The sequence below is a fragment of the Bombyx mori genome, chromosome 11 (assembly GCF_030269925.1).
Source record: "Bombyx mori chromosome 11, ASM3026992v2".
NCBI classification, from domain to species: domain Eukaryota; kingdom Metazoa; phylum Arthropoda; class Insecta; order Lepidoptera; family Bombycidae; genus Bombyx; species Bombyx mori.
Genome location: NC_085117.1, coordinates 9,053,557 through 9,159,567, shown reverse-complemented (window position 1 = coordinate 9,159,567; position 106,011 = coordinate 9,053,557). Strand labels below are relative to the sequence as shown.

General features: G+C 34.7%; 6 protein-coding genes and 4 long non-coding RNA genes across 22 annotated transcripts; 5 read left to right on the top strand and 5 right to left on the bottom strand.

Annotated features, from left to right (window-relative positions):
* Positions 1–22,989: 22,989 nt before the first annotated feature.
* On the bottom strand, positions 22,990–43,437 carry LOC101742313 (armadillo repeat-containing protein 8). Of its 2 annotated transcripts, none has more exons than XM_012695003.4 (14): positions 43,300–43,437; positions 43,003–43,216; positions 39,779–39,985; positions 39,362–39,605; positions 37,894–38,028; positions 37,388–37,490; positions 35,775–35,990; positions 33,536–33,607; positions 32,976–33,111; positions 32,796–32,887; positions 32,123–32,302; positions 31,478–31,636; positions 30,287–30,456; positions 22,990–29,681 (listed from the first exon to the last, which is right to left on the bottom strand). In XM_012695003.4, exons 1-14 carry the CDS (start codon positions 43,321–43,323, stop codon positions 29,642–29,644), a joined length of 1,992 nt encoding a protein of 663 aa, XP_012550457.1. In that variant the 5' UTR covers positions 43,324–43,437; the 3' UTR covers positions 22,990–29,641. The 2 variants fall into 2 exon arrangements, with proteins under 2 accessions (XP_012550457.1, XP_004931674.1); XM_004931617.5 differs by having other exon boundaries at positions 31,478–31,624.
* Positions 43,438–44,106: 669 nt separating this feature from the next.
* Positions 44,107–45,513, top strand: LOC101741646 (ankyrin repeat domain-containing protein 54). Its single transcript, XM_004931535.4, has one exon. The coding sequence runs from the start codon at positions 44,347–44,349 to the stop codon at positions 45,145–45,147; it is 801 nt and encodes a 266-aa protein (XP_004931592.1). The 5' UTR covers positions 44,107–44,346; the 3' UTR covers positions 45,148–45,513.
* Positions 45,514–45,541: 28 nt separating this feature from the next.
* On the bottom strand, positions 45,542–59,014 carry LOC101742466 (sphingosine kinase 1). Its single transcript, XM_004931618.5, has 3 exons — positions 58,111–59,014; positions 50,239–50,338; positions 45,542–48,878 (listed from the first exon to the last, which is right to left on the bottom strand). The coding sequence occupies exons 1-3, from the start codon at positions 59,004–59,006 to the stop codon at positions 48,027–48,029; spliced, it is 1,848 nt and encodes a 615-aa protein (XP_004931675.3). The 5' UTR covers positions 59,007–59,014; the 3' UTR covers positions 45,542–48,026.
* Positions 59,015–60,454: 1,440 nt separating this feature from the next.
* Positions 60,455–62,682, top strand: LOC134199676 (uncharacterized). Its single transcript, XR_009974270.1, has 4 exons — positions 60,455–60,593; positions 60,770–60,841; positions 61,298–61,418; positions 61,510–62,682. It is a non-coding gene; the product is annotated as an uncharacterized LOC134199676 (long non-coding RNA).
* Positions 62,394–64,945, bottom strand: LOC134199675 (uncharacterized). The gene is made up of 4 exons (XR_009974269.1): positions 64,817–64,945; positions 64,569–64,640; positions 63,992–64,112; positions 62,394–63,900 (listed from the first exon to the last, which is right to left on the bottom strand). It is a non-coding gene; the product is annotated as an uncharacterized LOC134199675 (long non-coding RNA).
* Positions 64,946–64,994: 49 nt separating this feature from the next.
* LOC134199674 (uncharacterized) lies at positions 64,995–67,507 on the top strand. Of its 7 annotated transcripts, none has more exons than XR_009974267.1 (3): positions 65,426–66,087; positions 66,414–66,660; positions 67,150–67,507. It is a non-coding gene; the product is annotated as an uncharacterized LOC134199674 (long non-coding RNA). The 7 variants fall into 7 exon arrangements; XR_009974263.1 differs by having other exon boundaries at positions 65,426–66,232; XR_009974265.1 differs by having other exon boundaries at positions 66,073–66,087; positions 66,373–66,660.
* Positions 67,508–68,606: 1,099 nt separating this feature from the next.
* On the bottom strand, positions 68,607–70,719 carry LOC134199673 (uncharacterized). Of its 5 annotated transcripts, none has more exons than XR_009974257.1 (3): positions 70,475–70,719; positions 70,036–70,282; positions 68,607–69,553 (listed from the first exon to the last, which is right to left on the bottom strand). It is a non-coding gene; the product is annotated as an uncharacterized LOC134199673 (long non-coding RNA). The 5 variants fall into 5 exon arrangements; XR_009974258.1 differs by having other exon boundaries at positions 70,036–70,323; positions 70,411–70,675; XR_009974261.1 differs by having other exon boundaries at positions 70,620–70,637.
* An 8,093-nt stretch (positions 70,720–78,812) lies between these two features.
* Positions 78,813–81,708, top strand: Dnmt2 (DNA cytosine-5 methyltransferase). Its single transcript, NM_001043469.1, is given in 3 exon segments — positions 78,813–79,006; positions 79,099–79,574; positions 80,240–81,708. Coding segments are annotated over 3 exon segments (1,011 nt in total). The 5' UTR covers positions 78,813–78,933; the 3' UTR covers positions 80,702–81,708.
* LOC101741783 (protein JTB) lies at positions 81,627–83,775 on the bottom strand. The gene is made up of 4 exons (XM_004931536.5): positions 83,123–83,775; positions 82,759–82,913; positions 82,294–82,387; positions 81,627–81,898 (listed from the first exon to the last, which is right to left on the bottom strand). Exons 1-4 carry the CDS (start codon positions 83,176–83,178, stop codon positions 81,733–81,735), a joined length of 471 nt encoding a protein of 156 aa, XP_004931593.1. The 5' UTR covers positions 83,179–83,775; the 3' UTR covers positions 81,627–81,732.
* Positions 83,776–84,991: 1,216 nt separating this feature from the next.
* On the top strand, positions 84,992–104,709 carry LOC101742607 (maternal protein tudor). 2 transcript variants are annotated; one of them, XM_038013697.2, is made up of 12 exons: positions 84,992–87,080; positions 87,853–88,053; positions 89,898–90,079; positions 91,769–91,849; positions 95,189–95,302; positions 95,886–96,026; positions 97,779–98,689; positions 98,794–98,942; positions 99,630–99,791; positions 100,138–100,304; positions 100,687–100,922; positions 101,255–104,709. In XM_038013697.2, the coding sequence occupies exons 1-12, from the start codon at positions 85,200–85,202 to the stop codon at positions 104,140–104,142; spliced, it is 7,113 nt and encodes a 2,370-aa protein (XP_037869625.1). In that variant the 5' UTR covers positions 84,992–85,199; the 3' UTR covers positions 104,143–104,709. The 2 variants fall into 2 exon arrangements, with proteins under 2 accessions (XP_037869625.1, XP_037869626.1); XM_038013698.2 differs by lacking the exon at positions 95,886–96,026.
* Positions 104,710–106,011: the final 1,302 nt, after the last annotated feature.

Here is a 106,011-nt window from a genome sequence, read left to right as displayed (position 1 = left end):
CCTGAAGATTGACATTATGAACGGAAACAGCTACTTATAGTTGACAAGTCAAACTTGTAATAGCGCCTGTATTAAACGTATAGATTCACGATGATGTTTTCGGAATACATATATAATTTCATTCAAGAAAACAGCATGCAGCAAATCTATACTAATATACCTAGTCAGGTCATAAGTATTGTCACACAGTAAAAACTTTTCTTTTAGAATGCTGGCCACAAAAAAGTTTATTGAATTCGAATTTCGAATTGTTCATGAAAATAAAAATGTATACTTTTAGAATTTTACCCATTTTTAAATATGGAGTGGACGCTTAAAGAAGACCGTGTTGCAGTTATTGCGTTGCATCGTTGCGGTTACGCGCCAATTCAAATTTTTTACATACTGAAAATTTTGAATATAACCAAAAGATTCGTTTATCGTACCATCAAACGATACAATGAAGACTCTAGTGTAGATGACAGGTCAAGAAGTGGTCGCCCTCGGTCTGTTAGGACTTCAGCAGTGATAAAAGCTGTGAAGGCGCGAATTCAAAGAAATCCCAAACGTAAGCAGAAACTGTTGGCCCTTCAGATGGGGCTAAGCAGAACCACGGTGAAAAGGGTGTTAAATGAAGACTTAGGGCTTCGGGCATATCGAAGAAAAACAGGACATCGTTTGAATGCTCGTCTAATGGACCTGAGACTGAAGAGATGCCGCGCTTTGTTGAAGCGGTACGCGGGAAAAAAAAATCGGGAAATTCTTTTTTCGGATGAAAAAATTTTTACCGTAGAAGAGAGCTACAACAAACAAAATGATAAGGTGTACGCACACAGTAGTGAAGAAGCCAGCAACCGTATTCCGCGTGTCCAACGAGGTCATTTTCCATCCTCGCTCATGGTATGGTTGGGAGTTTCTTATTGGCGCTTAACAGAGGTACATTTTTGTGAGAAAGGTGTAAAAACGAATGCAGTTGTGTATCAAAATACAGTCCTGACGAACCTTGTGGAACCTGTTTCTCATACCATGTTCAATAACAGGCACTGGGTATTCCAACAAGATTCGGCGCCAGCTCATAGAGCGAAGAGCACACAAGACTGGCTGGCGGCGCGTGAAATCGACTTCACCCGGCACGAAGACTGGCCCTCCTCCAGTCCAGATTTGAATCCGTTAGATTACAAGATATGGCCACACTTGGAGGAAAAGGCGTGCTCAAAGCCTCATCCCAATTTGGAGTCACTCAAGAGATCCTTGATTAAGGCAGCCGCCGATATTGACATGGACCTCGTTCGTGCTGCGATAGACGACTGGCCGCGCAGATTGAAGGCCTGTATTCAAAATCACGGAGGTCATTTTGAATAAACTTTAGTGTCATAAGAATCTATGTTTTGTTAAGTTCATTTTGGTATATGAATGGTTACATAATGAATAAACTTGTTTCAATTATTTTACATTAAACATGTGACAGAATTTATGACCTGACTAGGTATAAATCTACAATGGTTTTTACGGATGTTCCGTTATAACTACCGAACCATGCATCCGATTGACTTGAAACTTGGTATCCATCTAGAAAATACATGTACTTAATGGATAGGCTAATATTTATATGAGTTTTGGACTCCATACATCAGTTGCGGGGGCGTTAGTGATGAGAATCTTTGTGGGGGTGAGAAGTAATAATGTTAATTTTAAATGCCCAGCGAAGTGGACGGGTACAGCTAATATATCCTATTATTAATAATACATGCAGCTTAAAACACACAAAAAAAAACTTAACTATTAAACTGAACTAACAATTAATCTCTTTTTTTTTCTATTCTGTTGATACTGGTCAGGAGCAAAGTTACAAAATTATTGTATTGGCATCGGTCCTTGATGCGTATGAAATCTTCAAAGTTAATCAGACGTCTTGAAATCGGATTAGATGACGTTCAAAGATTTCTTTACGTACAAACATACGCGCATACACGCCAAGAGTGTATCAAAAATATCCTGCTACTACAGACAAACCAAAACACATTATTATATTTGTTACCTCTCATTTAAATTCCTCAACTCTTTCACTAAACTAGAGTAACTAAAGTTTAATTTAACGCGTTTTAAATATAGCGCAAAGTCTACACACAAAATTAAAATGACATGTAAAATAATTGCTATAGGAGTACAAGGGTCAGAGGGAAAGTACTTTCGGACTTCTAAAAGAGCCAAAGGGGAGGACTTGAAGAGTTCCATCCTGTCAGAGACTTAAACAAAACAACGCGATGTTGAACTTTAAGGAGAAATTAATTACTTCCTAAAATTGTATTTCGCACTTGCCCTCACGAATGAATTCACTGTTGTTTTGTTTCAGTTTTATAATTAATTGTATTGGATTCGATCGACATTTTTTTTTTTGTAACCAAATTACAAAGGGTATTCATAAAAATCTGATAACCTTGTTATCGTTTAAAAAAAGTCTGAAAATTTAATACGTTTGACAAAACTATAAAATTTATAAAAAGGTGAATGAATAAGAAGTACGATATTAAATAACATTGAAAAATAAAATGAGGATTTTCTTTCCATCTTAATTGGAAGAAAATAAGTTCGGATTCATCATTCGGATTTTAACCGCTAGTTTTGATACCATACCGATTCCAAAGAGAAAATAAACTATACCGAAATAAGTATGTATGTTAAAAAGGTACTAAAAAACGAGTTTTTATTTTAGTACATTTCACAATTTAAGAAGCTAGATCTTTTTTTGTTTTTTTTAATATGCGTTCTATAACTATAATATATACTCCAAAATCCTATGTAAGTGCACGGCTATTGAAAGGGCAGTCCGTTTTATGTATGCCTCGGTCATCGATTATCGAACTTAGCACCCGACAGAAAGCTTATGTATTACTTAAAGTTTTCGTGCACGATCGCACGAACGAAACTTTCTACTTATCCCGATAGCAACGGACACCTTCTTATCGATCGGACAAAACCGACCAACTGGCGCCAGTGCTCCCACGCCATCGAGAGACCCGAATGTTTTGTTTCGTGCCAGAACCAATAAAACTATAAGTAGGAATTCGATTTGGCGATTTTTCCAAATTAGTTTAACTTGTTGGTGTAGCGTTTCAGCGGAATGGAAGTGAGCAACCAGCGCGCATAAAACATGAGCTATCAACCTCGTGAATAGTTCCCCAGTTGGCCTCATTACGAAATGATTCAGGTAGTGCTTTTAGTTTTCAGATTACATAGTTTAGTAAATAGTTTGTTTATTTAGAACCTTGTACTTCGAAGCTGTCGATTTTCTGATAAACCAGCCAGATTACAGAAACAGATTACCAGCAGTTTCGATTTTAAATACTTAAGATGGACCGGCGGTTTACGGTCCGTATGATTGTCTACTTTGACTCTTCAGTTACTGGTATATTTAAAAAAAAACCAATTGATTTTTAAATTATCAGTTCGAGGGTAAATTGTGAAAATAGCTTAGTTTACCATCATTACGATTTTGTTCCAGACTCAAGACACTTCATGTTTTAAACCATTTTTTTCATAGATTGGACGAGCGTTTTAGAACAATTTCGAATTTAAGGTTTCCACGCTTCTGACGCCGCCTCTATACCAAGCGCAGACATTATGCAACTATTTACTATACGCCGCACCATTGATTTTAATATAAAAAAACATTAAATTCATAACTGTCAAACGACATTATTTTTAAAATACATGTTTGTACTAACAAAAACAAAAAGCCCATTAATCAAAATAGCATATGATGGCTTTTTAATTGAACGTAATTAAAATTACACTAGATTGACATCATTACTTACTTTCCCATAATATAACATACTTGTGGTAGGACCACTTGTGAGTCCGCACGGGTAGGTACCACCACCCCGCCTATATCTGCCGTGAAGCAATAATGCGTTTCGGTTTGAAGGGTGAAGCAGCGTTTGTAACTATACTAAGATCTTACAACTTATATCTCAGGATGGGTGACGCATTAACGTTGTAGATGTCTATGGGCTTCAGTAACCACTTAACACCAGGTGGGCTGTGAGCTCGTCAACCCGTCTAAGCAATAAAAAAAATAAAAAAATACTTATGTTTATAGAATGTAAATTTTAAGCTACGTTTTTAATCCAATGAATAATGTAGGACGACAGCGTCAACGATGTCGAAGCACGTGATTCTTTGCATTGGAAATGTTTTTATCGCACTTTGTTTCCAGAAAAAAAAAACCGCAGTGCCCGCGAGAGATCTCTTTCATTGTTGTTTTACGCCGACGACTTTCCCGTGCGACGGAGCTGTGTTCGAAACACAATACAACACAAGTCAAAAGTAAATTATTTTAATGCAGCCTTCCGCTTTGAAGAGTTGAGAGCTGTAATGGGAAATGTTATTCATTGCCGTGATATTATGCGCTCTTTTATTCGAAACGTGGCTTCGGTCGGTGCTTCAGCGAGTGAACATGTTTCAGTCGCTTAGCAAAGATAGAAAAATATGTAATTATTTTCAACGTTTCACAATTAAATTTAGTATTTATTTTAAACTTGTTAATACTTGTGGTAGGCGTCTCATGAGTCCGCACGTGTAGGTACCACCACCCTGCCTATTTCTGCCGTGAAGCTGTAATGCGTTTCAGTTTGAAGAGTGGGGCAGCCAGTATGGTGTAGGGTATAGTGATGGTGAATTTAACAATAATAAGTTTAATAAACAACTGGTTTAATAGAGCGCTTTTTTGTTATTAAATGTCATTCCGATGTTTCGAATACTTTACTGTTTTCACGGTGACGGGTGACGGACGACTAAATTGTCGTTCGTCAGCATTTGAATATTTTGCTAACTCAATATTTAGGAACATTCAAGTTTACTCGTAGTTAAAACGTAGCCAAAGCGAATACAGGTATTAATTACTAACTTTCAAAATCTTCATTACCTATAATATAAGACGCTCATATGAAACGAAACGATAAGATTGTCTGAATACTTGTATATAAATATGAGTAAGTTTCTTAAAACCATATGCAGCACAACGCGTATCCTGTCGCCGCCGCGACGGTGTTAAGGCTCAATTAGAAGCTGGGATTTCTAAGTTCGGCAGGACAATGTTTCTAATCTATTCGATCGCACAACACTCCCTGTCACTTACAAACATACACTCATACGATTATTTAGATGTACAAACACATAGCAGGCCGGCTCTTCGCATCAAACAGCTTCGCGTCAAGCGTGAAATCCGGGACAAAGTTTCGTCTAATTACGTCCCTTTTGTCGGAACGATGTCGACTACAATCCTCAGTTTCTATGTATTTCACAGTCATAAAGCTATAACATAGTTAAAGCTATAATATTATCTATACTAATATATAAATCTACAGTGGTTTTTACGGATGTTCCGTTATAACTACTGAACTATTCATCCGATTGATTTGAAACTTGGTATCCATGTAGAAAATACATATGCTTAATGGATAGGCTAATATTTGTATGAATGTATGACTCTCTATACCAGTTCGGGGGCGTTAATGATCAGTATCGTTGTGAGGGAGCGCCAATATTCAAAAACGATACATTGAAAATTTCAGTTTTTATCAACTTATTATTGATTATTATTATCATGCACATTAATTACTATTGTTATTAATTTTAATAAATTAAACTATTCCATTAATATTTTTCTGTACCATTAAAACTTTGTTTGTTTAAAAGTAAAAACAATTATTGATTTATTAATTAAAGAAAAGATTGTTTTAAGACGGTAAGGGAAAGTTAGAATTTTTTTATAAAGAAACTGTAATAATGACAATAAATAATAATGTTCATTAATGTTCATTTTAAATGTCCAGCGAAGCAGGCGGATACAGCTAGTTTTATATAAAGCTATACTAATAATTATTGTGCTGTTAGCCTCAATTAACGTTACATTGTTAAGTATATCGAAACTGTATAAACAATATAAATGTATCGAAGCGTTTAATTGTCGAACAGAGAATGTGTCACGCAAATATGGAAACAAAAAGCTCTTAATTTTCAAAACTATCGCGCAAATCTTTGCAATACACGGATTTCTGCAATTTCATTACATATGACGTCATTCGGGGATAAGCAATGAGCTTGTCCGATTGTCGATATTAGCAACGACGATCTGATGCTGATGGATGGTAACTGATGCGTCTATTTAATTGTACTACAAAATAAACACTAAAATACGATTGGCCACATGTGACATCATCTTATGAGGTTGGTGTTAAATAAGACCTCTTGTGAGTCCGCGCGGGTGGGTACCCTCCTATTCACTCTGCCTATTTCTTCCGTGAAGCAGTAATGCGTTTCGGTTTAAAGGGTGGGGCAGCCGTTGTAATTATACTTGAGACCTTAGAACTTATATCTCAAGGTGGGTGGCGTGGATGTCTATGGACTCCAGTAACCTCTTAAAACCAGGTGGGCTGTGAGCATATCCACCCATCTTAGCAATAAAATAAAAAGTCACATAACTATTAGGTTTTATTTAGTGATTTAAAATAAATATATAAAAATATCATCGACATGTCACAGTAACGGAATGATGTTTTTGATTATTTTTGATTGGAAAAATAACAAAGCATGCGTTACGAGTCAAGCACGTCTGTTTTGAAATCTTTGATAAGAAATCTCTTTAAATGTACCACATTCATTAGAGCTCATCTGCACAGCTACTCAAATGATTATATGTACAGTAATACCGGATCACGGACTTGTCACTTAATTAAGTGTCGTTTGTGACGGTTCACAAGAGGCATGGTGGTGACGTGTTGTTATTAAAACCTGCTTTGTACTTACATATAAAATACATATTTTGATAGCGGTGTATTTATCATTAGACTACCTCGTTTTTGCCAATATTAGCGCCAATTTTGTTGTTGTTGTGACAACGTCTTATAATTCGATGGAGCCGGCTGCACGCACGAAAAAACATGACTCATGCGGCGTTACCTCGCTCTGAGGCGTTCCATTTAAGGCTTGAAGTGCAAGCGAGAGCGCGCAATGAGCGACAAAGAGGCACAATCGGCCTCCGCGTTCGGCAGCGTTCGACATCTGTCTCTCTCCTACTTGAGTGAGCGATGCCTCCGCGTGGACAGCTGCTATACAATAATACATTTACATGTTTTCGTCAAGTATGAAGTTCAGTGAAAAGTGAATGTGGTGTGAATTATTTATAGCAACGATAATTGCGATAGTTGAAAAATGAAACCATTCCATCAGTATTTTCTTATGACGTTGTCACGTTCAACTATCGTCAGTAAACCGTCTTTACAGACAACCGTTTTTTTTGTTAGATCTAGCAGTCTTTGGAGTTTATAAATATTTCAACGCTTATTGGACACTTGAGACATGAGGTTAAAGTCTCAATTGAATTGTATAACGGCTATCAAACTGAAGCGCATAAGTGCTTTGCCGCAGAAATGATCAGTGTCCGGTGTTTTTGTTGATAAGCCTAGACTAACTGATAGATGATATTATGATATAAATGACCGTAGGCGAGTATGCGACGCGTTGCTAATACCGGTACACGAACAAACTCGAAATTTATTTATTTATTTATTCCATTCAATACAAAGTCAAGCTCACAGTTTGCACCAAAACGCCTAACTCGTTAACCCAAAAAACATTATTAAAATTATTAACTACTATTATTATGTTCAAAATAACATTATTTTAGACAAAAGTATTCCCCAACTATCGGCAATAGATGACCCCAATCCAAAATGCATTCGTATGTAACTAACTAACTAACTGCGCGCTTGTATGTGCAGGCAGAACGGCGGTACTTATCTATGCGCTGAAAAACCTTCTATCTTCAGCGACAAGTTTGGGTTATAGAGGTAGTGGTCAAAAATGTATCCAAACATCGTTCACCAAATATCATTTGCAAAGTTATTGGTTGCGACTCAGACCAGTCGTTTTAAATTATTTTTATTGCTACAGCTTTTATATTATTCGTTCCTCGAAGTTACAAGAGGGTACAAACAGAGCGCGAAGCTTTTTCTCGATTGATAGTTTGTGTATTAGTATCGAGTGGATTGTAAGGTACTTGTTTCTAAGTAATTTCAAAAATGTGTTCACGAGCGACGTACACGATGAAGGAAGGAATAGTGCAATAACACTAGTGTAACTATACTGAGATCTTACAACTTATATCTCAAGGTGGGTGGCGCATTTACGTCGTAAATGTCTATGGGCTCCAGTAGCCACTTAACACCAGGTGAGCTGTGAGCTCGTCCACCCACCTAAGCAAGAAAAAATAGCACACCGGATAGATCGTGACTTTCGGTCACCCATGATAACAACACATAAAAGTGAAGAAAAATCACGAAAGAACCTAATTCCCATTTATATACAAAAAAAACAAAAGGGTTCTCTTTTTTAAAATAGTTGAATCGATTTATAAAAACATTAATGTTAATACTAATTCGCAAGTTCGCAGGACAAACGGATTATTTATTCAAACAAGCAAAATGTTAACTCGAATAAAGCAATCGGAAATAGGCAATGATCAATCTGGATTCAATCCGACAAACTGTTACCGTCGCCGAAATACACGCAGAGCATAGTACGAATCATATTTTTGATCCTTTAAAATTCTATAGTGAAATAAACTTAACCTCAGTCATTTCTGTTTTTTTAAATAACCATAGAGCAATTGGAAGTGTCATTTATGCTAGTAAAAGTCGTGGTTTGTGAAAAAAAATCGTTTTTTTTTTCCTTCCTATGCTGATGAGAGCCTTGAGAGGCTGTGTCAGCGTAACCTAGCCAGTCGGTGAGCTCCTCAAACCTGATGCCGTTGCTAACACTAACCATACCAAGAGCAGTGCTTCGCAGAATCTACCACCGGATCGGAAACGCGACCCACTGAGAAGATCCGGCGAGAAACTCAGTGGGTTGTGACTGCGATTTAATTTACTCGCCGAGTCCTTCGTCGCAAGGTTTCGACTAGAACGATGACTGGTGCTTGAGGTACCTAACAGCACCCTAAAACTTGTAGTCACACTTGTAACTACCAACTTCCTGCCTATTTTCGTACTACGAATATATTGGTTACATAAACAGACGTGTGTTCAGAAGATCGTTTAATACAGATAGCAGCAGCATAAAAGGTAGCTGTTGAAAGAAAAAAATATGGTTTTTTAGGATTAAAGTTCATCGAAAGAAGAAAGAATACGGCCGATTTAATTTTAACCAAACTTTAGCATTCACTACAAAATTGATACAATTTATATGAAAGTATGCATTAGCAAGGTAAGCAAGTGGATTTTTTAAACAACAATTTAACATCAATTCAAAGTGTCATCGGTCATTCGATCAGGAATGCATCATTCAATAAATGGACCACAATTACTGCTGGACACTCATATATTGAGTTTAATTGCATACAATATGCTGTGCTACGCTACACAGCCTATGCTACGAATAAATAACTCTCGTTTGTGAATATTCGTAACTCTTGTGATTTATATTCATAATATTTAGAAATTCTTTAAATAAAACATCACTATGCATACTACTCAACAAAAAAACCTATTAAATTTTATAATGCTATTATACTGAAGCCGTATGATAGTCAAATATCCAAACAAAGTTCTATAACGATTAAGTGATATCCGGTGAAGTAGAAGCTTTATGGGGAAGCTTTAAAGGGGAGCGGTCGAGGGGTATAGGCACATGAACGTCCAGGCAGATCATCGAATCAATATCTCGCACACATCACGATCCAGTGCAAACATGCCTACAAAAATATTTGAAGCAAATTATACCATCAAGAAAATTCTTTTAATTCAACGCAATCTTTCGACCTTCGTGATTTTAATTTAAGCTATAATAATTATATAAAAATTACGGTTTATCGTTCGTTACGAATCTAATAAATTGTCTTCTCGCATTAAAACTGTATAATCTCAAAACTTACATGAAACATGTGATATTTTTAATAATAATCATTTTTGCAACATTTATTTATTTACCAGTTACATTATCTGTCTTTTAAAGTAAGATAAAATTATGTATTAATTTTGTCAAAACATAGGTAAACTAAAAAAAAAACTAAAACTAAACTACGCTCTTTTGACAATATTTATGAGGAAAATCCTGGTGATACCAAATGATTCCGCATATTAACTCAATTTCAAATATATTTGGCAATTGGACACTTTTAATGCGCAATATTTTCAGTCTCGTGCGAACAACTTGACGGTATTATTTTCGACTTCTATCGTCTTTCTTGAATTCCACACATGTCATCGGTTAATAAGAGAAGTTGAAATTTGGTACTACTTAAACTAACTTCCAAATTCTACCGTATAATAATTTTCTTGCTTGACAAACAGCAAAGTTATCAATGTGTAATGACAGTTAAAGTTAGTCACACATACGCCCGTTTATCCCATACATGCGAAGGAGGATCATTTTCAAAGTTCGACCTAATTTATTATTCAGTAAGTAAGCACATAATGAGGTTAATGATCCGATTGTCCGACATTCGGTGTCCGAAGCGATCCTTAATTGACGGTTTTAGAACACAGATAAAATTATCTGCAAATTTATAATTAATGTTAGTACTGCAGGAAACTAGTATTCAATGGTAGGCAGCGACTTGGTTGTGGCTCTGGCATTGCTGACGTCCATGAGCAACGGCAACCGCTTAACATCAGGTGGGCCGTATGCTCGTCTGCCTACAAAGTTTATAAAAATAGAATGAAAATAAAATAAAAACGTTCAATAAAATAAATAAAAACGTCTTCAATAATAATGAAATTAAGTAAGATATCGCATACGAGTTTGTTTGCTCTTTGTCTGGGTGGTGAATATCTATATTATATTATGTATTTATTTAAATGTATATTAGACTCTGGTTTTTTTTTTATTGCTTAGATGGGTGGACGATCTCACAGCCCACCTGGTGTTAAGTGGTTACTGGAGCCCATGACATCCACAACGTAAATGCCCCACCCACCTTGAGATATAAGTTCTAAGGTCTCAAGTAAGTTACAACGGCTGCCCCACCCTTCAAACCGAAATGCATTACTGCTTTACGGCAGAAATAGGCAGGGTGGTGGTACCCACCCGCGCGGACTCACAAAAGGTCCTACCACCAGTAATTCCAAAATACAGGAGGTCCTATTTAGATGATTTTGAGATGATCGTATGTTATTTGTCCCGAATTATTATTAAGATATTAATATTTTAAATATTTCAAAAAGAAAAGAAATAAACAAAATTGATACTTTACTAACTCTTGTGTGCCTGATACTTTTCATTGAAATTCTGTATTCTCTTGCCAAATTAAAACTAATTTTTAATAAATTACAATTTATAAATTTGGAATTTGTATAATTTATAAATGGCTTTCAAATTATATAGTTACATAAGAGAAAAACTTGTGCTCCAAATTAAATTTCAGAAAGTTTAATAATTTTAGTTTAGTTGAAGTGCTTCTTCCTTCAACTAAACTAAAAGTATTACAAAATCTATCATAAAGTATTTACTTCTTATCACTTAATGTTACTATAAAGTCGTTTCCCATTTCCTACTCATTTCACGGTTTCCAATTTTTCGTTATTCCGGAAACTTAGCAACCGCCCACAAGAGAAAGCAATCAGTTTGAAAAGCTACTAATCCGGGGTACGTGAGTTACTGAAGCAAAGCACTGAAATACTTTCAAGAAACTTCATATTAGACCAAAACGATTTTTGTAAGAATGAAAGAGCTGGTAATTAATGTTTCTGCAATGATTTTTCTTTTTATTTCAATTATTATTTACTTACAATAAAACCGTTAATTAGTTGCTGTCAAAATGGCCTCAATTTGTATTCTAAGCTTTACGTACTAATAAAAGTTTTCAATTTTCATGAAATTTTCAATAAAGTCGTCCAGCACTTATGAAAATCTTCGTGTAATTTGTATAGTACTGCAGTACACTTAAAATTTTATAATGTGATAATTGCATGCGTTTATGTAATACAAAGATTTAATTTGTAAAGTTTAACTTATTTGCTTTTTTTACTACTTGCTGTTGATTTTCATTTGATCACACAGCCTACCTAGTAGTATTACAACGCTTGGACCGCTCAATAGCTTGAAACGAAATCAAAATGTCAGTTGTATTATACAACCATCTCATTAAAAATGGTACGCCTCACATACAACTCTACCACCAATCATATAATTCTCCTGCCCTTCTCACACTCACCTGGGGTCGGCGCAACATGTTTTCTCCTTCCATATTCCTCTATCATATACCATTTCTTCGCTCACTCCCCTCTTACACATATCGTCTTTAACGCAATCCATCCATTTTCTCTTAGGTCTGTCTACCTCTTCCTCTAAAGCTTTCCACATTCATAGTTAAAACTCTCTTAACAACCTCATTGTCGTTTCGACTTCACATGTCCATACCATTCCAAAAGAATGGTTCCTCATATTCATGAAAATTATATTAGTAACTAGCGACCCGCCCTCGCTTCGCTTCGGAAACTGTAATTTATTATTGATTTCTCCACTATTTAATGGATGTTAATATACATATAAACCTTCCTCTTCAATCACTCTATCTATTAAAAAAAACCGCATCAAAATCCGTTGCGTAGTTTTGAAAGCGACTTTGTTTTTTAGTACGTAGTGATTATCAAATTTCTATTGTTCAAAATTTATACTGATTTCACGAAAACCTGGCCTATACCTGTACATATTGAATCAAGATATACATTACGTGTCACATAACATTTCCCGCCGCGCTGCACAACAAGATTAGCAAGTGAGCGGCCTCCGCTGTCGAGTCGATAATGCGACCTCATCAATGCCCCGAGTGCACCCGGCTCTTCCCCCTCACGGTATATACGGAGATATACGTACGAAGTATTACGAACACACAATGGCCAAGCTAAAAGCTGTTTAACTAACTCGTATTTTGTAGTTTCTTAACGAAACATAACAATATTAGAATTCTTTAAAACAATTATTGATCAATTTTAAACTTCTATAATTGGGATCTAAGCGCAAACACTAAAAGATTTCAACATCTAATTAATTAATTTTGTATTATAACAAAATTGCACTTACGTATTTTTTATTCCACTTCACGACAACGTCAGTGGTTAAAAATTGGCCCTACGTTCACAAAGGTACCCGCATTATTAAAATCATGATCCTCAAAACGCGGAAATAAGCGAGAGTGTAACCAAGATTCAAATATTACGACTGACGTTAAGATATGGTAATCCAGCGATGTGTGACCTACTTTCATGGGACACGGCGGAAAGTGCAGAGGTCGACCGCTTAAAACATATCGAAACGAGTTTGCAGTGAGACTATAATCTTCTTTAAGAAGAATATTATTAGCTTACAAAGCCAAATGATTACACATATTTGTCATCAGATCGCCAGTACCTAGATTCAACTAAGAATTTATGGATACTAGTTGTCCCGCGGTAGTCGAAATTCGACTATAATTAATTGGAATTGTAAGTTTGTACACTATTATGATTGTATTTTATACTTCTAGAATCACAAATTTCGCCAAGACTACACTATAAAAAATGTTAATAAAGGCAAACAATATTTAATCTACATATTCTCAATTTGACAACAGACGCCAAGAACAAAAGTTTGACAATAAATATAGTATGTAGTGTGTGTAATGTTTTCTTTATTGATTTAATGTATCTTCTATGCATTATTTTAAAAAAAAATTCATACTCCTCCGTCCGCGCAATTTTCGTAAAAAGGGATACAAAGTTTTTGCTTCACGTATTAATATATAGATAAGAAGCTAGAAGCTCTCGTTGAATTAAAAAATCGCACGGTAACTTTAACTTCTCACGTGACATTAACAAACGGTTCATTGCTGCAAAATTATTGCACTGACTAAATGTGACCTCGTTTTTAGAGAGTTCAGTTTGCCGTGAAAGTGCAAGGGTCACCACACCACACTCGATATCGACTCATTTTACGGAAGCCATTCTAGACTTTGCACGACTGAGTTTGCATTTCTGTAGGATATTGTAAAAGTTCTTCTATTTTCTCGGTCTCGGTGTGAAGTGGAACATGTCGTTCGTTGGTGCAACGTTTCGATATGAGTTTTATTTTTAAATAATTTCATTGAATTTGTCTTTAAGCATAGCGGTTCGTATTTTATTGTTTGGAACTCGTTGTTATTTAAATAATAAAATACGGTAATCATTAAATGACCATGACGGTCGTCTGGTGTAGTGGTAAGTGACATGGTCACTACACAAGGGGGTCGCGGGTTCGAATCCCGCCAAGGGAAGATATTTGTATGATAAATATAAATGTCTTTTCCAGGGTTATGGATGTATATTAAATATATGTACGTGTATAATAAAAAACTTACATTTATTTCCGTTATCTGGTACCTGTAACACAAGTTCTTTACGAACTTAGCACGGGACCAGTTAACGTGGCGTGATTGTTATTATATATTTATTTATTATTTATTTATTTATTTATAATTAACAAACGCGTATCTTCAAAACGATGTTCCCTGAATGTGAATTAATTATCTACAGTATCAATCAAATGCCAATAATTACGTGTCAACATACAAAGGTCCTTTTTTAATTAAAATTCAGTGTTTCTAATTTAAATATAGCACCGATAGCACATTCCAATATCGTTGTAGGATAAGCCCTTATTGAATGATAGGATGAGGATTACAGGATTTACTGATGGGTCCAACGGGCATTGACCCCTTCGGATGACACGTGGACACCTAGCGGTAATCCCTTTATTTCCTGTCAGAGACCCTTAACGCCGCTTATGTAAATATGTCCGGTTTTACGTTTTTTTTTCGATGAACGATATTCGTGAAATGCTAAAACTAAGGGCGGTAAGTATCTCCAACAAAATTGTACCTAAGGACACTTAGAACAATTGTAACGTACCTAATTTTTCAACTTGTTTTACGATACAATCTTCGCAAAAAAAAACAGAATCACCGTAGCAGATTTAATTCTTTTCTCATAAAATAGACGTCAGTGCGGCACGCATATTTCGTTAAAACTTTTATCCTTTCTTTGCCAAATAATCTCTCGAAATCTTGACGAGTGAATCTCGGAGGTTGAGGGTGATCACAACAATTTTCCGGCAAGATCAGGCTTTGTCTCCGGCAATTTATCCCGAGGCGACGCGAGCCGTTACCGAAATTTAGTAGATAAGATTGCCAACCTTTTTGTAAAAGAATTCCGGAAAAATATTTACATCTACAGCTTAATAAAAATCTACGCTAGAATTGTAGTGTATGTCATTATCGTTATTAATTCAAGACAGAATAAATCGCATTTCACTTGAAAACGAGTTTTACGTATTAGTCTTAGATTATATATAACTAATATAATTTTAGTCTTCCGCCACCACGAAATCTGTAAATTATTCTAAGGTCGTATTAATAAATGAACGCAAAACGAACAGGATCCAACTGTGCTCCTAGGACCACGTTCTCTGAAAACAGAAAAGAAGAACGAATGTAGGATACATTTTACTTGGGAATGATAGCGTTAAAAATATACAAAGATTACTAAATAATAAAGATAAACCGGGGCACAACTCGTAATAAAAAAAATATTTTTTTATTGATTACATTTGTAGTCAGACAGGCATACGGCCCACCTGATGGTAAGTCACTCATGGACGTCAGCAATGCCAGGGTCGGAGCCAAGCCGCTGCCTACCATAAATACATCTGAGATTGAGACAACCAAGACACAAGCAATATATCGTTGTTTATATACAAATTTGCATTAAGAAGTTTAATCTGACTTAGGACGGACAACAATATCGTCACTTTATTTGCAAAAACAAACCTTACGATGGACTTAATTGTAACAGCGAAATATTTTTTTTTTCTTATATACACTCAGAGCGCCGTTCACGAATTCTAACAAAACAGAAATTATCTCTGAATAAAACAAAAATGATAAATTTTTCATCATATTTCAATCCCTGAAAACGCGGGGCAACCTCTCCGCGATGTCCTTTATCTTTCAGATAGTCCATTACAGCCAGTCTCCATGGTAACGTTGTTTTTGTTCTCGCTGACTTATTGCACTAGGAAAAGCGGAACTCTACAGAGAAAATCCGCTTTTATTTCGTGATTGAGCATACAAAGCCATCCGAAGGTTCTCAAAAAGGCGTGTTCCAGTATTTATTAAATAATTTGAATTGAGTGAATGAAATTTCCCGGACAATGAATTATTATTACTCTTTTAAAAAATACTCTTGTCCACATTTCAATGGAATTTTAAGTAATTATTATGTTTATATAACAATAGGCTGAACAAATAACGGCTTACTAACTCTTTGTTTAATAGAATGCTTAGACACTTTTTTTAATCTGAATTAAACACCAAAATTCTATATACATATATAAAATATATTTGTATGCAACAATATTTTACACGTTTTACTGAACATTGCACATTAAGGCTTTAAAATGCACAGTCAGCCACGACAGGACGGTATGCGCAGTCACGCACTGACAGCGAAGGTAGGTAGCAAGCACTTCTAGTAACGTAACATTTGCATAATTATTTATTTCGATATGAATATCCGTGAATATTCAGCAAGTTACGGTACGGTGCACCGTAAGATTTCATCTTGATGATGTTGAAATTGTGAATCAAAAATAAAATCTGGATCGAGTTCACAAGTCACCTGGAGCTTAATGGTTACCCGAGCCCCACACGAGAGATGAGGGCGAAATCTCAATCGTATTATATTACTGTTGTTCTCACCTTCAAATCTAGATGATGTCTGCTTCGCGCCAAATAAAGGTTGTTCACCCGTTTAGACTCACAACACACCTTAGTAATTAATATTATATTTAAACAACAGAAATTTAATATTCAAAATATTTCTGAAAACTGAAAACATTACTCTGTGCGTTGTCTAAAGCGCGCTTTAGCAGATAGTTAAATCTCCAACATTTAAAAAAAAAATACCAAGGCAATTTAGAATAACAACTGATCTGAATTTTACTTCCCTTTTCTTGTTACATGAAATTAATATTGGTCAATTACCTACATTTAAAACAAATAGAAAAAAATATCATATGTATTACATTTCTTAAACTGCATTGCGGACAAATAAGGTTTTTAAAATAACTATTTTAATTTTAAAATAACACTTTAGTCATCAGATTTCGTAAAAATGTCCAAACGGTTGTGCATAACTGATGTTGTCGCCATTAAAGAAATTTTATTCAAAAAGTCATCCTATACTTTTGAAATAAAACCCAGAACGAAGGTTATTCTTTGTAGTTTCATAACTTTGTATCCCTTAAGCAGTTATTATCGTCCCATATAGCTTGGTTTTATGACAATATAGGCTATAATGATTTTATGAAGTGTTAATATTTCGCAGTACATTAACTCGAACTTTTATGATTTTTTTTCAGTTTGGAAATCGTTTTCTTCCATTGTCGTTGATGCCAGTGTTGAATTTACAAACATCATCAATTACTATTTTATAAATTAAAATGGATACAACATATGAGTCGACTAGTATCAAAGCCGGCAATGTGACTTTTGGACAATTACCGGTAAATCAGAAAAACGAATTATTGACTTTGTATTCTATTGGCAGTCACAAAACTCTTCTGAACGACATCTTAGATAAATAACAGGTTAAGTATTAACCTTTATTTAATGCAGGTTTTGAACCGTATTCTTTGAAGGAGACAATTATATTCAAATCAATCTGTATTGACATATCAATAACATTTTTTTGTCCAAATGCACAGATTGCCACCTTTGATAATAGACGACTCATATATGTATTAATATTTAAGGTTTTAAGTATTTACATACATATGTACGTACATATATCAATCCCAATTCAGAGAATACCATTTTTGGGGCTCGATGAGCGTGTGTAAATTCTCTCTCTGATATATAATTTATTTATTCGTTTTAAAAATGAAATAATGAATGTTAAAAAACGGAAATGGAATGAATGTTAGTACGTGAAGTTGTAATCGACTGGAATAAAATTGAATAGAATGCTAAAGCATTTAATGGCGTGTGCAGCAACTTTATTCCATTTTCCGACATTTTGTAGAAAATTTGGAGAAAAACCTGTAAAATTGTGGCTTTAGGCTTTAGCATATGCTAACCTATGTTGAACCTATTACAGGTGAAACCTGTAAAATTCAAATTCAAATTTCAAAACTCGTTTAGGAAAACATATCATTATTGCTTGTTGAAAAATGTTCCATTTTTAATTGTAAATCAATTTACATAATCTTAGCACACAAACAAAACTTCACATACGCATATCCCTATACCACACTTGCAAATTAAAGTATAATTAAAAAATACACACACGAGTACATAGATCAGACAGGTTTCAACATCAAAGAGTACAAAGTTAAACACATTCAAAATGTTGCCTTTCACAGTGCTTTTAGCACTTACCGCAATGGAGTATCGGTACTATACGGTACGGTACGATCTACGTATCTACTTTTTGACTGAGTGCTGTCACAGAACAGTTCCGCACACCTTTATACAGGTTAAAGCGGATTTATGATTTTAGCAACGTATACATGCGTATCTGATGCTTTAAGGCTCTATAAAAATCACAGGTACTGTCTAATAGTATGTATGTTCTATTTTAAGCACCAATTTAAAAATTCAATATTTTTAATTAGGGTGACAACTCTAATCAACAAAATTTACACTACATATTTTTTTTTATTGCTTACATTGGTGGACGAGCTCACAGCCACCCTGGTGTTAAGTGGTTACCGGAGTCCATAGACATGTACAGTGTAAATGCCGCCACCCACCTTCAGATATGGGTTCTAAGGTCTCAGTATAGTTACTACGGCTGCCCCACCCTTCAAACCGAAACGCATTACTACTTCACGGCAGAAATAAGCAGGGTGGTGGCACCTACCCGTGCTGACTCACAAGAGGTCCTACCACCAGTAAAGAGATTTGATACTCACAACAGTTGACAATTTGAAGACTTCTTTAAGTTCCATGTAAGCGAGGTCGACAATAGTTAGGGCAACTTCGACCTTAAACGCAGGAAGAAAGATGGTGGATAATGAATCAGCCTAAGATTCAGATGTCGTGGCTAGCAGTGTGAAAGCTGTGTGAAATAACCCGATCAATCAACGATAAAGTTAACTGGGTGTAATTATAGTCCCTTGGGAGAATATTGCTTTTAAATACAACAAAACTCATCTTCACGACATAGATGGCCGCATCACAATTAGATAACTACATAACTACCCCGCAACGAAATTAAAAAAAAACATATTTAATTAATTCTTTTTAAGAGATTTTGTGATCTGGTATCTGAGACCTTTAAGTCATGTCTTATTTAAATTAATATTCTTATTTTTATGAAGAAATTAAGTGAAATAAAATGAAATGAAGATGATTAATTTATCATTAGACATTAATTAGACATTTAGACATTAATCATCTGGGATGAAATTAAATGAAATGGGATAAAATATAATCTCAGTAAAATCCACCATTTTATTGAGATTTTTTCAGTGGACTTTTTGGAGGATCCCGAGAAGTTACGTCCAGCGGCTTTGTTTCATTTTCCCACATTTTTCACAAATATTAAACAGTTAATAAACCACCATTATTACACATTTAAACCTGAAGAAACACTAAATAGACAAAATAAAACAAATCACACAACTTCACTCCTCGCGTTCCCGCCAAAAAGTCAAAAAACAGAAAGCCTACAATAGAGAAAGCCTACAGAAAGACATCTCAAATATTTAACGGTACTAGTGATCGAAATTCGACGATATGCACATATATTTCAAATTATAGTCGTTTTATGTATAATATTATAGTTTTTACTTTTATTTCAGACATATTTTTTTTTATTGCCCTTGTAGGCGGACGAGCATACGGCCCACCTGATGGTGAGTGGTTACCGTCGCCCATGGACTTCAGCAATGCCAGGGGCAGAGCCAAGCCGCTGCCTACCGCTTAATACTCTCCACAAGCCTCGTTTGAAGAAGGACATGTCATAGCGCTCGGGAAACACCGTGGAAGGGAGCTCATTCCTTAGCCGGATGGTACGTGGCAAAAAAGATCTCTGGAAACGCACTGTGGATGACCGCAGTGGCTCCAGGTAGTATGGATGAACTCTACTCCGGTGGCGGGCGGTGCGATGGTAAAAACGAGACGTTGGTATCATCTCGAACAATTCCTCAGAGCACTCCCCATGGAACATGCGGTACAAAATACAGAGGGAACCGAAGTCCCTCCGCAGACCCAGAGGCTCCAAACGATCCGTGAGAATGGGATTATCGACAATCCGAACAGCTCTCTTCTGTATGGAGTCAAATGGAAGAAGCTGGTATTTGGGAGCCCCGGACCAGAGATGGGAGCAGTACTCCACGCGAGGCCGGACTTGTGCTTTATAAAGCAAAAGCCGTTGTCCAGGCGTGAAGTACCGCTTCGCTCTGTTGAGGACTCCCAGCATTTTGGACGCCAACTTGGCTTTGCCTTCCAAATGACTCCGAAATTGGACATCGCTCGAAATGTCGACCCCAAGTATCCCGATACTCTCGGAAGGTTGCAGGGATACTCCTTGGAATTGCGGCGCCATAACAAAGGGGTCCTTCTTCGCAGTGAACGCGCAAACTTGTGTCTTTAACGGGTTGAATTGAACCAAGTTCAATTCAACCCATTCGGAGACGCCCCAGAGAGTTCTCCACTTCAGACACAAGCTTTGATCGTCTCTCTTGCACCACGCTCCGAGAGAGACTCTGATGGCCGATATATCGCGCATCCCCCGTGCTGTCATCCGCATAGCAATGCATACCATCAATAGACAGAATGTCATAATTTTATAGATTAAATTAAGACATTTTGATAAAACAAATTTCCAACATTAAATTTTATATATCTAATTTCTACTAATAGCTGAATAGCTACTAAAGAAGGCAAAACAAATAGAGGAAGGAATGGAACTTATGATTCGGGTCAGATTAATCTAGAAATCACGGACTGTTTTATTTTTATTTTTTCAAAAATTGTTGCGTACTTCCTTTTCGACTGTTTTGCCTTTTGTCTCATATATATAAAAGACAAATAATATCATGTAGAATTCCATTACTATATTCAAAAACCAAAACACTCTGCTTTTACCCGACCCCAACACACAAGACAATCGAATCAAAATGTAGGCAACGGTTGGTAAGTGCAATTTAAGTACATACGTGGGTCAGGAGCGCCCCGGATCCCGGCCTTGAATTCCCACGGGACTTAATACGTGACGACCTGTATAATATACATTACTTAAATATAGACGTGGAGTTTCAATATCTCCCACCGATAACAACTTCATTTAAAAAAGTGATCCTATTCGTCCCCGAAGACGTGATCCGAATAACCCCATATTAAAGACTTTTTAAATACATATTTTACACATTAACCAATGAAATTGTCCTTAAAAACTAAATTTTAGTCTATAATAGGACCCCTTCCCAATCAATATTAGCCATAAAATTAAAAATTTTAATACAAATCCAATAATAACAAAATATATTAGTAAATACGTACCTTAGATGAGCGCGAAAATTGTAACGTACACAAATACCTGGCTTAAACGAACAGTGCTGACACACTGATGTACTAATTTAATCAAAACACTACCAATGGTGGGAGGTGGGGATGGCATAGGGTCAAAAGACGGCAGTCGCCTGTATTCTATTTCAACGCATTGTCCTAAATATTTAAGGATTTCTTATTTTGATCCAATTCACCCATTGATCCGATTCGCCTCTGTCTACCCTATAGTGAATATATAGTGTACGAGCTATTCGTTCGGAGATCGTTGTTCATCCGGTTATCTTGAACATTTTAATTGTTATTGGAGCCACTTCAGTTTCTGGCATAGCACTATTTAGGCAATAAGTGACCAGTGAGTTGTTTCAAGCAGAAATGTCTTTATAAATATATTTAGCCACAGTCACAACAACACGCAACAAAGATTTATTATTTATTTATGCATTAAAATAAGGATCAACAATTTAACATCATAGAATAAAATAAAATAGAAAGCTAATTAAAGACCCTCACCACTAAAAACAAGTTAAATCACTAGAAAAATTTAAACCATTAGGAAATAAAAAATTAAGGAAACAAGAATTAATTAACTGTATTTATAAACTCACACTGAAATACTGTAAATGATCTATGAGAAAATCAAATAAATCAACATCGATTCAAAGTGTCTGTTGTATATTTGTTTATTTCGTGAAATATCTTATGTGTTATCGAGCAACACTTCCGGCCTCACATAATACATTATTTACGAACTTAGGAAATACATAGGACTTATTATTGTCTTATAATATAATTATTAATTTCATAATCAAGATAAAAGTTCATTCATATTTCTTTATACTTATAATATTTTATTGGCGCCTTCCGCTTGACAGCTTCCGGCGCAATAAACCTTAGGCTCAATAAACCTTAATGTTATTTATGTTACATAATTCATAATTCGATATTATTAAATAATAATTGTACGTAAGTAATCAGCAGAATAATTAAGGTAAACAATGTTTAATATTACCTACTAAGTTTGTATTAAAATAGGTCAAGATGATTGTATAAATACCGGCGGTTAGCATATCTCTGTTGCATTCGTATTCTACCCACCGTAACGTGTACTAAAGAGAATATATTATTTCGTGTGGATGTAAATTGTCTCAATTGTCGCCGCCACCCTGAGGATCCGTTTATATATGTCTCTTACTTGAAACAAAATCTACAGATTATTGGGGGAAAAAGTGAGGTACACACCATATCCACTTTCTTTGTTATTGGTGGGCGTTAGTGTTACCAATAATAAAAAGGGAATAATTATATTTTAAAAAATGTAAATCACAAAACAAAAGATAAAATGTAATACACGACATGAATCTAGACAAGTCTTGGGGCATCTAGATGACTTCTAGATGAAGGAATAACGCCAAATAAAACAACAATAAGTTTTCATTCTTTATATTAACATGAAAAACATAACTTTGTCATAAATAAAGTATTCCGTTCAGAAATAGTTACGTGACGACGAAGCAATTATAAATTTATCTACACATTACATACCATTTACACGATGACACGATTTTTGAAACAAAAAAAAACTTCAATACGCAATGAACTGATTATGCATTCAATTTTGACACCTATCTACGCGACAGAAGAACTGTTTCAGTCTATCACTTTTTTTTTATAATATTATTTTAGCCTAATCCTATCTGATGATTTACTTGTTTAAGGTACGTGTTCGGTTCTCTCCGGTGACTAAATTGTATTTTGATATTGAAAAATTTGCCCCTAACCTAACAAAATAAAACAATTTAAATGTCTGTTACTTTCATTACTATGAAACGTTGTCTGACGTCCAAAATTAATTGGCACATTTACAATTTCCTATACTTTAATGAACACAATATAAAAGAAAAGAAAGTATGTAAGATATACGGTGGGCGATCTCGCCACTAACTCGATTTCTCAGTTTAGATTTTTGGAAGTGAAAACTTCCTTAGCACCGTTGATTTAAAACTCGATGGAACAAAAAAACAACACTAAAAAGAGACAAACATATACATGTGATTTAATGTGCGAGAATAAGATGGAACACCTTTGAAAGTTTTCACTTCTACCACGTGTCAAATAAGTATATTTTTTTTATTTTCCATTATTATAGCATTACAAATACCTTGTCCAAAACGTTTAGTTATACTTACGATTATTAAATTTAAAAAAAAAGCAACTTTGTATTTTTTTCAACATTATCTCGAAGATTCACATGTACGCGATCACGGCAAGCACGAGAAGAGATTCGTTTTGTTACAGACGTTGTCTCTCCAAGTCGTATGACATCGAAACGCGAATATCACCACCAACTTTAAGACACGAGGACGAATATACATAGAGTAAGTAAATATATATATATATAAATAGTAATATACATATATACATAATAATATATATAGAAAGTATGACGGTAGTCCCATTTTCGAGAGGGACTCTGCGATAGAGATAAACAGGATAGTAGAATGTGTACTTTTCAGTACACAACCACCTGTCATTACGTAATGAACGATGTCGCAATGGCGACAGTGTACATTTGAGAAGGCACGCATTTTAACTTGTCCTTTTCCTATGACAGTATCTCTTATCGACTCTGCCTCTTTCATACTCTTCTTCTTTTTTTCTTTCTTACAATTCCTTACTGAATCTCCCTCACAAATATTCTAAGTAGGGATGTTGATTAGTCAATCCTCGAATAAATAATAAATACATAAATCATTTTTTAGATTGTTTGAAAATAGATATGTTTGATGTGATACGAACAATACTTTTAGTCACGCCAGAAGCGAAGGTTCGGTTTCGGTCCCCACTTTGAGGGGAGAAGGTGCCACTTTCTTTCCGATTAAATATTCTAATAAATTAGTACTTCAGCATGCTTCATTTTTCATGACGCTTGCGCATTTACTTTTATTAATATATATAGCTTAGCCTAGATTTATTTATAGTATCGGCATTATCTTTCGGATCTGTGGAGCGGGCTTTCTCTCCATCCACTCAACGGCTCTTGGACCCCTTAATCAACCTTTTTTTAAACATACTTCTTTAATCGTTTTTTACTAATTTTAATTTTCAACGAACTTTCGCTTCCACAGTGATAAAAAATGGACACTCCCGACGAAAGAAAATTGTGACGAACCAAGATGTTCTCCTATTGCACTATCTCTATAAGAAGTCACAATTTCATTTCCCAAAGTAAGTGATGTACTATTTCATTGAAGTTACAATTTCAATTCTCTTTCGTGTGAGCTCATGAATTCATTTTGTAAATGAAATTACCGGAACGAGAGCACTATCAACATCCCCAACAGAACAGTTTCCCAAACCTATACTTAACCTAGCCCTGTCAATCTTTTATCTTCCCTGTCTTAGGTTTGAGACCAATCAACTACCTATTCAACATCTTTCCTATGCGAACATCATAAAGAAGATATTAGTTTTATTAGAACAAAGCACACAAAAGTATTGTTAATAATAATCTAGTGACGTCAGCGGCACTGATGGCGCCCGCTTGTTTGTCGTACATTACCGTGTCAAGTCTGGATTTTTTTTTTAAACATTTTTTGAGAACAAAAGTTAAAGATAATTTAGAAAAATATTACAAACGATTTTATTATTAATTTTGTCTAATTTAGATTTTCGTACAAACTATTTTAATTATTGTTTAAAAGGGCTTAAAAGTCCTTTAAAATAATCATTCTTCATCGTCTTTGCTAACTATTTCATTCACAAATACAAAGCTTATGCATTAAAACTATGCCCCTAAAATCACAACATTCATTTGAAACACACATGTAATTATAATACAATAATGAACTAACTACATTTATATTATTATGTATTATCATGTCAAAAGAATTTTACAATAATATTACAGAGTTCAATAAATTTTTCACTTTTAACTAAAGTTACAATGTAAATAGATTACACGAATGTAATTATAATATTGGTAACATTGTAGTGTGATTTAAAGATATCGAGAAAAACATCTTCGCTAACTCATATACAGACAAAATGAAACAAAAAAAAACAAATATCTCTTTCCTATTTACACAGCATCATTGCGAGTCGCATTGAAAGTACACAATCGACCCTTGAAAGGCAAACGTGACTAAACGACAATGCGTGAACTTTACAGTAGACTAGCGTGAACTTTACAGTAGACTAATTTAAAGTTGAAATACCTGAAAACAAAATTTATTTTAACGAATCCAGCTGTAGTAGAATCTAGCTAGTAGCTGTAGGATTGAAATGATTTTAATAGACTTAGAAATATAAATTTTTTGCGCATCGAATATGGTTATTGCCTATCATTTATGTAGGTACAAAGCAGTTATTGTCGCTTAGTCACGTTTGCCTTTCAAGCGTCGACATTATAAATTAATTCACATGAAGACTTGTTTCTTTTCGTTGTACTTTTTATTCGACAGCCCATTATTATCTGACAGAAGTAGTCAAACTACATTAAAGCTAGTCCCGATACGAGCGCAAACAAATCTAGCACCTAAACGTTCACGAGAGGGTCGATTTTACAATTCCTTTAAATCTAAAGAAATTTAATTAGGAGGAAACTGCAATGTATTTGGTTATGAAGCTAAATAATTCGAATAGTGAAATATATCGAGGGGTGAACGGATATTTGGTTTAGACGACATTTTTAAAACTTTACAAGAGATCATTTAAAGTTTAAAATTTCAAACAAGAAAACTTCTTTAGCTATTTGAATGGAATAAATTTAATTGAAGTTCAATTAATAACATCGAACTGTTGCTTTTAATACCAAATAAAATGCACCTTTAATTACAAAGATGAATGTCGGATATTAAGCAAAATGTCGCTTAAATTTTTTTTTTATTGCTTAGATGAGTGGACGAGCTCACAGCCCACCTGGTGTTAAGTAGTTACTGGAGCCCATAGACATCTACGACGTAAATGCGCCACCCACCTTGAGATATAAGTTCTAAGATCTCAGTATAGTTACAACGGTTGCCCCACCCTTCAAACCGAAACGCATTACTGCTTCACGGCACAAATAGGCAGGGTGGTACCTACCCGCGCGGACTCACAACATGTCCTACCACCAGTAAACGAATCAAATAGCCATTCAAGCCTCGATATAATTATTTATACACATTCAAAACCTTATTGGGAGGGTATATATTTTAATGAAAAAATTACTTGGTACGACAAGTCTTTGTAAATTGAAGACTTCAGATATTCTTTTAGTGGATAGATAACAATTAGGGAAGAGTTTGCTTAGGTAACTTCATTATTTTACAGCGTTTTCAAATATGAGGACACGATTTATAAACAGTTTCACGGGTTAACATATTTCTGCTTGTTTTATTAATTTTATATTTTAACATATTCCTAATGTAAACTTTAATTTTAAGATTTAAACGGTAACGATGATAACTTTTAATAATAACGATTTAGACTTCATCTTACGATATCATTGATCATTTAAATAAGATTTCTATTCGAAAATGTACTCATAATTAGATTTAAAGAAACATAAATTAGCTTCATTTATAAAGGGACAGATGAAAACGAAATACAAATAAATTATAATAACATAACGAAATAACGATACAGATACATTAACAATGGTTATTGAGAATCATAATTATTTACAAGGTATATGTGTAGATTGACAACATCGATTCTTGCACCGATTTGAGAAATCGAACGTTCTCGAAAAGAAATACGAAACGCTTCGCTTTGTGATTCTAGAAACAAAAGTGCATCCTTTGGCCTTCATAGACATACTTAAGACCACTTTGACTGCTCAATAACGCATTTATGATTTTCCTTTCACATCTGACGTTTTGAATACATATACAGTTTCTTTGGTCGCGGACTATTTGAGTGTTATATGCCGATATTTGAATATTATGCTAAATTCAATCGGACTACAATATCTTAATAACACTCATGGTACTGCGCGCGATGTCATACAATTTATGATCATATGAAGTTCAGGGGTCAACAACCTAGCGCGTGCAGATCGCGGGTTCACGTAAATTGAAATAGATCAAAACAATAAAATCACTACTACGTCGCTTTTGTTTGTTTATTTGTGTTTTCGGCAACGGTCAGTTTAGACTAGCACAAAACTAAATTATATTTACCCAAAAATAAAGAGCACAGAATGCAAATGCAATTTTGTGATGCCTCGAATATAATTTTTATTATTGCTGGCAATAATTTTCAGTCAGAAGCCTTCGCCAAGAATAGCGCCAGTGTGTTGTCGGAGTTACATTGTTATTGCGCGTGTAGATTATATTTAAACCGAAGCAATATCATTGAATATTGATAAATATTAGCTTTTTTTTTAAACAATAAACTGTCTTTTTTGTTGATAAATTTTCAACAAATTTCTATAATTCTCTTGACTTTATCGGTCGGTAAATCGATATTGTCAATCATTACAACAAACAAACATTCGGCATAAAACTAGCGTCTATGAGATTAACGGAGCGTTCTCCCCTATGCTACATATGTACAACTATCGAAAAAGAAAAAAAAACATTTAATGTGACATGAAACATCAATGAAATAACAATAACTATATTATCACATCGACTTATATTCGAATAATTTACAAAACCACTTCTGTTTATTATAAAAAAAAAAAAAAATTATGCTTTCATCGTCTTCAAAAACTCGACTAGAGTGCACCACCGTCGCACAATGGAAGTTTCCGAACGTCTTTAACGAAGCATTATTACACAAGCGTATTTATTTATATATCCTTTACAAGTTCAACAATGATTTCGAATCCAACTAACGTGTGTAGTTACGTTACATCTACTAAACATTTACATTGGGCTGGTTCTAATTCACTGCGACGATAAAAAGTCGCGCTGCGGGAAAAGCTAGTTTCACTTATGAATTCTCTGATTATAAGACCCGTACCAAACAAAAATATCGATTGTATTTTAATTAAATTTCAGCGGTGATTTCATATTTTGATGTGAAACATCTATAGCCCGGTTTTCAATACAAATGTATCTATTTACAAATGTATCTGCTTGTTAACTTTTTTTAATGTTGTGTTTTGGTATGCAATAAGGTATATAAGGTAAGGTATATAAAAGTTATCATTTCATTATCACTTTCATTTCATTATTAATAGTCGGATAGAGATGATTCATCATTCGAATTGGTCAATTATTTCTAACATATTATAATCGATAAAAAATCGATTAAAATATCTCGAGTTTAATTACAGAGCATTCGCATTAAGCATCGCCCCTCCCGCAGTGCCTCGATAAGCGTCGCAGTAAACTCAGGCCAACACGTAATATACCTATGCGTATAGGGTGTATAGAAACTTTCCCGAATCCTAGACTTAATAATGTTCTCTTAGTAAATTATCATAACAAAAGCAAATAAAAAGCTATCAAATTATCGATAGTTTTCGTTTTGATAATTTTAAATTTCACGAACCAGCAATGTAATGTAAAGACAGACTCATTCATTCACGATACATGCTTGGTATCTTTTTGTGACACAAAAGATTACAAGATGCGATAGCAAGAAGTGTTAGGCTATTGTTTAAACGATCCTTAAAATCCAAATATATTCATATAATTCCGTGCGTCCGCTGCTCTTTTAACATACATTGCGTGTAAAGACAAAAAATCGAAGGGCTAATTGGTTTAAGCGAAATTTCGCTTAATACACGACATTTATCTTTGTAATTAAATGTCCGTTTTATTTAGTATTAGTATCAGCTGAAGAAGTTTATTTTTGGTTATGATATTTATTCCAAATTTTAAAATTACCCACCTATAATATTGCAAAAATCTCGCTTAAGCCAAATAGTCTATCACTCCTCGATATTATTTTTTTCTGTTGCCACCTTTTCGGAATCGTTTACAACACACCCTGTATTTAATAAGCTATAACAATGAAGTCAGACAGTTCTCTCGGTCACTACTACTACGGTGCGTACCGTCCGACGGTGACCGTTGTGCAGAACGTTAGCGCCGGACGAGCTCAGTGGCGTCGCATGCGTTTACGTTTGCGACTCTTGTGATATTATGTGAACTCATTGAATTGCGCCAGAGCGGTCTTCACCCTGAAACAAACGAATATCCATTAAATATAAAAATAAATTGCTGTTCGTTAGTCTCGCTAAAACTCGAGAACGGCTGGACCGTCTTGAATTATTTGTGGAAGTCCAGAGAAGGTTTAGAAGGTAGATAAATATGAAAACGCTCGGAATTAAATAAAATCAACAATTTTGTTTTTCCTTTGCTGAGTGAAGTTGTGTGATTTGTTTGATTTTGTCTATTTAGTGTTTCTTCAGGTTTAAATGTGCAATAACGGTGGTTTATTAACTGTTTAATATCTGTGAAAGTGCACAAATGTGGGAAAATGAAACAAAGCCGCTGGACGCAACTTCTCGGGATCCTCCAAAAAGTCTACTGAAAAAATCTCAGTAAACGACCACCATTTTACTGAGATTATATTTCATCCCATATCATCTCATTTCATTTAATTTCATTTCACTCCATATTATCATTTTTCATAAAAATCGAAATTAAAATAAAACATGACTTAAAGGTCTTAGTTACCAGGTCATAAAATCCTTTAAAAAAACAATAGGGTCAGTGTTAGCAACATTTCCGGTTTGAGCTCCGTCAGCAAAAAAAACGCCTCTGACGCGAGTAGCGCACGTACTTGTCGTGCAGGTGCGCGGCGTGGTGCGAGGCACGCAGCAGCTTGAGCGCGCGCAGCAAGCCCAGCTCGGCGAGGCGCTGCTGTCGCGCGGCGGCGCCCGCCTCCCCGCGCCACACCAGGTTGCCGGCCACGAACAGCGCCGCCTCCTGCAACTTGCTCTCCGGGTGCGCCTGCAACCACGCATTCATTACCATATGAGGAGTCATCCATAAATTACGTCACACGTTGATGGAGAGGAGGGAGTATCACCGATATGTGACTTAGTAATCACCCGCTCCGGGCTCCCCAGAAGGGGAAGACCGTCGCGGGGAGGGACCGACGTAGAAACACTCCCCTTAAGGGGGAGTGGTCCACCCACGGGGGTGGTGAAGTGGGTCCCCATAGGGGGCACCCCAACAATGTGGGGGAGATGACGAGTGTGGACAGCTCAGTCCCATGGGGGCACTCATTATGAGCACTGCCATATCACTCCGGCGAAGCCGACTATCTTACCATAGAAGGGGGTTCCCGTAGCTCCCTTGGTAGCGCCCGACCATCAGGTGGTCTGGCGTGCAAGTGAGCTATATTGTGGAGATGCTCGTGGCGTCCACCGTCAGCCCACTTGTAAAGATTACGAACTAGCCTCCGGATGAACTCCTCGAGCGACTCCACATCCAGATCCCGGGCGATTACGTCATTTCTGACGTAACGCCTTGCTCCGACTATCGTGCGAAGAGCCAGATTTTGCTGGGCCTGTAACTTCACCCGCATGACCTACGGGATGAGGTGATACCAGGCCACTAACACTAGAAATTTCTTCTTGATACATCTGTGACGAAGCGCCGTCATATTTAAATCCCCAATAAACACGAGACTAATATTACAACCATGGTGAGCCAACGCCAGAAATACTATGTACGTGCGAGCTTTATATCCGGTACTAGTAGCCATCAATAAAGCACCGTTTCAAATTTAAAATTGCATGTGGCACAAATTAACTTTGCGACCAGGGCACTCTAGCAGTGTTGTAATTTTTAAAATGAGACAATAAAATTTCCACTATAAATATTTAAACGTTATGTGTAGACAAGAGAATATAAAACAGATCAGAAGGGAGCTTCTAAGAATTTGACAAGATGTGATGTGAAAAAGGCCTCGTATTCTTTAAGGCCCGCTACAGCAATAACACCGACCACATAATGACCCACTCACCAAATAATCAACAAGTTTCCGGAGCACGTCTTCGTTGGCCATTATCAGATCTTTCGATTTTTCACCGTCGCCGATATTCCCCAGTATACACAAGGCTTGCTCCTTCACCTCCGCTGGATACGAACCCTCCAGCACCACTATTACTGCCTGCCGAACAAGCTTCAGTTTTTCTTTATTATATTTTACGGAGATGAGACGGCGCAAGATGAGAATTTCAGATCTTTCAAATGAGATAGCTTCAATCAATGATACGGACGTTCATGAGAGTTTAACTTGTATAAAGGCGGCGCTATACAATTTTAATTGAATTAGGATAAATTTTTTTGTTTTTTAATGCTTAGATGGGTGGACGAGCTCACAGCCCACCTGGTGTTAAGTGGTTACTGGAGCCCATAGACATCTACAACGTAAATGTGCCACCCACCTTGAGATATAAGTTCTAAGATCTCAAGTATAGTTACAACGGCTGCCCCACCCTTCAAACCGAAACGAATTACTGCTTCACGGCAGAAATAGGCGGGGTGGTGGTACCTACCCGTGCGGACTCACAAGAGGTCCTACCACCAGTAAATTATTAGTTTTATTAATCCTTGCCCGATATAGAGACTAACCAGTACCAATGTGGTATGTATGTGCACAACCAACCTGCATGACCTGCGACGAGTACTCGCTCATGATGGCGTCGATGTGCTGCCTGGTGGAGAGCAGGTTGCGCAGCAGGCCCAGCATCTTCATGATGACGCGCGTGTCGCTGTCGCCCAGCAGACGGAACATCTGCTCCGTGCCCAGGCAGCACAGGATGCGCTGCTTCACCTTCTGTTCCGCCTGTACGATTCATCAATTACAGTTACAGCGCGCTGTGCGGAGGGGGGTTGGGAGGGGTCAGTGACCATTGCACACAAATTTCTCTACCTCCGTTATTATATATTGTTAATAAAATATCAATGTTCGAATTATGTACAATTACTGACATCAGATTTTGCGCCTCGTATATTTTTGTGGCCAACCATCTAAAGACATGAGGTGAACATTTTAATTGATTATAGTATATTTTCAGCTGAGTTTTATGTTCAACGCAATGTCAGTCTACTGTATATAAATAATATAAAGACATATATCTGAGCTTTCACAAAATATTGTCTTCAATTTTTTTAATTGCTAAATTCTCGTTTGCCATTATTCTCTTCCTAATTATCAGAACATGAATACCTGCTATCAACAAACAGGCCTGCTTACAACTTGAAATCCTTTCAACGGAATTTCTTCTTCCTTTCATTAAGCGCATATAAAAGTACTGCAAATACAATAATCGTTTTACCTGAAAAGCCATGTTCATTAACGCCCAAATCCCGTTCAATCTCAACGCGGGATCCGACATTTTTGTCAAATTACACAGCATCTCAACTGCACCTGCAAATAATATAACACGTATACTTCTAGACGAGACGCCATTTTACTTTTGTCCGGTAATACAATAACGTAAATAAAACTGAAGTACCTTGATCGAGCATCGGTTCTTTGGCCGGTGAGAATTCGAGCAACAGATTGCACAAGGTCGACGAACCGACGTTCAATAGTTCAGGGCCCGGAGAATCGTTCAGCAGCTGCATGAGAGGCTTCCACACCGCGTGGTCCTGGAGACGACACCGGAATAATAAGGGCTTATGCCGACGTCATCCCGCCCCCTCGCGTGGTCACGCAGTCCGAGCAGTCGGAGAATAGGGATTATGAAACCTCTTCTAGTCTTCAAAAAGCACACGTTGGCACTGGTACCAAAATTTCGAAGTCGTCGTGGCCTAAAGGATAAGACGTCCGGTGCATTCGTATGTAGCGATGCACCGGTGTTCGAATTCCGCAGGCGGGTACCAATTTTTCTGATGAAATACGTACTTAACAAATGTTCACGATTGACTAAATTGAAAATTGCTATGCTATTTATAGTACAGTACAGTAGGTGGCGCGCAAATCGATTTGACAAATTTATTTACAATTGTTGATTCGAGAATACTAAATGCTAGATGGAATGGGAATGAAGAACTGGAATTAAAATTATTAAACCTGAAAAGTCGTTCGCAGCTGTTGAACCGATCTTGACAACGAATGCAAGCACCGCACGGCCGCTAGACTCACCTGTAACACATTCATACTTCTATCAAGGTGTGAAGTAGTCGATTTCAAAGCCGAAAAGAAACAATAATCTTAACAAAGACAGAAAACAAAACAATCAACAATTCGCATGGATCAAGAGTGGAACCTTCGGAAACATATCTCGTTCTCTCTCAGACAGATGTATATGTTTGTCTCTTTTTAATGTCGATTTTTCGTTTCATCAAATTTCAAATCTTTAATGTACTTCAAAAGTTTCAATTTCAAAAATGCATTGGAATTTTTGTTGTAAATTCAATTTGCTCATTGGCCGTACACGGAATTTTAATATCGGCATTAATAATTAAGTTACATGCGAATGTATGAGTATGACTAGTATGTGTTAGCGTGTGAATTACTGTCGACTAGTGCCTGCATCTTTATTTCTTTCCTTACTTAATAGCTGATAGTCTAGTGAGGTCACTTGGTAACACTAGCCCTAGCAAGAGCAGTGCTATGCTGAATCTATCAAATGCAAGAGCAGTGCTTTGCTGAACTACCAATGGATCGGAATCGAACCATCTGCGAAGTTCTAACGAAAAATACAGTGGGTTAAGCCTGCACCTGTATTATCTTCAGTCTATATTTTGGAGAATTCCCTTACTAGGTACTGAACACAATATTCAATGTTAACGTTTCATTTAAAAATTAAGATATGGCATAATTAATAGATATGGAGGCAATAGAATTCGAATATTCACAATCAGAATTTATGTTCACTTGACAATGCCAATATTAATCGTAATTTCAAGCTTTTAAAATTCCTCCTTCGAGTTATCAATACGAAAATGTGCCACGGCTCCTTATCGAAGCGGCGATAGTACACGTACGGATGGACGTAAACATTATTTTAAATAACCTATATACGTCTTTATATATATAATTCTACTGCACGTGTGTATGTTCACTGAAGTCCTCCTAAGCGGCTGGACCGATTTGAATGAATTTTTTTATATGCGTTTGGGTGGCGCCCTGGATGGTTTAAATTCACAAATCAGCCCGGCAGATGGCGCTACAGTCGGTATATAGGTTATTTATCTGTACTGCAACTAAACGGCTGAATCAACTTGAATTTTGAATTTTTTATGTATGCATTCACAGGACGACGTCTGTCGGGTCCACTATTACTTATAAATATGAACATAAGTTGTATATATCGGAGAAGCCACAATTATTAACACCATCGTCAGACATCATAGGGGCGAATAGGGTGATCGAGCTAAGAGAAATATTGAGTACACCAATCACGTTTGTTGTCTTAGAACAATTTAGAAATCTTCTCTTGATATTAGCAAACGAAAAAGAATGACAATTCTTAGGACGGAGGCACAGCTCTTCAAGAAGGTTGGTTGGTAAGTGTGTAATGGCGTCTAAGCGCCTCCATCGGCTAAGTTCTGTCGTAGCACGAATTTAGCAGAGTTCCGACGATAGCGCGATCGTGCTGCCATCTCTCGGGAATCGTGCTGCGTTTCGTTTAGCTACCAAAGTAATGACCGTCTCTGACATATGAGTCGACTATTATCAAAGGCGGCAATCTGACTTTTGGACAATGATTAGTAAATCAGAAAAACGAATTATTGACTTTGTATTCCATTGGCAGTCACAAAACTCTTCGGAACGACATCTTAGATAAATAACAGGTTAACTATTAACCTTTATTTAATGCAGGTTTTGAACCGTATTCTTTGAAGGAGACGATTATATTCAAATAAATCTGTATTGACATATCAATAAAAAATTTTTGTCCAAATGTACAGATTGCCGCCTTTGATAATAGACGACTCATATATAAGTTATACTGGGACCTCATTTAATTACTCATTAAAAATATTAATTTGTTTTCAAAGGAAATTTCATCTATACTAATATATAAATCTACAGTGGCTTTTACGGATGTCCCGTTATAACTACTGAACCATGCATGCGATTGACTTGAAACTTGGTATCCATGTAGAAAATACATGTACTTAATAGATAGGCTAATATTTATATGAGTGTTGAACTCCCTACACCAGTTGCGGGGGCGTTAATGATGAGAATCTTTGTGGGGGTGAGAAATAATAATGTTAATTTTAAATGCCCAGCGGACGGTTACAGCTAGTTGTTAATAATTCTATAGCTGTGTGCGTGTGTGTGTGTGTGTGTAACTTACACAGGGATCAGGATTGTTCAGTCCGTTGACGACGTGCACCATCAGGCCGTGGGTTTCGATGATCATTTTCCTGATGTCCTCGTCGTTCGCTCCGAGCGAAGCGAAACATTTGAACGCGCCTTGCTTGGCGGCCGCGGACTGACAGTTCACGATGTCCGCCAGGGAACTCATCAAGTGATTCGATATCGCCGCTAAACGCTGGAGGGACGTGTCGACCTATTCCGGGATACCAGAACGATTCATATCTGAGTATTCAATTAAATTGGTAGGCAGCGGCTTGGCTCTGCCCCTGGCATTACTGAAGTCCATGGGCGACGGTAACCACTCACCATCAGGTGGGACGTGTGCTCGTCTGCCTACAAAGGCAATAAAAAAATGCGTTATTATTTAAGAGTAAAAATGTAGTCAGCGGCCATGAAGCAGTATAGCGTTTCAGTTTGAAGGGTGTGGCAGCCGTTGTAACTATACTCAGACCTTAGAACTTATATCTCAAGGTGGGTGTCATTTACGTTGTAGATGTCTATGGGCTCCAGTATCCACTTAACATTAAGTGGGCCGTAAGCTCTTCCACCCATCTAAACAATAAAAAAAATTAAAAAGTCAATTCAGTGAGTATAATAATAATAACTATTAGCTAATGATAATAACTTTTAGCAACGTATTAAATCTGGACAATAGCTCAAAGACATCACCCCAGACTCAGTACCCCAATGAATTTTAGTATTGTTTTCAGTTTTTTTTTAATTATTTTTTATACTACTTTAGGCATACGGTTTTTGCTTAAAAACATTTGACAATAGCCGCCGCCACCAACAATATTATACATCACCGAATAAGTTCGACAAGGTACATTACATATTACTATTTGTCTACTGCACGTAACGTTATCTATAATGGAGCTAACCGGGCCGCAGATACTACCAAAACATGTCAAATAATACACTAAATAGATCATAAACTATTGTCTTACATTGGTTATTACTAGATTGTAAAAAAAATAATTAAATATATGTTTAATAGGTTTTGTCGCAGTTGTCAATTCAATTCAAAATAACGTCTTTCCTCTGTAACGGCGACGGTGAATTACTGCTCATAATTTGAAATTATTATTATGAATCCGTCTGGGGGTAGCTGGAATAGCCCCTTAGGCTACCAGCGAATAGACAGAAAAAAAAAGGATTTTTTATTATTATTATATACTGAGTGTTAGGAGACCGCTTCCGAAAACGAAGACAAACGAAAGTAAAAAATAGAAACTGATTTTTAAAAAATCACATTTTTAAAACAGTTCTATTAGCACTATTTACGCTCCATCATGTTAGCACAGCTAAATGAAACGATAGTTTCATAAAAAATACATAACTAAAAAAAACCCAGCAATGAAACACAAAATCAAAAACAGCTGATGCTCGGGTCAACGAACGCCTGGGGGCGGCGTTTCTTTTACACGCACACACCGGCGCGGCGCTGATACCGCGCTCCCCAAAATTTACAACTTTGTATGTTGTAAAATTTTCGTTTTCGGAAGCAGTCTCTTAACACCCAGTATTATGAGGAGTCCTAAGAACTTGCCCCCGCACGACTGCGCGTCACTAGCCCCGCCGGGCGCGTACCTCGGTCAAATAGGCGAGCACCTCGGCGGCGGACGCTCGGATGTCTTCCGTGTTCTCTTTGGTACACAAACGCGCCAGACACGGAAGAGCTCCGAAAACGATCCTAAACACAATCATAATACGGTTTTAAACGACTTGTGGTCTCATTTAGCCTACGGTGACCGGCCATTTATTTCTTTAAAAAAAAAATAACAAGATGAGTCGATCGACCCAGAACTGTTTGCTATTTATTAGAGACTGACAATATCCATAATAAAAAATATCGATATGTACAAGAGACATAGTACACTAAATATGCTATTCAATACAATACCATAGTAATATAAATGTGAAAACAAATATAAGTAAATACAATAATAAATACAAATAAATACAAATTTACATACGTAATTAGTTTCAACTAACTCTATTCGTAACTCGCTTAGTTAAGTTTCGTATTTATTATTGATTTTTTTTTCTTTTTCGGATAAGTTTATGATATAATTACGAATACATTTTGAACTAACCTGCTGTCGTCGGCTGGCAGAGCGCCGGCCCTCTGTAAGAAAGTGAGACATTTGGCAGCTTTCAACGCCACTACGAGAGGCTTGTCGCGAGACACCAGGCACATTAGTAATTCCGGTATTGATTTATCACCGTGCCTGACGAAGATATTATCAAGCATAAGTAACATTTCTAGTAGAACAATCTGATTAATTAATAATGAAGTAGTAGTAATTTGTATTTCGATGCGAAGGAGTTTATATAGTGTGCCGTGTGCTTTGTGAGTTTTTAACTTTCTCGATAGCGTAAAAGTTAACTCAACTTTGTATGCAGTTGGAACAGCGCCCCTAGCGGCAAACGTAAGCAAACGTACCAACTCCATACAACTATGAGTTTAACTTTTACGCTATCGAGAACGTTAAAAAACTCGCACTAAGCCATACCGTTTAAGCGCAGACGATCTTCCCACCTGTTTGCTCATCGGAATCTATTTATATAGATCACAGCGTAAATACCGCTTTGACATGTAGTCGAAAATTGTTTGCATGCGTTTCGGCTTGAAGGGCACCCTTTGTACTATAAACCTTAATAGCCCTTAAAACATTATTAGAACTCATGTCTCAAGGTAGGTGGCGGCATTTACGTTATTAATCTATCGGCTCCGGTAAGCACTTAATACCAGATGGACCGTGAGCTCATACACCCATCGAAGGTTTAAAAATAAAAATCTCAATAATTGTACTATATGACTTTTCTACATTTTCGAACCAGAAAGCACGGGCGCTTAGTGGCAGGATAGTGGTACTCGCCCATGCAGGCTCGGAGTACTACTATAAATAAAGTGATCACACTACATGGGATGTATGGGATGCGCCAGGTAAAGGACACACAATATTTTTATTTGATTATAATGAAAATTTTATAATTGGGTATGCAAAGCTCATAACTTAATAAAATGTCAATTATAATACATATGTACATAATTGTCGGAATCATTGTTTAGGTCAACCTTTATGTATTTAGGTTAGATAAATAATTTAAACCAAAGGATCTAACGTGATAAGTCTGTTCAACTATTAATCACAAGATATATATGTAGCATGTATAGTGTTCAGATAAACTACTACGATGAATAAATTGACATACTATTTTACTGTGCCAAAAACATTGCTCAAAAAAGGAAATAACAGTAGAAAGGTTGCTATTTTTGAAGATGCTTTCTGTACTTGTCAATTTAACTATTGACAACCACGTCCTATACCACTTCTCCATCGATCATCGCAAATACTAGTGTTTAGCACGGAAGTTTAGACTTTACGGTGTACACATTACGGTTTCTATAGGTAACAGTAAAATTTTAGCATGAAATGGACCAGTAGGTTGGTAATGTAAAAATTGATTGAAGACCAGTTAACATATTCATTTTGACAAAGCATAAAATCCTTTGGTGTTTAATTTTACTTTAATTTAAAATAAAATTAGAAACGTTACCTTGTATTCAAAGCGACCTGTGCAACATTGGGATTCTTGAAGCACATGGCGGCTAGTAATTCCAGGGCTGGCACCAGTCGCGAGGGCGAAGGCACCGAGCGGGGCGGCACCACGAGCATCGCGGCGGCGGCCGAGCACGCTCCCGCACACGTCAAGGCTTCTTGTTCTACAGTGCCGCTGCACCATACAGCCAGCACACGTATCACACTAGTGCGCGCTTCCTGAGAGTCTTCCCGCGCAATCTCTGTATCACATTTATTAATATTTAAAAAAAAAATACACTCAACCGGTTTTTCTCTAATGATTGTATTTTATAGGCAGGCTATTAAAAGCATTTTTCATGTAAAATATAAAAGTATTAACTACATCTCTAATATTTTTTTAAGTATGAAAAACAATAGGGATCGTTTTACTTACGTGTTAATCTTGTGAGCAACCTCATGTCAGCCGGTAAGGCATCAACTGGTGCAGGTTTATGCGAGAATATACTCCTTAAGGCACACAGAGCTGCCTCCGCAAGTTTTGAACCAAGTGGTACCGTCTTAAGCATTTCCACTAATGCTGTAGCTGTTCCTTTTTCAATTAGAGAGTCTATATTTTCTGGTGTGCCTTTTGCAAGTGAACCTGTGTTAAGCAATAACAAAAATAATTCCTATAATAATTCCAATAAATATGCAATTAATGTATGTTTATATTAGTGAACAAGACCATCTACCTCGGTCTACCTAGCATTAAGTGACTACCAGAGCACTTAGACGTTACACATGATTGCGGGGACCAATCTTGGGCCACAATATCTCAATTGTGTGAATTAACGGGTGTCCCACCATTCAAATTAGATCACATGACTGTGTCGCGGCAGAAATAGACATGATGGTCTTATCTGCCCTGGTATATGCTCTAGGCTTGTAAATATCACCAGTAATTACACTAATTTATAATTTTTTACTGGTAAGATTTTTATTATACTATGCTATTCCTTTATTGCAGTATCGCTCTTGAATATATGTAATAATATGTTAAATAAATTCTTCCTGAGAAAACTTCGACATAGTCACATCTCTTGATAAGAGTACACAGCACGGTTTATATAGCTTATACTTTAGTCCACTAAGTATATGGTAACATCAGTTTATAAGAGATATACACATAAGTGTCATTGTGTAAATCAGAATATACAAATGGTTTTGGCTTGTGCATGCTTGTCTTGTACATGTTGTGTTGATTCAATTTGAGTTTTTTGTCGTTTATGTTGTTGTTAAACTACTGGTGTTAATTGATTTATTACACTTCATGGATTTATCTACATAGGCAACATATTAATGCATAAGACATTGACTACAATACCCAATTGAATTTTTTTGCAATTTTAGCAATTTAGGAATTTTGTAGCATTTAAGCTAGAGTCAAAGAACGCATAAACGTAGGTTGAAAAATGGGTTCATTTATATATTGAAGCATAAATTCTGCACAGATACACTTCAGAAAAAAATATAAAATGCGCCTTTGTTAAAATACTAACAAATATGAACATCTAACATATTGTGTGTATTATGCATTATAGAGCTATTGCAAATCTTAATAATCTCAAGCTCGGTTAAAAATTTTTCAATTTTCAACTGCTGATGAATTATGAGATAATCTATGACCATAGCAACTGGAGTATTTAGAAACATCAGAATATGTTTCAAATATGCCTAATAAGATACGTGAAAACTTTCAACATCTATTATCTAATCTAATAAACAATATAAAGGTTTTTGATTTGCCTCTATTTGTATACCACATCCATCAATCAATCACAAAGATACATGCTTATGGTGTAATGTAATGGTTTGTTTGCTTAATAACTTATTTGATTACATCATCAAATGGACTTTGATTTGACATTTGTTTTTATAAATTCTGTATTGAACATTACATTCACACCTATGAGTGTTAATTTTATCACAAAACATTTGATAAACTCTCAACCCAAGAAGTAAGTAAATGACAAAAACATCAAAATAAAATGCAACATCTAACTTGGAGGTCCCCAAACTTTTTATCTTTGTTACATGATATAACATAAGACATAAAATGTTTTATGCGCATTAATTTTATTTAGGTATTTATATTATTTCTTATATATGAGTCGACTAGTATCAAAGCCGGCAATGTGACTTTTGGACAATTATTGGTAAATCAGAAAAACGAATTATTGACTTTGTATTCCATTGGCAACCACAAAACTCTTCTGAACGACATCTTAGATAAATAACAGGTTAAGTATTAACCTTTATTTAATGCAGGTTTTGAACCATATTCTTTGAAGGAGACGATTATATTCAAATCAATCTGTATTGACATATCAATAACATTTTCTTGTTCAAATGTACAGACTGCCACCTTTGATAATAGACGACACATATATAGCCAAATAGACATAACATGTTTTGAAGATAATTTTTAGAGTAACCTATGTTTCAATAATAATCTAAAAATTAATAGCTGTTCGTTAGTCTCGCTAAAACTCGAGAACGGATGGACCGATTTGGCTAATTTCGGTCTTGAATCTTTTGTGGAAGTCCAGAGAAGGTTTAAAAGGTAGGTTTAACGGCCGTCTGGTGTAGTGGTAAGTGACATGGTCACTACACAAGGGGGTCGCGGGTTCGAACCCCGCCAAGGGAAGATATTTGTATGATAAATATAAATGTTTGATGTGTCCCCCGTCGGACGGATTCCTTTTGTTTGTTTTAAGTTTATTTTATACAAAAGTTTAGTCTTTTATTTATCCATCGAGGCACTACAAAGTCTGCCGGGTCAGCTAGTACTATCTATAAGGATTATTACATTAATTGAAACTCAAAATGATAGTTCATGTTAAATATTATTGTGGACCTCCACATGTCACCGACGCCAATTTTTTACTTTGGTTCTTTCTTCATCAATGGCAATCAATATAAGGCTGTATAATAAGGTGTTAAGGTTTGTTTATTTGTTTGTGAGTTTGTGGTAATCTCTGAAACTATGAAATCAATTCTGTAAACCATTTTACTTCCCTTACTTTGAGTGACAATATTATGAGATTTTGGTAAAAATAAGTATGTGGTTTGAAACATCATAATTTAAAGTCAAATCAATATTTAAAAGTAGCTGTTAGAAACTAGTATCCTGTAGAATAACTTTCTGTTCAGTTTACATATGAAAGTACACAACCAAGACTTTACAAGAAACCGAATGTGAAACTAAAAAAATAAAAATGACTTTTGTCTATTTAGTATTTAGAAATTATAAACATTAAGATAATCATGAAAGCTTTTATAAGTAGCAAAATCATCTAGAAAATAATCCCGCATTGCTGGTTTAAGGAAAACAATAGCTTATGCTGCATCTTAAATTAAGTGATTTGCGAATTTCATTTTCATTGTAATTGTAAAAATGTTAATTTACATAAAATAATGTAGATTAAATAGTGTAGTACAAAGTAAATAATCTATCAAACGTCAACTTTAATGTAAAAATTACAGTTAATATACTTAATATTGTTTGGGAAGCTTTCATACTAATATTATAAGAACAAAAATTTCTGTACATCACTGTGTACACTAATGTATATCACTACCATGTATTAATAGGTTTATGAAGGAATGAAATTTTACCTATTGTAATAGTTGCCTCTAGTCTAATGTTCGGATCCAGTGATTCTTCAGACATCAATTGTAGCAGCCTTGGAACTACCCCTTGACTGATCACTGAACTCTTCTGTCTGTTGCTCCCTATTACCGAGTTCTTCAGCGTTACCAAAGCTTCCATTACCTTCACCGCATCCGAAGAATACAACTCGTCGATATACGAGCGGGAGCTTTCGATATCCTATTTGAAATCTTTTTAGGTTATAAAATATCATAAGAGATTTTAAAAGTCTTAATTAACTCAAAGAATCCTGTACTACGTACCATGAATACTGTAAACTGTTGCATGTTTTAATCAAAATATACGCAGTAATGTTGGTAAAAATAAACGTTCGAAATTCAGATCGACAACCGAGGCCGAACTACATGTCAAGATTGTCAAGTGTTAACTGACAGTGACAGTTCTAGACCATAGATTATACACTTCTAGACCGCGTTAAAATTTAATATCTTTAATATTAAAAAAATTTAAAAATTACATAGACCAAGCTTCTCTACAACATTTTTTTTTGCTAGTACTGGTTAGTTGACTATGAGCTTTGACAAAATCCTACAAAATGTTCATTTAAAGCTACCTTACCCCAAATTTTCACCTGTCGTATTCAGCAAAGTTGTAAATAGTAAAAAAAAAGTCCCAAGTTTGTTTTTCTCTATACCGAACTAGAGGTATTACAATTATTTCGTTTCGTTTGTATTTTTAAAACAATCGATACAGTCGTGCTCAATAAAACACAACATATCTACATATACTTTGCGAATGTTACAATAAAAAAAAAAAGGAAACAAATACTGTATTTAAATGTAGACCAGATACTTATTAACTCCATGATTTAAATTTTAAGCAAACTTTCCTCCACAGTAGGCCGAAATTAATTCGGAATTCTGGATCATATAACTGATATCTCGTTTCAATTCTGCTAGAAAACGTTCCGAGAGGGCATTCTTTTCCATTAAAGTAAGTAAGATTACTCTTCGATCGTATTAAAAAAAATTGCAGAAAAGTGGCATAGAGTATTGTAACTCATGTGTCTACCTAAACTTTTTGACATGTGTTAGGCACTGAAGTATAATAAAAAAGTCTATCTTAATAAGTAAATATTGGCAGTTGACATCTAAACGCTGACAATTTGACATTCATAAAATCATACAATCCATTTCAGGGATTTTACAAAAACAATTCGTGCTGGTCGTGATATTTATTTACTATTTTTGAAACAAAATATGAAATTTTGGTTAAAGTACAATGTACATTAATTAACCTGATAACGTAAAAGTGTGATGATCTAGTATATTTCATTAAGAAACTGCATAATGACAGACTCTGGAGTCGACACTGGAAATGAGAGCAGCGATAATCCTGTGTTTGATCATTCGAAATGTGTTTTGGAATTTAATCTTCCAGCAATTCCTATAACCCAATCTGGTCAGCCAATGCCAGTAGAGTTTTTAGATGAGCCACATGATCATGTCGGAAAAATTAAATGCTCCACAAAAGCAAGACACTGCCGTCTTAAGCATAGATACGGTGGAACAGTTTGCGCATCCAGGAATCACAAGTTGCGGTTCGCGGCTTCCACGAATAACACAGAACTCGTTGAACGATTATTAAAAGCTGGAGCGGATCCTAATTGTTCAGATGAGCACAAAAGAAGCCCATTGCATTTAGCAGCTTGCCGTGGCTATGTCGATGTAGTGAGAATACTTCTGCGTCACGGTGCTAACCCTAACAATAAAGACACACTTGGAAACACACCTCTTCATTTGGCTGCATGTACTAATCACATAACAGTTGTCATTGAACTATTAGATGCTGGAACTGATGTCAGTTCACATGACAGAAATGGCCGCAATCCCATACAATTAGCACAAAGTAAATTAAAGATAATACAAATGCGTCCCAGTGGTGTGGGGCATTTTGAAGTGACTCGTCAATTGATTAGTGAAATTTGCCAAGTTGTAGAAATGATGCTGAAATATATGAAAATGCAGAAGGCTGATGCAGGTGAGCTGGAATCTTTGCGACTGAGGTTGGAGCAAGTGAGTACACGGGAACAAGTTGACTCAGAAGTACAAAATCTACTCGACAGCCTGGACTCACTGAAACTTAGATAAATATATTGTGAAAGACTATTGAACAAGTACTACATAGATAATAAGCTCATAGTTTTTGTATTTAGTACTAAGTGGAGGTGTATTAAAATGTTCAATTACTATTGCCTTTTCTATTGCAAATCTTTTACTACTATAACCTTTAATTTAACAATACCACTTTTAGCAAATTATTTAAAATTCATTCTTTTGTACCTTATTTTTTATTTAAATAAGTTCTTTCATTCCATTTGTGTGAAATTCAATGCTGTAATTCGATGTCACTCTAAACTAAATTTATATTTTAGATTAATATTATTGTTGGTGGAGGTTCCACAAATTCTAATAAGTTTAAATGTAAAATGAAATAAACTCAATTTGAGAACAAAATCTTTCAATAATAACATAACCAGAGGAATTGCAATAATAATAATTTATTAACATCATTCATAAAATTGAAATTCAAATAACAATAATTGTTACATACTTATTAAAAAGTTTTATTTCTCTTTTTGCACTTATTAACGATTGTAGAGAATCACTACCTAATTACCAGCACACAGTTTAATGAATTGTGTAATAATTATTAAACACATTAAACATATAGCTTCATTTCTTTGACTTCCATTACATAAGTATATTTTAAGTTACATTGGCATTTATGTATGTAATTACCAATCTCAAAGTCTGATAATTCTTGATGCCCTACATCAAACTTAGTATGGTTTTCAGAAAATTTATATTAGATGCTATTATGCATAATTGAGTTTGTGATTTGTCAATATCAATGCCCCTGACCAGCACCAGGTGTGGTTACAACATTTAAGTCTCAATGCAATGCCAATGCTCTTGCAATGGTGTCCTGGTAAGATCACAATTGCTGCTAGCATTTGAGTCATTTTGTACCAACCATTGCAGGCTCTCGGCAGGTATTGTTTGTACATTTTTATATTAAAAATTATCTAAATTAGCCAATAAAATGTTAACTTTCATTTCGATGCCTCCCATGAACACTACGCTAACTCCAAATTCGTAGGTTTACAGGAGGAGCGTTTAAACGAAAAAAGTTCATAAAATCTTTATTATTGCAGATATATTTATGGTTTTTTCTTGTGTCACTAGCTGATTTACTCTTGCTTCGAACCCCATCAATAATTATTTGTAATACTTTTAAAATAGTGAAGCGATTTGCGTGAAAAACGGTAAATTTCAAAATTTTGAGTTAGAGTAGTGTTCATTGGAGGCATCGATTTAATTTCAACAATTACTCAGAAATGCTGGTAATTAAAGTACAAAATAATTTCATCAAAAAATATTAAAAAAATCTTAAAACCCTACACCAACAAGCAACAATGGAATGTGCGCATTAAATACTGTTTGTTACATGTCATGATTAGCTGTAACTGTGCTATTAGAATGAAAAATAGTTTTCTACCAATTTTGAGGCTCACTTTCCATCAGTATGATGATTTGAGCTAGCTACTCTAACAGTAGCATCTCAAACTATCGAGGATAGATATTTGTTTAGTACAGTCAGTCATGGAAGGGAGACCTGTCATTATAAATTGTATTGTAGTGTTAATCAACTGGTGGTTGGGAAGGAAATTCAGGTAAGCCTCACAAATTAAAGTCTGCTGCACATGAGCTTAAAAAATATATGATCTCTTGTTTTAATGATATCCAATTAGAGCTATGCGAAAAATAATTATATCTGATTAGTTGTTTATAAAAACATCTCTCTGTTTTAGTGGATAGCAGACTTAACATATTATTGCAAATATATTATAAAACAAAATCAACTAGAGCAAGTATTACACAATAGTTTTACAAAATCATTATATAATAAATATATTCGATAAGTAATAAGTATTGCAAGAAGTAGATATCAATTCCGTAAATTATATAACATACTAACAAAAACATATCACATCAATTAGGCCAATATGGGATCCAACATTAAATCAGCAAGCCAACGTCGGCACTATGGCAGAATTATTATCACAGAATTTTTTTAAATTAAAAACTTAGGTTAATATTAATTAATACTGCTTAATACATAAAAAAATTAATTAAGTTACATCAACAGACCCAGCCCAAAATATGAACTTAAAGTAAAGCAAAATAAGTAATTATTTAAACCCATAACCAGATTTTGCAAAGGTAACTAATAATTATCAATAGTATAATTAAATTACCCAAAATATTTGTCTCATTTATGAGGAAATATTACTTTGGAGATAAGTTAAAAAGGAAAACAAATGTTTTTCCTGACTGTGAAACATACCTATTAAACACATACTTTTTTAAATTTATACATTACAAACCAAATAAATAATTATCAAAATATTTTTTTGTTCTTTGTTGAAGCCAAAAACCAACTGAACTTTTTGGTTATTTTCGTAATGATTTACATGCATTATACATCAAAACTACATTTTGATCTCGGCCAAAAGACCAAATGTAAAAGTAAAAGTAGCAATTCATGTAATCACTCTACTTTGAGCAAACAATCAACAAACTGTTTAAAGATTGAAATGTAGAAATTTAGAGTGCTGAATATTTGGCACTAAATCATTGTACATGTTAAAAAAAAGCCTTGACTAGTTACAAATATATGCAATTACTCAAACATTTTGTTTCACAAATATCACCTTTTTTTACATAAACTTATTTAAACTAAACCATGTTTAAATCTATGGAATGATCATTTCATTAATTCAATTTTAATATAAATATAATTAATAATAAGTTACGTTGTACACAACCAAATGTTTAAACTCCCAATAAGATGTAACTAACTATATATAAAATATATCTTTATTGCACTCTTATAGGCTCGGTTAAAGTACAAACAACTACTTCAGTCATTTTGAGAAGAACTCTTCAACTATTATTTTATCCTGTTATTTTAAATCTGGCACTATGAGATTTACTACATTCGGAAAGATCTCTGCTTGTATAGGTCCGTACTCTACGAGCTCCCCGTCAACGGTGAGATATCCGCTCGAACCTTCCGGTACTATTCTAAATGCACTAACAGGAATCATTTTTACATATTCATTATTGATTTCCGCATGCGACCCTTGACCGATGCCGAGAAGGAATGAGAGTAGCTGTGATCGAGAAATCCCAGCTTTGATTATCAACATCCACATCACGCCGTCGGAGAGCGTGGATCGCGGTGCAAACAAGAAATCTTCTCCAATGTACGGCTGATACGCTACGTGAACCATGACAAACTCTCCTTCTTCGTGGACCCAATGCGACGGTAGCTGAGATACTAACGAGGGCAGATGCGAAGCCGGCCCGTGCATACAAGCGTGTACCGGCGATCGCATCTCCGAACCACCGCTGGTGACGCTATGATATTCCGAACCACGCGTACTGTAAAATGCGCTTCTCCGTGAATTAACAGAATACCACGAATCAACCCGCTGATGGTGCTTCCCGTTGACCGCGTTGCTAAACACTTCGGAATTTTCATCGCAGTCAATAAACGCTTCCGCGTCGGGGGAATCGAGTGCCCCATCCTGGCTCACGCTGTGGCTGAGAGCCAACGGTTGTTTCGGCTTGGGAAGATTAGTGACATCCTTAATTTTAACGTAGCTGATAACTCCCCGATACCGCCTCAGTCCGAGCAATCTCGCAACTGCCCACACCGCAAATCTCTGACCTCCGATTGCTCGTAATCTCTCGCTCTCAATGTCGATGTCTGACAATAAGCCCCATCCAACCGATAGAAAGGAAAACATGATCTGCGGTCAAAGAAATTAGAGTTGTTAATGCCATATTTAATTTTTTTTATCATTATATAATAATAGAACGCACACTGTATTTACGAATCGAAAAGTTATTTGTAGTGTCAGCACAATGCAATGAAACAGCGCCTCGTAATGGTTTACCAAAGAACATTTATTAATACGCTTTTATTAGCTTCAGACGTATCATGTATGTTAGTAACGGAATCTTTAAACATGATTTTGAGCCCCTTCAAAACGTCGGATCAACTCGAAATTTGATATACTTATTAAGGACCGATGACAATTCAATATCAACAAAATAAATTTTTTTTTTATTGCTTAGATTAGTGGACGAGCTCACAGCCCACCTGGTGTTAAGTGGTTACTGGAGCCCATAGACATCCACAACGTAAATGCGCCACCAACCTTGAGATATAAGTTCTAAGGTCTCAAGTATAATTACAACGGCTGCCCCACCCTTCAAAATTGAAATTCAAATAAAAAATGAAAAATAAATAAATAGATAAATAAATTTTAATAAATTTGAATTAAAAATAGTGTAAGAAAAAATATTTTATTGTAGGCTCAGGCTAAGGCTAATTACCTCAGGTACAAATAGAGGTGGTATTCCAAAAATTAAGTTCAATCCCTAATTCTTTTTTTTCACAAAGTTGTATGTTTGAATGGAATCGCTATAATTTTATACTTTTGATTACACAACTGTACAGTTCATAGTAACACTAGTTTACTAAATTTCATTAAATCATAGAGTGCCAATGGTCAATGAGATTGGAGTAAAATGACTGACATTCAAACTTGACGAAACTATAAGGGCTCCGTTTTTTTTCTATTTGACTGTAGAACCTTCATAACATATATTAAAATAAAACATAAAATATTTAAATTCTCACATTTGCCATGAAATCATTTTATTTTCCCCATTTGTTAGCTATAACATGTTAACCAAATGTTAATTTTAACATAATACAACTTAATAGGTTTCAGAGTTCATTTTAGCGCTTGGTGTGATGCCCTAAAAAACTACCTTTTTTTTCGGGCCGGTTGTCGAACCTCCTACGAGGTCCCCGCTTCTAGGGGGCGTTCGGGGTAACAGAAAAATAACCATACCATAACCACAAAACGTTTTTGTAAACTGAAACTCGCCACCATTATTAAACATCGAATTTCAACAAATTGGTGTAATTCGTATATTATAATATAGCAGTAGTGGAAATTAAACGCAGCCCTGATTTATTACTGCGCAATAATCCATCTTACTAAGCATTAAGTTGCGTGGCATTTTACTGCTAAAACGTCATTACCGCTTACCGAGTTTCACAACAAAATAAGAGGAAACTAGCTTGAATTAACTTACTTTCGTTTTTGTTTCTATGCGAACGACGTCCATCGGAGTGATTCTGTTCTTAACTAGAGCCATCGAAATGCCGGTTAAATTTTGAGTGATGTACGGCTCACTGGAAATAAATATATTAATAAGATTAATACCATTTATATTGTATTGAATAAGATTTCATGTTTTAGTGTAGACTAGCGACCCGCCCTCGCTTCGCTTCGAAACATTAAATTTTATTATTGATAGCCGAGTCCCGCGATGTTACCCGCGGTTATTGTCGTACCGCGGGTGACGCCGCGGGGCGAAGCTAGTCTAAAAAAAGTAGCCTAAGTTACTCCTTATATTATCAGCTACCTATCAGTGAGTCTCGTCAAAATCATTTTGGTGTATGTACTGTATATAATTATATTCATATGCATGTTGTAAAAAGCGGTTATTTCAATATTACAAACCGACACACCAATTTTATTTATATGTATAGATAAATGTCTACGGTCTAATTCTTGCTAAGATATCAGGATTTGTCCCAAAACAAAACAACACAAACAGAGGTACAAAAGAATGTTGTATAGACTACAAAACAAGAAAATAACCTAGAAATCAAAGGTTACGATACGAGGTAATTACATAAAATCACTGTTATATTAAACGTGTAGTTTCTACGATGCGCAATTATTAAAGCAAACATTTAAGTTGTTAGTATTATTAAGCGAATTGATACATAGTCAAAAGCAAGGAGTTCACGGCTCAACTGATGTTAAGCGGCTATCTGAGAGCATAAACTCCACATCGTAAGACACTGCCGAACCTTGTGCCCATATTAATAATGAATAAAAGCATATTAGTGGTGGAATCTATAGGCTCCAGTAAACACTTAACATTGAGTGGGCAGTGAAATCGTTGTGCAACCATTAAAATATGTAGGTATTATATCTCACATTAGCTGACCCGGCAGACTTCGTAGTGCCTCAATCGATAAATAAAAGACCTAAGCTTTTGTATAAAATAAACTTAAAACAAACAAAAGGAATCGGTCCGACGGGGGACACATTAAAGGAAAAATAAAATTGTTATTTTAATTTAATTCCGATCATTTTTATATTTATTTACCATTTAAACCTTCTATGGACTTCCACAAATAATTTAAGAACAAAATTAGCCAATCGGTCCAGCCGTTCTCGAGTTTTAGCGAGACTAACGAACAGCAATTCATTTTTATATATTATAGAAGAAGAAGATAGAAGATAGATAGATTAGCTAGTATATCATCTGCCATAAGCATAAGTGCATTTTTTTAAACAATTTCCAATAAGGAGTGTAATATTTTCAGAATTCATGTACATATAATAATATATTGGTTTCACAATAACTTTTTAAATACCGAACAGATTTCGACATCTGGGTTAACCCTAACAATATATCGAGTAAAAATGGCTTTAAAAAAAAAAAAAATAGCGGCAGCGTCCATTATAAAAAAAAATACAACTATTTTTACAGTTTAGTCTCGGATTTGTTATTTCCTACGGTCCTATTTCAATTCAATTATCGTGGTCCCGAACGACTGTCGGTAAGAAACACAAGATTAAATAATAAAAGCATAACAAGAGTATTTATTTAAAACTATTTTAAAATACTGTTTTTTCCGCTTTTTTTAAGTATAATCATCTCGGGTTGATCCACAAAGGACTAAATTATTACAATCAAGCAATATTTCGATTTCAAGATTCGAGCGAATATCAATTGATTCAGGTAATATTAATATAATTACGTCATTATTGAAATACGCTGTGTAATTTTCACAATTACGGTTCAGCGTTATGCACGTAGTTTAATTACATACGTCATGTATTACGTATAGACAAGCAGATATACCTGAGTGGCCCGGTTGCGTTGTAAATGCACTTCTATTCTCGTCCAGTTCCATTTGTTCGAGAACATAAAACGCATACTCGATTTTACATTTTCATATTTGATTCGTTCAATGATTCGAGACCACGGCATGGCTAAACGAAATTCGGAAATCGTAAAGTAAGAGATTACTCTTAAACTCCTACCGATAATCTTAAACCCCGTTGTGGGTAGATCATAGCAGGTATAAATAAGCAGCAGCGCAAATGTCTATACTCGGACCTTAGAACTTATATCTCAAGGTGAGTGGCGGATTTACGCTGTAGATGTCTATGGGCTCCAGTAACCACTTAACAGCAGGTGGGCTCTGAGATCGTCCAAGCATATCAGTAATAAAAAAAATAAAAATATTACGAAATAGCTGTCCATGCCATTTATCAATTTGTCTCCACCTTATCCTACTAGGTGGGGTCGGCACAGCGAATTTTTTTATTCCATTCTTTTCTATCGGCCCTCATCTCAACCCTCACTCCTCTCTCTCTCTCTCTCTTTCTCTCTCAAACGTCATTCACACACTCCATCCATGTCTTCTTCGGTCGACCTCTTCCCTCTGTACCTTGCACTACCATTTCCATACACCTATAGTAGAATTATTTGTCCGTGCAGTTCGGGAGCGTGAAGCGAATATTTCGCTCTCTCTTCCACTCACGAGCCTTATGGACGGGCATAGTGATGCGCATTATTGTTTTCGATAAGCATTATCGATAGTGTATTTAGTTTTGTAATTTGGTGGGTGTGATAAAAATCACCACCTTTCGTATACCGCCCCGCCGCCGTGTACCTGCCTTCGATGATTCATTTGTTTTTATCGATAATGACGTTGCGCCCGCGCAACATGCTCACCGCCCTAGCCGGGCTATGTTTTATGACCCAAACTGCACCGACAAAATAATTGTACTATAGTCACATGCATCTCCTCTACGCATCACATGCCCATATCACATAGCGTGATCGCTAAGCGGAAAAACATACATTTACACAAAATATTATATATTTTAATAGAAATTAAATTACTTGTTTCGACTTGTAACTGTTCAATTACATGCAAACTACGGTATTTCACATCGTGTGTAATACGTATAACGCACTTTTCCAGTTTCATTTTATTACTATACATTTTAATCTTATTTTATATATTGTTTCCGTTTCATAAGCCTTTCGGGGGACGGCTGTCAAATAAAAAAATCAAAATAATTTAAGGAAATACCGTCCCGAAAAAAAATAGCTAAGCGTTGCTTCTTAAAAAAAAAACTGTGAGATACAAACAAATATGCACTGTGAGTCTATTATTTTCACACAAAGACTAATTATTATTGAAAAAAAAAAAATATATATATTTTATCAGTATTTTGGGATACGTTTATGATATTATAGAATACAAATAGAAAAAAGAAGCGTACGTGAATTAATTAATGTAAGGCAATTTGAAATATATAAAATACATGCGATGAACGCTCTGTGCATAAATATATATTTTCCTCAATTCTGTTGTTAATGTCAACAATAAAATCTAATCAACAATTACGAAATTATTTTTACCTTGCTTCTGGCGTAATCTATCAATATCATAATACATGTTATGTTGAAATTGCAAAGCTGAAGTCAGAGGAGAAGGATGGTTGGAGGGTAGGCGGGGCATGTCACAAAGAATACTCTCCCAGAGAATATAGGTTTGTAGCAGATGCATTCTCGTTTGAATTCCGACCTGATGTAAGTCGAAAACGGTAGAGTGGTGGTGATATAGTGATAGCAATCTTGGCCATGATGGCCATGTCGCTTCGAACTGGTTCTTGCGAAATCCTACCTCTTTTCATATTGCAACCATTTTGGAGTAAGGATATTCTTATTATAAGCGCTCTACGGAAAAATAATGAACTTTTTTCAACTTCACGGCGCGACTGATCCATTAGAGAAACATGTTTTACTTCATGGCGTAGTTGACACGTGCAGTAATGTCGTGATCATAAATCATTATTATTATTATAGGATAGGCACGTAAATAAGCTCACAGCTCAGTCGATGTTTAAATGGTTTCCTAACCCCTAGACATGTGATCGAAGTTTCAATAGAATTCTATAACAGGAACAGAACGCAAGGAAACCGGAACTAGACCTTTCAAATCAGAACGGATGACTGCTTCGTAGTAAAAATAGACGGGATGGTGGTAACAACCCGTGTAAACTTAGAATACGCTGTTACCCCCTTTATACGACGCAAATTTGTAATATTACGGGTTCGATTTTTATTATTGTTTCGGTTATTTCTTCGTGAATGCTGCACGTAAATACGTGCAGACTTTTTGGGTATGTACAATACTTAGATTTGAACAGCGGCATAACCACCAAAAATCTCAATTCGGTAGAATGATCGCCTCTATAAAAAAAAAACCTTTCGTTTTAAACATGACAAACGGATCCTGCATTATGTAATCTCCTCGCAGTGTACGATTGGTTTTAAAACGTGTGCATTTGTTTATCAAATAACAATAATAAACACGTTAACGAAACTAGGTAATTCTAAACCAACTCAGTTATTTAGGTTACACTGATAAATTTTGCGCAACACTTAATAGGCCAACGTGTTTTTTTCTTAATTACTGCTTGTTCGCTATACATTGAACGTCAGTAACAAGTGGTTGAAGTATGAATAAAGCGATTTATTTTTCTTTTGCCTTTATTTAAAATTAGTCAAACCAAAATTACTGAGGCCATGAATGCTGTATATACTTTTGTCGATTTGATTTGTACCCCACCGGTCTTAGATTCACGTTATTATACTGCAGAATTCCATTTCAATTGACAAAAATTAACGGTAATTCAATTAGCGCAATGCTTAGAGTATGGCGCAATGAATACCTATTTGGTATGCTTCAGAAGAATAAACTTTTGCCTCTTCTGTTTTGTAATGTAATTTCAAATACACTGTCTCTTGTTAAGGGGGCCTACATTAATTACGTGACGTGTTCTAGGGAGACAGGGGATCAAGCTAAATCTTTCCAAATCTCACTTAGGGAGGATGTCTTAGCAAATATCACGTAATTTTTTTTCTGGCAGAAAACGGTGTGAAATTGCGTGAAAAATTATTTCTAGAATAAACTATGGCCAAATCTGACACAATAGTGTTTGTCGTATTCATCCGAATCTCGCAGAGCCGCAAAAAAAGCGTTCAATTGTTTGAGCGCTATACACGTGCGACTTGACGAACGTCGCAGCGCAATATCCATAGTTAATTTTATGATTGTGATTTGAAATTACTTTAATATTCACAAATACTAGTTTTTGCAGGTCTTCAATGAAACTAATAGAACAATTTGTGCTTTTTCTCTCAATAATCCAAAACGTTTACAGCCAAAATAGAAATTTTGAAGAATCTCACCACATGAGTTCAAAATCTTAGGAAATCTCACCAAAATGAGAGTGGTTTCGAAAAATTCTCAAAAATGCCTCCGTAATTAATGGACTACCCCCAAAGGTGTAATTTGATTAGTATATAATAGCAGACTTGATTACTAATCAAGTTACCAAACTCCATAACACATTATCTTCAGTTTTTACTGACTTAAATTTTTTATTCATTTGACCAATAAGAATTTTTTTTGTTACTGAGTCAGCAGAAATATTTTAGAAGTTTTAAAACTTCTTAAAACATTTTTCTACAATTATGTAATTATTAAAACCAGTTGTATGCTGTTGAATGCATGGACCCGTTAAAATACCGATATATTTAGTTGTGTGTATTTAAGAATCTTACCCAATTTCGAATCTTTGGTGTGATGCTTATAACTAGTCAGGTCATAAGTACACAGTAAAAACTTTTCTTTTAGAATGCTGGCCACGAAAAAGTTTATTGAATTCGAATTTCGAATTGTTCATGAAAATAAAAATGTATACTTTTAGAATTTTACTCATTTTTAAATATGGAGTGGACGCTTAAAGAAGACCGTGTTGCAGTTATTGCGTTGCATCGTTGCGGTTACGCGCCAATTCAAATTTTTAACATACTGAAAAATTTTAATATAACCAAAATATTCGTTTATCGTACCATCAAATGATACAATGAAGACTCTAGTGTAGATGACAGGTCAAGAAGTAGTCGCCCTCGGTCTGTTAGGACTCCAGCAGTGATAAAAGCTGTGAAGGCGCGAATTCAAAGAAATCCCAAACGTAAGCAGAAACTGTTGGCCCTTCAGATGGGGTTAAGCAGAACCACGGTGAAAAGGATGTTAAATGAAGACTTAGGGCTTCGGGCATATCGAAGAAAAACAGGACATCGTTTGAATGCTCGTCTAATGGACCTGAGACTGAAGAGATGCCGCGCTTTGTTGAAGCGGTACGCGGGAAAAAAATATCGGGAAATTCTTTTTTCGGATGAAAAATTTTTTACCGTAGAAGAGAGCTACAACAAACAAAATGATAAGGTGTACGCACACAGTAGTGAAGAAGCGAGCAACCGTATTCCGCGTGTCCAACGAGGTCATTTTCCATCCTCGCTCATGGTATGGTTGGGAGTTTCTTATTGGGGCTTAACAGAGGTACATTTTTGTGAGAAAGGTGTAAAAACGAATGCAATTATGTATCAAAATACAGTCCTGACGAACCTTGTGGAACCTGTTTCTCATACCATGTTCAATAACAGGCACTGGGTATTCCAACAAGATTCGGCGCCAGCTCATAGAGCGAAGAGCACACAAGACTGGCTGGCGGCGCGTGAAATCGACTTCATCCGGCACGAAGACTGGCCCTCCTCCAGTCCAGATTTGAATCTGTTAGATTACAAGATATGGCAACACTTGGAGGAAAAGGCGTGCTCAAAGCCTCATCCCAATTTGGAGTCACTCAAGACATCCTTGATTAAGGCAGCCGCCGATATTGACATGGACCTCGTTCGTGCTGCGATAGACGACTGGCCGCACGGATTGAAGGCCTGTATTCAAAATCACGGAGGTCATTTTGAATAAACTTTATACGTGTCATAAGAATCTATGTTTTGTTAAGTTCATTTTGGTATATGAATGGTTACATAATGAATAAACTTGTTTCAATTATTTTACATTAAACATGTGACAGAATTTATGACCTGACTAGGTATATTGTATGGGAAAATGATAGGGCTTAAAGGTATCATTTTTTCTTAATAAATGTTTCTATCTACTGTACCTAGCACATGTCCACTAAGCTTACACAACAAAGACCCTTTAATTTCATTAGCTTATATTAAAAAGAATTTAATAATAGAAATATCACTGTGACAACGTTTTTTTTCACTACCTATTCTAGTAACCTCGAGGGGTCATACTAGATTCTCCAGGCGAGTAGGTGAACTCACAAGACTCTAACCTGAGAACTTTGTTAACACTAGCCCTAGCAAGAGCAGTGCCTTGCAGAATCTACCACAGAATTGGAAATGTGACCCACTAAGAAGATCCGTTGAGAAACTCAGTGGACTGTGTTTGTGTGTTAATTTACTCACCGAGCCCTTCGTCACAAGCAACGGGTTTGACGAGAATGGTGACAGTTGGATGTGACAAGTCTCTAGTATCAAGCTATAGTTAATAAACAGTAAGCTATTTTCAAACCACATAATCTGAATTACAAATTCATAGTAAAATACAATATTGAGTATATTTATAAAATCTAAGTGATTTATGATTTTTCATTTTTTAATGTAGTTGAATCTCTTAATTTAATCGAAAGTGTCAAAAATTTATAAATTTCACGTAAATAATATAAAGGACATCAATTAAAATAAAGTGCTTCCTTACAAAACCACTACTTTTTTTTTCTAAAAATAAACATTGGTCAAGAACTATGAAGGCTACAATAACAAGCTATGTAGTTTGACCTTAGCACTGTCGTGAAAACACTTATACCAAAGATTAAATTTAGCATACACATTCTAATAAATTTAATAATTAGCAACACAAAGTTATTTCGATTACATATTAGGAGGTGTAAAGGTCACTGAACCAGGATTTAATTTGCTTACTTGTAGAGGTGGCAAATAGTTCGTGCCAATCCATTTCCTGACCCACAGGGGATGATGGCGAGAGGAATCTCCGACAGTGCTTGTTGCCAATCCAAGCGCTCAAACATACCATTAAGGATTTCAAACAACACACCGTCTCCACCCACCGCCACAATAGTACGCCAAGCATAAACATTACGCGTACGAACGAATTCGCGGGCAAATTGAGCATATTTAGTGACATGAAGGTCATACGGCACTTCCGCTTCTTGTAATATCGGAGCCACCTTGGTCTGAAACAATTCTCTAGCCTTCCCAGGTCCGGATTTTGGATTGAGAAGTATAAGTATTTTCTTATCGTTGAGCGGTGGCACATACGTAATCGGCTGACCGGCTATCAAGCATTTTATAAATGTACGCCACTTTTGCGCCTCTCTGTTATTATCTTCGTATTTATCGAAAGACCTGAAGCGAAGGGTTATTGTTGTTCTTTCCCTCTTCCAACTGCGACGGCTTCGTTTCAAAATATATGAGTAAATGTACAAATACGCACTAATGTCATTTTCGTCCAGATCGCCACTGTTCTCCTCCACAACTTTTAGCTGTTGAGGACCCACCAACGAACTGCAGACACAAGAGCTAGCTCCGTGTCGCCGTCTTTTGCTTCTCATACATTTACTGCCTATAATGTCGCACAACAAAATAGTTTGTTCTTTAGAACTACCATCAGTTTCTTTTGTTAAAGACAGCCCTTTAGATGTTAGACGAACCCGAAACACTGAATTCTTCTTAGAGAGTATATAAAACGTTTCTTCCAAATACACATGATCTTTCGGAACCGAGTCACCTTCAATATTTTTCGACACGTCCTTACCAAACATTGAATCCGCCATGACTAAATGACATAGATTAAACATGGATTAAACACATAATAATTAGGTGAATGAAGTTAGCCCCTCAAAAAATTTTTTTTTTCCTGTTTTCTACTTATTTTCTATTAATTCGTTTGTTCATCATTTGTTCTTGATTGTTCACTATTAATAATTGTTTGTTCCCCATTTATTTATTTTAAAAAAAATATTAAAAATATATCTAAAAGTTAGCCCCTCGATTGCAATTTTTAATATTTTTTCGTCCTTAATTACTCGTAAATACTCATTTTCGATTGTTCTTATATAAAATACGTTTGTTCTCTTTCGAAATTACTCATTTTTTGTTTAATTAACTATTTGTATTAGTTGAATAAATGTATACAAAATATGTGTACTGCGCATGCCATAAGTGTATAATCTATGGCGCATGCGTCAACGCCGTCAACCAGGGGGGTGCAACTCCCATACAAAGGAAAATAACATACAACTAGCGTCATCTTACTCCTGTGGCGACGTCATTTTTGTAACTTTTAGGCATTAATGATCTAATAAACTCACTAGATGGCAGATATGAGTTCTGACTCAATAAAAAATGTAGCGTACTTTGAAGCAGTGCTTCCACTTTTAGGGAATTCTCCCTTTTTTAGGGAAAAATAGCTGATATTTTGGATGATAAAGACAATTTAAAAAATACCAGGATTTAGGATATTTCGGGGTAAAAAGCAAAGCCTATACTAGTAACTGTTGTGAATTTTAAAATAAACGATAATTAAAGTAAAACAATGAACATTTTATTTTATGGAGAGAGAATGACATTAAGTCGAGTTGACAAGTAAAAGAATAAAACAGAGTTGTGTATAAAAACTATAAAGGTTTGATTCAACAGTAACCCTCTAGTAAAGTAAATCATAGATTAAGCCACTGCTTTTTCTTAGGGATTCCCCAGAATCCCAATAAGTATAATCCGCCAAATTTTTATTTACCTATTTTCGTTGATGTCACCAGAACTTACTTGTATTGTAATATATAGGTACTTCATGTACCATGAAAGATTATCATGGTAATTTCATTTACGAAAACCTTGTAATTGTCATTTCACTTTTGCTAGCAGTTCCTTCTTCAAAGACTAAGGTGGAAAGATTATTCAGTGTTCTCAAATTTAAAAACTGACAAAAGAAACAGGCTTTCTAATGAAACCCTGAACGGCTTGCTTCATAGAAAGTTCCCAACTTTGCCAGCAAACAATTGCTCAATTTTAGAACCGAACAGTGTTAGGTTGTGCAGCAAAAGAATATAAAAGCAATGCGTCGACTTCCTTGAAAATTCTAATCCTATAGATTTATGATCTTCTGGGGGCGTTTATATTATATATACCTACATTAAATAATATGCTCTGGTTTATTTTCTGTATTTTATTTACGCTTTCTATATAAAGGATTTATGAAAGTTGTCTAGGAAATTTTAGGGTAAATTCAAAAGAAACTAGGGTAAAATGTGTTAAAAAAAACGTAAGTGGAAACACTGCTTTGAAGTTTTCAAAATTCCAGGGCCGTAAAACAATCTCAAAAAAAAAAAAGTTTTCAAAATGTCGTAACGATTTAATTTTTTAAATCGTTTTTTTTTGGTCTTGGTGTGAGTTATTTTACGTTTTAGTATTAATTTAGAGCAACTTTTAGCTTTATGAGAATATTAGACGATTAGACATTGAGAAACTCTGTTTTGAATTCTCTTTAGACATAACTTGGCTCCAATACTTTTTTCTTCGTTAGCGTTTCGTAAGCTTGTGTAACTATTTTCATTTCTTACAGAATGTTTATTATTAAAAATCAGCATGCCTCGAAGATCGAAAATGAAATGCTATTTCGGATGCCTTGATAACGGTGAGTTTACACTATTTTCCCGGTATATTATTTGCTAACAGAATTATTATTCATAATATAATTAAATGAATTAGCACCAACTAATGGTCCTTCCTATTTCTGCTGCCTAGCTATCATATATGTTAAGTTTTGATCAAAACAGTCGGTATTAAGTCTCGTACTATCACACACACACCTCAGATAATAAAATTGTCTCGAGTGGGTGGAAGTATTTATTTTTTGCAACTCAGCGTATTATATGCTTATTGTCAAGTGGGCCCGAACTAGTTTTTTGGAATGATCAATCAGTCATGCTTTCCTGTTTAAATAAAATACAGCACAATTGATCTCACATCCAAAGTTAGATGATGGCATTCACGTTTTGTTTCCTGGTGTTTGATAACTAAGTTACACCAAGTGGCCTGTGACCACGTTCATCCTTCTACCCAATATAAAATAATGTTTTTATTTTTGTAGACAAAGGTTTGATAATGACAAAATTTTATGGAAAAATTATAAGGAGCACTAAAATGTCTGAAACATGAAAAGATTGATGCACTATATTTGAACCAGAACGTGTTATGTAATATATTAATTTGTAAGTAAGATTACATTAACACTAAATTTTTCATGGTCGTATTTTTTCAATATTTGTTACATACTTAAGATACTTTGTTTCTCCGTTTCAGAAGAGAAACTGATTCAGCAAGGAACGTGAACTCTCAAGGGATCTTATTTTTTTTTAAATATGTTTATAATTGATAAATTAATAATTGAAATAGTTCATAAGAACTAAATTGATGCCAATTTTGTTTTAAAATAGGTTGTTTAGTTCTTATAGTTATAGTATTACGTTTGAATAGTTGTAATTAGTAAGTTAGTAATATATGAAAATACTGATATAAATTTTTGTAAATAACCTTTTGTAAATTCTACGAGAAGATGATTTTAATTAATGATCAAAAGTCAACGGTCTTTAAAAGCATTATTTGCAATTATTTAGATTTACTGTGGAATATATTTGCTAAGTTGTGTTTTCTGTATGAGCAGATATAAAAGAAAATGCCCAAACATGATTACGTTTCTTACATTTTCATTATGTGAAATCAATATGCTTGTGACTGAGTATATTAATAATTTATTAAAACTTAAGTGATAGACAGCAACCCCTATGGCACTGCTGAAGTTTATAAGCACTGGTGACCACTTATCATGGGCCGGATTGCGTGCTCGTCTGCTGTTGTCTATGGTTGACGGCATAGATTATACACTTAATATATTTGAGATAGATGCGCAACTCTCATTTTTATTTTTGCTTTAGTTAGAGCCCGGGACAGCAGGCGTCGCTGCTGTCGATTATTAGTCTCCCTACCCCCCACCAGGTGGCTTTTTTAGTAATTTTAATATTTTTTATAATTAACTCTCTTTATGAAAAAATCTTATCGTTTAGAATCGCTGAAATTCCCGGTAGTACTTATGAAATATTAAAGAGCGTTTGATTGTGTTCAGCATTCTAATCGATAAGACCTTTTCATACAGAGAGAAAACAGTTTTTTTAAATAAAAAGCTGTAATTCTCTGTAAGCTATTTAATTTCCCTATATTACAAACAATTTACTGTTAAAAGATAGTATGAACGTACAATTGTATAAAATTTCGAATAACAATAACTCCTCTAGATTAATCCTACTAGAGTACTTAATAACATTAAATCGAAAGTTATCTAAAAGTTAATTAAGTCTAGATAATCAAATCATTCAATGTCACTTAAGTCATTTGTGCGAAATATAAACATGTCAGCTTTCCATTACAAACATAGTAGACAATTTGAATTAAATTTAATAAATTTGTTTCTTAACTATAGCAGTTCTTGCTTAAAGTTGATCGTGACAGATCATGACCTTGTATGAAAATATTACATCTATAAACACTACCTATGCTTCGTCATACAATAATTGTCATTTATACTAGCATTGTAGAGATAATACACACACTAAAGTGAATACTAAATTATTCTTAGCATTCTTATAAACATTTAGAAATTTAAGAAACGATTAACCCACAATCATGTTCATAACATGTGACATTTTGTTCTGCACAAACGTTTTATTACATGATTTGAAAAACAAAAAATGTTTAAAAAATGTAATGATGATTTAAAGTACTCTTAAATATTGATAGTTTGTACTTAATGACGCTTATAGTAATCTTAGACATGATTACATTAGTTATACTTTTATTCCCTATCTAAATTATTTCTATTCTGACGTTTCTGATGCTTTAGCTTTGGTAATACTAGATGAAACAAACAGCAGATTGAAAGAAAATCATCTTAAAGTTAATTACATTCATTACAAACCATTAGTTTACATTTTGTTACAAAAGAAACTGGTGTTCGTTACATGCAAATGAATTATAAACATACACATGCAAACATAAAATGTAAATTTATCTTTTAATCCAAATTAAATGTACACTAATATTACATCTAAATAATAGAAAGGGTTTCGAAAATTTTTATTGCACTCAACAGCAGACGAGCACGCAATCCGGCCCATGATAAGTGGTCACCAGTGCTTATAAACTTCAGCAGTGCCATAGGGGTTGCTGTCTATCACTTAAGTTTTAATAAATTATTAATATACTCAGTCACAAGCATATTGATTTCACATAATGAAAATGTAAGAAACGTAATCATGTTTGGGCATTTTCTTTTATATCTGCTCATACAGAAAACACAACTTAGCAAATATATTCCACAGTAAATCTAAATAATTGCAAATAATGCTTTTAAAGACCGTTGACTTTTGATCATTAATTAAAATCATCTTCTCGTAGAATTTACAAAAGGTTATTTACAAAAATTTATATCAGTATTTTCATATATTACTAACTTACTAATTACAACTATTCAAACGTAATACTATAACTATAAGAACTAAACAACCTATTTTAAAACAAAATTGGCATCAATTTAGTTCTTATGAACTATTTCAATTATTAATTTATCAATTATAAACATATTTAAAAAAAAATAAGATCCCTTGAGAGTTCACGTTCCTTGCTGAATCAGTTTCTCTTCTGAAACGGAGAAACAAAGTATCTTAAGTATGTAACAAATATTGAAAAAATACGACCATGAAAAATTTAGTGTTAATGTAATCTTACTTACAAATTAATATATTACATAACACGTTCTGGTTCAAATATAGTGCATCAATCTTTTCATGTTTCAGACATTTTAGTGCTCCTTATAATTTTTCCATAAAATTTTGTCATTATCAAACCTTTGTCTACAAAAATAAAAACATTATTTTATATTGGGTAGAAGGATGAACGTGGTCACAGGCCACTTGGTGTAACTTAGTTATCAAACACCAGGAAACAAAACGTGAATGCCATCATCTAACTTTGGATGTGAGATCAATTGTGCTGTATTTTATTTAAACAGGAAAGCATGACTGATTGATCATTCCAAAAAACTAGTTCGGGCCCACTTGACAATAAGCATATAATACGCTGAGTTGCAAAAAATAAATACTTCCACCCACTCGAGACAATTTTATTATCTGAGGTGTGTGTGTGATAGTACGAGACTTAATACCGACTGTTTTGATCAAAACTTAACATATATGATAGCTAGGCAGCAGAAATAGGAAGGACCATTAGTTGGTGCTAATTCATTTAATTATATTATGAATAATAATTCTGTTAGCAAATAATATACCGGGAAAATAGTGTAAACTCACCGTTATCAAGGCATCCGAAATAGCATTTCATTTTCGATCTTCGAGGCATGCTGATTTTTAATAATAAACATTCTGTAAGAAATGAAAATAGTTACACAAGCTTACGAAACGCTAACGAAGAAAAAAGTATTGGAGCCAAGTTATGTCTAAAGAGAATTCAAAACAGAGTTTCTCAATGTCTAATCGTCTAATATTCTCATAAAGCTAAAAGTTGCTCTAAATTAATACTAAAACGTAAAATAACTCACACCAAGACCAAAAAAAAACGATTTAAAAAATTAAATCGTTACGACATTTTGAAAACTTTTTTTTTTTTTGAGATTGTTTTACGGCCCTGGAATTTTGAAAACTTCAAAGCAGTGTTTCCACTTACGTTTTTTTTAACACATTTTACCCTAGTTTCTTTTGAATTTACCCTAAAATTTCCTAGACAACTTTCATAAATCCTTTATATAGAAAGCGTAAATAAAATACAGAAAATAAACCAGAGCATATTATTTAATGTAGGTATATATAATATAAACGCCCCCAGAAGATCATAAATCTATAGGATTAGAATTTTCAAGGAAGTCGACGCATTGCTTTTATATTCTTTTGCTGCACAACCTAACACTGTTCGGTTCTAAAATTGAGCAATTGTTTGCTGGCAAAGTTGGGAACTTTCTATGAAGCAAGCCGTTCAGGGTTTCATTAGAAAGCCTGTTTCTTTTGTCAGTTTTTAAATTTGAGAACACTGAATAATCTTTCCACCTTAGTCTTTGAAGAAGGAACTGCTAGCAAAAGTGAAATGACAATTACAAGGTTTTCGTAAATGAAATTACCATGATAATCTTTCATGGTACATGAAGTACCTATATATTACAATACAAGTAAGTTCTGGTGACATCAACGAAAATAGGTAAATAAAAATTTGGCGGATTATACTTATTGGGATTCTGGGGAATCCCTAAGAAAAAGCAGTGGCTTAATCTATGATTTACTTTACTAGAGGGTTACTGTTGAATCAAACCTTTATAGTTTTTATACACAACTCTGTTTTATTCTTTTACTTGTCAACTCGACTTAATGTCATTCTCTCTCCATAAAATAAAATGTTCATTGTTTTACTTTAATTATCGTTTATTTTAAAATTCACAACAGTTACTAGTATAGGCTTTGCTTTTTACCCCGAAATATCCTAAATCCTGGTATTTTTTAAATTGTCTTTATCATCCAAAATATCAGCTATTTTTCCCTAAAAAAGGGAGAATTCCCTAAAAGTGGAAGCACTGCTTCAAAGTACGCTACATTTTTTATTGAGTCAGAACTCATATCTGCCATCTAGTGAGTTTATTAGATCATTAATGCCTAAAAGTTACAAAAATGACGTCGCCACAGGAGTAAGATGACGCTAGTTGTATGTTATTTTCCTTTGTATGGGAGTTGCACCCCCCTGCCGTCAACTATAATGCCTAAACTTTCTACGCGGTTTTAATCGTGAAAAAAAAACAATTATAAATCCTGAAGGATCAATTAATTGGTATACAGTTTAATTAAAAAAATTAAAAAATTAATAAATAAAATAATGTGCATTCGCGTAAAGTTAGCCCAAATACATTTTTTCCATCCTCCTATACACCTATCGCTATGAAGGTATAAAAAAGATAGGTTAAGAGTTCACATAGGTAATATAAACAAATAAGTAAATATGTTCATTATTTATCTTTCAAGAGATAATGTAGGTATACATTATAATAACATTTTGATACAGTCGAAATTATATTCCTAACATTAGTAAAATAACATTTTAATAATTTTTTTATAGGTTATGTATTGAAATTGTTGGAAAATTATTTCATGTTTTAGCTGGAAAACGACATGGAGAATTATATGCAATACAAGATAATGAGCTCCATCAAATGAATTCGAATGAAACCAAACTGTTTACCATCCAAATTCGATTGTCGGGCAGATAGAAAACGAAAATTCACTCATAGTGAACCTCGGCCTGCATTTGTGAAACGGCAAAGACTCACTATTATCAAGGAAATTGAAGAGACGACTAAAAATGAGATGTGTCGTATTATTATACCTTTGCCATCTTGTAGTCAAGGTAGGTGTAACTGTCAATAATTAGTTACACTCACAGATCTCCTAATCAAATAACAATATCAGAAAAAATGAGAATAGTTAGTTAGTTAGTGGAAGTAGCCAAAATGGGCAAGTGGATCTCAGTTCCTATTACATAAGGTACTAGGAAGTTTGTGAAAATGAAAATTTATCACAGTGTAATATCACTTACTTACTTTAACAGTGAAGGAAAACATTGTGATGAAACCTGCACACCTAAATGTTCTTAGGATTTTCTTAGGTGTGTAATCCACCAACCAGCACTAGGCCAGCGTGGTGGACTAAGGCCTAAAAACCCTCTCAATGGTAGTGAAGGCCAGTGTCCAGCAAGGGGATATATTATATGGGCTGATGATGATGACTAGGAAGTTAAATACTACTACTACTACTACGACAGTACACATATTATAATCCTATATATTTACAAACTATACGTTTGTTGGAAATTGCTAATATTATTTCATATTTCCAGATGTCCAGCCACTTGAAAATAGGTGTAGTAATGACAAAGCCATCCAAGTAGCTCCAGCACAGGAACACAAAGGCAAGGCAAGTGTGTATTGCCACATCACCCCTTAATATATCTGAAGCAAGTATAAGTAAACAATCAGAACCAGCAAAAAAAAAACTGTTGTTCTGAGGACAAATTTGACAGTGATGAGTCAAATGCACCAGCAACAGAAGGATCAACTGTTGACTATGGGTTATAGAAGAAGAAGATTAATTCATATTTATTTAAATTAATATTAATGAATATTAATTTAAATTATCGTGCAAAATTCGTGGTCAAAACATATGTGTATTTTATAAATAAATATTCATTCTCAGTATTAATGTTGTTTTAATCATCGATTGAAAAATTGGTTCTTAATGAATTTAGTTGGAGCTAAATGCTGCTTGGAGCTTAATACTTTCGAATAACATAAACACGTGACTTTAAGCATAAACATATTTTTTAGGTAAATACTTTATTTAGCTTTGCTGGATTTATCCAAGATTTCGACATACCAGAATTTCATACAGGAACGACAGATCTATCTATCTGATTGAATACCCTTGTAGAATTGAGCTTCGAAGAAAAGTTTATTCTTATTCTTTATTAGACTTTATTCTAGTTGCAGTGTCGGTTAGAGAAGCTGTGCAAGCTTCTCTAACCGATACTGCATGGAATAAATAGTCATTATAATTATAAAATATATTTCTGTTTACATACCATACAATTTTCATAGTTCAAATATGAATTTGGATTGATATGAATTTATTTCGATTATCAAAATAATTTGTATTAAACATTTATATTTCCTCAAAATTTCTATTTTTATAATAATGACTGTGACCACCCCATAAATCACAAAATTAAAAATATTAAAGATAACTTATTTTTAAATCATATATTAAAAATTATAAACAGATCGCGAATTAAAATATTATATTATGCCTATCATTCTTAAATAATTCAGTAATGAATTTTCGCATCGCCGCGCCGTATATAATTAATATGAATAATAGGGTATTGCCCACTGTGCTAAAAAAACATAAATTATGTTTTTTTGATAGATCTACAAACAAGCAAGTGAGTAATGCTATGTTTCCATAAATAAAAAGGCAAAAAAAAATTAAAGAAAGATATTATGCACAAGTTCAAATGCATATGTATTGTGCTAAAAGTAAAACTTGCTACTTTTGTGTAGCATCCAGCAACTTTGAAAAAAATAATCAGGTCACTATAATTAGTAGGTATTGATTTTGATTCCGAGTAAGTTGCACAGTTGTTAGATAATGTAGTTTCTTTTTGGAAGAATAACAATTTTCTAATCTTACACAAAAATGTAATGTTAAACATTTTAAAAAAACTTTATACCTATTTTCCTTTTAGGGAGTACAAAATATTGATGTGTACAAAGTGAATGTGATTTAATAAAAATAATATTTCAATTTAAATTATGTTTTATTAAAAATTATTCTTAACATACAGGTACAAAGGTTACATAACATTAATATTTATTCCTTTTCATATATATAAGCCCATATTTAGCACATTTGTGGAAAACAGAATCAAAATAATAATGAGTTGCTAGCCATAGAAGACCAGCATAAAAGTCTTATTAAAATCTGTTCAGTAGTTTTTGAATGAAGAGTGAAAATACTTACAAAACTTCCTATTTATAAGTAAGGATTACTTATTTAATTAAAGAGTTTTGTAGGTGGCAAACTATCTAAAAACTTTCTATTTTCCACCAAGTTGACATCAATTATCCTTCCTGCATATATATTTATTGTATTGTTTTTTTATAGTCTAACAAGGGGTGATATTACATTTGCAATTTCTGGGAGTTTGTTGAAAAATATATTGCTTGCTTAACTTACAGATAAATCGAAATCATCAGCCAATTGAGAGAATGTTCTATTTAATGTTATTCTCATCAGACATAATATAATATTTTGTTCAGAAACATTTGTATGTTTCTCAATCAAGCCTATTATGAAACATAATTCTTGTGGAAGACCAATATATAAACGTTGTTTATTTTTCACTTTAGATAAAGTTGTTAACACATTCATTTTTTCAACTTTTTAGTCTTCTTGAGAGCTATAGTCTGAAGTGCACAAGTCTTTGATGGAGTGGAGATATAGAGAGATAACTCATAGTCAACAGTTGATCCTTCTGTTGCTGGTGCATTTGACTCATCACTGTCAAATTTGTCCTCAGGAACAACAGTTTTTTTTTTTGCTGGTTCTGATTGTTTACTTATACTTGCTTCAGATATATTAAGGGGTGATGTGGCAATACACACTTGCCTTGCCTTTGTGTTCCTGTGCTGGAGCTACTTGGATAGCTTTGTCATTACTACACCTATTTTCAAGTGGCTGGACATCTGGAAATATGAAATAATATTAGCAATTTCCAACAAACGTATAGTTTGTAAATATATAGGATTATATGTGTACTGTCGTAGTAGTAGTAGTAGTATTTAACTTCCTAGTCATCATCATCAGCCCATATAATATATCCCCTTGCTGGACACTGGCCTTCACTACCATTGAGAGGGTTTTTAGGCCTTAGTCCACCACGCTGGCCTAGTGCTGGTTGGTGGATTACACACCTAAGAAAATCCTAAGAACATTTAGGTGTGCAGGTTTCATCACAATGTTTTCCTTCACTGTTAAAGTAAGTAAGTGATATTACACTGTGATAAATTTTCATTTTCACAAAATTCCTAGTACCTTATGTAATAGGAACTGAGATCCACTTGCCCATTTTGGCTACTTCCACTAACTAACTATTCTCATTTTTTCTGATATTGTTATTTGATTAGGAGATCTGTGAGTGTAACTAATTATTGACAGTTACACCTACCTTGACTACAAGATGGCAAAGGTATAATAATACGACACATCTCATTTTTAGTCGTCTCTTCAATTTCCTTGATAATAGTGAGTCTTTGCCGTTTCACAAATGCAGGCCGAGGTTCACTATGAGTGAATTTTCGTTTTCTATCTGCCCGACAATCGAATTTGGATGGTAAACAGTTTGGTTTCATTCGAATTCATTTGATGGAGCTCATTATCTTGTATTGCATATAATTCTCCATGTCGTTTTCCAGCTAAAACATGAAATAATTTTCCAACAATTTCAATACATAACCTATAAAAAAAATATTAAAATGTTATTTTACTAATGTTAGGAATATAATTTCGACTGTGTCAAAATGTTATTATAATGTATACCTACATTATCTCTTGAAAGATAAATAATGAACCAATAATGAACATATTTACTTATTTGTTGATATTACCTATGTGAACTCTTAACCTATCTTTTTTATACCTTCATAGCGATAGGTATATAGGAGGATGGAAAAAATGTATTTGGTCTAACTTTACGCGAATGCACATTATTTTATTTATTTATTTTTTTATTTTTTTAATTAAACTGTATACCAATTAATTGATCCTTCAGGATTTATAATTGTTTTTTTTTTTCACGATTAAAACCGCGTAGAAAGTTTAGGCATTATAGTATATATTAAGTGTATAATCTATGATTATAGTTGACGCATGCGCCATAGAATATACACTTATGGCATGCGCAGTACACATATTTTGTATACATTTATTCAACTAATACAATTAATTAAACAAAAAATGAGTAATTTCGAAAGAGAACAAACGTATTTTATATAAGAACAATCGAAAATGAATATTTACGAGTAATTAAGGACGAAAAAATATTAAAAATTGCAATCGAGGGGCTAACTTTTAGATATATTTTTAATATTTTTTTTAAAATAAATAAATGGGGAACAAACAATTATTAACAGTGAACAATCAAGAACAAATGATGAACAAACGAATTAATAGAAAATAAGTAGAAAACAGGAAAAAAAATTTTTTTTGAGGGGCTAACTTCATTCACCTATAATAATTGGCACTAAATGATATTGTGAATTTAAGTTTATTATCTATGGACTATTTTTTTTTCATTCTCAATTTGCACAATTCTAATAAACATAATGACATTAACATAGATGGACAATGGTAATTCGATGAAAAATCGAAACCATTTTAATGTAAAACTTTTTTAGTAATTATTCCAAAGCCTATTTTTTATTAATCATAGATAAAAAAAATGAAAATGAAACAAGGCATGACGTAGCTTCTCAAGTTCATTAAAAAAATCCACTGTAAAAGTCTCAGTAGGTTCGGTAGGTTCGGTTGTGTTCGGTTCGATTTCTCTGCTCCCGTAAATAAATTAATTAAAAATAAACTAACACTTCATAATATCATTAAAACATATCAAAGTAGTGTTAAAGGTGTATAAATAAGTAAAATTATAAATAGTGCTTTAAAACGTTATTTAATTGTAATTTTGCTTGGTGAGTGTGTAATATTTTGTAATTTGAGGGTAATCTGACCGGCAACTTCGTAAATTTTCCTTACATATTTTATTGTAATTTATTTTAAAATGATGACTCGCAGCATCAAATCTCGTCAGGTTGATGAACAGCTTCGTATTGCTTTAGAACAATTAAAAAATACTCGCGAAAAATATGATATACTTTTACAAGAAAGTGAACAAAATGAAGAGGAGATGCTGTCAGTCATCTCTAAGAATACTGACCTTAAAAAACAATTGTCTCAGCTCTTCATTGAACACAGTGAAGCTCTTGAGATCAATCAGAAGTTGCAGGATACGATTAACACCTTTTCTCAATGCAGTGATGAATTTTGTGATTCATTGAAAATCACTGCTGAGTTGAGACATAAATTGGCTGAGGCTGATGATTGTATTTCTGACTTGCGGTCAGAGTTATGTAAACTTAAGGAACAGCAGCCTCAGAGCTTATATTCGGAACTGGTTCAGAGCGAACCCTCTTTGGTTGCTGTAGATACTGCCTTGAATTTTGACATAACTACTATTGATCTGACTGGTAGTGATGCAGAGACCTCAGAGCGCTCCCAGTTAGTTTTAAGTAAAAATAAACTTAGGAAATATGTTAAAATTAATAAATTAATATATAAGACTCAACGGAAATTGAGGAATTACAAGTCTCAGGAATACATCAAGTTCATTTGCAAGCAGAGAACTTCACTTTCACACCAGGTAGCTGTATTGACTGAACAGAGTCAACAAATTCATCACAAACACATGGAAGAAATAGAATGTTTATCTACACAAATAAACAATTTAAAGTCAAGTTTAGAGAACATTACATTAAACTATGAACTAGCACAGAGGGACATTAGTGAGCATGTGTTGGCAATGGACAATTTAATTGATACTTGTAATTATAATCAACAGCGTTTTGACTCTTTGACAATGCAGTACGCTGAATGTAAATGCTCTGCATCGGGTTGTCAGGAGCTACCACATGTTGAAATTCAAAAACATAATGTGTCTATTCTTTCAGTGCTAGAGTCTCAAAGCAATGATATTATGAGGGCAGCACCTATCTGTCTACCTACTACTGCATCTTCACAAGTTTCTAGAGAAGACAAAATTAAAATAAAAATTTTTAGTGATGAGCTGGGGAAACAAATGGGTGTGGCATTACATGACCTTTGTTTTGGACAACATGTGATTAATTACTGTATGCCAGGTGCTAATCCAGAACAAATATTTGATAAGATTTTAAATACCACACATTGTCTAAACACAGTCATAATAATTATGTTAGGGAGGAGAGAAAACGTTAACCAAAAACAAATTTTGCATTATGTTGAACAAGTTAATATGTTAAATATTAAAAAAATTATTATGTTCACCTTTCCTTACTTGCAGGACTTGCCGACAGAAAATAAAATTAGATTTAATATTAATAATGCAATTTATAATGCTTTTGACAATAATAACTGCATCTTGACATCCAAAAAATATGCATTTAAATTAATAGACTTAAATAATATAATAAAATTTAGATATTTAAGGACATCAAAAAATGAAATATTTAAATTAACGAATAAAAATTTTAGACAAGTAGCAACATCGCTACACTATTTTATACACAATTTCCTAGCTATAAATTTAGCTAAAAAAATACCTGCTTCTATTGAGCAGGAAAAAGATATGACATGTTATAAGACTTTGGAATCTGCTTCCAATTTAAATTAATTAGTAAGACAAAGGAGTCACACTCTTGCAATTACAAATCAATTAATACACCAACTAGATTATACCCATCAAAAGACGTTAACGTTTCAATTATTAACATATTCAATTTGGTGCATCAAAATTTACAAGGGATGATGGGTAAAGAGCTAGAAATTGAAATGTTTTTAAATATGCATAATATTAATGTATTCTGTGTCACTGAGCACTGGTTTAGAAACTATGAATTATTGTTTAATTTTAATGATCACCAGTTGTCAAGTTCCTTCTGCAGAGAGAACGCTATTCGCGGTGGCTCACTGATTCTCGTTAGTAAATGTTTGAAATGTAAGGAACGAAAGGATGTAGTGGCCCTCTCTGTTGAGAGAATTATTGAAATTTCCTGTGTTGAGCTTGAGCACCTCATCGTTGTCTGCGTCTACAGACCTCCTGATGCGTTATATGATTCTTTTGAAAATATTTTGGAAAATGTATTGCTAAAGCTTTCTGTCTCTAATAAACAAATTTTGGTATGTGGTGATTTTAATATTAATCTTTTAGAAAACACAAATACCACTATTAGATTCAGAACACTGTTAAAGTCATATAACCTCCCAAACTTATTTTTAGAGCCTACTAGGACAACGACCACATCGGCAACATGTTTAGATAACATATTTACAAATGTAACACCGACTAACAAAAAAATTATTAATCAGTTAACATCAGACCATAGTGGACAATTTCTGTCTTTTGAATCTAATATGAATCCTAAAGATAAAAATACTCTTGTGATTGTTCCTATTAATAAAAAACGAATTGAGAAGTTTAGAAATAATATTAAGCAAGAACATTCAGAAATTATTTATAACAAAAACCCAAATTTGTCATACCAGAATATGTTTCAGAGAATTAATTTGGTCTTTACTGATATATTTATTCCTAAAACTGTAACATTAAAAAACAAAACCGTGTTCAGCGAGTGGGCCACCACCGGAGTGTACAAGAGTAGAAAAAAGTTATATGATCTGTACTCTGAAAAAGCTTATAATAATGATGAAACATTTCATCAATATGTCAGGAACTATTCAAAACTATTTAGAAAAGTTTGTTTAGCGGCAAAATCTTTACATTTAAGTGATTTAATAAAAAATGCCCCTGACAAGATAAAGATGACTTGGAACATCATTGGTAGAGAAAGTGGAAAAGTCAGAAATAGCCACCAAGAATTCTCATTAAAAATAGATGATAAATTGGTAACTAGTCATGAAGATGTGGCTAATGCTTTTGAAAAGTTTTTCTCTGACATTCCAGTTTCAACTACCACTTCTCTAAATTCATCCCCCACAGCAGCTGAAATATTATTGCATAAACATGTCAACAAATGTAATGAAATTTTTAAATTTAAGGAAATTAATTCAAGCAGTATAATAAAAAGTTTTAATAGCCTTAATGTAAAAAATACAGCTGACTTGTGGGGAATATCAGTAAAGATTTTGAAGTCTGTAATAGACATTATTGCTCCTCATCTTGTTAGTATTTTTAATGACTGTATTAGGTGTGGTGTATTTCCTGACTTAATGAAACATAGTAAAGTGATTCCTCTTTTTAAATCTGGTAGTACTGATGACCCCTCTAACTATAGACCTATTTCAGTACTCCCTACGTTGAGTAAAATTTTTGAAAAAATTATTTTGACCCAACTTTTAGAACATTTTAATTCAAATAACCTGCTTCATAATAAACAATTCGGGTTTACCAGGGGTCGCTCTACAACTGATGCAGGTGCTTATCTAGTCAAAAATATTTTTAAATCTTGGGAGGAATCGCATGATTGTCTTGGAATTTTCTGTGACTTATCCAAAGCATTTGACTGTGTTGAACATGAAACATTGGTGAGGAAACTACATCACTATGGTATTAGGGATGGTGCATTGGAACTTATTACTTCCTATTTATCAGGACGGATACAAACAGTAGATGTGAAAGGTAATAGATCTTCAGGCACCTTGTTGAAAATGGGTGTACCTCAGGGTTCCATTTTGGGTCCTTTTTTATTTCTAATATATATAAACGATTTACCTAGTTTTATTGAGTCCCGACACGAGGTCGTATTATTCGCAGATGATACATCTTTATTATTTAAAATTAAACGACAACTACAAGTCTATGACGAAGTGAATGATGCGATTTCGTGTGTGGTTCATTGGTTCCGTATCAATAACCTATTATTGAATAGTAAGAAAACTAAATGTATTAAATTTACTTTAAAATGTATTAAACCATCTTTAAATGTGAGACAAGTGGATAGTGATGTAATTGTTTCTGAGGAATCATTGGAGCTTGTTGAGTCAACCGTATTTCTTGGTATAACAGTGGACTCCAAACTGCAGTGGGGACCTCATATTCATAAATTGGCGAGTAAGCTCAGCTCTGCAGCGTACGCAGTAAAAAAAATTAGAATGTTAACAAACGCGGACACGGCTCGTTTAGTTTACTTTAGTTACTTCCACAGTGTCATGTCCTATGGCATTTTGCTATGGGGCAATGCGGCCGATGTAGAAATGATATTTATTCTGCAGAAAAGAGCTATACGTGCTATTTATAACATGCACTCAAGGGAATCCCTGAGGGAGAAATTTAAAGAAATTAAAGTTCTCACTATGCCATCCCAGTACATTTTTGAAAATTTGATGTATGTTCGTAAACATATTGAGGAGTTTCCTAAACAGTCGGACATACATAATAGAAATACTAGGAACAAACACAAGCTTGTTGTGCCGATGAGTAGGTTACATAAGATACGAAATTCATTCGGGTGTTTGTCTGTGCGCCTGTACAACAAAATCCCACATGATGTTCAGAACCTACATATACATAGGTTTAAGAAAACTATTAAAGAACATCTGTGCAATAAAGCTTACTATAAAGTCAATGATTATCTAGAAGATTGCACAAAGTGGGAATGAGTTGCTCGCTCCAGGCATTTCAATATTGTAGTAATTGTTACGTTATAATACTCAGTGTAAAAAATTCATATTTAAAAAAATAATAATATTAAAAATAAATAAATAATAATTTTATATGTAAAAAAAAAGACATGCCCGCTGAGTTTCTTGCCAATTCTTCTCAGGACGGAGGCTAGTTCTTGTGAATTGGCGGTAGTTCTTTTGACGTTCAACAAGTATGTACTTTCATTTATGTTGAATAAAATTTTTTTTGATTTGATTTGATTTGATTTGATTTGATTTGAGTAAATGACCACCATTTTACTGAGATTATATTTCATCCCATATCATCTCATTTCATTTCATTTCATCCCAGTTTATTAATGTCTCAAATTAATCATCTTCATTTCATTTCACTCCATATTATCATTTTTCATAGAATTATGAATATAAATTAAAATAAGACATGACTTAAAAGTCTTAGTTACCAGTGAGGGAGTTCATATAGAGTCCCTTCTTTATTTCGCCGTAAAGTCGTGTTTTATGTAATTAACACCACAGTTGGCACAATATAAATTTTATTGTTGTGGCGGCATAAACAATTCTAAGTAATTATATTACATTAGTTATTAAACACATTATAATTTATTTTTACGTTTTCAATTTTCGGCGGTAAAAAGGTCCCGCGTCACAGACTATATCCTTTTTCCCACCTCTCGTGCGTTCCGGCTTACGCATCATATAAATGTGCGTTCTTAAACGCCACACCAGGTCATAAAATCACTTAAAAAAAACGGTAGGTACCTACCTATGGTACCATGACATGGGGTAAATTGGGATTCTGGGGTAAATTGGGACAAACCTGCGGAAGATTCTCAAAGTACTTGTAGCACGGAATCTACCTAATTTTCTTTAAGGTAATATTTATCAATGTATAGAAGAAAAACCAAGTTAACTATGGAAGTACTAAACATGAGTTTAGTTGGTCCCAAAAATTCGTCAAATTAAATTTAAAATAGTGGTTGAAAAGTGCGTTTTAAAATAGCTTAAAGAACTTTAAAAAAAAGTAATATTATCGTTGTTTTTTCAATAAGATCACAGTTTATATAAGTTTTTAATACACCTGGGAATACCACAACAAACGGTAAGTTGCAATATTCTTATTTTAAATACAATATTTCGACAAAATAAAAAATGTATATTTTTTCCTTTCTTTTTGGGGAAAATTGGGACGTTTGTAGGGTAATTTGGAGCGAGACTGGAAAAATTAGGGACGAGAAAACACAAAATTGGAACGCCAAAAGACAAAATAGGGATGGCTTGTTAGGGTTGTCACTGATATCTTATAATAGATTTTTTAGCCTATACTATCACTTAATTGCGTGATGTAAAGAAGGTTAATGTGTTTATCAGTTAGTTTATGTAAGTATTATAGGTAAAAGAAAAGTATATATATAATTACTTTTTTTCGCGACGTTTACCTTGTAATATCTGCCCGGTCGTATGTTCTTTATAGCAATAAAAAAAATTAAAAGTTAAAAGAACTCAAACGAATCAAAACTTTTGTTATTTCAGAATCTATTCACGCGTCGAATCATGTTTTTTTTTTATTTTATTTTTATTGCCTTTGTAGGCAGACGAGCATACGGTCCACCTGATGGTGAGTGGTTACCGTCGCCCATGGACTTCAGCAATGCCAGGGGCAGAGCCAAACCGCTGCCTACAAATGATTTTGTTAACATTCACAACAAACACACACAAGTAAAAACAGGCCTCAGATTTTAAATGTAACATTAATTAAAAATCCGAGATATCCAATTATGAGTGAGTGAATTAATTGAGTTTAGTTATTTAGCTTAGAAAGAATTTCTTTTATTTTTGTTATTATTGGCAGTAATCAGATAAAGCTGTTTTTTTATCTTATTCACCTGATATCTTACTCTTGCTCAAAGATCATTTTGAAAATGTTGATTAAATAAAATTGTATTAATGCATTTCCAGTCCTTTTGTTTTCTATTTTTTATTCTATTTTATGATTTTGTTTCAGAGTTGTGATTTTTAAGGAAATTAAATAATAATTTTCTAAAATATAACATGCACATACTTTTTTTGATCATTGTATTGTTGATTATCATTCACGTCACATCGCTTCGGAATAGAAACCAGCTTAATTTACACTATGTTGTGTATTGTGCTTAAATTATGGATTGTATTCATCATTTCGGTCCATATAAATAATTATATGGCACCTACATATATATCGCAGTACTGCGAGTTGACAACCCTTGCAAATATCCCAATTTAACCCTTAACCGTGTCAATTTACCCCGGACGCTGGGTAAATTGGGACGGCCATTATTTTACCCATTATTTCTTTAAAATGAATAATTAAAATAATGTAACGGTTTTTATCACCTAGGTACGTTCAAGACTCAACTTATTTCTTTGGTTGAGCATGACTATTTAATTGGAACTATTTTAAAATTCAATCTGAAGGTCGATTTTGTCCCTATTTACCCCATTGTACGGTACCTACCGTACCTACCTACAAAAAAAACTGAAGTATGACATCTATATGTCTATGATACCTACCTACTTCTAATCAAACTCAAACATGTGTCTGATTAATAGATTCTACACATAATTGTATTTTGTATTGTTTCTAGTGCTTCATCATCTCACTGTGATATGTTTTTTTTTTGTAAATGTAAGCTCAACGATGGAGGAAAAAATGGAACACAGAATATTAGAACTTTACAGCGGTATTGGTGGCATGCATTGTGCCTGGAATGGTATGGAAGGCAAACTATTTGCGTGAAATTCATTTTAATATTATTATCTTTAAGTAGTTCAGTATCAATTAGTAATTAACATATTGTTTCAGAAAGCACAATCAAAGGGAAAGTTGTAGCCGCTATAGATATAAACACCGTCGCAAATGACGTTTACAAGTACAACTTTCCTGAGACACTATTATTCACCAAAAATATACAATCTTTAACACCGATAGAAATAGAAAAGTATAAAATTGACACAGTTCTCATGTCACCACCTTGCCAGCCTTTTACTCGCAATGGAAAAAATTTGGATGAAAATGATCCAAGAACCAACTCATTTTTATATTTCATAGATATATTAGACAAATTAAATACCCTTCAATATATTTTAATGGAAAATGTTAAAGGGTTTGAATGTTCTACTGTTCGAAATTTATTTGTTGAAAAGTTGACTTACTGTGGATTTGTCTATCAAGAGTTTATGTTGAGTCCTGTAAGTGTTGGAGTGCCTAATTCAAGATTGAGGTATTATTGTATAGCTAAAAGGAATAATACATGGAACTTTAAAAGAAAAGATGAGCTTGTAAGTTAACCCTTACTTATTAATATAAATTCTGAAATATAATTTAAAAAAATAATAATCTTACTATTCATATAGTAAACAGCAAATAGGATGTATGCAAATCACCATTATAAATCATGTCTTGCTTGAGGTGATAGTGTATTGGCTGTTCTCCACAATCTGTTTCAAATGGCACCTCTTTTATATAAGAAAATGAGGGACCTTATAAGCATTATCTGTGCCTCAGAGTATCAGCTAGCTTGCTTCAGGTTACCAACAGGAAGTATATCCGTAAGAAATGACCTGGGCAACCTCAGCTATGTTACTGGGTTAGGTGGTCTCGTTTGACTCTAGGTAGACGCCACAGAAAAGACTATGTAATGACTGTTAAAACATAACTTTTACTTCATCAAGAGAAATAAAAATTGTATTTCCATAATTTGTATAATAACATAATATCAGATTTCCAAATAAATTCATAAACGATTAATAAATTGAATGTGATATAACATTGTAGATTATAATTTATTAGCAACAGTCACAAATTATTTTAGAATTTCATGGAGTTTGATGCCTATGAGAAACCAAACATCAGTTTAAAAGCAATATAACACTTTCTTAAAAATATTTAGTTTGCACAGAAATGGTACATCTCTTTTCCTATTAATATGATTTTATACTTGCAGATTACATGTCTTCCAAAAACCTTTGCAAAACCTCATTGCCTTAAGGATATTATTGAAAATAATGTGCCTGATGATTACTTGGTGCCAGACAAGATGTTAAGGAAAGCAAATATATTTGACATTTGTTATGCAGATTCTAACAGGTCATGTTGTTTTACTAAAGCATACACACATTATGTAGAAGGTACAGGCTCTGTGTTCACTGAAACAAGTTATGACATAGTACAGAAGTATTTAAAATTGGCTAATTATTTCGAAGTAGGTAGTGATGAATTTCTGCAAACCTTAAAAAAGCTTAAACTTAGGTTCTTTACGTCTAAAGAAATCTTGCAGTTAATGTCATTTCCTAGTGAGTATAGTTTTCCTAAGACTGTTACAAGGAAACAATGTTATAGGCTTCTTGGAAATAGTGTAAATGTTAAAGTTATCAGTGAATTATTACAAATTTTGTTTGATGAATAAGAGTATAATAGTTTCTATAAATGTATTGAAGTTTTTTTTTGTATTTGAATTGAAATGATAGTAATAGCATTTTATTAATTATAGTGGATTAATGTAATGTCAAAATGTTTCAATTACATATTATTAGATGCTATATTTTTGCGAATTTCTTATACAAAAAAAAAATTGAGGAGGGTGAGTGTGCTATCATAGGCACAAGGTGTACAAGTTACATGCTCTACATTGAGTGATATCACATTACAACTTCTCTTGTGTTAAAACTGTTTTCAACCAAACTGCGGAGGACTAATGTATGAGAGGGCAAACACTTAGTGTTTTGACCAATGTAGAGAAGATATGTGAAACATACACACTCGAGATTTTACTTAACATCAGATTAAATATTAATTACACTGAGAAAAAGTAAGTACATAGAGACCACAATGCTAAATGTTAGTTACAAAGATAATTGAACTAACTAGTGACTCCTTACTGGGAAGTCTATAATAAATACAGGAACTACTAGATCCAACCAAAACAATATGCAGCATTCATATTTGAAGCACGCTGCTGTTACCAACATAAGGAAACCTAGAACCAAGAACCTATTTGAAAATTGGTCTATCATTTGGGATCTCAGTTTAATTAAAATATTAAATTTAAAATTGAAATAAACCTAATAATAGAAGGCCATAATATGAAGTTGAAACGTTAGTTATTTTTCCAAAAACACTAAACGTTAATATTGTATTGTGCTGATTTTATTATCCAAGTGGCATCTTAAAATTTTAAACAATATTTTTTAAAATGTATTTTTACATACTAATTGGCATGGTTTGTTTTTATTTTCCTATTGTACTTTAGAATTTATATTATGAAAGTCATAGATTATTATTTTTGTTGTTGGAAAGCATATTCTAATCTACTGTTTTTGTAATTAATAATCTGTAAAAATAATAAATTTATTTCAATAATAAATATCATATGTTCATTCATTTTTCTAATTAAACAAATTAAAGTTATATGCAGTATTGTTCTTTGTTTTTGTTTTATTAAATCGCTCCATTACTCAGGATTTGTCGTGCTCTTCGCTTAGCTCGATAATTGAGAACTCTCATTCTGAGCATCACAGCAATAGAGGATGCTGCACCAATGACAAATGACCAAATTGTGAACTTCCAGTAGGCCCACTTCTCTAAATAGGCCACTCGGTCGCAGCTGAAAATGATTAATTATTATAATATTATATCAAAGTATGTTGTATGCTATTTATTTAAGAGCAATTGGCTCACAGCTCTCCTGTTCCAGTATCAATAGTTGCATGATTAGAAATCTAAAATACTATTGTTTTAATAATAAGGAAATACTATTGTCATAATATTTTAATAATATTATTGTTGATCTAAATTGACTTTTAACTTGATGAGTTGGCGTTATTGTTAAAGTGATGTTAAACTGCAAGATTATGCCCTTAACAATCAGTGGAAACAATTATTGTATTTGAAAGAATCTTCTTATTGAAGCACAAATAGTAGTATAGTATAAATGTATACAGTAAAGCAGTTAATAAAGTAGCAACACAGTAATAGTTGGTATCAGTAGCATCAACATACCTTCTTGTCACAGTTTCTCCATTTTCACACTTCAAAATTTCTTTAAAACTTGTATGTATACATACTCCTATACTCTTACTTCGAATCTCAAAATCTGAAATTTATTTCATTTATCATACATATAAATGCAATTTATGACTTCTATGTCTGTTAAACACTATTAGAAAATATACAGAACAATGTGAATCAACTTAAACAAGGGTTGTGTTTATTCTATAAAAAATGTTCTCCCATTTCCTGAAGAATATATCACAAGAGATGACCACACAAATACATAGCACTTGGACCTTTTGACTTTTTTTAACACAATACAAATTATCATTAATGTTCAATTTCAAATCCACATTTATTATTTAGTATAAAGATGAAATTGGATTAAGAGCCAATAATTGTTATTTCAGTAAAGATCAACAATACACATTGAAGAGCCTGACTATTTGTTTACATCCTTCTTAACAATGTTACCTGAGCAAGGATGACATTCACTAATAACTTTGTATGGTTGATAAACCCAACAGGTTGAGTTGTTCTCTGTTGGGAATGTTTTGTTTTTCATTCTATGACTGCTTGATAATCTCTCAGCTAGCCGTGATTCGACAATGAGAACTATTACAGTTAACCTGAAAATTAGAGTATTTAAGATAGTGTTGTATCAAATGTATACGAGCTCAGACTCCACTTTGCTATGAGTTTAGTTTTAGTCACTTTGGAAACGACTGGGCAGGCTATGGTATCAAGGGCGAGGCAACCCCTAGGCCCACCTAGTATTAAGCTGTGCCTATCTCGAAGAGTAATAATGTTATTAAAATTTAAACTATTCAGTACTTACATGCCTAGGCACAACGTTCCTAGAAGCATACATCTTTTTGAACATGTTTCTATCATTTTAGGTACATTTAAAATAGCACAGTTCTAAGTGTAGTTATCGCTAATACCAGAAAGAATATAATAATCAATTTGTTTTCCAGCCAATATCATTTGTTTTCTTTGAAGGAACACAAATCTGGGTTTCATACTTCAGTGACGACACTGACAAGTGACAGTACGGACAAAATTGGTGCATTATCTATGATATGAACACTCGTCTAATCCAATAAATTTAATAAGAGTTGACCTAAAGGTTTGTAAATAGCAGGTCATAAAATCCCAAAAAAAAACGTGTGGCACTCGGGAACTGCCGCGGTAAAGCTATTGCATAGCATATGAGTCGTCTATTATCAAAGGCGGCAATCTGTACATTTGGACAAAAATTTTTTATTGATATGTCAATACAGATTTATTTGAATATAATCGTCTCCTTCAAAGAATACGGTTCAAAACCTGCATTAAATAAAGGTTAATAGTTAACCTGTTATTTATCTAAGATGTCGTTCCGAAGAGTTTTGTGACTGCCAATGGAATACAAAGTCAATAATTCGTTTTTCTGATTTACCAATCATTGTCCAAAAGTCAGATTGCCGCCTTTGATAATAGTCGACTCATATATGCATATTTTTTATCAACTTATGCAATTATAATTAGACAATGATAATTTCATATTAAAACAATAATAAAACAAGACCACGCTATATTAAACATTAATGAAAGCAAAACATTAACTGTCCCCTTCATACTCATAAGCTGGACCGGGCGAGAGAGAGATAGGCAGACTTTTCATGATGCGCTGCAGTGCGACGTCACGCCACGCGCTCACAAACACTAAACAAGCGCAACGTGTGAATGTGTTGAACGCGAGCTACATGGAAGGCGGAGTGAGGGGTGTTAGGTTTTTTTCGTTACGGAATTTCATGATTCGGTCGCCGCGCTCAAGGCCCGCGATAAAAGCTATGCAATAGCTTAAAAATCCTCTAATTCATAGATAGTACACTTAAAATTTTTAATCGTGTACGGTACTTACAATGAAATATACTTGGCACCTAAGACCAACGAATACTTCGAAACTGTCACAAAACAAAATTTGTTCACGTAGTGATTCATGTTAGTATTTTATCTCTAAAAGAACAGACAGTAAAGATTGCTAAAAAGCACTGATTTATCGATGGAGATAGCTGGTTGACATAATAGGACAGAGTCACGATCCTCAGCAGTGAGGTACCGATCAAAGAGAGAGATACACACTACATTTGAGTGTTTTGTTATATTTATTTATTGCATAAATTTTGCAGCATGCAACGACGTGCCCTTGACTTTAGCGGTATCTATGAACGATGGTGACTATACTTAGCTTCAAGTGAGCCGTATGCTTATCGGCCTAAAATTACAATAAAAATGTCTTAAATAATTTTGTTTTTATAAACGGGGGAAGTTACGGAAATATCCCTCACGGGGAAAGTTTGTCTAGTTTTCATTTACAAGAAAACACGCTCAATGGCATTTTGACCAGATCAGATCAGATTTTTTCGTCTAAATATACATATTTATCTATAATGCGTCAACAAAAAGAATCAATTTGCTGAACTTGGGTTCGTGGGTTGTTCCAGAAACTTCGTCTTACTTTTTGGAAATACCCGCAATTTTGCTACGAACTTATTCGATTTCGTCTCACGAGAACGTACAATAATCTGGTATCTCATTTCATTTCATGATTTTCCTGCTATTCCAATCTATTTATCTTTACTTACAACAACCCCGCGGATAAAGTCTAAAGGTATTTTTACCATCGCCTATCCTAGAGACCAATAAAAAAAATGAATGACAATGACTTTATTGGTATTGTCAGTTATTTGGTCAATTTAATGCTCCGCCATGTTTAATGGAAACGTAAACGGAATAGAAAGCGGTTGCTCAGTTAAAGTAAAAAATTAAGTTAAGACACCAGATACTTAAAATCCTTAAGCAAGTTATGTGAGTTGTTGCACAGCCTTTAAACATCGTAAACGTTTACTAAAAAACAAAATTTCTCGAAAATGACTCCGTTTCGATTATACGTTACTCACGTAGACTGTGAAGGCCCTTTTCTGAGAATAAGTGGGCAGCTAGATCAGCAGTCTTCACTTATGGTGGAAAGCTTGTTCGAGGCTGCACGCGAAAACTTGGAAAACGGTGTCGGTGCTGTCCCCCCGGCCGCTATTCATGACGGTGTCATTTGTGCCGCTAAATACAAAGACGGTACATATTACAGAGCGAAAGTGATAAGCACTACGAATCTGGCGACAGGCATTGTCGGAGTTCATTTCATCGACTTCGGAAACAAAGACAATATTTCGCTAAGTACTATTAGATTTTTGGACAGCTATGATCCTATGTTTATGCAATTGAGAGGTCAAGCCAATGACTATTATCTATCACGGGTTGTGAGTCCTCTGGGAAGATGGGAGGAGCCATTGCTTTTGAAACTACAGAGCCTTTTATGTTATGCTGAATATGCTGCTACTATTGAAGCTCATACCAGATCTTTACCATTAATATCGATTCAGTTTAAAGGAAATGATCTATCAACTCATTTAGTCTCAGTGCGTATAGGAGTTGCACTTCCATTAGCAAAGCAAGAAGTGCTCCTGTTGCAAATGTCTGGTGAAAGCCAGCAGCAAGGAAATTGGCAAAAAAATAGTGAATCTGCATCTTATACAGAGCATGTTCCGTTTTTGATCAATCAAAACTTTCCTTCAAATCCTGCATCAGCAATGCGCCTACAACAAAATGTGTCTGTACCATTCAATGGAAATGTACCTCCCCCTTCTCTGATCAGTCAACGATTACTAGTCAATAAAGCCTCTAGAAACACTGTAAACTTGAAACCAGTGCGACAACCACAACATGCAACTCAAGTAGCAGCTAGTATTAGTTCTATACCAAGTAATAGAGGTGCTGCAACTTCTCCTCCATCAAATAAATTAGGTTCACCTAAAAAATCTACCACTTACAAGAGTAGACTTTTGGAAGTAAATTCTCAGCATAAAGTTTTTGTGTCATTTGCTGAAGAAGGTCCTGAACTTTTTGCTGTTCAGCTGGCAGCTGATGCTCAAAAGTTGCAGGATATGATGGATGATATAAATAGAAGACCACACAGAAGTTTAACTGAGCCTCCCATGATTGGCACAGTATGTCTTGGCAGAATGTCTGGAGATCGTATAATTTGTAGAGCAATAGTAATGAATCTCTCAGGATCCCAGTGTAAATTATTTTTTGTTGACTTTGGAGATACGGAAATGGTATCCTACTATGATATCTTTGACATACCTGAAGAGTTTGTGAAGCCTAATGTATTTGCTATGAGGTTTTGTTTGTCAAAGGTGAAAGAATTAGAAAAAGGGCTTCATTTGAATGAAACTTTCAAACACCTTGTGAGTGGGAAAGTCCTGACACTAAAAGTTGTGTCTCCAGAGGGTCCCCCATTGATACAGTATGGGGAACTTTATTTAGATAACAAGAACATTCTTGATATTTTGATGGCAAACATGAAAGATAAGTTGCAATTTAAATGGTTGGAAATGCTTCCGTTGGGAACAAGACAGTCTGTCTTAGTATCTTATGTAGACAGTTGTATTAAGTTTTATATGCAGCTCTCTGATAAGATAGATGAATTAAAACTTGTTATGGCAGCAGTAAAAGTACACTGTGAGAATAGTTCGTCACCTGGAGAGCTCCCGGTTGGTGCAGCATGTTGTGCACGGTTTCCTGATGATGATGCGTGGTACCGAGCCACAGTGAGGCACACTGAAGGAAATAAAGTAGTTGTTGCATATGTAGACTATGGCAATGAACAAGAAGTTGATGTGTCCGACCTTAGGACAATTACACCTGAACTGGTGAAACTACCTGCACAGGCCATGAAATGTGCACTCAAGGTTAGTACTAGATGTTATGTAGAATTGGTTTTGTTGCTTACTTATATCATATTAATGAATCGATTATGTAGTCTTATCTACCATACCATATTCCATAAAGGCCTTATCAACCAAATGAGAATATGCACATTGTAGGTTCTTTCAGAATAGGTGCAGTCCGAGTATAGTGATTAAAGGAAATTGTTCCTTTGACTTCTTTATTCCTAATACCTAGTAATACCTCATTTTTATCATTGACTTTTCGGTTTTACTGAAAGTATAATTACAGGCTACATTTTAAATTAAATATGCTTAATGAGATCTTCACGTAAAGTGTGGGTGCACAAGCTGAATCATATTGAAGCTGATTTTATATTTAATAAGGGAGATGTTAACATATTTCATTGAATAATATAGTAGATATTAAATTATAAAAATAGTAATAATTAAGAAGAGAATACTATTTTTGTCATTTTTGACTGTAGGTGGTTGAATAGCCACAATAAGTCCTTTGTAAAAAAAGTGTTTTGCATTAGTTTGCTGAAAGAAAACATATCTATAAGTTAAGGTGGCCATTTATATCTCTTTTCTGGTGTTACTTCTGTAGACAATTAAGAATAATATTTTTTTTAAAATTTTGCTTATTCATTCCAAAGGTAGTTGAATATAATTTGCTCAGTCTACCCACATGTATTTTAAAATATTAATTGACTACATCACAAATCGATCATTGCAAGTAATCTTAACAATTATTTAATTTCCAAATCTGCATGAAATATTTTTTCTCCTAAAGGGTTTTGAAAACAGGCCTTTGGAAACTAAGACGTCCAACCAGTTGGAGATGCTTGCATTGGAGAAAACTCTAATGGCTAATATAGTTGGAGTGCTATCTCATGATACAATGCTTGTTACCCTAGTAGATGATACTGTGAGCCCTCCCATGGATATTGCAAGAAGAATGAACCAGCTTTCTCAGCCCAGGAGTTCACATGAGGTATGTTTGATTGTCCTATTAAAGGTTACTGTAAAGAGTAATATAGATACAAATGGTTGAGTAACGAACCTTTTATACAAACAATCTGTGACAAATTCCCTAATATAAATAGAGATGGATAAGTTTATGTAAATTGAAATTCAAATTATCTAGGAAATAATGTGCCTAAATATATTCAAAAATGACAGTGCTATCTATATTCATTATAAAGCAATAATGTGGTGTGGTCTGAAGAGTAAGGTGGCTATTATTATTACAATGCTATTGCAACTTGACCTTATGTAACACAAGGTAGACAGCAGCATTGAGGTTGTGGCTTCTGGGAGATTTGTTACTTGCCTAATATCAAGTAAATCGTGAACGTCTTTAAAAAATCGAGACACACTTTGTTTACTTAAGCACAGCTGAGTACTTAAAATAGTTGCAAAGTATATATTTTTAAAATATACTCTATTCCTCAGTAATAAGGCTCAATGAATTATGAACTTTCTAAAATTATATGAACAAATCATTTACACATTGTTATATAATGAAGTTGAATCCATGATAATAACTGAGCAATTTGGGAGAATGTTTATAAATGCTAATAGGTAGTACTCTACATATATTTCAAGAGAGAACCTCCGGCGTGATTAAAGCTAAATAGAATCAAATACCTACATTTATTTGGTAAAAATACATGGAAATTACAGTAGTCTGACCTGAAATGCCAACATAATATAATAATCACCTAACCAAGACTTATCAAATTAATGGTTTAGAAACGCAATAAGAACAAACTCACCAAAAAGGTGTATCTTCCCTTTTCGGTATAAAATATTTGTTCTTTGGTGAAGACATCAATAAAATTATAAACGTTTTTTTAATTACTCTTTATACTATATTAAGGTTTACGTAGAAATAAAATTGGAAAACTACCCTGAAATATTGAAACAAAACTCAAAACAATCACAAGCCAATATTTTTGATTAGACATATATGTCAGGTCTAGCTTTAATTAAATAAAAATATGTATATACATATTTCGGTATAGATCAAATGCTACATTAGAACTTATAGAACTAATATTAAACGTGCGAAACTTAAAGGTGTTCCAATTAAAATGAGTTCCAGAAAATATCACAAGTACATTTCTTAATCAACAACTTCTATGATCTGAATACAGCTGTTGCGTTGATGTTAACGTTTTTACTAGTGGTAGGGCATCTTGTGAGACCGTACGAGTAGGTACCAACCACCCTGTATATTTCTGCCGTTAAGCAGTAATGCGTTTCGGTTTGAAGGGCTTGGCAACTGTTGTACTGTAAAAATAGGACTTAGAAGTCTCCAGATGGGTGGCCGCATTAACGTGATTAATTTCTATGGCTTCCATAACCACCTAGAACCAGGTGGACCGTGAGCTGATCCAGTCATCTTAGATGACAGATGTATTCGTATAGCGATGCGACAATGTCAGTGTTCAAATCCCGCAGGCAGGTACTAATTTTTCTGATACAATGCGTACTTAACACATGTGTCTGACACGATGAAGGAATCTTGTGCGCGTGCTATTTTTAGCCAAAACCAATAAAAACAAAAAAATATTATTTACGATTTTTGGGGTTGGGTACCTTCCGTGCCTGGACGGGTGTAGGTGTATAACACCATCCTGCTTATTTATAGCGTGAATCACTAATGCGTTATGGTATGAAGTGTGGGTTGGGAAGTTGTTTCACTATACAATTGAGACATGTAGCTCATAACTCAAGCCGGGTGGCGGTATTGACTTTGTGTACTCTGTGGTCCTCGGTAACTACTTATCAGTACTACCAGCATTACTTACAGTCCTTGTCGATCCCATCCAGACAAAAGTTACGACGCCTGTACGGAAAGAGGCGCCGGAGCCATTCAGTTCGCCCGAAGGCAGCGTGCCCGATGAAGGACGAGCGAAAAGTTATCGTCGTGAGAAAAGTTTCAAGGAGGACCGTCGACCGCCCAGGGAGCCTAACGAAGATCTCCCGCAACGTGGCGGCAGTTTTCGCGGCAGGTAATACATATATGTCTATGCCTTTTATTTATTTATTGCTTAGATAGGTGGACGAGCTCACAGCCCACCTGGTGTTAAGTGGTTACTGGAGCCCATAAACATCTACAACGTAAATGCGCCACCCACCTTGAGATATAAGTTCTAAGGTCTCAGTATAGTTACAATGGCTGCCTCACCCTTTCAACCGAAACGCATTACTGATTCACGGTAGAAATAGGGAGGGTGGTGGTACCTACCCGTGCGGACTCATAAGAGGTCCTACCACCAGTAAAAATACCTATGACATACCTATAGGATATTAATGTGTACAGTAACTTTTGTTTAGATACCTCAACGTTTTCTTTACGATCCGTTGTTTTTTACTGTATTGTGTACTCTTTGACTTCGTCAACCGGTCAACATATAGCTGGAAATGCAGCCTCAAAAAAATCGTCTACCAATGTACCAGTGTACCATGTGTACTAATTGGCGACTCTCCTTCCGACTGACCTTTCGACATGAGCCCCTTTTTGTTCTACCTAAGCTGGTTAAGAGATCCTTAAGAGGCTAAGTCAACGTAACCTTACAAGTAGGTCAGCTCACGGGGCTCCAACCTGACGACTTTGCAAACTACCAGCGCGACCCACTGAGAAAATCCGGCGAGAAACTCAGTGGACTGTGTCTGTGGGTTAATTTACTCGCCGAGCTCTTCGTCAGTTTGACGAGAATGATGACCGGGATGAGGTCCAATGGCGGTTCTGCACTTAAAAAACCGAACAATCGGTTGCTTCGTTTGGCGTGACGGTGGTATCTACCCGCACGGGCTCATAGTACACACAGTATGCCAATAGTAATTGGCCCAGTATGCTGGTATAAGCAAGAGAAGAATTTTTTAGCCTTTAGTCATTGATCGTGTAACGTTTATTTTATTTCCTCACAGAATAATTACAAACTATTCATTACTAAATTAAGCTACTGACAAATTGCGTGTATTTTTCTTATGACTATGAAATTGTTGCATATGATATAATTAACAAAGATATTTTTAAAAGCTATATACTCCATTATATAATTTCAGAGTTTAAGACATTGCAATCTGTGCTAACGTAAATAAATTACAAGTTAGATCAATAGATGAGCCCACCGTTTGTTGGAGTACTTGAGGTCGATATCTGTATGTCTATAGACAGACAAAACGGAAACAGTGGTACCAACAAAACGACCACAAAAAATTTCAGTTCCACCTTCGTTTTTTCTAGTGCTCCCGTTCGATCCATTAATTGTAGCATATTATGTAAACGTTACTTATCTTATCAGTCGTCAATCGAAGATTTATCTATAAAGAGTTTGAAATAATCATGATCGCGTCCTCTCGCAGTTCATCACAGATAGCGTGAGACCGATAAAATTCACGTACCTACCTCTTGTCTATGCACTGAGCGTAAATGTAACAATTTTTTTTTCAAATTCACACAAAAAACGTCTGTAATGGAGAAGTTTTGAGTCACGGCTTTGACCTTCAATTCGGTTCTTTGAACCCACATTTCGTTAGTACAAGCTTAAGATAAGTCGTATATAAGATGTATAGGTAATATTTTCGTTTCTCTCTGTTCATGTTTTGAACTAATTAATCATTGGCGAGGGACGATTAATGAGTTTTAGTGGTGCGTCTAAATTATATAGTGTGGTGTTTTTTTTATTTTTCGACAGAGACAACAAGGAGGGTTTCGATAGATCAGGCTCGGGCCGGTTCAGCGACAAGTTTGGCGGTCGATCGGAGAGAGGCGAACGGTAAATAATAAAACAATTGAAGACATGAATGGATGAAGGGGATATGATTTGTTAATTTTACTTTTTCTTCGTACATAACTCCTTCACCACATGCAATTACTAAAAATAGCCTCTAAACCCGAGGTTTTAAGGTCTAAGGTCTTTACTGGTGGTAGGACCTCTTGTGAGTCTGCATGGATAGGTACCACCGCTCTGCCTATTTCTGCCGTGAAGCAGTAATGCGTTTCGGTTTGAAGTGTGAAGCAGCCGTTGTAAGTATACTTGAGACCTTAGAACTTATATCGCAAGGTGGGTAGCGCACTTACGATGTAGATGTCTATGGGCTCCAGTAACCACTTAACACCAGGTGGGCTGTGAGCTCGTCCACCCATCTAAGCAATAAATAAAAAAATGGTTTATACACACATAACATCTCCATTCAATGTAAAAACTCAATCTTAAAAATGGTACTTAACCCCTTCATCCACTCATGTCTTCAATTATAACTACGTTGTTAATTACTCTTAATTAGTATTCTAAGTTGCATCGTCGGATATTATGTCATATGCTATTTTGATCAGAGACGGAAGTTCCGAATTCCACTTTTTCAACCTATCCACTATAATATTACTGAATATTTCATATCAGAAAGAAAGAAAGAAAGAAAAATCTTTATTCGCCAGAAATATAGTTTACAAGATATAGGACATAGCTTCATATATTTCGCCTGTTTAGGCATGCGAAAATTTAATTTATTTTTATATTAATTATAACACAAAATTTACTAAATCTATCTATTTTTACATTCTATCAATTCTTATTCTAATATTTTATTATGTACAACACTTATCATTTAAAAATTCTTGCACACTATAATAAGCCTTGTCTATTAGCCATAAATATAATTTTCTTTTAAATTGAGTTAGAGGAAGATCTCTTATGCTGTTTGGTATCTTATTAAATATTCTGATAGTCATAGGATAACAGTTTGTATGGTAGTAACGAGTATTTACACTTGGTAACATTAGTTTAGTAGGGTATCTTGTATTAAATTGACAGTACTCGCCACACGATTTATATAATTGTGGGTGCTTTTTAACAAACAAACAACATTCTTGTATATATATGGATGGTACAGTTAAAATATTATGTTTTTGGAAGAATGGTTTACAAGAAGTCAGAGGATGAATATTGCACATGGCACGAACACATTGCTTTTGTGCAATGAACACTCTATTTATGTGACTAGAATTTCCCCAGAGGGGTATACAGTATCTGATATTTGAGGCGACATATCCATGATAGGCCTGTAATGCAGTTTTTAAATTACATATTTTTGTAAGTCGCCAAAGTGCATATGAGAATCGATTAATTTTACTACAAGTAATATCTATGTGAAGATTCCAGCTACATTGATTATCCACATTTAATCCTAAAAATGTTATGCTATTACATTCATTTAGTGTGTTATTATTATAAGTTATATTTAAGTTATTAATAAATTTGTGTCTATTATAGAATTGTATATATCTCGTTTTGTCTAAATTAGCTTTTAAGTTATTCTTATTCATCCAATCTATGACCTTACTAACAGTAGCATTTATCTCATCATTTAAATCTAGTGTGGCATCTTTGGTGATTACAACGGCTATATCATCAGCAAATAAGCTACATGGGTAATGTATGTGTTCTGGGAGATCATTTATATAAATGATAAAGAGTAGCGGTCCTAAAATGCTCCCTTGTGGGACACCTACTTTATTATACGCTAATGAAGATTTAAAAGCCACTTCTTCATTGTTATATCTAATTTATTTTTCGATTGTTTTTCTTTTAAAAGTAATTTACATAAAACTACAAGTCCTAAACAGAAAGACATATAAAATGATACACGAAATATCATATTATGTGGCTTAAAAAAAAATGTATTGCATTCGAGAAATTACTAAACTTTTCACTTTGCTTTAGGCGGTATGACGTAAATTTCAGTTTCATTTATATAAATCTCTCTACAGTTACTATATACATTATACTGTCTTGTTTATCTTTTTGTGTGCACAGAAAATAATGAAAGTTGGAATCGCTTGTTACAGTTCGATTGTGCATTTGCTTTCACTACGAACGTAATATTATTCATGATTCGATAAATAACGTGCTTTGGTACTTCTTATTGTGCATGTACATTAATTCGTTGAATTTATTTATGAATCGCTCTGATTACGTTGTATGTACTAGCAGCGTTATTGTAAACATAAAGAGCTTGTTTAAATAAATATATTTAGTTTCTGTTTAAAATTCTGTTTAATGTTTATACAATATTAATAGTATTTTGAACTTATATATAAATTCGATATTGTAACGTTTTAAATTTTATTTTAAACAGTATATATTATTTAAAGCTATATAGCAAGCATCTGTGAGGGAATTTTTCTGTCCCGTGATTGGTTTATTGCCTAATGGTTAATTTGTTTTTTATATTGGCCTCAAGTGACGTCACACGTATATTGAAGTTGCGTAACCGTAACAGAGAGTTCGACCTTAGATCTCAAGGCGGATGGTTTCTTAAGGCATTCATTTTTAATACTAGATGATCTTTGAGCTTGAATTTTTACCTAATGACAATGTTCCCTTCTTCATCAAATGAAACTTATATAGGCTTACTTTTTCAACCGGTAAATCTGCGAAAAATAACTTAACAATTAAATGAAATATTGTTGTTAAATAATTTTTGTAATATTCCTTTATAAAATATAAGTTCAAATATTGAATTCAGATACATAATTTCCCTATAAGTTTTTTTAAGGAATTTACGGTCTCATGCATAATACAGGATGTGTTTTTGTATTAACCTAGTCAAAAAATTTTTATTACGGTTAGAAATATATTTATTAAAATAACAGCTTAAGAATATGACAGATTCGTCTTCTTAATCTCTTCCAGCATAATTAATACTTCGTAGTACTAATTTGAAATCAGTCGCAATGTGGGAAAAAATCTCATTTTTAATGTAAACTAGCTGACCCGGCAGACTTCGTAGTGCCTCAATCGATAAATAAAAGACCTAAACTTTTGTATAAAATAAACTTAAAACAAACAAAACGTATCCGTCCGACGGGGGACACATCAAAGGAAAAACAAAATTGTTATTTTTATTTAATTCCGGGCATTTTCATATTTATCTACCTTTTAAACCTTCTCTGGACTTCCACAAATAATTCAAGACCAACATTAGCCAAATCGGTCCAGCCGTTCTCGAGTTTTAGCGAGACTAACGAACAGTAATTCATTTATATATATATAATAATATATATATAGATAGAAGATAGATTTATAGGTCTTTTTATCTTGTATGTTATTTAGACGTGGAGGTGCTAGGCCCTGGGAGAACAATGCACCGACTCCGGCCGCAGCTTCTTCGGAAGAAACACCGTCCGAGCCGAGATCTGAACAGTCTAGCAGGCAACAATACGGAAGGTAAATCTACGTTAATATAAATTCACTAACTCCAAATACCAATAGGATATTATAAAACGCGATTTTTATTTAAACTTAAAGTTTAGTTTTGCGAAACTTAACATGGAAGAATCTATACTAATATATAAATCTACAGTGGTTTTTACGAATGTTCCGTTATAACTACTGAACCATGCATCCGATTGACTTGAAACTTGTTATCCATGTAGAAAATACATGTACTTAATGGATAGGCTAATTATTTATATTAGTGTTGGAATCCCTAATAATAATGACAATAAATAATAATGTTAATATTAAAATGCCCAGTGAAGCGGGCGAGTACGGCTAGTAATCTATAAATTTATGTGCGACATATCAATCTTTCCTAAACAATATATCATTTTCCAAAAACGTTTTATATAACTTCGGTCATTTCTTAAGGTATTTTTATAATTTCCAAGAAATTAGCATTTATTAAATAGAACAACAAATGCCTACGATAAAATACGATCAAGAATGAAATGTTAATAATTTTATTATGAAAAAAAGTTAAGTTGCTTAAAATGAGCTACTGACGGGTGACCGTAACGTGGGTCGACAGAAGAAAACCTAGGTCGGACCAACAGGAGAAGCCCGGCGGCAAGCCTGCCTGGAGGAGGGACGCCGGCGTCGGCCAGCGCCTGCGCCAGGCCGCCGAGGCCGCGTCCGCTATCGCCGTCCCTCTCTCGCACCGACACAAACGGTACGCCGACGCGTCCGCCGCCCGCTGTGACGCTCCCGCACGCTTCCGATACCACGCCTTGCCGCACCTTGCTTCTGTTGATCGAAACGTGCAATGTAAAGCCTGACAATGACAAAACGAAGATGACGATGAGCGTTGTTAGTTCCGACCAACAGAGCCCACCTATTGCACCTGCTCTGGAATTTCACATAGATACCGCAAAATGGGGGGAATCGGGACGGACACCTTTTAAGTTCAACATTCGATTTTTATAGTTTTTGTTTTGTAGTTTTAGTAAAAAAAGGAGATAGTAATGATTCCGGTAGTTTTAATTTTCATGTATAAGTTGCAATACTCACTTGCCCCTATTCACCCAGGAATTGGGGTGAATCTGGTTACGTATAGGGACTATAGAGTTTTTCGATAAGGCTGGCACTATTTAGTTGTTAGGTAGGTACCTAACTTTAGGTAATTAACTTTTTAATATCTTTAATGAGTTACAAAACTTTGATGACTAAATTAAACTATTTAATATTCTTAAACACACAAAATAAAAGTCATTTTCAGTTCAACAAAATTGAATCTCTAACGACCCGACAAAAGTATTGTGACATCCCAGATTTGTCCCTATTCCCTCCAATCTACTGTAATGAATTACCGTGAGCCGACTTAACCTAATAGGTGTATGGCTCTAATAAAGAATAAAAAAAAAAAAAAATACCGTGTCGCACGTTCGGTCAACGGTGGCGGTGACGTATCAAGTATCGCTGTACGGCGCTACGGGGCCGTGGATGTGTGTCGGCGTTTGTATCGTCTCGCTCTATTTGCTTACATAAGGCACGCTTCGTTGCATCGCACATAATGTATACTACGTTCTCGATAACTTGCATACATTTTCGTTCACGTTTTTTTGTGTTATTCCGCTACAGTTGTGACATTAAACTTTTTAATATTCATCATGGCGTCGGCATCTAGATTGACTTTCACCGTGTTTTTTTTGTTTGTTTTCCCGCTAATAATATCTGTTGTAATGCTTGTTGTGGATTTATCGTGTGTGGTAACTTGTGTGATTTGTTTATATAAAAGAAAAACGCTTTGTAAAAACCAACATTAAAACCCTAATTTTAATGTAATATCTTTCTTTATCAGCTGTTATAATATTACTTACCTTGTGATTTTATCCAATGAGTATTGCCAAAAGAATCGCTTACTTACGTCTTCTGTTTTTGCACTTTGTAAATAAGTCGTCTATTATCAAAGGTGGAAATCTGTGCATTTGGACAAAAAAATGTTATTGATATGTCAATACAGATTAATTTGAATATAATCGTCTCCTTCAAAGAATACGGTTCAAAAACTGCATTAAATAAAGGTTAATACTTAACCTGTTATTTATCTAAGATGTCGTTCAGAAGAGTTTTGTGACTGCCAATGGAATACAAAGTCAATAATTCGTTTTTCTGATTTACCAATAATTGTCCAAAAGTCACATTGCCGGCTTTGATAATAGTCGACTCAAATATTTGAGAATTACATTTTTCATCCGACTAGTGGCATTTTTTTTTATCGCTTAGATGGGTGGACGATCTCACAGAGCACCTGGTGTTAAGTGGTTACTGAAGCCCATAGACATCTACAACATAAATACGCCACCCATCTTGAGATATAAATTCCTAGGTCCCAAGTACAACGGCTGCCCCACCCTTCAAACCGAAACGCATTACTGCTTCACTGCTGCAGAAAAATATTAAATAATCATGTTCATAATTACAGAGACAGCAGATTCAATCAGAGGGAAGACCGGGAGGAGAGGAATGGCGACGACCGCGCGACCAGACCGCGTGATGGGCGGCCGGAGCGTCGCGAACACCGACCTGAACACCGACCCGAACACCGACCTGAACATCGCACGGACCGACGCGAGCACTGGGGCGACAAGAGGGACGCCCAGCGACACGACAAGCCCCGCAGCAACTTCACGCCACGCGAGCGCGCCGACCGGTCCTTCGCTTCGGACAGCGACAAGAGCTTCCGGTCCCAAGCTCGCGCCCCGCCCGCCTACCGACACCTGCCCGACCCCGTCCCGCCGGAGATCGCGCGCTTCGCCGAGCCCGCCGTCCAACCCGACGCGCAACACGAGGTCTCCGTCACTTGGATCGTCTCCCCGGAGAACTTCTACTGCCAGATCCTGTCCGAGCAGCCGAGCTTCCTCGAAATGATGCACCGGATCCCTGAACTGTACAAGGGCGTCAAGAACTACACGGGCCCCGTAGATGTTGGCGCGTCTGTACTAGCGCGATACCCGGTCGACGGAGTTCTGTATCGAGCGACGATTGTTGCGATCCAACCTTTCTCAAAGTATATCGTTCGTTACGTTGACTTCGGTAACAAACAACTGGTGGACGCCAAGGACCTGTGGCAGCTAGACAAACAGTTATTAGCACTACCGAAAATGGCGGTACATTGTTCTCTAGTCGGAGTCGTACCTAAAGATGGCGAGTGGAAAGCGGATCCCGAGATAGATTTGTGCTTCAACGCCCCTCGATATCAGTGCGTGTTCCAAGATTGTTCCGAGGAACAATATAAGGTGTCACTGTGGAACAACGGTATCAGCGTTGCGGACATTCTAGTGGAAAAGCAACTCGCCATATTATCTGAACATCAGTCATCTGTTACTTTAAAAGGTATAATATATATTTTATTGTACTATAAAGTTTTCAAAATCGTTTTGTTCTCAAAAATTTTACAATTGTGACCTCTGAAATAATATTAAGTATTTCTGTTACAGATGAAGCTATCGATCTCATGATAATTGTCGGGCAGCAGATCCCATGCAGAGTGACTCACGTTGAATCTTTCGAAAAATTCTATGTGCAACTTGATTTAGAAAAGGCTGCTTTGGTTGAGACCGCGATTGCTGACTATGACAGTACCAAGGTACAAATATATTACACTATGCCTACTATCTGTGATCTAAATGATCTACAAGAAAAGGCTATGCTTTAGTATTGGTGTATTCCATCGCATAGGATATCTGAATTGAAACTAGGTAAGGTATATATGTACTTAAAAAGTAATGATTAATCATTTGTGACGTGACAAAAAAATTATGATACAATGTGGTTGAATGATTTCGTCTGATTGTTTCAATTCAGTTAATACGCCTTAACCTTAACACTTAGATAGTTTTATTAGTGTCGTCTGGTACTTATCTCTGGCTAATTATAATGCAACAAAATATATTTGAACCTAAATTTATTTAAAAGTAAAAGTTTACCATTAATTAAGATTAGCCACATGACAAATGTTCGAAGAAGAATGAACAAAAATTGACCAAGGCGCAAAGCTCCATCCGCTTGCTGGTACGTATATTATAGATACGCCTTCCTGTCGAATGCTGGATGGGCGTGTGACGGGTGACTTGTATGTGTAACCGGCGTGTTTAGCGATTGTTAGTGCAATAAATAACGGTAATAAGCAGCGGCATGGCTCTGCCCCTGGTATTGCTGAAGTCCATGGGCGACACTAACCACTCACCATTGGTGGGCCGTATGCTCTATAAATAAAAACTCAAACTTAAAATATAAATAAAAACTTACATAGTTTACATGATGTTATTTCTAGTTAACTCCTCTAAGTGCAGACAGTCTTTCGGAGGGTGTTCATTGCACTGTAAAATATGAAGACAAAATATATCGCGCCATATTAGAAGATATATCGGATACGTCGAAGATAAAAGTCTCATTGCCTGATTATGGAAACGAAATTATAACAAAACTTGAAAATGTAAGTACATGTTTCTTATAAAATGTAAATTACACTCGTGACGTACATCTCTTTAATCCTAAATATTTAATAGATTGAGTAATACAGTATGTAGTTATTATGTATCATTTATTATTATTAATAAAGAATTAATTAATTGATGTTGCACTATTAGGAGTATTTAAAGTAAAATTAAATAATTTAATAAATCAAGAAGTTCTGTTCTCGACGTGTACTGCTTACGGAAATTTAAAGAGCTGAAAGATGATCAAATCAGATAGACTAAAATTGTATATAGCCAATTGCACATTGCGATTTCTATTGCTCTGACGTATTTGTTTATATGGGTTTACGGTTTCTCTTTCAGCTAATGATTTTACCAACAGAACTGAGCGTATATTATTACCAAGCATTGCAATGTTGTCTAAACAACTACAGTTCTGAATCGAAAACATTAATGACAGTGGATGAATTAAAACAGCGTCTAACCGGGAACAAATTTATAATCTATATCAATAGTGTAAATGAAATATGGTAAGAATTCACATTTTGTATAAGTATTTGATAAACTCGTTTTGTTCAGCTTTGATTCAAGTGAATAAGCTTCTTACTCACCTGGCTTGACCAGGACCATTCGTTTTTTCTTATTGTTTCAAGACTCTAGCCAGATCGAGTTCTTATATCTCTTCTGTAATAACAGCATCCTGCGATTTCGTCTCTTGCCTGTAATTTTATTATTGACAGGCCACATTAAAAGGTCATACAGGTGGATACTACCATCCTCCTCCTCCATTTCTCCTTCAACCAGAACCTGAACTAAAATCACAGTCACTAATCAACTAGACCATGGGATGATATATTTACCATTATACAGGTAAACTTTAAACAATAATCACGTCATATTTTTTGTTTATAGCCTCTCTACAACTTTGTATGACAGTAAAAGTGGTCAGAAAGTATCAATATTTGAACCAGATGAGGGAGCGTATGATGAAGTGATACAACTATGTGAGCGGTCCGTCTTTAATTATAACTTCGGACTTGCTTATTTATCGCATGCAGAGAACTTAAACGAAATATACATGCAAAAAGCCTCCGATGGAGATAAAATCGCTCAAATGCTCGAGGATCTTTACAACTTCTATGAGGAAGGTAAGTTGTCATAATATAGCAAATACTAATGAATAGGTACAATAAGTACTGGCCGCATTTTAAATATGATCAATGAAACCTTGTATAACATATCCTCCTTATATTCTTCAATGCTGGGGGTTGTGGCCTCTGAATACCTTTCTCTTCTCTTCTGCCAACTCAGTCTATTCAATTTTTTTGAATGCGTATATGGGGGAATTAGATAGCATCTGTTAAATGGTATCACACCTGGAGACCTGAGGTGTATGTTGCAATTTTATTGTAACTCGGTATTTAATTTTCAATTTTTTATTTCTATTTAAATTTTAATATTAATGTTCTTTTGGTAACAGGAACGCCTGAACCGCTAACTAGCTTCGAGGTCGACGGTCTATGTGCAGTTAAGTCTTCAGATAGCAATTGGTATCGCGCCACGATCTTATCGATTGACGACAATGATGTAAAGGTACAATTCCCTGATTACGGTAACTCTGAAACTGTACCAAAAGAGTCAATCAAAAAATTAGATTGTAAATTTTACGAGCCCTGCGCATTAGCGCTGGAAGCAAGCTTGGGACTTGTTGCGTTACAAGAGGACACACTTCCGAAATTGTTGGAATGGACTAATGAAAAAGAAATACAGGTGACAATTGCTTTTGGCTCTGATGGATGGCTCGCAAGTTTACATATAGATGGTGTTGACTTGTCCATGAAATTGATAAGTGATAAGCTAGCAACACCACGAGTAGCTGTTGAAGAACAACCGAAATCAGAACCTCCTCCAACAGAGGAACCCATATCATTACCTGAAGGCTGCACTCAAGTTTATATTAGTCACATTGATTCACCTGGATTATTCTGGTTACAAATGCTGGACAAAGTTGAGAAAATTGAAGAGATTCAGGCAGAATTACAAGCCAATTTCGAAAGTTACAAAGACATTGAGAGTCGAGACTTGGGTACATTATGTGTCGCTAAGTATAGTGCAGATAATCAGTGGTATAGAGCTGAAATACTTGATTCCGATGCGGATATCACTACTGTTCGCTTTATTGATTACGGTAATACAGATGTTTTGGACAATGAGCCTGGTTTGATAAAAGTCATGCCAGATAATTTAAAGGAAATAGAACGTTTTGTTTTAAAATCTAGTGTTAACGCCATACCTACTGGCACTGGACAGTGGTCTGAGCCAGCTTCTGACTACTTCACGGAGCTAGTAGGCGACCTCTCCGTGCCTGTAGACGCACGCATCGTTCTCAAAGATACATTGACTTATGTTGATATCTATGTCAATGGTCAAAATCTCACAGACAAATTGGTTAGCGAGGGTCACGCAACAAGGTCCGAGGAACCAGAATGTGGAGATTTGCCATCATGCTTTGCAAGTCACGTTAATTCTCCTTCAGAATTCTGGATACAACTTGAAAGTGCAACTCCAGACTTGCAAGCTATGGAAGCAGCCATGGTAGATGCTGAAAATTTCCCTGAACTCACGGATAAAGAAGAAGGTGTAATATGTGCAGCCAAGTACCCAGAAGATGGAGAATGGTACAGAGCTCAAGTTATTGTAGATGGATCGGAAGGTACGGAAGTGCTTTTTATGGACTATGGCAATGCCTCGATTGCAAATGAGCTCCGTAATCTTCCCGATGAACTTAAATTAAAACCGGCCCTATCGAGGAAATGTGCTCTTCAAAAGCCTCGAAATATAAAGTCATGGTCTCGAAAGTCAGAAGTAAAATTTAATGAATTAGCTGCCGAGGGTGCTACTATTTTTAATGTCCAATTTATAGCAGCCGGTGATATATCCATAGTCGAATTGTACCTTGAAGGTAAATCAGTCACTGAAGAATTACTAGGGCTTTGCGATGACCAACCTCCTCCTCCTGAAAGACCCACACCCGTTGGACAAGATTTACACTCTAACGGCAAAGTATGTTATGTAAATTCAGTTGACGAATTTTATGTTCAATTAAATGATTCTGTGTCTAATCTTGATAAAGTCATAGAGAAATTGGAGATTGCAGAAGAATTTGATGAAGTGATAGATCTGCGAGTCGGCTCATTATGTGCTGCGTTTTGGTCAGAAGATGAACATTGGTATAGAGCAAAAGTATTAGAATTCTGTGACGTAGGTTACCATGTCCAGTTCATAGATTACGGAAATAAAGCAAAATGTGAGGAGTTTAGACAACTTCCTGAAGATATTGCTTTAATAGATCCTTTAGCTAAGTGTTGTCGTTTAGCTGGGGTGCCAAATGATACCAGCTTACATGAATCTGGACGAAATAAACTTGACGAATTCGCAGCTGAGGATGCGACATTCGAAATAGAATTTTTAGATAGCACCAAGGAACCAATTCTTGTTAAAATGTTAATTGACGGAAAAGACGTAACAACTACTTTCTCAAATGAGGCAACTAATATCGAAAGTGTAAATATAAGTGGAACTGAAAAAACTGACTTAGTAATATCAAAATGTACTAATTTTGCTACAAATCTAGAGGAAACTACCCTTACTGCCGAAAATAAATGTGACAATGATGAAACAGATATTTTAACTTCAAGCAACTCCGAAAAACCATTGACTGAATTGAGCCAAGAAAAATATACTACCGAACTTAACACTTCATTACCAGATCTTGATGAGAGCTTAGACAGTACTGGTACAGTTATCGAGAACAAGTCCTTTGAAGAAAAAGCAGACTGTGCAAGCGACGTCTTTTTGGAAAAAGAAAGCACTAGAGAAGAAATTTTAAGTTCTTCAGTTAATAATGAATTCACAGATATTACACATAATGAATCCACAGATATTACAGAAATTTTAAGTTCTTCAGTTAATAATGAATTCACAGATATTACACATAATGAATCCACAGATATTACACATAATGAATCCACAGGTATTACACTCAAATCAGAGGAAACTGTAACAACACCCGATAGTGATGAATCTAAAAAAGATGAGTCTATTTCAGACACTGGGTATGCAAGTGCAATAGATCAAAAGGTTTCTAAAAAAGATTTAGGGTCGTCAAACGAATCTGAATCACCCAATGACACAAAATTGTCAAAGGAATTAGTAGAATTAGAATTAGAATCGTCAAGTAAAGAAACCGAAAGCATCACTGTTGCAGGAGAAAGTTTAGTTGAAGATAAAGCTAAGGCTGTTGTGGCTGATGGAAAATCAGTAAGCACAGAGGTACACAATACTGAAAAAAGTGAAAGTGAAAAATAACTATGTATATTTAGTGTTATTTAAATATCATTGACCTTTTAAAGCAATATAAAGATTATTATGTTCCAGAACATTTCAAAAGTGTTTGTACCATTTGTTTCTTAATGACTGGATTTCCTTACAGTTGTGTATGTCATAACATTTTTTTAAGCTTAATATGTTTAAGCCTGTGTTGTTAAATTTATTATTTAAGGTTTATTTTTATAACTTTATAAGAAAAGACATATTCCTGATTTTCAAATGCCCAGTTAATAGATTAATGTAGTGTTTCATTTGGAATTATCTTATATCGAATCATAAAAATACTCATTATTAGTTATACTTTGATAACTTGACGTATTCAGTGTCCACAGTTAATATCTCACTACATTCCTCAATATTTAACGTGTATCTTATAGAACCAATACCCCTTTTTGTTAAAATTGCTGATACTCTAATAATATAGTGCTTGCTGATTCAGTAGACATATATTATAGTAAGTAAACGAAGTTGTGTATTTACCCAAATAATATTATAGTCATATGTTTTATTCAAAGTTAAAAATAAACTATGAATGTGTCCATTTTTTTTTCGTGGTTTGCCTTAATTTTGCAACTTTTTTTTTTCCTACCTATGCTGATAGCCTTGAGAGGCTATTTCAGCTTACCCTAGCGTGTGTAGGTGAGCTCGCGGGGCTCAAACCGGAGAGTTGCTAACACTGACCCTAGGAAGAGCAGTGCTTCGCAGAATCTACCACCGGATCGGAAGCGCGACCCACTGAGAAGATCCGGCGAGAAACTCAGTAGTTATAGTTTATTAACATGACCACCATAATATGACAACTCTTATGCCGCAATACAACTTAGCCATGGGGTAGGCGTTCCAACAACTTCGATTTTAATTCAAGTTAGCTGCGAACAAAGAAGCAATAACGTTTGTGGCTCGTGCAATTTAGGCTAGCTTTTTGGCTCAAAGGATCATCATAGGTGTTTCTTAGACATTATACAAAGCCAGCCCTCACATTAAAATAGGTATGACTATCATCAACCTATCCTTCTCAATTAAACAGACCATTGCCTCGCGAGAGGTATACGCAAGATTGGTATCCGCTAGTGTGGACTAGCAAGCATTAGTACTTAAGAATAGACAAGGGAATTGGGCAGGAAGATAGTTGACCGTAACACTACTACAGAGGTAGTAGTAGCTTCAGGAAACCAGGGTTGTATACCTGCATCTAAATGATGGGCAATCTGTTTACCAGTTTCTATTAGGTATCTATATAAATAAAAATGAATTGCTGTTCGTTAGTCTCGCTAAAACTCGAGAGCGGCTGGACCGATTTGGCTAATTTTGGTCTTGAATTATCTTTACAAGTCCAGAGAAGGTTTAAAATGTAGATAAATATGAAAATTCTCGAAATTAAATTTAAATGACAATTTTGTTTTCCTTTGATGTGTCCCCTGTTGGACGGATTCCTTTTGTTTGTTTTAAGTTTATTTAATACAAAAGTTTAGGTATTTTATTTATCGATTAAGGTACTACGAAGTCTGCCGAGCCAACTAGTATGTAATATAAATCGTATAAAATTTTGCCAAAATACCAGTTCCTTGTATAAGATCTTTATATTTTATAATATAATATCTATGCTTTTTTTATTACTTAGATGGGTAGACGAGCTTACCGGAGCAACGTAGATGCTTCTACTCACCTTGAGACAAGAGTTCTAAGGTCTTAGTTGTAACAGTACAACGGCTGCTCCACCCTTCAAACCGAAATGCATTACTGCTTCACGGCAGAAATAGGCAAGAATATTATGCTGGGAGCGCCTGAGCCAAGTGTCGTGGATTTGTTAAATTAACGTTCAAGCTTAGTCGTAAAAATGTTAGCTCA

Excerpts from the sequence above, each read along its gene's own strand:
- LOC101742466 (XM_004931618.5), bottom strand. The coding sequence starts at position 59,006 with ATGTTTAATCTATGTCATTTAGTCATGGCGGATTCAATGTTTGGTAAG. Across the intron at positions 50,339-58,110 it reads ACTATTTGCCACCTCTACAA|TGAGCCGTACATCACTCAAA; the intron begins GTAAGCAAATTA and ends ATTTATTTCCAG. Across the intron at positions 48,879-50,238 it reads GCATAGAAACAAAAACGAAA|ATCATGTTTTCCTTTCTATC; the intron begins GTAAGTTAATTC and ends CTTTGACCGCAG.
- LOC101741646 (XM_004931535.4), top strand. The coding sequence starts at position 44,347 with ATGACAGACTCTGGAGTCGACACTGGAAATGAGAGCAGCGATAATCCT.
- LOC101741783 (XM_004931536.5), bottom strand. The coding sequence starts at position 83,178 with ATGATAGAAACATGTTCAAAAAGATGTATGCTTCTAGGAACGTTGTGC. Across the intron at positions 82,914-83,122 it reads GGAACGTTGTGCCTAGGCAT|GTTAACTGTAATAGTTCTCA; the intron begins GTAAGTACTGAA and ends TCTAATTTTCAG. Across the intron at positions 82,388-82,758 it reads TGAATGTCATCCTTGCTCAG|ATTTTGAGATTCGAAGTAAG; the intron begins GTAACATTGTTA and ends AATAAATTTCAG.
- LOC101742313 (XM_012695003.4), bottom strand. The coding sequence starts at position 43,323 with ATGCAACAGTTTACAGTATTCATG. Across the intron at positions 35,991-37,387 it reads TGCTCGCCTATTTGACCGAG|GTCGACACGTCCCTCCAGCG; the intron begins GTACGCGCCCGG and ends ATCCCGGAATAG. Across the intron at positions 30,457-31,477 it reads GGAAACTTGTTGATTATTTG|GCGCACCCGGAGAGCAAGTT; the intron begins GTGAGTGGGTCA and ends GCGTGGTTGCAG.
- LOC101742607 (XM_038013697.2), top strand. The coding sequence starts at position 85,200 with ATGACTCCGTTTCGATTATACGTTACTCACGTAGACTGTGAAGGCCCT. Across the intron at positions 95,303-95,885 it reads AGCAGGCAACAATACGGAAG|AAGAAAACCTAGGTCGGACC; the intron begins GTAAATCTACGT and ends GTGGGTCGACAG. Across the intron at positions 96,027-97,778 it reads CTCTCGCACCGACACAAACG|AGACAGCAGATTCAATCAGA; the intron begins GTACGCCGACGC and ends TCATAATTACAG.